A 144179-nucleotide genomic window follows, 5' to 3' on the forward strand; every position below is an offset into this window, starting at 1 on the left:
ACACAACAAACATAAGAAGGGGTTGCAAAATAAAGGGGAATAAAAGATAAAGATAAAATTTATAATATAGAGTAAAATGAAATATTATAAAATATAAGGAGGGGGGTCGACCGGCAGCTCACATCTTTGTAGAGGGGGGGGGGAGGGGATTATTGCTCCACCTCGCCCCCCGCGACCTGTCCACCTCAGTGGCGCCTTAACGGCCAGCCCCCCTTGGCGGCGGTGGAAGTACTAAGTAGTACCACCGCCGCCATTACGTCTGCGGTCCCTTACGGGGACCGTCGGCCTCGTCGGGGTTGCCCCGCCGATGCTAGCCTCCTGGCGGAGAGCGGGTCGGCTTCCCTCTCCCTCTCCGCTGCCTCCTTCTGCGTTATCACAATCTCGCAGAAGGAGGCAATCGCTGCTCTTGACCTCTCGCTGCCGATCATGTGGTCGACCACGACCGGCAACGGGAGGTCCATCCCAATAACGCCCCTTAGGTCTCTGCGCGGTGCCGACCACGCTGGACATTCTTCCAGCGTATATCGCGCAGAGTCCTGGGCCTCCTCGCAGTGGTGGCACTGCGATCCTCTTAGTGCCAGTTATGAACACACAGTTTGAGGAAACGGAGGTATGCAGGTAATTTAACTTATGCGCATGCATTGCTGCAACTTGTGCTGTATAATTTAGAATTTTTGTTACCGCGCCATCCGATTTTTATACATGTGCAAATACTCGTACACGCTGCATTGTATTTTTTTCCGCACGCGACAAGGAGGGGACTGAGGCGAGTTCCGGCTCGCGCCTGTCCCCTCCCCCCGTCCCATCCCCCTGGTCAACCCGCATAAAACTTCAAAATATGATAAAATAAAAGGTAAAATCAGTAAATGAAAAGGTGTATAGATAAAATAGATAAAATAAAAGTCATTAAATAAATAAATAATAATAAGTAAATAAATACAATGGACAAAACACAACAAACATAAGAAGGGTGGGCAAAATAAAGGGGAATAAAAGATAAAGATAAAATTTATAATATAGAGTAAAATGAAATATTATAAAATAAAAGGAGGGAGGTCGACCGGCAGGTCGCATCTTTGTAGAGGGGGGGGAGGGGATTATTGCTCCACCTCGCCCCCCGCGACCTGTCCACCTCGGGGGCGCCTTAACGGCCAGCCCCCCTTGGCGGCGGTGGAAGTACTAAGTAGTACCACCGCCGCCATTACGTCTGCGGCTCCTTACGGGGGCCGTCGGCCTCGTCGGGGTTGCCCCGCCGATGCTAGCCTCCTGGCGGAGAGCGGGTCGGCTTCCCTCTCCCTCTCCGCTGCCTCCTTCTGCGTTATCACAATCTCGCAGAAGGAGGCAATCGCTGCTCTTGACCTCTCGCTGCCGATCATGTGGTCGACCACGACCGGCAACGGGAGGTCCATCCCAATAACGCCCCTTAGGTCTCTGCGTGTTGCCGACCACGCTGGACATTCTTCCAGCGTATGCCGCGCAGTGTCCTGGGCCTCCTCGCAGTGGTGGCACTGCGATCCTCTTAGTGCCAGTTAAGATCACACAGTTTGAGGAAACGGAGGTATGCCGGTAATTTAACTTATGCGCATGCATTGCTGCAACTTGTGCTGTATAATTTAGAATTTTTGTTACCGCGCCATCCGATTTTTATACATGTGCAAATACTCGTACACGCTGCATTGTATTTTTTTCCGCACGCGACAAGGAGGGGACTGAGGCGAGTTCCGGCTCGCGTCTGTCCCCTCCCCCCGTCCCACCCCCCTGGTCAACCCGCATAGAACTTAAAAATATGATAAAATAAAAGGTAAAATCAGTAAATGGAAAGGTGTATAGATAAAATAGATAAAATAAAAGTCATTAAATAAATAAATAATAATAAGTAAATAACTACAATGGACAAAACACAACAAACATAAGAAGGGGTTGCAAAATAAAGGGGAATAAAAGATAAAGATAAAATTTATAATATAGAGTAAAATGAAATATTATAAAATATAAGGAGGGGGGTCGACCGGCAGCTCACATCTTTGTAGAGGGGGGGGGGGGAGGGGATTATTGCTCCACCTCGCCCCCCGCGACCTGTCCACCTCAGTGGCGCCTTAACGGCCAGCCCCCCTTGGCGGCGGTGGAAGTACTAAGTAGTACCACCGCCGCCATTACGTCTGCGGCTCCTTACGGGGGCCGTCGGCCTCGTCGGGGTTGCCCCGCCGATGCTAGCCTCCTGGCGGAGAGCGGGTCGGCTTCCCTCTCCCTCTCCGCTGCCTCCTTCTGCGTTATCACAATCTCGCAGAAGGAGGCAATCGCTGCTCTTGACCTCTCGCTGCCGATCATGTGGTAGACCACGACCGGCAACGGGAGGTCCATCCCAATAACGCCCCTTAGGTCTCTGCGCGGTGCCGACCACGCTGGACATTCTTCCAGCGTATGCCGCGCAGAGTCCTGGGCCTCCTCGCAGTGGTGGCACTGCGATCCTCCTAGTGCCAGTTATGAACACACAGTTTGAGGAAACGGAGGTATGCAGGTAATTTAACTTATGCGCATGCATTGCTGCAACTTGTGCTGTATAATTTAGAATTTTTGTTACCGCGCCATCCGATTTTTATACATGTGCAAATACTCGTACACGCTGCATTGTATTTTTTTCCGCACGCGACAAGGAGGGGACTGAGGCGAGTTCCGGCTCGCGCCTGTCCCCTCCCCCCGTCCCACCCCCCTGGTCAACCCGCATAAAACTTAAAAATATGATAAAATAAAAGGTAAAATCAGTAAATGAAAAGGTGTATAGATAAAATAGATAAAATAAAAGTCATTAAATAAATAAATAATAATAAGTAAATAAATACAATGGACAAAACACAACAAACATAAGAAGGGTGGGCAAAATAAAGGGGAATAAAAGATAAAGATAAAATTTATAATATAGAGTAAAATGAAATATTATAAAATAAAAGGAGGGAGGTCGACCGGCAGGTCGCATCTTTGTAGAGGGGGGGGAGGGGATTATTGCTCCACCTCGCCCCCCGCGACCTGTCCACCTCGGGGGCGCCTTAACGGCCAGCCCCCCTTGGCGGCGGTGGAAGTACTAAGTAGTACCACCGTCGCCATTACGTCTGCGGCTCCTTACGGGGGCCGTCGGCCTCGTCGGGGTTGCCCCGCCGATGCTAGCCTCCTGGCGGAGAGCGGGTCGGCTTCCCTCTCCCTCTCCGCTGCCTCCTTCTGCGTTATCACAATCTCGCAGAAGGAGGCAATCGCTGCTCTTGACCTCTCGCTGCCGATCATGTGGTCGACCACGACCGGCAACGGGAGGTCCATCCCAATAACGCCCCTTAGGTCTCTGCGTGTTGCCGACCACGCTGGACATTCTTCCAGCGTATGCCGCGCAGTGTCCTGGGCCTCCTCGCAGTGGTGGCACTGCGATCCTCTTAGTGCCAGTTAAGATCACACAGTTTGAGGAAACGGAGGTATGCCGGTAATTTAACTTATGCGCATGCATTGCTGCAACTTGTGCTGTATAATTTAGAATTTTTGTTACCGCGCCATCCGATTTTTATACATGTGCAAATACTCGTACACGCTGCATTGTATTTTTTTCCGCACGCGATTAGGAGGGGACAGAGGCGAGTTCCGGCTCGCGTCTGTCCCCTCCCCCCGTCCCACCCCCCTGATCAACCCGCATAAAACTTAAAAATATGATAAAATAAAAGATAAAATCAGTAAATGAAAAGGTGTATAGATAAAATAGATAAAATAAAAGTCAATAAATAAATAAATAATAATAAGTAAATAAATACAATGGAGAAAACACAACAAACATAAGAAGGGGTTGCAAAATAAAGGGGAATAAAAGATAAAGATAAAATTTATAATATAGAGTAAAATGAAATATTATAAAATAAAAGAGGGGGGGTCGACCGGCAGGTCGCATCTTTGTAGAGGGGGGGGGAGGGGATTATTGCTCCACCTCGCCCCCCGCGACCTGTCCACCTCGGGGGCGCCTTAACGGCCAGCCCCCCTTGGCGGCGGTGGAAGTACTAAGTAGTACCACCGCCGCCATTACGTCTGCGGTCCCTTACGGGGACCGTCGGCCTCGTCGGGGTTGCCCCGCCGATGCTAGCCTCCTGGCGGAGAGCGGGTCGGCTTCCCTCTCCCTCTCCGCTGCCTCCTTCTGCGTTATCACAATCTCGCAGAAGGAGGCAATCGCTGCTCTTGACCTCTCGCTGCCGATCATGTGGTCGACCACGACCGGCAACGGGAGGTCCATCCCAATAACGCCCCTTAGGTCTCTGCGCGGTGCCGACCACGCTGGACATTCTTCCAGCGTATATCGCGCAGAGTCCTGGGCCTCCTCGCAGTGGTGGCACTGCGATCCTCCTAGTGCCAGTTATGAACACACAGTTTGAGGAAACGGAGGTATGCAGGTAATTTAACTTATGCGCATGCATTGCTGCAACTTGTGCTGTATAATTTAGAATTTTTGTTACCGCGCCATCCGATTTTTATACATGTGCAAATACTCGTACACGCTGCATTGTATTTTTTTCCGCACGCGACAAGGAGGGGACTGAGGCGAGTTCCGGCTCGCGTCTGTCCCCTCCCCCCGTCCCACCCCCCTGGTCAACCCGCATAGAACTTAAAAATATGATAAAATAAAAGGTAAAATCAGTAAATGGAAAGGTGTATAGATAAAATAGATAAAATAAAAGTCATTAAATAAATAAATAATAATAAGTAAATAAATACAATGGACAACAAACATAAGAAGGGGTTGCAAAATAAAGGGGAATAAAAGATAAAGATAAAATTTATAATATAGAGTAAAATGAAATATTATAAAATATAAGGAGGGGGGTCGACCGGCAGCTCACATCTTTGTAGAGGGGGGGGAGGGGATTATTGCTCCACCTCGCCCCCCGCGACCTGTCCACCTCAGTGGCGCCTTAACGGCCAGCCCCCCTTGGCGGCGGTGGAAGTACTAAGTAGTACCACCGCCGCCATTACGTCTGCGGTCCCTTACGGGGACCGTCGGCCTCGTCGGGGTTGCCCCGCCGATGCTAGCCTCCTGGCGGAGAGCGGGTCGGCTTCCCTCTCCCTCTCCGCTGCCTCCTTCTGCGTTATCACAATCTCGCAGAAGGAGGCAATCGCTGCTCTTGACCTCTCGCTGCCGATCATGTGGTCGACCACGACCGGCAACGGGAGGTCCATCCCAATAACGCCCCTTAGGTCTCTGCGCGGTGCCGACCACGCTGGACATTCTTCCAGCGTATATCGCGCAGAGTCCTGGGCCTCCTCGCAGTGGTGGCACTGCGATCCTCTTAGTGCCAGTTAAGATCACACAGTTTGAGGAAACGGAGGTATGCCGGTAATTTAACTTATGCGCATGCATTGCTGCAACTTGTGCTGTATAATTTAGAATTTTTGTTACCGCGCCATCCGATTTTTATACATGTGCAAATACTCGTACACGCTGCATTGTATTTTTTTCCGCACGCGACAAGGAGGGGACTGAGGCGAGTTCCGGCTCGCGTCTGTCCCCTCCCCCCGTCCCACCCCCCTGGTCAACCCGCATAGAACTTAAAAATATGATAAAATAAAAGGTAAAATCAGTAAATGGAAAGGTGTATAGATAAAATAGATAAAATAAAAGTCATTAAATAAATAAATAATAATAAGTAAATAACTACAATGGACAAAACACAACAAACATAAGAAGGGGTTGCAAAATAAAGGGGAATAAAAGATAAAGATAAAATTTATAATATAGAGTAAAATGAAATATTATAAAATATAAGGAGGGGGGTCGACCGGCAGCTCACATCTTTGTAGAGGGGGGGGGAGGGGATTATTGCTCCACCTCGCCCCCCGCGACCTGTCCACCTCAGTGGCGCCTTAACGGCCAGCCCCCCTTGGCGGCGGTGGAAGTACTAAGTAGTACCACCGCCGCCATTACGTCTGCGGCTCCTTACGGGGGCCGTCGGCCTCGTCGGGGTTGCCCCGCCGATGCTAGCCTCCTGGCGGAGAGCGGGTCGGCTTCCCTCTCCCTCTCCGCTGCCTCCTTCTGCGTTATCACAATCTCGCAGAAGGAGGCAATCGCTGCTCTTGACCTCTCGCTGCCGATCATGTGGTAGACCACGACCGGCAACGGGAGGTCCATCCCAATAACGCCCCTTAGGTCTCTGCGCGGTGCCGACCACGCTGGACATTCTTCCAGCGTATGCCGCGCAGAGTCCTGGGCCTCCTCGCAGTGGTGGCACTGCGATCCTCCTAGTGCCAGTTATGAACACACAGTTTGAGGAAACGGAGGTATGCAGGTAATTTAACTTATGCGCATGCATTGCTGCAACTTGTGCTGTATAATTTAGAATTTTTGTTACCGCGCCATCCGATTTTTATACATGTGCAAATACTCGTACACGCTGCATTGTATTTTTTTCCGCACGCGACAAGGAGGGGACTGAGGCGAGTTCCGGCTCGCGCCTGTCCCCTCCCCCCGTCCCACCCCCCTGGTCAACCCGCATAAAACTTAAAAATATGATAAAATAAAAGGTAAAATCAGTAAATGAAAAGGTGTATAGATAAAATAGATAAAATAAAAGTCATTAAATAAATAAATAATAATAAGTAAATAAATACAATGGACAAAACACAACAAACATAAGAAGGGTGGGCAAAATAAAGGGGAATAAAAGATAAAGATAAAATTTATAATATAGAGTAAAATGAAATATTATAAAATAAAAGGAGGGAGGTCGACCGGCAGGTCGCATCTTTGTAGAGGGGGGGGAGGGGATTATTGCTCCACCTCGCCCCCCGCGACCTGTCCACCTCGGGGGCGCCTTAACGGCCAGCCCCCCTTGGCGGCGGTGGAAGTACTAAGTAGTACCACCGCCGCCATTACGTCTGCGGCTCCTTACGGGGGCCGTCGGCCTCGTCGGGGTTGCCCCGCCGATGCTAGCCTCCTGGCGGAGAGCGGGTCGGCTTCCCTCTCCCTCTCCGCTGCCTCCTTCTGCGTTATCACAATCTCGCAGAAGGAGGCAATCGCTGCTCTTGACCTCTCGCTGCCGATCATGTGGTCGACCACGACCGGCAACGGGAGGTCCATCCCAATAACGCCCCTTAGGTCTCTGCGTGTTGCCGACCACGCTGGACATTCTTCCAGCGTATGCCGCGCAGTGTCCTGGGCCTCCTCGCAGTGGTGGCACTGCGATCCTCTTAGTGCCAGTTAAGATCACACAGTTTGAGGAAACGGAGGTATGCCGGTAATTTAACTTATGCGCATGCATTGCTGCAACTTGTGCTGTATAATTTAGAATTTTTGTTACCGCGCCATCCGATTTTTATACATGTGCAAATACTCGTACACGCTGCATTGTATTTTTTTCCGCACGCGATTAGGAGGGGACAGAGGCGAGTTCCGGCTCGCGTCTGTCCCCTCCCCCCGTCCCACCCCCCTGATCAACCCGCATAAAACTTAAAAATATGATAAAATAAAAGATAAAATCAGTAAATGAAAAGGTGTATAGATAAAATAGATAAAATAAAAGTCAATAAATAAATAAATAATAATAAGTAAATAAATACAATGGACAAAACACAACAAACATAAGAAGGGGTTGCAAAATAAAGGGGAATAAAAGATAAAGATAAAATTTATAATATAGAGTAAAATGAAATATTATAAAATAAAAGAGGGGGGGTCGACCGGCAGGTCGCATCTTTGTAGAGGGGGGGGGAGGGGATTATTGCTCCACCTCGCCCCCCGCGACCTGTCCACCTCGGGGGCGCCTTAACGGCCAGCCCCCCTTGGCGGCGGTGGAAGTACTAAGTAGTACCACCGCCGCCATTACGTCTGCGGTCCCTTACGGGGACCGTCGGCCTCGTCGGGGTTGCCCCGCCGATGCTAGCCTCCTGGCGGAGAGCGGGTCGGCTTCCCTCTCCCTCTCCGCTGCCTCCTTCTGCGTTATCACAATCTCGCAGAAGGAGGCAATCGCTGCTCTTGACCTCTCGCTGCCGATCATGTGGTCGACCACGACCGGCAACGGGAGGTCCATCCCAATAACGCCCCTTAGGTCTCTGCGCGGTGCCGACCACGCTGGACATTCTTCCAGCGTATATCGCGCAGAGTCCTGGGCCTCCTCGCAGTGGTGGCACTGCGATCCTCCTAGTGCCAGTTATGAACACACAGTTTGAGGAAACGGAGGTATGCAGGTAATTTAACTTATGCGCATGCATTGCTGCAACTTGTGCTGTATAATTTAGAATTTTTGTTACCGCGCCATCCGATTTTTATACATGTGCAAATACTCGTACACGCTGCATTGTATTTTTTTCCGCACGCGACAAGGAGGGGACTGAGGCGAGTTCCGGCTCGCGTCTGTCCCCTCCCCCCGTCCCACCCCCCTGGTCAACCCGCATAGAACTTAAAAATATGATAAAATAAAAGGTAAAATCAGTAAATGGAAAGGTGTATAGATAAAATAGATAAAATAAAAGTCATTAAATAAATAAATAATAATAAGTAAATAAATACAATGGACAACAAACATAAGAAGGGGTTGCAAAATAAAGGGGAATAAAAGATAAAGATAAAATTTATAATATAGAGTAAAATGAAATATTATAAAATATAAGGAGGGGGGTCGACCGGCAGCTCACATCTTTGTAGAGGGGGGGGAGGGGATTATTGCTCCACCTCGCCCCCCGCGACCTGTCCACCTCAGTGGCGCCTTAACGGCCAGCCCCCCTTGGCGGCGGTGGAAGTACTAAGTAGTACCACCGCCGCCATTACGTCTGCGGTCCCTTACGGGGACCGTCGGCCTCGTCGGGGTTGCCCCGCCGATGCTAGCCTCCTGGCGGAGAGCGGGTCGGCTTCCCTCTCCCTCTCCGCTGCCTCCTTCTGCGTTATCACAATCTCGCAGAAGGAGGCAATCGCTGCTCTTGACCTCTCGCTGCCGATCATGTGGTCGACCACGACCGGCAACGGGAGGTCCATCCCAATAACGCCCCTTAGGTCTCTGCGCGGTGCCGACCACGCTGGACATTCTTCCAGCGTATATCGCGCAGAGTCCTGGGCCTCCTCGCAGTGGTGGCACTGCGATCCTCTTAGTGCCAGTTATGAACACACAGTTTGAGGAAACGGAGGTATGCAGGTAATTTAACTTATGCGCATGCATTGCTGCAACTTGTGCTGTATAATTTAGAATTTTTGTTACCGCGCCATCCGATTTTTATACATGTGCAAATACTCGTACACGCTGCATTGTATTTTTTTCCGCACGCGACAAGGAGGGGACTGAGGCGAGTTCCGGCTCGCGCCTGTCCCCTCCCCCCGTCCCACCCCCCTGGTCAACCCGCATAAAACTTAAAAATATGATAAAATAAAAGGTAAAATCAGTAAATGAAAAGGTGTATAGATAAAATAGATAAAATAAAAGTCATTAAATAAATAAATAATAATAAGTAAATAAATACAATGGACAAAACACAACAAACATAAGAAGGGTGGGCAAAATAAAGGGGAATAAAAGATAAAGATAAAATTTATAATATAGAGTAAAATGAAATATTATAAAATAAAAGGAGGGAGGTCGACCGGCAGGTCGCATCTTTGTAGAGGGGGGGGAGGGGATTATTGCTCCACCTCGCCCCCCGCGACCTGTCCACCTCGGGGGCGCCTTAACGGCCAGCCCCCCTTGGCGGCGGTGGAAGTACTAAGTAGTACCACCGCCGCCATTACGTCTGCGGCTCCTTACGGGGGCCGTCGGCCTCGTCGGGGTTGCCCCGCCGATGCTAGCCTCCTGGCGGAGAGCGGGTCGGCTTCCCTCTCCCTCTCCGCTGCCTCCTTCTGCGTTATCACAATCTCGCAGAAGGAGGCAATCGCTGCTCTTGACCTCTCGCTGCCGATCATGTGGTCGACCACGACCGGCAACGGGAGGTCCATCCCAATAACGCCCCTTAGGTCTCTGCGCGGTGCCGACCACGCTGGACATTCTTCCAGCGTATATCGCGCAGAGTCCTGGGCCTCCTCGCAGTGGTGGCACTGCGATCCTCCTAGTGCCAGTTATGAACACACAGTTTGAGGAAACGGAGGTATGCAGGTAATTTAACTTATGCGCATGCATTGCTGCAACTTGTGCTGTATAATTTAGAATTTTTGTTACCGCGCCATCCGATTTTTATACATGTGCAAATACTCGTACACGCTGCATTGTATTTTTTTCCGCACGCGACAAGGAGGGGACTGAGGCGAGTTCCGGCTCGCGTCTGTCCCCTCCCCCCGTCCCACCCCCCTGGTCAACCCGCATAGAACTTAAAAATATGATAAAATAAAAGGTAAAATCAGTAAATGGAAAGGTGTATAGATAAAATAGATAAAATAAAAGTCATTAAATAAATAAATAATAATAAGTAAATAAATACAATGGACAACAAACATAAGAAGGGGTTGCAAAATAAAGGGGAATAAAAGATAAAGATAAAATTTATAATATAGAGTAAAATGAAATATTATAAAATATAAGGAGGGGGGTCGACCGGCAGCTCACATCTTTGTAGAGGGGGGGGAGGGGATTATTGCTCCACCTCGCCCCCCGCGACCTGTCCACCTCAGTGGCGCCTTAACGGCCAGCCCCCCTTGGCGGCGGTGGAAGTACTAAGTAGTACCACCGCCGCCATTACGTCTGCGGTCCCTTACGGGGACCGTCGGCCTCGTCGGGGTTGCCCCGCCGATGCTAGCCTCCTGGCGGAGAGCGGGTCGGCTTCCCTCTCCCTCTCCGCTGCCTCCTTCTGCGTTATCACAATCTCGCAGAAGGAGGCAATCGCTGCTCTTGACCTCTCGCTGCCGATCATGTGGTCGACCACGACCGGCAACGGGAGGTCCATCCCAATAACGCCCCTTAGGTCTCTGCGCGGTGCCGACCACGCTGGACATTCTTCCAGCGTATATCGCGCAGAGTCCTGGGCCTCCTCGCAGTGGTGGCACTGCGATCCTCTTAGTGCCAGTTATGAACACACAGTTTGAGGAAACGGAGGTATGCAGGTAATTTAACTTATGCGCATGCATTGCTGCAACTTGTGCTGTATAATTTAGAATTTTTGTTACCGCGCCATCCGATTTTTATACATGTGCAAATACTCGTACACGCTGCATTGTATTTTTTTCCGCACGCGACAAGGAGGGGACTGAGGCGAGTTCCGGCTCGCGCCTGTCCCCTCCCCCCGTCCCATCCCCCTGGTCAACCCGCATAAAACTTAAAAATATGATAAAATAAAAGGTAAAATCAGTAAATGAAAAGGTGTATAGATAAAATAGATAAAATAAAAGTCATTAAATAAATAAATAATAATAAGTAAATAAATACAATGGACAAAACACAACAAACATAAGAAGGGTGGGCAAAATAAAGGGGAATAAAAGATAAAGATAAAATTTATAATATAGAGTAAAATGAAATATTATAAAATAAAAGGAGGGAGGTCGACCGGCAGGTCGCATCTTTGTAGAGGGGGGGGAGGGGATTATTGCTCCACCTCGCCCCCCGCGACCTGTCCACCTCGGGGGCGCCTTAACGGCCAGCCCCCCTTGGCGGCGGTGGAAGTACTAAGTAGTACCACCGCCGCCATTACGTCTGCGGCTCCTTACGGGGGCCGTCGGCCTCGTCGGGGTTGCCCCGCCGATGCTAGCCTCCTGGCGGAGAGCGGGTCGGCTTCCCTCTCCCTCTCCGCTGCCTCCTTCTGCGTTATCACAATCTCGCAGAAGGAGGCAATCGCTGCTCTTGACCTCTCGCTGCCGATCATGTGGTCGACCACGACCGGCAACGGGAGGTCCATCCCAATAACGCCCCTTAGGTCTCTGCGCGGTGCCGACCACGCTGGACATTCTTCCAGCGTATATCGCGCAGAGTCCTGGGCCTCCTCGCAGTGGTGGCACTGCGATCCTCCTAGTGCCAGTTATGAACACACAGTTTGAGGAAACGGAGGTATGCAGGTAATTTAACTTATGCGCATGCATTGCTGCAACTTGTGCTGTATAATTTAGAATTTTTGTTACCGCGCCATCCGATTTTTATACATGTGCAAATACTCGTACACGCTGCATTGTATTTTTTTCCGCACGCGACAAGGAGGGGACAGAGGCGAGTTCCGGCTCGCGTCTGTCCTCTCCCCCCGTCCCACCCCCCTGGTCAACCCGCATAAAACTTAAAAATATGATAAAATAAAAGATAAAATCAGTAAATGAAAAGGTGTAAAGATAAAATAGATAACATAAAAGTCAATAAATAAATAAATAATAATAAGTAAATAAATACAATGGACAAAACACAACAAACATAAGAAGGGGGAGCAAAATAAAGGGGAATAAAAGATAAAGATAAAATTTATAATATAGAGTAAAATGAAATATTATGAAATAAAAGGAGGGGGGTCGACCGGCAGGTCGCATCTTTGTAGAGGGGGGGGAGGGGATTATTGCTCCACCTCGCCCCCCGCGACCTGTCTACCTCGGGGGCGCCTTAACGGCCAGCCCCCCTTGGCGGCGGTGGAAGTACTGAGTAGTACCAGCGCCGCCATTACGTCTGCGGCCCCCTACGGGGGCCGTCGGCCTCGTCGGGGTTGCCCCGCCGATGCTAGCCTCCTGGCGGAGAGCGGGTCGGCTTCCCTCTCCCTCTCCGCTGCCTCCTTCTGCGTTATCACAATCTCGCAGAAGGAGGCAATCGCTGCTCTTGACCTCTCGCTGCCGATCATGTGGTCGACCACGACCGGCAACGGGAGGTCCATCCCAATAACGCCCCTTAGGTCTCTGCGCGGTGCCGACCACGCTGGACATTCTTCCAGCGTATATCGCGCAGAGTCCTGGGCCTCCTCGCAGTGGTGGCACTGCGATCCTCTTAGTGCCAGTTATGAACACACAGTTTGAGGAAACGGAGGTATGCAGGTAATTTAACTTATGCGCATGCATTGCTGCAACTTGTGCTGTATAATTTAGAATTTTTGTTACCGCGCCATCCGATTTTTATACATGTGCAAATACTCGTACACGCTGCATTGTATTTTTTTCCGCACGCGACAAGGAGGGGACTGAGGCGAGTTCCGGCTCGCGCCTGTCCCCTCCCCCCGTCCCATCCCCCTGGTCAACCCGCATAAAACTTCAAAATATGATAAAATAAAAGGTAAAATCAGTAAATGAAAAGGTGTATAGATAAAATAGATAAAATAAAAGTCATTAAATAAATAAATAATAATAAGTAAATAAATACAATGGACAAAACACAACAAACATAAGAAGGGTGGGCAAAATAAAGGGGAATAAAAGATAAAGATAAAATTTATAATATAGAGTAAAATGAAATATTATAAAATAAAAGGAGGGAGGTCGACCGGCAGGTCGCATCTTTGTAGAGGGGGGGGAGGGGATTATTGCTCCACCTCGCCCCCCGCGACCTGTCCACCTCGGGGGCGCCTTAACGGCCAGCCCCCCTTGGCGGCGGTGGAAGTACTAAGTAGTACCACCGCCGCCATTACGTCTGCGGCTCCTTACGGGGGCCGTCGGCCTCGTCGGGGTTGCCCCGCCGATGCTAGCCTCCTGGCGGAGAGCGGGTCGGCTTCCCTCTCCCTCTCCGCTGCCTCCTTCTGCGTTATCACAATCTCGCAGAAGGAGGCAATCGCTGCTCTTGACCTCTCGCTGCCGATCATGTGGTCGACCACGACCGGCAACGGGAGGTCCATCCCAATAACGCCCCTTAGGTCTCTGCGTGTTGCCGACCACGCTGGACATTCTTCCAGCGTATGCCGCGCAGTGTCCTGGGCCTCCTCGCAGTGGTGGCACTGCGATCCTCTTAGTGCCAGTTAAGATCACACAGTTTGAGGAAACGGAGGTATGCCGGTAATTTAACTTATGCGCATGCATTGCTGCAACTTGTGCTGTATAATTTAGAATTTTTGTTACCGCGCCATCCGATTTTTATACATGTGCAAATACTCGTACACGCTGCATTGTATTTTTTTCCGCACGCGACAAGGAGGGGACTGAGGCGAGTTCCGGCTCGCGTCTGTCCCCTCCCCCCGTCCCACCCCCCTGGTCAACCCGCATAGAACTTAAAAATATGATAAAATAAAAGGTAAAATCAGTAAATGGAAAGGTGTATAGATAAAATAGATAAAATAAAAGTCATTAAATAAATAAATAATAATAAGTAAATAACTACAATGGACAAAACACAACAAACATAAGAAGGGGTTGCAAAATAAAGGGGAATAAAAGATAAAGATAAAATTTATAATATAGAGTAAAATGAAATATTATAAAATATAAGGAGGGGGGTCGACCGGCAGCTCACATCTTTGTAGAGGGGGGGGGGGGAGGGGATTATTGCTCCACCTCGCCCCCCGCGACCTGTCCACCTCAGTGGCGCCTTAACGGCCAGCCCCCCTTGGCGGCGGTGGAAGTACTAAGTAGTACCACCGCCGCCATTACGTCTGCGGCTCCTTACGGGGGCCGTCGGCCTCGTCGGGGTTGCCCCGCCGATGCTAGCCTCCTGGCGGAGAGCGGGTCGGCTTCCCTCTCCCTCTCCGCTGCCTCCTTCTGCGTTATCACAATCTCGCAGAAGGAGGCAATCGCTGCTCTTGACCTCTCGCTGCCGATCATGTGGTAGACCACGACCGGCAACGGGAGGTCCATCCCAATAACGCCCCTTAGGTCTCTGCGCGGTGCCGACCACGCTGGACATTCTTCCAGCGTATGCCGCGCAGAGTCCTGGGCCTCCTCGCAGTGGTGGCACTGCGATCCTCCTAGTGCCAGTTATGAACACACAGTTTGAGGAAACGGAGGTATGCAGGTAATTTAACTTATGCGCATGCATTGCTGCAACTTGTGCTGTATAATTTAGAATTTTTGTTACCGCGCCATCCGATTTTTATACATGTGCAAATACTCGTACACGCTGCATTGTATTTTTTTCCGCACGCGACAAGGAGGGGACTGAGGCGAGTTCCGGCTCGCGCCTGTCCCCTCCCCCCGTCCCACCCCCCTGGTCAACCCGCATAAAACTTAAAAATATGATAAAATAAAAGGTAAAATCAGTAAATGAAAAGGTGTATAGATAAAATAGATAAAATAAAAGTCATTAAATAAATAAATAATAATAAGTAAATAAATACAATGGACAAAACACAACAAACATAAGAAGGGTGGGCAAAATAAAGGGGAATAAAAGATAAAGATAAAATTTATAATATAGAGTAAAATGAAATATTATAAAATAAAAGGAGGGAGGTCGACCGGCAGGTCGCATCTTTGTAGAGGGGGGGGAGGGGATTATTGCTCCACCTCGCCCCCCGCGACCTGTCCACCTCGGGGGCGCCTTAACGGCCAGCCCCCCTTGGCGGCGGTGGAAGTACTAAGTAGTACCACCGTCGCCATTACGTCTGCGGCTCCTTACGGGGGCCGTCGGCCTCGTCGGGGTTGCCCCGCCGATGCTAGCCTCCTGGCGGAGAGCGGGTCGGCTTCCCTCTCCCTCTCCGCTGCCTCCTTCTGCGTTATCACAATCTCGCAGAAGGAGGCAATCGCTGCTCTTGACCTCTCGCTGCCGATCATGTGGTCGACCACGACCGGCAACGGGAGGTCCATCCCAATAACGCCCCTTAGGTCTCTGCGTGTTGCCGACCACGCTGGACATTCTTCCAGCGTATGCCGCGCAGTGTCCTGGGCCTCCTCGCAGTGGTGGCACTGCGATCCTCTTAGTGCCAGTTAAGATCACACAGTTTGAGGAAACGGAGGTATGCCGGTAATTTAACTTATGCGCATGCATTGCTGCAACTTGTGCTGTATAATTTAGAATTTTTGTTACCGCGCCATCCGATTTTTATACATGTGCAAATACTCGTACACGCTGCATTGTATTTTTTTCCGCACGCGATTAGGAGGGGACAGAGGCGAGTTCCGGCTCGCGTCTGTCCCCTCCCCCCGTCCCACCCCCCTGATCAACCCGCATAAAACTTAAAAATATGATAAAATAAAAGATAAAATCAGTAAATGAAAAGGTGTATAGATAAAATAGATAAAATAAAAGTCAATAAATAAATAAATAATAATAAGTAAATAAATACAATGGAGAAAACACAACAAACATAAGAAGGGGTTGCAAAATAAAGGGGAATAAAAGATAAAGATAAAATTTATAATATAGAGTAAAATGAAATATTATAAAATAAAAGAGGGGGGGTCGACCGGCAGGTCGCATCTTTGTAGAGGGGGGGGGAGGGGATTATTGCTCCACCTCGCCCCCCGCGACCTGTCCACCTCGGGGGCGCCTTAACGGCCAGCCCCCCTTGGCGGCGGTGGAAGTACTAAGTAGTACCACCGCCGCCATTACGTCTGCGGTCCCTTACGGGGACCGTCGGCCTCGTCGGGGTTGCCCCGCCGATGCTAGCCTCCTGGCGGAGAGCGGGTCGGCTTCCCTCTCCCTCTCCGCTGCCTCCTTCTGCGTTATCACAATCTCGCAGAAGGAGGCAATCGCTGCTCTTGACCTCTCGCTGCCGATCATGTGGTCGACCACGACCGGCAACGGGAGGTCCATCCCAATAACGCCCCTTAGGTCTCTGCGCGGTGCCGACCACGCTGGACATTCTTCCAGCGTATATCGCGCAGAGTCCTGGGCCTCCTCGCAGTGGTGGCACTGCGATCCTCCTAGTGCCAGTTATGAACACACAGTTTGAGGAAACGGAGGTATGCAGGTAATTTAACTTATGCGCATGCATTGCTGCAACTTGTGCTGTATAATTTAGAATTTTTGTTACCGCGCCATCCGATTTTTATACATGTGCAAATACTCGTACACGCTGCATTGTATTTTTTTCCGCACGCGACAAGGAGGGGACTGAGGCGAGTTCCGGCTCGCGTCTGTCCCCTCCCCCCGTCCCACCCCCCTGGTCAACCCGCATAGAACTTAAAAATATGATAAAATAAAAGGTAAAATCAGTAAATGGAAAGGTGTATAGATAAAATAGATAAAATAAAAGTCATTAAATAAATAAATAATAATAAGTAAATAAATACAATGGACAACAAACATAAGAAGGGGTTGCAAAATAAAGGGGAATAAAAGATAAAGATAAAATTTATAATATAGAGTAAAATGAAATATTATAAAATATAAGGAGGGGGGTCGACCGGCAGCTCACATCTTTGTAGAGGGGGGGGAGGGGATTATTGCTCCACCTCGCCCCCCGCGACCTGTCCACCTCAGTGGCGCCTTAACGGCCAGCCCCCCTTGGCGGCGGTGGAAGTACTAAGTAGTACCACCGCCGCCATTACGTCTGCGGTCCCTTACGGGGACCGTCGGCCTCGTCGGGGTTGCCCCGCCGATGCTAGCCTCCTGGCGGAGAGCGGGTCGGCTTCCCTCTCCCTCTCCGCTGCCTCCTTCTGCGTTATCACAATCTCGCAGAAGGAGGCAATCGCTGCTCTTGACCTCTCGCTGCCGATCATGTGGTCGACCACGACCGGCAACGGGAGGTCCATCCCAATAACGCCCCTTAGGTCTCTGCGCGGTGCCGACCACGCTGGACATTCTTCCAGCGTATATCGCGCAGAGTCCTGGGCCTCCTCGCAGTGGTGGCACTGCGATCCTCTTAGTGCCAGTTAAGATCACACAGTTTGAGGAAACGGAGGTATGCCGGTAATTTAACTTATGCGCATGCATTGCTGCAACTTGTGCTGTATAATTTAGAATTTTTGTTACCGCGCCATCCGATTTTTATACATGTGCAAATACTCGTACACGCTGCATTGTATTTTTTTCCGCACGCGACAAGGAGGGGACTGAGGCGAGTTCCGGCTCGCGTCTGTCCCCTCCCCCCGTCCCACCCCCCTGGTCAACCCGCATAGAACTTAAAAATATGATAAAATAAAAGGTAAAATCAGTAAATGGAAAGGTGTATAGATAAAATAGATAAAATAAAAGTCATTAAATAAATAAATAATAATAAGTAAATAACTACAATGGACAAAACACAACAAACATAAGAAGGGGTTGCAAAATAAAGGGGAATAAAAGATAAAGATAAAATTTATAATATAGAGTAAAATGAAATATTATAAAATATAAGGAGGGGGGTCGACCGGCAGCTCACATCTTTGTAGAGGGGGGGGGAGGGGATTATTGCTCCACCTCGCCCCCCGCGACCTGTCCACCTCAGTGGCGCCTTAACGGCCAGCCCCCCTTGGCGGCGGTGGAAGTACTAAGTAGTACCACCGCCGCCATTACGTCTGCGGCTCCTTACGGGGGCCGTCGGCCTCGTCGGGGTTGCCCCGCCGATGCTAGCCTCCTGGCGGAGAGCGGGTCGGCTTCCCTCTCCCTCTCCGCTGCCTCCTTCTGCGTTATCACAATCTCGCAGAAGGAGGCAATCGCTGCTCTTGACCTCTCGCTGCCGATCATGTGGTAGACCACGACCGGCAACGGGAGGTCCATCCCAATAACGCCCCTTAGGTCTCTGCGCGGTGCCGACCACGCTGGACATTCTTCCAGCGTATGCCGCGCAGAGTCCTGGGCCTCCTCGCAGTGGTGGCACTGCGATCCTCCTAGTGCCAGTTATGAACACACAGTTTGAGGAAACGGAGGTATGCAGGTAATTTAACTTATGCGCATGCATTGCTGCAACTTGTGCTGTATAATTTAGAATTTTTGTTACCGCGCCATCCGATTTTTATACATGTGCAAATACTCGTACACGCTGCATTGTATTTTTTTCCGCACGCGACAAGGAGGGGACTGAGGCGAGTTCCGGCTCGCGCCTGTCCCCTCCCCCCGTCCCACCCCCCTGGTCAACCCGCATAAAACTTAAAAATATGATAAAATAAAAGGTAAAATCAGTAAATGAAAAGGTGTATAGATAAAATAGATAAAATAAAAGTCATTAAATAAATAAATAATAATAAGTAAATAAATACAATGGACAAAACACAACAAACATAAGAAGGGTGGGCAAAATAAAGGGGAATAAAAGATAAAGATAAAATTTATAATATAGAGTAAAATGAAATATTATAAAATAAAAGGAGGGAGGTCGACCGGCAGGTCGCATCTTTGTAGAGGGGGGGGAGGGGATTATTGCTCCACCTCGCCCCCCGCGACCTGTCCACCTCGGGGGCGCCTTAACGGCCAGCCCCCCTTGGCGGCGGTGGAAGTACTAAGTAGTACCACCGCCGCCATTACGTCTGCGGCTCCTTACGGGGGCCGTCGGCCTCGTCGGGGTTGCCCCGCCGATGCTAGCCTCCTGGCGGAGAGCGGGTCGGCTTCCCTCTCCCTCTCCGCTGCCTCCTTCTGCGTTATCACAATCTCGCAGAAGGAGGCAATCGCTGCTCTTGACCTCTCGCTGCCGATCATGTGGTCGACCACGACCGGCAACGGGAGGTCCATCCCAATAACGCCCCTTAGGTCTCTGCGTGTTGCCGACCACGCTGGACATTCTTCCAGCGTATGCCGCGCAGTGTCCTGGGCCTCCTCGCAGTGGTGGCACTGCGATCCTCTTAGTGCCAGTTAAGATCACACAGTTTGAGGAAACGGAGGTATGCCGGTAATTTAACTTATGCGCATGCATTGCTGCAACTTGTGCTGTATAATTTAGAATTTTTGTTACCGCGCCATCCGATTTTTATACATGTGCAAATACTCGTACACGCTGCATTGTATTTTTTTCCGCACGCGATTAGGAGGGGACAGAGGCGAGTTCCGGCTCGCGTCTGTCCCCTCCCCCCGTCCCACCCCCCTGATCAACCCGCATAAAACTTAAAAATATGATAAAATAAAAGATAAAATCAGTAAATGAAAAGGTGTATAGATAAAATAGATAAAATAAAAGTCAATAAATAAATAAATAATAATAAGTAAATAAATACAATGGACAAAACACAACAAACATAAGAAGGGGTTGCAAAATAAAGGGGAATAAAAGATAAAGATAAAATTTATAATATAGAGTAAAATGAAATATTATAAAATAAAAGAGGGGGGGTCGACCGGCAGGTCGCATCTTTGTAGAGGGGGGGGGAGGGGATTATTGCTCCACCTCGCCCCCCGCGACCTGTCCACCTCGGGGGCGCCTTAACGGCCAGCCCCCCTTGGCGGCGGTGGAAGTACTAAGTAGTACCACCGCCGCCATTACGTCTGCGGTCCCTTACGGGGACCGTCGGCCTCGTCGGGGTTGCCCCGCCGATGCTAGCCTCCTGGCGGAGAGCGGGTCGGCTTCCCTCTCCCTCTCCGCTGCCTCCTTCTGCGTTATCACAATCTCGCAGAAGGAGGCAATCGCTGCTCTTGACCTCTCGCTGCCGATCATGTGGTCGACCACGACCGGCAACGGGAGGTCCATCCCAATAACGCCCCTTAGGTCTCTGCGCGGTGCCGACCACGCTGGACATTCTTCCAGCGTATATCGCGCAGAGTCCTGGGCCTCCTCGCAGTGGTGGCACTGCGATCCTCCTAGTGCCAGTTATGAACACACAGTTTGAGGAAACGGAGGTATGCAGGTAATTTAACTTATGCGCATGCATTGCTGCAACTTGTGCTGTATAATTTAGAATTTTTGTTACCGCGCCATCCGATTTTTATACATGTGCAAATACTCGTACACGCTGCATTGTATTTTTTTCCGCACGCGACAAGGAGGGGACTGAGGCGAGTTCCGGCTCGCGTCTGTCCCCTCCCCCCGTCCCACCCCCCTGGTCAACCCGCATAGAACTTAAAAATATGATAAAATAAAAGGTAAAATCAGTAAATGGAAAGGTGTATAGATAAAATAGATAAAATAAAAGTCATTAAATAAATAAATAATAATAAGTAAATAAATACAATGGACAACAAACATAAGAAGGGGTTGCAAAATAAAGGGGAATAAAAGATAAAGATAAAATTTATAATATAGAGTAAAATGAAATATTATAAAATATAAGGAGGGGGGTCGACCGGCAGCTCACATCTTTGTAGAGGGGGGGGAGGGGATTATTGCTCCACCTCGCCCCCCGCGACCTGTCCACCTCAGTGGCGCCTTAACGGCCAGCCCCCCTTGGCGGCGGTGGAAGTACTAAGTAGTACCACCGCCGCCATTACGTCTGCGGTCCCTTACGGGGACCGTCGGCCTCGTCGGGGTTGCCCCGCCGATGCTAGCCTCCTGGCGGAGAGCGGGTCGGCTTCCCTCTCCCTCTCCGCTGCCTCCTTCTGCGTTATCACAATCTCGCAGAAGGAGGCAATCGCTGCTCTTGACCTCTCGCTGCCGATCATGTGGTCGACCACGACCGGCAACGGGAGGTCCATCCCAATAACGCCCCTTAGGTCTCTGCGCGGTGCCGACCACGCTGGACATTCTTCCAGCGTATATCGCGCAGAGTCCTGGGCCTCCTCGCAGTGGTGGCACTGCGATCCTCTTAGTGCCAGTTATGAACACACAGTTTGAGGAAACGGAGGTATGCAGGTAATTTAACTTATGCGCATGCATTGCTGCAACTTGTGCTGTATAATTTAGAATTTTTGTTACCGCGCCATCCGATTTTTATACATGTGCAAATACTCGTACACGCTGCATTGTATTTTTTTCCGCACGCGACAAGGAGGGGACTGAGGCGAGTTCCGGCTCGCGCCTGTCCCCTCCCCCCGTCCCACCCCCCTGGTCAACCCGCATAAAACTTAAAAATATGATAAAATAAAAGGTAAAATCAGTAAATGAAAAGGTGTATAGATAAAATAGATAAAATAAAAGTCATTAAATAAATAAATAATAATAAGTAAATAAATACAATGGACAAAACACAACAAACATAAGAAGGGTGGGCAAAATAAAGGGGAATAAAAGATAAAGATAAAATTTATAATATAGAGTAAAATGAAATATTATAAAATAAAAGGAGGGAGGTCGACCGGCAGGTCGCATCTTTGTAGAGGGGGGGGAGGGGATTATTGCTCCACCTCGCCCCCCGCGACCTGTCCACCTCGGGGGCGCCTTAACGGCCAGCCCCCCTTGGCGGCGGTGGAAGTACTAAGTAGTACCACCGCCGCCATTACGTCTGCGGCTCCTTACGGGGGCCGTCGGCCTCGTCGGGGTTGCCCCGCCGATGCTAGCCTCCTGGCGGAGAGCGGGTCGGCTTCCCTCTCCCTCTCCGCTGCCTCCTTCTGCGTTATCACAATCTCGCAGAAGGAGGCAATCGCTGCTCTTGACCTCTCGCTGCCGATCATGTGGTCGACCACGACCGGCAACGGGAGGTCCATCCCAATAACGCCCCTTAGGTCTCTGCGCGGTGCCGACCACGCTGGACATTCTTCCAGCGTATATCGCGCAGAGTCCTGGGCCTCCTCGCAGTGGTGGCACTGCGATCCTCCTAGTGCCAGTTATGAACACACAGTTTGAGGAAACGGAGGTATGCAGGTAATTTAACTTATGCGCATGCATTGCTGCAACTTGTGCTGTATAATTTAGAATTTTTGTTACCGCGCCATCCGATTTTTATACATGTGCAAATACTCGTACACGCTGCATTGTATTTTTTTCCGCACGCGACAAGGAGGGGACTGAGGCGAGTTCCGGCTCGCGTCTGTCCCCTCCCCCCGTCCCACCCCCCTGGTCAACCCGCATAGAACTTAAAAATATGATAAAATAAAAGGTAAAATCAGTAAATGGAAAGGTGTATAGATAAAATAGATAAAATAAAAGTCATTAAATAAATAAATAATAATAAGTAAATAAATACAATGGACAACAAACATAAGAAGGGGTTGCAAAATAAAGGGGAATAAAAGATAAAGATAAAATTTATAATATAGAGTAAAATGAAATATTATAAAATATAAGGAGGGGGGTCGACCGGCAGCTCACATCTTTGTAGAGGGGGGGGAGGGGATTATTGCTCCACCTCGCCCCCCGCGACCTGTCCACCTCAGTGGCGCCTTAACGGCCAGCCCCCCTTGGCGGCGGTGGAAGTACTAAGTAGTACCACCGCCGCCATTACGTCTGCGGTCCCTTACGGGGACCGTCGGCCTCGTCGGGGTTGCCCCGCCGATGCTAGCCTCCTGGCGGAGAGCGGGTCGGCTTCCCTCTCCCTCTCCGCTGCCTCCTTCTGCGTTATCACAATCTCGCAGAAGGAGGCAATCGCTGCTCTTGACCTCTCGCTGCCGATCATGTGGTCGACCACGACCGGCAACGGGAGGTCCATCCCAATAACGCCCCTTAGGTCTCTGCGCGGTGCCGACCACGCTGGACATTCTTCCAGCGTATATCGCGCAGAGTCCTGGGCCTCCTCGCAGTGGTGGCACTGCGATCCTCTTAGTGCCAGTTATGAACACACAGTTTGAGGAAACGGAGGTATGCAGGTAATTTAACTTATGCGCATGCATTGCTGCAACTTGTGCTGTATAATTTAGAATTTTTGTTACCGCGCCATCCGATTTTTATACATGTGCAAATACTCGTACACGCTGCATTGTATTTTTTTCCGCACGCGACAAGGAGGGGACTGAGGCGAGTTCCGGCTCGCGCCTGTCCCCTCCCCCCGTCCCATCCCCCTGGTCAACCCGCATAAAACTTAAAAATATGATAAAATAAAAGGTAAAATCAGTAAATGAAAAGGTGTATAGATAAAATAGATAAAATAAAAGTCATTAAATAAATAAATAATAATAAGTAAATAAATACAATGGACAAAACACAACAAACATAAGAAGGGTGGGCAAAATAAAGGGGAATAAAAGATAAAGATAAAATTTATAATATAGAGTAAAATGAAATATTATAAAATAAAAGGAGGGAGGTCGACCGGCAGGTCGCATCTTTGTAGAGGGGGGGGAGGGGATTATTGCTCCACCTCGCCCCCCGCGACCTGTCCACCTCGGGGGCGCCTTAACGGCCAGCCCCCCTTGGCGGCGGTGGAAGTACTAAGTAGTACCACCGCCGCCATTACGTCTGCGGCTCCTTACGGGGGCCGTCGGCCTCGTCGGGGTTGCCCCGCCGATGCTAGCCTCCTGGCGGAGAGCGGGTCGGCTTCCCTCTCCCTCTCCGCTGCCTCCTTCTGCGTTATCACAATCTCGCAGAAGGAGGCAATCGCTGCTCTTGACCTCTCGCTGCCGATCATGTGGTCGACCACGACCGGCAACGGGAGGTCCATCCCAATAACGCCCCTTAGGTCTCTGCGCGGTGCCGACCACGCTGGACATTCTTCCAGCGTATATCGCGCAGAGTCCTGGGCCTCCTCGCAGTGGTGGCACTGCGATCCTCCTAGTGCCAGTTATGAACACACAGTTTGAGGAAACGGAGGTATGCAGGTAATTTAACTTATGCGCATGCATTGCTGCAACTTGTGCTGTATAATTTAGAATTTTTGTTACCGCGCCATCCGATTTTTATACATGTGCAAATACTCGTACACGCTGCATTGTATTTTTTTCCGCACGCGACAAGGAGGGGACAGAGGCGAGTTCCGGCTCGCGTCTGTCCTCTCCCCCCGTCCCACCCCCCTGGTCAACCCGCATAAAACTTAAAAATATGATAAAATAAAAGATAAAATCAGTAAATGAAAAGGTGTAAAGATAAAATAGATAACATAAAAGTCAATAAATAAATAAATAATAATAAGTAAATAAATACAATGGACAAAACACAACAAACATAAGAAGGGGGAGCAAAATAAAGGGGAATAAAAGATAAAGATAAAATTTATAATATAGAGTAAAATGAAATATTATGAAATAAAAGGAGGGGGGTCGACCGGCAGGTCGCATCTTTGTAGAGGGGGGGGAGGGGATTATTGCTCCACCTCGCCCCCCGCGACCTGTCTACCTCGGGGGCGCCTTAACGGCCAGCCCCCCTTGGCGGCGGTGGAAGTACTGAGTAGTACCAGCGCCGCCATTACGTCTGCGGCCCCCTACGGGGGCCGTCGGCCTCGTCGGGGTTGCCCCGCCGATGCTAGCCTCCTGGCGGAGAGCGGGTCGGCTTCCCTCTCCCTCTCCGCTGCCTCCTTCTGCGTTATCACAATCTCGCAGAAGGAGGCAATCGCTGCTCTTGACCTCTCGCTGCTGATCATGTGGTCGACCACGACCGGCAACGGGAGGTCCATCCCAATAAAGCCCCTTAGGTCTCTGCGCGGTGCCGACCACACTGGACATTCTTCCAGCGTATGCCGTGCAGAGTCCTGGGCCTCCTCGCAGTGGTGGCACTGCGATCCTCCTAGTGCCAGTTATGAACACACAGTTTGAGGAAACGGAGGTATGCAGGTAATTTAACTAATGCGCATGCATTGCTGCAACTTGTGCTGTATAATTTAGAATTTTTGTTACCGCGCCATCCGATTTTTATACATGTGCAAATACTCGTACACGCTGCATTGTATTTTTTTCCGCACGCGACAAGGAGGGGACTGAGGCGAGTTCCGGCTCGCGTCTGTCCCCTCCCCCCGTCCCACCCCCCTGGTGAACCCGCATAAAACTTAAAAATATGATAAAATAAAAGGTAAAATCAGTAAATGAAAAGGTGTATAGATAAAATAGATAAAATAAAAGTCATTAAATAAATAAATAATAATAAGTAAATAAATACAATGGACAAAACACAACAAACATAAGAAGGGTGGGCAAAATAAAGGGGAATAAAAGATAAAGATAAAATTTATAATATAGAGTAAAATGAAATATTATAAAATAAAAGGAGGGAGGTCGACCGGCAGGTCGCATCTTTGTAGAGGGGGGGGGAGGGGATTATTGCTCCACCTCGCCCCCCGCGACCTGTCCACCTCGGGGGCGCCTTAACGGCCAGCCCCCCTTGGCGGCGGTGGACGTACTAAGTAGTACCACCGCCGCCATTACGTCTGCGGCTCCTTACGGGGGCCGTCGGCCTCGTCGGGGTTGCCCCGCCGATGCTAGCCTCCTGGCGGAGAGCGGGTCGGCTTCCCTCTCCCTCTCCGCTGCCGCCTTCTGCGTTATCACAATCTCGCAGAAGGAGGCAATCGCTGCTCTTGACCTCTCGCTGCCGATCATGTGGTCGACCACGACCGGCAACGGGAGGTCCATCCCAATAACGCCCCTTAGGTCTCTGCGCGGTGCCGACCACGCTGGACATTCTTCCAGCGTATATCGCGCAGAGTCCTGGGCCTCCTCGCAGTGGTGGCACTGCGATCCTCCTAGTGCCAGTTATGAACACACAGTTTGAGGAAACGGAGGTATGCAGGTAATTTAACTAATGCGCATGCATTGCTGCAACTTGTGCTGTATAATTTAGAATTTTTGTTACCGCGCCATCCGATTTTTATACATGTGCAAATACTCGTACACGCTGCATTGTATTTTTTTCCGCACGCGACAAGGAGGGGACTGAGGCGAGTTCCGGCTCGCGTCTGTCCCCTCCCCCCGTCCCACCCCCCTGGTCAACCCGCATAGAACTTAAAAATATGATAAAATAAAAGGTAAAATCAGTAAATGGAAAGGTGTATAGATAAAATAGATAAAATAAAAGTCATTAAATAAATAAATAATAATAAGTAAATAAATACAATGGACAAAACACAACAAACATAAGAAGGGGTTGCAAAATAAAGGGGAATAAAAGATAAAGATAAAATTTATAATATAGAGTAAAATGAAATATTATAAAATAAAAGAGGGGGGGTCGACCGGCAGGTCGCATCTTTGTAGAGGGGGGGGGAGGGGATTATTGCTCCACCTCGCCCCCCGCGACCTGTCCACCTCGGGGGCGCCTTAACGGCCAGCCCCCCTTGGCGGCGGTGGAAGTACTAAGTAGTACCACCGCCGCCATTACGTCTGCGGTCCCTTACGGGGACCGTCGGCCTCGTCGGGGTTGCCCCGCCGATGCTAGCCTCCTGGCGGAGAGCGGGTCGGCTTCCCTCTCCCTCTCCGCTGCCTCCTTCTGCGTTATCACAATCTCGCAGAAGGAGGCAATCGCTGCTCTTGACCTCTCGCTGCCGATCATGTGGTCGACCACGACCGGCAACGGGAGGTCCATCCCAATAACGCCCCTTAGGTCTCTGCGCGGTGCCGACCACGCTGGACATTCTTCCAGCGTATATCGCGCAGAGTCCTGGGCCTCCTCGCAGTGGTGGCACTGCGATCCTCCTAGTGCCAGTTATGAACACACAGTTTGAGGAAACGGAGGTATGCAGGTAATTTAACTTATGCGCATGCATTGCTGCAACTTGTGCTGTATAATTTAGAATTTTTGTTACCGCGCCATCCGATTTTTATACATGTGCAAATACTCGTACACGCTGCATTGTATTTTTTTCCGCACGCGACAAGGAGGGGACTGAGGCGAGTTCCGGCTCGCGCCTGTCCCCTCCCCCCGTCCCACCCCCCTGGTCAACCCGCATAAAACTTAAAAATATGATAAAATAAAAGGTAAAATCAGTAAATGAAAAGGTGTATAGATAAAATAGATAAAATAAAAATCATTAAATAAATAAATAATAATAAGTAAATAAATACAATGGACAAAACACAACAAACATAAGAAGGGTGGGCAAAATAAAGGGGAATAAAAGATAAAGATAAAATTTATAATATAGAGTAAAATGAAATATTATAAAATAAAAGGAGGGAGGTCGACCGGCAGGTCGCATCTTTGTAGAGGGGGGGGGAGGGGATTATTGCTCCACCTCGCCCCCCGCGACCTGTCCACCTCGGGGGCGCCTTAACGGCCAGCCCCCCTTGGCGGCGGTGGAAGTACTAAGTAGTACCACCGCCGCCATTACGTCTGCGGTCCCTTACGGGGACCGTCGGCCTCGTCGGGGTTGCCCCGCCGATGCTAGCCTCCTGGCGGAGAGCGGGTCGGCTTCCCTCTCCCTCTCCGCTGCCTCCTTCTGCGTTATCACAATCTCGCAGAAGGAGGCAATCGCTGCTCTTGACCTCTCGCTGCCGATCATGTGGTCGACCACGACCGGCAACGGGAGGTCCATCCCAATAACGCCCCTTAGGTCTCTGCGCGGTGCCGACCACGCTGGACATTCTTCCAGCGTATATCGCGCAGAGTCCTGGGCCTCCTCGCAGTGGTGGCACTGCGATCCTCCTAGTGCCAGTTATGAACACACAGTTTGAGGAAACGGAGGTATGCAGGTAATTTAACTTATGCGCATGCATTGCTGCAACTTGTGCTGTATAATTTAGAATTTTTGTTACCGCGCCATCCGATTTTTATACATGTGCAAATACTCGTACACGCTGCATTGTATTTTTTTCCGCACGCGACAAGGAGGGGACTGAGGCGAGTTCCGGCTCGCGCCTGTCCCCTCCCCCCGTCCCACCCCCCTGGTCAACCCGCATAAAACTTAAAAATATGATAAAATAAAAGGTAAAATCAGTAAATGAAAAGGTGTATAGATAAAATAGATAAAATAAAAATCATTAAATAAATAAATAATAATAAGTAAATAAATACAATGGACAAAACACAACAAACATAAGAAGGGTGGGCAAAATAAAGGGGAATAAAAGATAAAGATAAAATTTATAATATAGAGTAAAATGAAATATTATAAAATAAAAGGAGGGAGGTCGACCGGCAGGTCGCATCTTTGTAGAGGGGGGGGGAGGGGATTATTGCTCCACCTCGCCCCCCGCGACCTGTCCACCTCGGGGGCGCCTTAACGGCCAGCCCCCCTTGGCGGCGGTGGAAGTACTAAGTAGTACCACCGCCGCCATTACGTCTGCGGCTCCTTACGGGGGCCGTCGGCCTCGTCGGGGTTGCCCCGCCGATGCTAGCCTCCTGGCGGAGAGCGGGTCGGCTTCCCTCTCCCTCTCCGCTGCCTCCTTCTGCGTTATCACAATCTCGCAGAAGGAGGCAATCGCTGCTCTTGACCTCTCGCTGCCGATCATGTGGTCGACCACGACCGGCAACGGGAGGTCCATCCCAATAACGCCCCTTAGGTCTCTGCGTGTTGCCGACCACGCTGGACATTCTTCCAGCGTATGCCGCGCAGTGTCCTGGGCCTCCTCGCAGTGGTGGCACTGCGATCCTCTTAGTGCCAGTTAAGATCACACAGTTTGAGGAAACGGAGGTATGCCGGTAATTTAACTTATGCGCATGCATTGCTGCAACTTGTGCTGTATAATTTAGAATTTTTGTTACCGCGCCATCCGATTTTTATACATGTGCAAATACTCGTACACGCTGCATTGTATTTTTTTCCGCACGCGACAAGGAGGGGACTGAGGCGAGTTCCGGCTCGCGTCTGTCCCCTCCCCCCGTCCCACCCCCCTGGTCAACCCGCATAAAACTTAAAAATATGATAAAATAAAAGATAAAATCAGTAAATGAAAAGGTGTAAAGATAAAATAGATAACATAAAAGTCAATAAATAAATAAATAATAATAAGTAAATAAATACAATGGACAAAACACAACAAACATAAGAAGGGGGAGCAAAATAAAGGGGAATAAAAGATAAAGATAAAATTTATAATATAGAGTAAAATGAAATATTATGAAATAAAAGGAGGGGGGTCGACCGGCAGGTCGCATCTTTGTAGAGGGGGGGGAGGGGATTATTGCTCCACCTCGCCCCCCGCGACCTGTCTACCTCGGGGGCGCCTTAACGGCCAGCCCCCCTTGGCGGCGGTGGAAGTACTGAGTAGTACCAGCGCCGCCATTACGTCTGCGGCCCCCTACGGGGGCCGTCGGCCTCGTCGGGGTTGCCCCGCCGATGCTAGCCTCCTGGCGGAGAGCGGGTCGGCTTCCCTCTCCCTCTCCGCTGCCTCCTTCTGCGTTATCACAATCTCGCAGAAGGAGGCAATCGCTGCTCTTGACCTCTCGCTGCTGATCATGTGGTCGACCACGACCGGCAACGGGAGGTCCATCCCAATAACGCCCCTTAGGTCTCTGCGCGGTGCCGACCACACTGGACATTCTTCCAGCGTATGCCGTGCAGAGTACTGGGCCTCCTCGCAGTGGTGGCACTGCGATCCTCCTAGTGCCAGTTATGAACACACAGTTTGAGGAAACGGAGGTATGCAGGTAATTTAACTAATGCGCATGCATTGCTGCAACTTGTGCTGTATAATTTAGAATTTTTGTTACCGCGCCATCCGATTTTTATACATGTGCAAATACTCGTACACGCTGCATTGTATTTTTTTCCGCACGCGACAAGGAGGGGACTGAGGCGAGTTCCGGCTCGCGTCTGTCCCCTCCCCCCGTCCCACCCCCCTGGTGAACCCGCATAAAACTTAAAAATATGATAAAATAAAAGGTAAAATCAGTAAATGAAAAGGTGTATAGATAAAATAGATAAAATAAAAGTCATTAAATAAATAAATAATAATAAGTAAATAAATACAATGGACAAAACACAACAAACATAAGAAGGGTGGGCAAAATAAAGGGGAATAAAAGATAAAGATAAAATTTATAATATAGAGTAAAATGAAATATTATAAAATAAAAGGAGGGAGGTCGACCGGCAGGTCGCATCTTTGTAGAGGGGGGGGGGAGGGGATTATTGCTCCACCTCGCCCCCCGCGACCTGTCCACCTCGGGGGCGCCTTAACGGCCAGCCCCCCTTGGCGGCGGTGGAAGTACTAAGTAGTACCACCGCCGCCATTACGTCTGCGGCTCCTTACGGGGGCCGTCGGCCTCGTCGGGGTTGCCCCGCCGATGCTAGCCTCCTGGCGGAGAGCGGGTCGGCTTCCCTCTCCCTCTCCGCTGCCGCCTTCTGCGTTATCACAATCTCGCAGAAGGAAGCAATCGCTGCTCTTGACCTCTCGCTGCCGATCATGTGGTCGACCACGACCGGCAACGGGAGGTCCATCCCAATAACGCCCCTTAGGTCTCTGCGCGGTGCCGACCACGCTGGACATTCTTCCAGCGTATATCGCGCAGAGTCCTGGGCCTCCTCGCAGTGGTGGCACTGCGATCCTCCTAGTGCCAGTTATGAACACACAGTTTGAGGAAACGGAGGTATGCAGGTAATTTAACTAATGCGCATGCATTGCTGCAACTTGTGCTGTATAATTTAGAATTTTTGTTACCGCGCCATCCGATTTTTATACATGTGCAAATACTCGTACACGCTGCATTGTATTTTTTTCCGCACGCGACAAGGAGGGGACTGAGGCGAGTTCCGGCTCGCGTCTGTCCCCTCCCCCCGTCCCACCCCCCTGGTCAACCCGCATAGAACTTAAAAATATGATAAAATAAAAGGTAAAATCAGTAAATGGAAAGGTGTATAGATAAAATAGATAAAATAAAAGTCATTAAATAAATAAATAATAATAAGTAAATAAATACAATGGACAAAACACAACAAACATAAGAAGGGGTTGCAAAATAAAGGGGAATAAAAGATAAAGATAAAATTTATAATATAGAGTAAAATGAAATATTATAAAATATAAGGAGGGGGGTCGACCGGCAGCTCACATCTTTGTAGAGGGGGGGGGAGGGGATTATTGCTCCACCTCGCCCCCCGCGACCTGTCCACCTCAGTGGCGCCTTAACGGCCAGCCCCCCTTGGCGGCGGTGGAAGTACTAAGTAGTACCACCGCCGCCATTACGTCTGCGGTCCCTTACGGGGACCGTCGGCCTCGTCGGGGTTGCCCCGCCGATGCTAGCCTCCTGGCGGAGAGCGGGTCGGCTTCCCTCTCCCTCTCCGCTGCCTCCTTCTGCGTTATCACAATCTCGCAGAAGGAGGCAATCGCTGCTCTTGACCTCTCGCTGCCGATCATGTGGTAGACCACGACCGGCAACGGGAGGTCCATCCCAATAACGCCCCTTAGGTCTCTGCGCGGTGCCGACCACGCTGGACATTCTTCCAGCGTATATCGCGCAGAGTCCTGGGCCTCCTCGCAGTGGTGGCACTGCGATCCTCCTAGTGCCAGTTATGAACACACAGTTTGAGGAAACGGAGGTATGCAGGTAATTTAACTTATGCGCATGCATTGCTGCAACTTGTGCTGTATAATTTAGAATTTTTGTTACCGCGCCATCCGATTTTTATACATGTGCAAATACTCGTACACGCTGCATTGTATTTTTTTCCGCACGCGACAAGGAGGGGACAGAGGCGAGTTCCGGCTCGCGTCTGTCCCCTCCCCCCGTCCCACCCCCCTGGTCAACCCGCATAAAACTTAAAAATATGATAAAATAAAAGATAAAATCAGTAAATGAAAAGGTGTAAAGATAAAATAGATAACATAAAAGTCAATAAATAAATAAATAATAATAAGTAAATAAATACAATGGACAAAACACAACAAACATAAGAAGGGGGAGCAAAATAAAGGGGAATAAAAGATAAAGATAAAATTTATAATATAGAGTAAAATGAAATATTATGAAATAAAAGGAGGGGGGTCGACCGGCAGGTCGCATCTTTGTAGAGGGGGGGGAGGGGATTATTGCTCCACCTCGCCCCCCGCGACCTGTCTACCTCGGGGGCGCCTTAACGGCCAGCCCCCCTTGGCGGCGGTGGAAGTACTGAGTAGTACCAGCGCCGCCATTACGTCTGCGGCCCCCTACGGGGGCCGTCGGCCTCGTCGGGGTTGCCCCGCCGATGCTAGCCTCCTGGCGGAGAGCGGGTCGGCTTCCCTCTCCCTCTCCGCTGCCTCCTTCTGCGTTATCACAATCTCGCAGAAGGAGGCAATCGCTGCTCTTGACGTCTCGCTGCTGATCATGTGGTCGACCACGACCGGCAACGGGAGGTCCATCCCAATAACGCCCCTTAGGTCTCTGCGCGGTGCCGACCACACTGGACATTCTTCCAGCGTATGCCGTGCAGAGTCCTGGGCCTCCTCGCAGTGGTGGCACTGCGATCCTCCTAGTGCCAGTTATGAACACACAGTTTGAGGAAACGGAGGTATGCAGGTAATTTAACTAATGCGCATGCATTGCTGCAACTTGTGCTGTATAATTTAGAATTTTTGTTACCGCGCCATCCGATTTTTATACATGTGCAAATACTCGTACACGCTGCATTGTATTTTTTTCCGCACGCGACAAGGAGGGGACTGAGGCGAGTTCCGGCTCGCGTCTGTCCCCTCCCCCCGTCCCACCCCCCTGGTCAACCCGCATAGAACTTAAAAATATGATAAAATAAAAGGTAAAATCAGTAAATGGAAAGGTGTATAGATAAAATAGATAAAATAAAAGTCATTAAATAAATAAATAATAATAAGTAAATAAATACAATGGACAAAACACAACAAACATAAGAAGGGGTTGCAAAATAAAGGGGAATAAAAGATAAAGATAAAATTTATAATATAGAGTAAAATGAAATATTATAAAATATAAGGAGGGGGGTCGACCGGCAGCTCACATCTTTGTAGAGGGGGGGGGAGGGGATTATTGCTCCACCTCGCCCCCCGCGACCTGTCCACCTCAGTGGCGCCTTAACGGCCAGCCCCCCTTGGCGGCGGTGGAAGTACTAAGTAGTACCACCGCCGCCATTACGTCTGCGGTCCCTTACGGGGACCGTCGGCCTCGTCGGGGTTGCCCCGCCGATGCTAGCCTCCTGGCGGAGAGCGGGTCGGCTTCCCTCTCCCTCTCCGCTGCCTCCTTCTGCGTTATCACAATCTCGCAGAAGGAGGCAATCGCTGCTCTTGACCTCTCGCTGCCGATCATGTGGTAGACCACGACCGGCAACGGGAGGTCCATCCCAATAACGCCCCTTAGGTCTCTGCGCGGTGCCGACCACGCTGGACATTCTTCCAGCGTATATCGCGCAGAGTCCTGGGCCTCCTCGCAGTGGTGGCACTGCGATCCTCCTAGTGCCAGTTATGAACACACAGTTTGAGGAAACGGAGGTATGCAGGTAATTTAACTTATGCGCATGCATTGCTGCAACTTGTGCTGTATAATTTAGAATTTTTGTTACCGCGCCATCCGATTTTTATACATGTGCAAATACTCGTACACGCTGCATTGTATTTTTTTCCGCACGCGACAAGGAGGGGACAGAGGCGAGTTCCGGCTCGCGTCTGTCCCCTCCCCCCGTCCCACCCCCCTGGTCAACCCGCATAAAACTTAAAAATATGATAAAATAAAAGATAAAATCAGTAAATGAAAAGGTGTAAAGATAAAATAGATAACATAAAAGTCAATAAATAAATAAATAATAATAAGTAAATAAATACAATGGACAAAACACAACAAACATAAGAAGGGGGAGCAAAATAAAGGGGAATAAAAGATAAAGATAAAATTTATAATATAGAGTAAAATGAAATATTATGAAATAAAAGGAGGGGGGTCGACCGGCAGGTCGCATCTTTGTAGAGGGGGGGGAGGGGATTATTGCTCCACCTCGCCCCCCGCGACCTGTCTACCTCGGGGGCGCCTTAACGGCCAGCCCCCCTTGGCGGCGGTGGAAGTACTGAGTAGTACCAGCGCCGCCATTACGTCTGCGGCCCCCTACGGGGGCCGTCGGCCTCGTCGGGGTTGCCCCGCCGATGCTAGCCTCCTGGCGGAGAGCGGGTCGGCTTCCCTCTCCCTCTCCGCTGCCTCCTTCTGCGTTATCACAATCTCGCAGAAGGAGGCAATCGCTGCTCTTGACGTCTCGCTGCTGATCATGTGGTCGACCACGACCGGCAACGGGAGGTCCATCCCAATAACGCCCCTTAGGTCTCTGCGCGGTGCCGACCACACTGGACATTCTTCCAGCGTATGCCGTGCAGAGTCCTGGGCCTCCTCGCAGTGGTGGCACTGCGATCCTCCTAGTGCCAGTTATGAACACACAGTTTGAGGAAACGGAGGTATGCAGGTAATTTAACTAATGCGCATGCATTGCTGCAACTTGTGCTGTATAATTTAGAATTTTTGTTACCGCGCCATCCGATTTTTATACATGTGCAAATACTCGTACACGCTGCATTGTATTTTTTTCCGCACGCGACAAGGAGGGGACAGAGGCGAGTTCCGGCTCGCGTCTGCCCCCTCCCCCCGTCCCACCCCCCTGGTCAACCCGCATAAAACTTAAAAATACGATAAAATAAAAGGTAAAATTAGTAAATGAAAAGGTGTATAGATAAAATAGATAAAATAAAAGTCATTAAATAAATAAATAATAATAAGTAAATAAATACAATGGACAAAACACAACAAACATAAGAAGGGGGGGCAAAATAAAGGGGAATAAAAGATAAAGATAAAATTTATAATATAGAGTAAAATGAAATATTATAAAATATAAGGAGGGGGGTCGACCGGCAGGTCACATCTTTGTAGAGGGGGGGAGGGGATTATTGCTCCACCTCGCCCCCCGCGACCTGTCCACCTCGGTGGCGCCTTAACGGCCAGCCCCCCTTGGCGGCGGTGGAAGTACTAAGTAGTACCACCGCCGCCATTACGTCTGCGGTCCCTTACGGGGACCGTCGGCCTCGTCGGGGTTGCCCCGCTGATGCTAGCCTCCTGGCGGAGAGCGGGTCGGCTTCCCTCTCCCTCTCCGCTGCCTCCTTCTGCGTTATCACAATCTCGCAGAAGGAGGCAATCGCTGCTCTTGACCTCTCGCTGCCGATCATGTGGTCGACCACGACCGGCAACGGGAGGTCCATCCCAATAACGCCCCTTAGGTCTCTGCGCGGTGCCGACCACGCTGGACATTCTTCCAGCGTATATCGCGCAGAGTCCTGGGCCTCCTCGCAGTGGTGGCACTGCGATCCTCCTAGTGCCAGTTATGAACACACAGTTTGAGGAAACGGAGGTATGCAGGTAATTTAACTTATGCGCATGCATTGTTGCAACTTGTGCTGTATAATTTAGAATTTTTGTTACCGCGCCATCCGATTTTTATACATGTGCAAATACTCGTACACGCTGCATTGTAATTTTTTCCGCACGCGACAAGGAGGGGACTGAGGCGAGTTCCGGCTCGCGTCTGTCCCCTCCCCCCGTCCCACCCCCCTGGTCAACCCGCATAAAACTTAAAAATATGATAAAATAAAAGGTAAAATCAGTAAATGGAAAGGTGTATAGATAAAATAGATAAAATAAAAGTCATTAAATAAATAAATAATAATAAGTAAATAAATACAAAGGACAAAACACAACAAACATAAGAAGGGGTTGCAAAATAAAGGGGAATAAAAGATAAAGATAAAATTTATAATATAGAGTAAAATGAAATATTATAAAATAAAAGGAGGGGGGTCGACCGGCAGGTCGCATCTTTGTAGAGGGGGGAGGGGATTATTGCTCCACCTCGCCCCCCGCGACCTGTCCACCTCGGGGGCGCCTTAACGGCCAGCCCCCCTTGGCGGCGGTGGAAGTACTAAGTAGTACCACCGCCGCCATCACGTCTGCGGCCCCTTACGGGGGCCGTCGGCCTCGTCGGGGTTGCCCCGCCGATGCTAGCCTCCTGGCGGAGAGCGGGTCGGCTTCCCTCTCCCTCACCGCTGCCTCCTTCTGCGTTATCACAATCTCGCAGAAGGAGGCAATCGCTGCTCTTGACCTCTCGCTGCCGATCATGTGGTCGACCACGACCGGCAACGGGAGGTCCATCCCAATAACGCCCCTTAGGTCTCTGCGCGGTGCCGACCACGCTGGACATTCTTCCAGCGTATGCCGCGCAGAGTCCTGAGCCTCCTCGCAGTGGTGGCACTGCGATCCTCCTAGTGCCAGTTATGAACACACAGTTTGAGGAAACGGCGGTATGCAGGTAATTTAACTTATGCGCATGCATTGCTGCAACTTGTGCTGTATAATTTAGAATTTTTGTTACCGCGCCATACGATTTTTATACATGTGCAAATACTCGTACACGCTGCATTGTATTTTTTTCCGCACGCGACAACGAGGGGACAGAGGCGAGTTCCGGCTCGCGTCTGTCCCCTCCCCCCGTCCCATCCCCCCGGGTCAACCCGCTTAAAACTTAAAAATATGATAAAATAAAAGGTAAAATCAGTAAATGAAAAGGTGTATAGATAAAATAGATAAAATAAAAGTCAGTAAATAAATAAATAATAATAAGTAAATAAATACAATGGACAAAACACAACAAACATAAGAAGGGGTTGCAAAATAAAGGGGAATAATAGATAAAGATAAAATTTATAATATAGAGTAAAATGAAATATTATAAAATAAAAGGAGGGGGGTCGACCGGCAGGTCGCATCTTTGTAGAGGGGGGGGGAGGGGATTAATTCCTCCACCTCGCCCCCCGCGACCTGTCCACCTCGGGGGCGCCTTAACGGCCAGCCCCCCTTGGCGGCGGTGGAAGTACTACGTAGTACCACCGCCGCCATGACGTCTGCGGCCCCTTACGGGGGCCGTCGGCCTCGTCGGGGTTGCCCCGCCGATGCTAGCCTCCTGGCGGAGAGCGGGTCGGCTTCCCTCTCCCTCTCCGCTGCCTCCTTCTGCGTTATCACAATCTCGCAGAAGGAGGCAATCGCTGCTCTTGACCTCTCGCTGCCGATCATGTGGTCGACCACGACCGGCAACGGGAGGTCCATCCCAATAACGCCCCTTAGGTCTCTGCGCGGTGCCGACCACGCTGGACATTCTTCCAGCGTATGCCGCGCAGAGTCCTGGGCCTCCTCGCAGTGGTGGCACTGCGATCCTCCTAGTGCCAGTTATGAACACACAGTTTGAGGAAACGGCGGTATGCAGGTAATTTAACTTATGCGCATGCATTGCTGCAACTTGTGCTGTATAATTTAGAATTTTTGTTACCGCGCCATCCGATTTTTATACATGTGCAAATACTCGCACACGCTGCATTGTATTTTTTTCCGCACGCGACAAGGAGGGGACAGAGGCGAGTTCCGGCTCGCGTCTGTCCCCTCCCCCCGTCCCACCCCCCTGGTCAACCCGCATAAAACTTAAAAATACGATAAAATAAAAGGTAAAATTAGTAAATGAAAAGGTGTATAGATAAAATAGATAAAATAAAAGTCATTAAATAAATAAATAATAATAAGTAAATAAATACAATGGACAAAACACAACAAACATAAGAAGGGGGGGCAAAATAAAGGGGAATAAAAGATAAAGATAAAATTTATAATATAGAGTAAAATGAAATATTATAAAATATAAGGAGGGGGGTGGACCGGCAGGTCACATCTTTGTAGAGGGGGGGAGGGGATTATTGCTCCACCTCGCCCCCCGCGACCTGTCCACCTCAGTGGCGCCTTAACGGCCAGCCCCCCTTGGCGGCGGTGGAAGTACTAAGTAGTACCACCGCCGCCATTACGTCTGCGGTCCCTTACGGGGACCGTCGGCCTCGTCGGGGTTGCCCCGCCGATGCTAGCCTCCTGGCGGAGAGCGGGTCGGCTTCCCTCTCCCTCTCCGCTGCCTCCTTCTGCGTTATCACAATCTCGCAGAAGGAGGCAATCGCTGCTCTTGACCTCTCGCTGCCGATCATGTGGTCGACCACGACCGGCAACGGGTGGTCCATCCCAATAACGCCCCTTAGGTCTCTGCGCGGTGCCGACCACGCTGGACATTCTTCCAGCGTATGCCGCGCAGAGTCCTGGGCCTCCTCGCAGTGGTGGCACTGCGATCCTCCTAGTGCCAGTTATGAACACACAGTTTGAGGAAACGGCTGTATGCAGATAATTTAACTAATGCGCATGCATTGCTGCAACTTGTGCTGTATAATTTAGAATTTTTGTTACCGCGCCATCCGATTTTTATACATGTGCAAATACTCGTACACGCTGCATTGTATTTTTTTCCGCACGCGACAAGGAGGGGACAGAGGCGAGTTCCGGCTCGCGTCTGTCCCCTCCCCCCGTCCCACCCCCCTGGTCAACCCGCATAAAACTTAAAAATATGATAAAATAAAAGGTAATATCAGTAAATGAAAAGGTGTATAGATAAAATAGATAAAATAAAAGTCATTAAATAAATAAATAATAATAAGTAAATAAATACAATGGACAAAACACAACAAACATAAGAAGGGGGGGCAAAATAAAGGGGAATAAAAGATAAAGATAAAATTTATAATATAGAGTAAAATGAAATATTATAAAATAAAAGGAGGGGGGTCGACCGGCAGGTCGCATCTTTGTAGAGGGGGGGAGGGGATTATTGCTCCACCTCGCCCCCCGCGACCTGTCCACCTCGGGGGCGCCTTAACGGCCAGCCCCCCTTGGCGGCGGTGGAAGTACTAAGTAGTACCACCGCCGCCATTACGTCTGCGGCTCCTTACGGGGGCCGTCGGCCTCGTCGGGGTTGCCCCGCCGATGCTAGCCTCCTGGCGGAGAGCGGGTCGGCTTCCCTCTCCCTCTCCGCTGCCTCCTTCTGCGTTATCACAATCTCGCAGAAGGAGGCAATCGCTGCTCTTGACCTCTCGCTGCCGATCATGTGGTCGACCACGACCGGCAACGGGAGGTCCATCCCAATAACGCCCCTTAGGTCTCTGCGCGGTGCCGACCACGCTGGACATTCCTCCAGCGTATGCCGCGCAGAGTCCTGGGGCTCCTCGCAGTGGTGGCACTGCGATCCTCCTAGTGCCAGTTATGAACACACAGTTTGAGGAAACGGAGGTATGCAGGTAATTTAACTTATGCGCATGCATTGCTGCAACTTGTGCTGTATAATTTAGAATTTTTGTTACCGCGCCATCCGATTTTTATACATGTGCAAATACTCGTACACGCTGCATTGTAATTTTTTCCGCACGCGACAAGGAGGGGACTGAGGCGAGTTCCGGCTCGCGTCTGTCCCCTCCCCCCGTCCCCCCCCCCTGGTCAACCCGCATAAAACTTAAAAATATGATAAAATAAAAGGTAAAATCAGTAAATGGAAAGGTGTATAGATAAAATAGATAAAATAAAAGTCATTAAATAAATAAATAATAATAAGTAAATAAATACAAAGGACAAAACACAACAAACATAAGAAGGGGTTGCAAAATAAAGGGGAATAAAAGATAAAGATAAAATTTATAATATAGAGTAAAATGAAATATTATAAAATAAAAGGAGGGGGGTCGACCGGCAGGTCGCATCTTTGTAGAGGGGGGAGGGGATTATTGCTCCACCTCGCCCCCCGCGACCTGTCCACCTCGGGGGCGCCTTAACGGCCAGCCCCCCTTGGCGGCGGTGGAAGTACTAAGTAGTACCACCGCCGCCATCACGTCTGCGGCCCCTTACGGGGGCCGTCGGCCTCGTCGGGGTTGCCCCGCCGATGCTAGCCTCCTGGCGGAGAGCGGGTCGGCTTCCCTCTCCCTCACCGCTGCCTCCTTCTGCGTTATCACAATCTCGCAGAAGGAGGCAATCGCTGCTCTTGACCTCTCGCTGCCGATCATGTGGTCGACCACGACCGGCAACGGGAGGTCCATCCCAATAACGCCCCTTAGGTCTCTGCGCGGTGCCGACCACGCTGGACATTCTTCCAGCGTATGCCGCGCAGAGTCCTGAGCCTCTTCGCAGTGGTGGCACTGCGATCCTCCTAGTGCCAGTTATGAACACACAGTTTGAGGAAACGGCGGTATGCAGGTAATTTAACTTATGCGCATGCATTGCTGCAACTTGTGCTGTATAATTTAGAATTTTTGTTACCGCGCCATACGATTTTTATACATGTGCAAATACTCGTACACGCTGCATTGTATTTTTTTCCGCACGCGACAACGAGGGGACAGAGGCGAGTTCCGGCTCGCGTCTGTCCCCTCCCCCCGTCCCATCCCCCCGGGTCAACCCGCTTAAAACTTAAAAATATGATAAAATAAAAGGTAAAATCAGTAAATGAAAAGGTGTATAGATAAAATAGATAAAATAAAAGTCAGTAAATAAATAAATAATAATAAGTAAATAAATACAATGGACAAAACACAACAAACATAAGAAGGGGTTGCAAAATAAAGGGGAATAATAGATAAAGATAAAATTTATAATATAGAGTAAAATGAAATATTATAAAATAAAAGGAGGGGGGTCGACCGGCAGGTCGCATCTTTGTAGAGGGGGGGGAGGGGATTAATTCCTCCACCTCGCCCCCCGCGACCTGTCCACCTCAGTGGCGCCTTAACGGCCAGCCCCCCTTGGCGGCGGTGGAAGTACTAAGTAGTACCACCGCCGCCATTACGTCTGCGGTCCCTTACGGGGACCGTCGGCCTCGTCGGGGTTGCCCCGCCGATGCTAGCCTCCTGGCGGAGAGCGGGTCGGCTTCCCTCTCCCTCTCCGCTGCCTCCTTCTGCGTTATCACAATCTCGCAGAAGGAGGCAATCGCTGCTCTTGACCTCTCGCTGCCGATCATGTGGTCGACCACGACCGGCAACGGGAGGTCCATCCCAATAACGCCCCTTAGGTCTCTGCGCGGTGCCGACCACGCTGGACATTCTTCCAGCGTATGCCGCGCAGAGTCCTGGGCCTCCTCGCAGTGGTGGCACTGCGATCCTCCTAGTGCCAGTTATGAACACACAGTTTGAGGAAACGGCTGTATGCAGATAATTTAACTAATGCGCATGCATTGCTGCAACTTGTGCTGTATAATTTAGAATTTTTGTTACCGCGCCATCCGATTTTTATACATGTGCAAATACTCGTACACGCTGCATTGTATTTTTTTCCGCACGCGACAAGGAGGGGACAGAGGCGAGTTCCGGCTCGCGTCTGTCCCCTCCCCCCGTCCCACCCCCCTGGTCAACCCGCATAAAACTTAAAAATATGATAAAATAAAAGGTAATATCAGTAAATGAAAAGGTATATAGATAAAATAGATAAAATAAAAGTCATTAAATAAATAAATAATAATAAGTAAACAAATACAATGGACAAAACACAACAAACATAAGAAGGGGGGGCAAAATAAAGGGGAATAAAAGATAAAGATAAAATTTATAATATAGAGTAAAATGAAATATTATAAAATAAAAGGAGGGGGGTCGACCGGCAGGTCGCATCTTTGTAGAGGGGGGGAGGGGATTATTGCTCCACCTCGCCCCCCGCGACCTGTCCACCTCGGGGGCGCCTTAACGGCCAGCCCCCCTTGGCGGCGGTGGAAGTACTAAGTAGTACCACCGCCGCCATTACGTCTGCGGCTCCTTACGGGGGCCGTCAGCCTCGTCGGGGTTGCCCCGCCGATGCTAGCCTCCTGGCGGAGAGCGGGTCGGCTTCCCTCTCCCTCTCCGCTGCCTCCTTCTGCGTTATCACAATCTCGCAGAAGGAGGCAATCGCTGCTCTTGACCTCTCGCTGCCGATCATGTGGTCGACCACGACCGGCAACGGGAGGTCCATCCCAATAACGCCCCTTAGGTCTCTGCGCGGTGCCGACCACGCTGGACATTCCTCCAGCGTATGCCGCGCAGAGTCCTGGGGCTCCTCGCAGTGGTGGCACTGCGATCCTCCTAGTGCCAGTTATGAACACACAGTTTGAGGAAACGGAGGTATGCAGGTAATTTAACTTATGCGCATGCATTGCTGCAACTTGTGCTGTATAATTTAGAATTTTTGTTACCGCGCCATCCGATTTTTATACATGTCCAAATACTCGTACACGCTGCATTGTATTTTTTTCCGCACGCGACAAGGAGGGGACAGAGGCGAGTTCCGGCTCGCGTCTGTCCCCTCCCCCCGTCCCACCCCCTCTGGTCAACCCGCATAAAACTTAAAAATATGATAAAATAAAAGGTAAAATCAGTAAATGAAAAGGTGTATAGATAAAATAGATAAAATAAAAGTCATTAAATAAATAAATAATAATAAGTAAATAAATACAATGGACAAAACACAACAAACATAAGAAGGGGTTGCAAAATAAAGGGGAATAAAAGATAAAGATAAAATTTATAATATAGAGTAAAATGAAATATTATAAAATAAAAGGAGGGGGGTCGACCGGCAGGTCGCATCTTTGTAGAGGGGGGAGGGGATTATTGCTCCACCTCGCCCCCCGCGACCTGTCCACCTCGGGGGCGCCTTAACGGCCAGCCCCCCTTGGCAGCGGTGGAAGTACTAAGTAGTACCACCGCCGCCATTACGTCTGCGGCCCCTTACGGGGGCCGTCGGCCTCGTCGGGGTTGCCCCGCCGATGCTAGCCTCCTGGCGGAGAGCAGGTCGGCTTCCCTCTCCCTCTCCGCTGCCTCCTTCTGCGTTATCACAATCTCGCAGAAGGAGGCAATCGCTGCTCTTGACCTCTCGCTGCCGATCATGTGGTCGACCACGACCGGCAACGGGAGGTCCATCCCAATAACGCCCCTTAGGTCTCTGCGCGGTGCCGACCACGCTGGACATTCTTCCAGCGTATGCCGCGCAGAGTCCTGGGCCTCCTCGCAGTGGTGGCACTGCGATCCTCCCAATGCCGGTTATGAACACACAGTTTGAGGAAACGGCTGTATGCAGGTAATTTAACTTATGCGCATGCATTGCTGCAACTTGTGCTGTATAATTTAGAATTTTTGTTACCGCGCCATACGATTTTTATACATGTGCAAATACTCGTACACGCTGCATTGTATTTTTTTCCGCACGCGACAAGGAGGGGACAGAGGCGAGTTCCGGCTCGCGTCTGTCCCCTCCCCCCGTCCCACCCCCCTGGTCAACCCGCTTAAAACTTAAAAATATGATAAAATAAAAGGTAAAATCAGTAAATGAAAAGGTGTATAGATAAAATAGATAAAATAAAAGTCAGTAAATAAATAAATAATAATAAGTAAATAAATACAATGGACAAAACACAACAAACATAAGAAGGGGTTGCAAAATAAAGGGGAATAATAGATAAAGATAAAATTTATAATATAGAGTAAAATGAAATATTATAAAATAAAAGGAGGGGGGTCGACCGGCAGGTCGCATCTTTGTAGAGGGGGGGGAGGGGATTAATTCCTCCACCTCGCCCCCCGCGACTTGTCCACGTCGGGGGCGCCTTAACGGCCAGCCCCCCTTGGCGGCGGTGGAAGTACTAAGTAGTACCACCGCTGCCATTACGTCTGCGGCCCCTTACGGGGGCCGTCGGCCTCGTCGGGGTTGCCCCGCCGATGCTAGCCTCCTGGCGGAGAGCGGGTCGGCTTCCCTCTCCCTCACCGCTGCCTCCTTCTGCGTTATCACAATCTCGCAGAAGGAGGCAATCGCTGCTCTTGACCTCTCGCTGCCGATCATGTGGTCGACCACGACCGGCAACGGGAGGTCCATCCCAATAACGCCCGTTAGGTCTCTGCGCGGTGCCGACCACGCTGGACATTCTTCCAGCGTATGCCGCGCAGAGTCCTGGGCCTCCTCGCAGTGGTGGCACTGCGATCCTCCTAGTGCCAGTTATGAACACACAGTTTGAGGAAACGGCGGTATGCAGGTAATTTAACTTATGCGCATGCATTGCTGCAACTTGTGCTGTATAATTTAGAATTTTTGTTACCGCGCCATCCGATTTTTATACATGTGCAAATACTCGTACACGCTGCATTGTATTTTTTTCCGCACGCGACAAGGAGGGGACAGAGGCGAGTTCCGGCACGCGTCTGTCCCCTCCCCCCGTCCCACCCCCTGGTCAACCCGCATAAAACTTAAAAATACGATAAAATAAAAGGTAAAATTAGTAAATGAAAAGGTGTATAGATAAAATAGATAAAATAAAAGTCATTAAATAAATAAATAATAATAAGTAAATAAATACAATGGACAAAACACAACAAACATAAGAAGGGGGGGGCAAAATAAAGGGGAATAAAAGATAAAGATAAAATTTATAATATAGAGTAAAATGAAATATTATAAAATAAAAGGAGGGGGGTCGACCGGCAGGTCGCATCTTTGTAGAGGGGGGGAGGGGATTATTGCTCCACCTCGCCCCCCGCGACCTGTCCACGTCGGGGGCGCCTTAACGGCCAGCCCCCCTTGGCGGCGGTGGAAGTACTAAGTAGTACCACCGCTGCCATTACGTCTGCGGCCCCTTACGGGGGCCGTCGGCCTCGTCGGGGTTGCCCCGCCGATGCTAGCCGCCTGGCGGAGAGCGGGTCGGCTTCCCTCTCCCTCTCCGCTGCCTCCTTCTGCGTTATCACAATCTCGCAGAAGGAGGCAATCGCTGCTCTTGACCTCTCGCTGCCGATCATGTGGTCGACCACGACCGGCAACGGGAGGTCCATCCCAATAACGCTCCTTAGGTCTCTGCGCGGTGCCGACCACGCTGGACATTCCTCCAGCGTATGCCGCGCAGAGTCCTGGGGCTCCTCGCAGTGGTGGCACTGCGATCCTCCTAGTGCCAGTTATGAACACACAGTTTGAGGAAACGGAGGTATGCAGGTAATTTAACTTATGCGCATGCATTGCTGCAACTTGTGCTGTATAATTTAGAATTTTTGTTACCGCGCCATCCGATTTTTATACATGTGCAAATACTCGTACACGCTGCATTGTATTTTTTTCCGCACGCGACAAGGAGGGGACAGAGGCGAGTTCCGGCTCGCGTCTGTCCCCTCCCCCCGTCCCACCCCCCTGGTCAACCCGCATAAAACTTAAAAATATGATAAAATAAAAGGTAAAATCAGTAAATGAAAAGGTGTATAGATAAAATAGATAAAATAAAAGTCATTAAATAAATAAATAATAATAAGTAAATAAATACAATGGACAAAACACAACAAACATAAGAAGGGGTTGCAAAATAAAGGGGAATAAAAGATAAAGATAAAATTTATAATATAGAGTAAAATGAAATATTATAAAATAAAAGGAGGGGGGTCGACCGGCAGGTCGCATCTTTCTAGAGGGGGGGGAGGGGATTATTGCTCCACCTCGCCCCTCGCGACCTGTCCACCTCGGGGGCGCCTTAACGGCCAGCCCCCCTTGGCGGCGGTGGAAGTACTAAGTAGTACCACCGCCGCCATTACGTCTGCGGCTCCTAACGGGGGCCGTCGGCCTCGTCGGGGTTGCCCCGCCGATGCTAGCCTCCTGGCGGAGAGCGGGTCGGCTTCCCTCTCCCTCTCCGCTGCCTACTTCTGCGTTATCACAATCTCGCAGAAGGAGGCAATCGCTGCTCTTGACCTCTCGCTGCCGATCATGTGGTCGACCACGACCGGCAACGGGAGGTCCATCCCAATAACGCCCCTTAGGTCTCTGCGCGGTGCCGACCACGCTGGACATTCTTCCAGCGTATGCCGCGCAGAGTCCTGGGCCTCCTCGCAGTGGTGGCACTGCGATCCTCCCAGTGCCAGTTATGAACACACAGTTTGAGGAAACGGCTGTATGCAGATAATTTAACTAATGCGCATGCATTGCTGCAACTTGTGCTGTATAATTTAGAATTTTTGTTACCGCGCCATCCGATTTTTATACATGTGCAAATACTCGTACACGCTGCATTGTATTTTTTTCCGCACGCGACAAGGAGGGGACAGAGGCGAGTTCCGGCTCGCGTCTGTCCCCTCCCCCCGTCCCACCCCCCTGGTCAACCCGCTTAAAACTTAAAAATATGATAAAATAAAAGGTAAAATCAGTAAATGAAAAGGTGTATAGATAAAATAGATAAAATAAAAGTCAGTAAATAAATAAATAATAATAAGTAAATAAATACAATGGACAAAACACAACAAACATAAGAAGGGGTTGCAAAATAAAGGGGAATAATAGATAAAGATAAAATTTATAATATAGAGTAAAATGAAATATTATAAAATAAAAGAAGGGGGGTCGACCGGCAGGTCGCATCTTTGTAGAGGGGGGGGGAGGGGATTAATTCCTCCACCTCACCCCCCGCGACCTGTCCACCTCGGGGGCGCCTTAACGGCCAGCCCCCCTTGGCGGCGGTGGAAGTACTAAGTAGTACCACCGCCGCCATTACGTCTGCGGCCCCTTACGGGGGCCGTCGGCCTCGTCGGGGTTGCCCCGCCGATGCTAGCCTCCTGGCGGAGAGCGGGTCGGCTTCCCTCTCCCTCTCCGCTGCCTCCTTCTGCGTTATCACAATCTCGCAGAAGGAGGCAATCGCTGCTCTTGACCTCTCGCTGCCGATCATGTGGTCGACCACGACCGGCAACGGGAGGTCCATCCCAATAACGCCCCTTAGGTCTCTGCGCGGTGCCGACCACGCTGGACATTCTTCCAGCGTATGCCGCGCAGAGTCCTGGGCCTCCTCGCAGTGGTGGCACTGCGATCCTCCTAGTGCCAGTTATGAACACACAGTTTGAGGAAACGGCGGTATGCAGGTAATTTAACTTATGCGCATGCATTGCTGCAACTTGTGCTGTATAATTTAGAATTTTTGTTACCACGCCATCCGATTTTTATACATGTGCAAATACTCGTACACGCTGCATTGTATTTTTTTCCGCACGCGACAAGGAGGGGACAGAGGCGAGTTCCGGCTCGCGTCTGTCCCCTCCCCCCGTCCCACCCCCCTGGTCAACCCGCTTAAAACTTAAAAATATGATAAAATAAAAGGTAAAATCAGTAAATGAAAAGGTGTATAGATAAAATAGATAAAATAAAAGTCAGTAAATAAATAAATAATAATAAGTAAATAAATACAATGGACAAAACACAACAAACATAAGAAGGGGTTGCAAAATAAAGGGGAATAATAGATAAAGATAAAATTTATAATATAGAGTAAAATGAAATATTATAAAATAAAAGGAGGGGGGTCGACCGGCAGGTCGCATCTTTGTAGAGGGGGGGGAGGGGATTAATTCCTCCACCTCGCCCCCCGCGACCTGTCCACGTCGGGGGCGCCTTAACGGCCAGCCCCCCTTGGCGGCGGTGGAAGTACTAAGTAGTACCACCGCTGCCATTACGTCTGCGGCTCCTAACGGGGGCCGTCGGCCTCGTCGGGGTTGCCCCGCCGATGCTAGCCTCCTGGCGGAGAGCGGGTCGGCTTCCCTCTCCCTCTCCGCTGCCTCCTTCTGCGTTATCACAATCTCGCAGAAGGAGGCAATCGCTGCTCTTGACCTCTCGCTGCCGATCATGTGGTCGACCACGACCGGCAACGGGAGGTCCATCCCAATAACGCCCGTTAGGTCTCTGCGCGGTGCCGACCACGCTGGACATTCTTCCAGCGTATGCCGCGCAGAGTCCTGGGCCTCCTCGCAGTGGTGGCACTGCGATCCTCCTAGTGCCAGTTATGAACACACAGTTTGAGGAAACGGCGGTATGCAGGTAATTTAACTTATGCGCATGCATTGCTGCAACTTGTGCTGTATAATTTAGAATTTTTGTTACCGCGCCATCCGATTTTTATACATGTGCAAATACTCGTACACGCTGCATTGTATTTTTTTCCGCACGCGACAAGGAGGGGACAGAGGCGAGTTCCGGCTCGCGTCTGTCCCCTCCCCCCGTCCCACCCCCCTGGTCAACCCGCATAAAACTTAAAAATATGATAAAATAAAAGGTAAAATCAGTAAATGAAAAGGTGTATAGATAAAATTGATAAAATAAAAGTCATTAAATAAATAAATAATAATAAGTAAATAAATACAATGGACAAAACACAACAAACATAAGAAGGGGTTGCAAAATAAAGGGGAATAAAAGATAAAGATAAAATTTATAATATAGAGTAAAATGAAATATTATAAAATAAAAGGAGGGGGGTCGACCGGCAGGTCGCATCTTTCTAGAGGCGGGGAGGGGATTATTGCTCCACCTCGCCCCTCGCGACCTGTCCACCTCGGGGGCGCCTTAACGGCCAGCCCCCCTTGGCGGCGGTGGAAGTACTAAGTAGTACCACCGCCGCCATTACGTCTGCGGCTCCTAACGGGGGCCGTCGGCCTCGTCGGGGTTGCCCCGCCGATGCTAGCCTCCTGGCGGAGAGCGGGTCGGCTTCCCTCTCCCTCTCCGCTGCCTACTTCTGCGTTATCACAATCTCGCAGAAGGAGGCAATCGCTGCTCTTGACCTCTCGCTGCCGATCATGTGGTCGACCACGACCGGCAACGGGAGGTCCATCCCAATAACGCCCCTTAGGTCTCTGCGCGGTGCCGACCACGCTGGACATTCTTCCAGCGTATGCCGCGCAGAGTCCTGGGCCTCCTCGCAGTGGTGGCACTGCGATCCTCCCAGTGCCAGTTATGAACACACAGTTTGAGGAAACGGCTGTATGCAGATAATTTAACTAATGCGCATGCATTGCTGCAACTTGTGCTGTATAATTTAGAATTTTTGTTACCGCGCCATCCGATTTTTATACATGTGCAAATACTCGTACACGCTGCATTGTATTTTTTTCCGCACGCGACAAGGAGGGGACAGAGGCGAGTTCCGGCTCGCGTCTGTCCCCTCCCCCCGTCCCACCCCCCTGGTCAACCCGCTTAAAACTTAAAAATATGATAAAATAAAAGGTAAAATCAGTAAATGAAAAGGTGTATAGATAAAATAGATAAAATAAAAGTCAGTAAATAAATAAATAATAATAAGTAAATAAATACAATGGACAAAACACAACAAACATAAGAAGGGGTTGCAAAATAAAGGGGAATAATAGATAAAGATAAAATTTATAATATAGAGTAAAATGAAATATTATAAAATAAAAGAAGGGGGGTCGACCGGCAGGTCGCATCTTTGTAGAGGGGGGGGGAGGGGATTAATTCCTCCACCTCACCCCCCGCGACCTGTCCACCTCGGGGGCGCCTTAACGGCCAGCCCCCCTTGGCGGCGGTGGAAGTACTAAGTAGTACCACCGCCGCCATTACGTCTGCGGCCCCTTACGGGGGCCGTCGGCCTCGTCGGGGTTGCCCCGCCGATGCTAGCCTCCTGGCGGAGAGCGGGTCGGCTTCCCTCTCCCTCTCCGCTGCCTCCTTCTGCGTTATCACAATCTCGCAGAAGGAGGCAATCGCTGCTCTTGACCTCTCGCTGCCGATCATGTGGTCGACCACGACCGGCAACGGGAGGTCCATCCCAATAACGCCCCTTAGGTCTCTGCGCGGTGCCGACCACGCTGGACATTCTTCCAGCGTATGCCGCGCAGAGTCCTGGGCCTCCTCGCAGTGGTGGCACTGCGATCCTCCTAGTGCCAGTTATGAACACACAGTTTGAGGAAACGGCGGTATGCAGGTAATTTAACTTATGCGCATGCATTGCTGCAACTTGTGCTGTATAATTTAGAATTTTTGTTACCACGCCATCCGATTTTTATACATGTGCAAATACTCGTACACGCTGCATTGTATTTTTTTCCGCACGCGACAAGGAGGGGACAGAGGCGAGTTCCGGCTCGCGTCTGTCCCCTCCCCCCGTCCCACCCCCCTGGTCAACCCGCTTAAAACTTAAAAATATGATAAAATAAAAGGTAAAATCAGTAAATGAAAAGGTGTATAGATAAAATAGATAAAATAAAAGTCAGTAAATAAATAAATAATAATAAGTAAATAAATACAATGGACAAAACACAACAAACATAAGAAGGGGTTGCAAAATAAAGGGGAATAATAGATAAAGATAAAATTTATAATATAGAGTAAAATGAAATATTATAAAATAAAAGGAGGGGGGTCGACCGGCAGGTCGCATCTTTGTAGAGGGGGGGGAGGGGATTAATTCCTCCACCTCGCCCCCCGCGACCTGTCCACGTCGGGGGCGCCTTAACGGCCAGCCCCCCTTGGCGGCGGTGGAAGTACTAAGTAGTACCACCGCTGCCATTACGTCTGCGGCTCCTAACGGGGGCCGTCGGCCTCGTCGGGGTTGCCCCGCCGATGCTAGCCTCCTGGCGGAGAGCGGGTCGGCTTCCCTCTCCCTCTCCGCTGCCTCCTTCTGCGTTATCACAATCTCGCAGAAGGAGGCAATCGCTGCTCTTGACCTCTCGCTGCCGATCATGTGGTCGACCACGACCGGCAACGGGAGGTCCATCCCAATAACGCCCCCTAGGTCTCTGCGCGGTGCCGACCACGCTGGACATTCTTCCAGCGTATGCCGCGCAGAGTCCTGGGCCTCCTCGCAGTGGTGGCACTGCGATCCTCCCAGTGCCAGTTATGAACACACAGTTTGAGGAAACGGCTGTATGCAGATAATTTAACTAATGCGCATGCATTGCTGCAACTTGTGCTGTATAATTTAGAATTTTTGTTACCGCGCCATCCGATTTTTATACATGTGCAAATACTCGTACACGCTGCATTGTATTTTTTTCCGCACGCGACAAGGAGGGGACAGAGGCGAGTTCCGGCTCGCGTCTGTCCCCTCCCCCCGTCCCACCCCCCTGGTCAACCCGCTTAAAACTTAAAAATATGATAAAATAAAAGGTAAAATCAGTAAATGAAAAGGTGTATAGATAAAATAGATAAAATAAAAGTCAGTAAATAAATAAATAATAATAAGTAAATAAATACAATGGACAAAACACAACAAACATAAGAAGGGGTTGCAAAATAAAGGGGAATAATAGATAAAGATAAAATTTATAATATAGAGTAAAATGAAATATTATAAAATAAAAGAAGGGGGGTCGACCGGCAGGTCGCATCTTTGTAGAGGGGGGGGGAGGGGATTAATTCCTCCACCTCGCCCCCCGCGACCTGTCCACCTCGGGGGCGCCTTAACGGCCAGCCCCCCTTGGCGGCGGTGGAAGTACTAAGTAGTACCACCGCCGCCATTACGTCTGCGGCCCCTTACGGGGGCCGTCGGCCTCGTCGGGGTTGCCCCGCCGATGCTAGCCTCCTGGCGGAGAGCGGGTCGGCTTCCCTCTCCCTCTCCGCTGCCTCCTTCTGCGTTATCACAATCTCGCAGAAGGAGGCAATCGCTGCTCTTGACCTCTCGCTGCCGATCATGTGGTCGACCACGACCGGCAACGGGAGGTCCATCCCAATAACGCCCCTTAGGTCTCTGCGCGGTGCCGACCACGCTGGACATTCTTCCAGCGTATGCCGCGCAGAGTCCTGGGCCTCCTCGCAGTGGTGGCACTGCGATCCTCCTAGTGCCAGTTATGAACACACAGTTTGAGGAAACGGCGGTATGCAGGTAATTTAACTTATGCGCATGCATTGCTGCAACTTGTGCTGTATAATTTAGAATTTTTGTTACCACGCCATCCGATTTTTATACATGTGCAAATACTCGTACACGCTGCATTGTATTTTTTTCCGCACGCGACAAGGAGGGGGCAGAGGCGAGTTCCGGCTCGCGTCTGTCCCCTCCCCCCGTCCCACCCCCCTGGTCAACCCGCTTAAAACTTAAAAATATGATAAAATAAAAGGTAAAATCAGTAAATGAAAAGGTGTATAGATAAAATAGATAAAATAAAAGTCAGTAAATAAATAAATAATAATAAGTAAATAAATACAATGGACAAAACACAACAAACATAAGAAGGGGTTGCAAAATAAAGGGGAATAATAGATAAAGATAAAATTTATAATATAGAGTAAAATGAAATATTATAAAATAAAAGGAGGGGGGTCGACCGGCAGGTCGCATCTTTGTAGAGGGGGGGGAGGGGATTAATTCCTCCACCTCGCCCCCCGCGACCTGTCCACGTCGGGGGCGCCTTAACGGCCAGCCCCCCTTGGCGGCGGTGGAAGTACTAAGTAGTACCACCGCTGCCATTACGTCTGCGGCCCCTTACGGGGGCCGTCGGCCTCGTCGGGGTTGCCCCGCCGATGCTAGCCTCCTGGCGGAGAGCGGGTCGGCTTCCCTCTCCCTCTCCGCTGCCTCCTTCTGCGTTATCACAATCTCGCAGAAGGAGGCAATCGCTGCTCTTGACCTCTCGCTGCCGATCATGTGGTCGACCACGACCGGCAACGGGAGGTCCATCCCAATAACGCCCGTTAGGTCTCTGCGCGGTGCCGACCACGCTGGACATTCTTCCAGCGTATGCCGCGCAGAGTCCTGGGCCTCCTCGCAGTGGTGGCACTGCGATCCTCCTAGTGCCAGTTATGAACACACAGTTTGAGGAAACGGCGGTATGCAGGTAATTTAACTTATGCGCATGCATTGCTGCAACTTGTGCTGTATAATTTAGAATTTTTGTTACCGCGCCATCCGATTTTTATACATGTGCAAATACTCGTACACGCTGCATTGTATTTTTTTCCGCACGCGACAAGGAGGGGACAGAGGCGAGTTCCGGCTCGCGTCTGTCCCCTCCCCCCGTCCCACCCCCCTGGTCAACCCGCATAAAACTTAAAAATACGATAAAATAAAAGGTAAAATTAGTAAATGAAAAGGTGTATAGATAAAATAGATAAAATAAAAGTCATTAAATAAATAAATAATAATAAGTAAATAAATACAATGGACAAAACACAACAAACATAAGAAGGGGGGGCAAAATAAAGGGGAATAAAAGATAAAGATAAAATTTATAATATAGAGTAAAATGAAATATTATAAAATAAAAGGAGGGGGGTCGACCGGCAGGTCGCATCTTTGTAGAGGGGGGGAGGGGATTATTGCTCCACCTCGCCCCCCGCGACCTGTCCACGTCGGGGGCGCCTTAACGGCCAGCCCCCCTTGGCGGCGGTGGAAGTACTAAGTAGTACCACCGCTGCCATTACGTCTGCGGCCCCTTACGGGGGCCGTCGGCCTCGTCGGGGTTGCCCCGCCGATGCTAGCCGCCTGGCGGAGAGCGGGTCGGCTTCCCTCTCCCTCTCCGCTGCCTACTTCTGCGTTATCACAATCTCGCAGAAGGAGGCAATCGCTGCTCTTGACCTCTCGCTGCCGATCATGTGGTCGACCACGACCGGCAACGGGAGGTCCATCCCAATAACGCCCCTTAGGTCTCTGCGCGGTGCCGACCACGCTGGACATTCTTCCAGCGTATGCCGCGCAGAGTCCTGGGCCTCCTCGCAGTGGTGGCACTGCGATCCTCCCGGTGCCAGTTATGAACACACAGTTTGAGGAAACGGCTGTATGCAGATAATTTAACTAATGCGCATGCATTGCTGCAACTTGTGCTGTATAATTTAGAATTTTTGTTACCGCGCCATCCGATTTTTATACATGTGCAAATACTCGTACACGCTGCATTGTATTTTTTTCCGCACGCGACAAGGAGGGGACAGAGGCGAGTTCCGGCTCGCGTCTGTCCCCTCCCCCCGTCCCACCCCCCTGGTCAACCCGCTTAAAACTTAAAAATATGATAAAATAAAAGGTAAAATCAGTAAATGAAAAGGTGTATAGATAAAATAGATAAAATAAAAGTCAGTAAATAAATAAATAATAATAAGTAAATAAATACAATGGACAAAACACAACAAACATAAGAAGGGGTTGCAAAATAAAGGGGAATAAAAGGTAAAGATAAAATTTAAAATATAGAGTAAAATGAAATATTATAAAATAAAAGGAGGGGGGTCGACCGGCAGGTCGCATCTTTGTTGAGGGGGGGGGAGGGGATTATTGCTCCACCTCGCCCCCCGCGACCTGTCCACCTCGGGGGCGCTTTAACGGCCAGCCCCCCTTGGCGGCGGTGGATGTAATAAGTAGTACCACCGCCGCCATTACGTCTGCGGCCCCTTACGGGGGCCGTCGGCTTCGTCGGGGTTGCCCCGCCGATGCTAGCCTCCTGGCGGAGAGCGGGTCGGCTTCCCTCTCCCTCTCCGCTGCCTCCTTCTGCGTTATCAGAATCTCGCAGAAGGAGGCAATCGCTGCTCTTGACCTCTCGGTGCCGATCATGTGGTCGACCACGACCGGCAACGGGAGGTCCATCCCAATAACGCCCCTTAGGTCTCTGCGCGGTGCCGACCACGCTGGACATTCTTCCAGCGTATGCCGCGCAGAGTCCTGGGCCTCCTCGCAGTGGTGGCACTGCGATCCTCCTAGTGCCAGTTATGAACACACAGTTTGAGGAAACGGCGGTATGCAGGTAATTTAACTTATGCGCATGCATTGCTGCAACTTGTGCTGTATAATTTAGAATTTTTGTTACCGCGCCATCCGATTTTTATACATGTGCAAATACTCGTACACGCTGCATTGTATTTTTTTCCGCACGCGACAAGGAGGGGACAGAGGCGAGTTCCGGCTCGCGTCTGTCCCCTCCCCCCGTCCCACCCCCCTGGTCAACCCGCATAAAACTTAAAAATATGATAAAATAAAAGGTAAAATCAGTAAATGAAAAGGTGTATAGATAAAATAGATAAAATAAAAGTCAGTAAATAAATAAATAATAATAAGTAAATAAATACAATGGACAAAACACAACAAACATAAGAAGGGGTTGCAAAATAAAGGGGAATGATAGATAAAGATAAAATTTATAATATAGAGTAAAATGAAATATTATAAAATAAAAGGAGGGGGGTCGACCGGCAGGTCGCATCTTTGTAGAGGGGGGGGGAGGGGATTAATTCCTCCACCTCGCCCCCCGCGACCTGTCCACGTCGGGGGCGCCTTAACGGCCAGCCCCCCTTGGCGGCGGTGGAAGTACTAAGTAGTACCACCGCTGCCATTACGTCTGCGGCCCCTTACGGGGGCCGTCGGCCTCGTCGGGGTTGCCCCGCCGATGCTAGCCTCCTGGCGGAGAGCGGGTCGGCTTCCCTCTCCCTCTCCGCTGCCTCCTTCTGCGTTATCACAATCTCGCAGAAGGAGGCAATCGCTGCTCTTGACCTCTCGCTGCCGATCATGTGGTCGACCACGACCGGCAACGGGAGGTCCATCCCAATAACGCCCGTTAGGTCCCTGCGCGGTGCCGACCACGCTGGACATTCTTCCAGCGTATGCCGCGCAGAGTCCTGGGCCTCCTCGCAGTGGTGGCACTGCGATCCTCCTAGTGCCAGTTATGAACACACAGTTTGAGGAAACGGCGGTATGCAGGTAATTTAACTTATGCGCATGCATTGCTGCAACTTGTGCTGTATAATTTAGAATTTTTGTTACCGCGCCATCCGATTTTTATACATGTGCAAATACTCGTACACGCTGCATTGTATTTTTTTCCGCACGCGACAAGGAGGGGACAGAGGCGAGTTCCGGCTCGCGTCTGTCCCCTCCCCCCGTCCCACCCCCCTGGTCAACCCGCATAAAACTTAAAAATACGATAAAATAAAAGGTAAAATTAGTAAATGAAAAGGTGTATAGATAAAATAGATAAAATAAAAGTCATTAAATAAATAAATAATAATAAGTAAATAAATACAATGGACAAAACACAACAAACATAAGAAGGGGGGGGCAAAATAAAGGGGAATAAAAGATAAAGATAAAATTTATAATATAGAGTAAAATGAAATATTATAAAATAAAAGGAGGGGGGTCGACCGGCAGGTCGCATCTTTGTAGAGGGGGGGAGGGGATTATTGCTCCACCTCGCCCCCCGCGACCTGTCCACGTCGGGGGCGCCTTAACGGCCAGCCCCCCTTGGCGGCGGTGGAAGTACTAAGTAGTACCACCGCTGCCATTACGTCTGCTGCCCCTTACGGGGGCCGTCGGCCTCGTCGGGGTTGCCCCGCCGATGCTAGCCGCCTGGCGGAGAGCGGGTCGGCTTCCCTCTCCCTCTCCGCTGCCTCCTTCTGCGTTATCACAATCTCGCAGAAGGAGGCAATCGCTGCTCTTGACCTCTCGCTGCCGATCATGTGGTCGACCACGACCGGCAACGGGAGGTCCATCCCAATAACGCCCCTTAGGTCTCTGCGCGGTGCCGACCACGCTGGACATTCTTCCAGCGTATGCCGCGCAGAGTCCTGGGCCTCCTCGCAGTGGTGGCACTGCGATCCTCCCAGTGCCAGTTATGAACACACAGTTTGAGGAAACGGCTGTATGCAGATAATTTAACTAATGCGCATGCATTGCTGCAACTTGTGCTGTATAATTTAGAATTTTTGTTACCGCGCCATCCGATTTTTATACATGTGCAAATACTCGTACACGCTGCATTGTATTTTTTTCCGCACGCGACAAGGAGGGGACAGAGGCGAGTTCCGGCTCGCGTCTGTCCCCTCCCCCCGTCCCACCCCCCTGGTCAACCCGCATAAAACTTAAAAATATGATAAAATAAAAGGTAATATCAGTAAATGAAAAGGTGTATAGATAAAATAGATAAAATAAAAGTCATTAAATAAATAAATAATAATTAGTAAATAAATACAATGGACAAAACACAACAAACATAAGAAGGGGTTGCAAAATAAAGGGGAATAAAAGGTAAAGATAAAATTTAAAATATAGAGTAAAATGAAATATTATAAAATAAAAGGAGGGGGGTCGACCGGCAGGTCGCATCTTTGTTGAGGGGGGGGGGAGGGGATTATTGCTCCACCTCGCCCCCCGCGACCTGTCCACCTCGGGGGCGCTTTAACGGCCAGCCCCCCTTGGCGGCGGTGGATGTAATAAGTAGTACCACCGCCGCCATTACGTCTGCGGCCCCTTACGGGGGCCGTCGGCTTCGTCGGGGTTGCCCCGCCGATGCTAGCCTCCTGGCGGAGAGCGGGTCGGCTTCCCTCTCCCTCTCCGCTGCCTCCTTCTGCGTTATCAGAATCTCGCAGAAGGAGGCAATCGCTGCTCTTGACCTCTCGGTGCCGATCATGTGGTCGACCACGACCGGCAACGGGAGGTCCATCCCAATAACGCCCCTTAGGTCTCTGCGCGGTGCCGACCACGCTGGACATTCTTCCAGCGTATATCGCGCAGAGTCCTGGGCCTCCTCGCAGTGGTGGCACTGCGATCCTCCTTGTGCCAGTTATGACCACACAGTTTGAGGAAACGGCGGTATGCAGGTAATTTAACTTATGCGCATGCATTGCTGCAACTTGTGCTGTATAATTTAGAATTTTTGTTACCGCGCCATCCGATTTTTATACATGTGCAAATAATCGTACACGCTGCATTGTATTTTTTTCCGCACGCGACAAGGAGGGGACAGAGGCGAGTTCCGGCTCGCGTCTGTCCCCTCCCCCCGTCCCACCCCCCTGGTCAACCCGCATAAAACTTAAAAATACGATAAAATAAAAGGTAAAATTAGTAAATGAAAAGGTGTATAGATAAAATAGATAAAATAAAAGTCATTAAATAAATAAATAATAATAAGTAAATAAATACAATGGACAAAACACAACAAACATAAGAAGGGGGGGCAAAATAAAGGGGAATAAAAGATAAAGATAAAATTTATAATATAGAGTAAAATGAAATATTATAAAATAAAAGGAGGGGGGTCGACCGGCAGGTCGCATCTTTGTAGAGGGGGGGAGGGGATTATTGCTCCACCTCGCCCCCCGCGACCTGTCCACGTCGGGGGCGCCTTAACGGCCAGCCCCCCTTGGCGGCGGTGGAAGTACTAAGTAGTACCACCGCTGCCATTACGTCTGCGGCCCCTTACGGGGGCCGTCGGCCTCGTCGGGGTTGCCCCGCCGATGCTAGCCGCCTGGCGGAGAGCGGGTCGGCTTCCCTCTCCCTCTCCGCTGCCTCCTTCTGCGTTATCACAATCTCGCAGAAGGAGGCAATCGCTGCTCTTGACCTCTCGCTGCCGATCATGTGGTCGACCACGACCGGCAACGGGAGGTCCATCCCAATAACGCCCCTTAGGTCTCTGCGCGGTGCCGACCACGCTGGACATTCCTCCAGCGTATGCCGCGCAGAGTTCTGGGCCTCCTCGCAGTGGTGGCACTGCGATCCTCCTAGTGCCAGTTATGAACACACAGTTTGAGGAAACGGAGGTATGCAGGTAATTTAACTTATGCGCATGCATTGCTACAACTTGTGCTGTATAATTTAGAATTTTTGTTACCGCGCCATCCGATTTTTATACATGTGCAAATACTCGTACACGCTGCATTGTATTTTTTTCCGCACGCGACAAGGAGGGGACTGAGGCGAGTTCCGGCTCGCGTCTGTCCCCTCCCCCCGTCCCACCCCCCTGGTCAACCCGCACAAAACTTAAAAATATGATAAAATAAAAGGTAAAATCAGTAAATGGAAAGGTGTATAGATAAAATAGATCAAATAAAAGTCATTAAATAAATAAATAATAATAAGTAAATAGATACAATGGACAAAACACAACAAACATAAGAAGGGGTTGCAAAATAAAGGGGAATAAAAGATAAAGATAAAATTTATAATATAGAGTAAAATGAAATATTATAAAATAAAAGTAGGGGGGTCGACCGGCAGGTCGCATCTTTGTAGAGGGGGGGAGGGGATTATTGCTCCACCTCGCCCCCCGCGACCTGTCCACGTCGGGGGCGCCTTAACGGCCAGCCCCCCTTGGCGGCGGTGGAAGTACTAAGTAGTACCACCGCTGCCATTACGTCTGCGGCCCCTTACGGGGGCCGTCGGCCTCGTCGGGGTTGCCCCGCCGATGCTAGCCTCCTGGCGGAGAGCGGGTCGGCTTCCCTCTCCCTCTCCGCTGCCTCCTTCTGCGTTATCACAATCTCGCAGAAGGAGGCAATCGCTGCTCTTGACCTCTCGCTGCCGATCATGTGGTCGACCACGACCGGCAACGGGAGTTCCATCCCAATAACGCCCCTTAGGTCTCTGCGCGGTGCCGACCACGCTGGACATTCCTCCAGCGTATGCCGCGCAGAGTCCTGGGCCTCCTCGCAGTGGTGGCACTGCGATCCTCCTAGTGCCAGTTATGAACACACAGTTTGAGGAAACGGAGGTATGCAGGTAATTTAACTTATGCGCATGCATTGCTGCAACTTGTGCTGTATAATTTAGAATTTTTGTTACCGCGCCATCCGATTTTTACACATGTGCAAATACTCGTACACGCTGCATTGTATTTTTTTCCGCACGCGACAAGGAGGGGACAGAGGCGAGTTCCGGCTCGCGTCTGTCCCCTCCCCCCGTCCCACCCCCCTGGTCAACCCGCATAAAACTTAAAAATATGATAAAATAAAAGGTAAAATCAGTAAATGAAAAGGTGTATAGATAAAATAAAAGTCATTAAATAAATAAATAATAATAAGTAAATAAATACAATGGACAAAACACAACAAACATAAGAAGGGGGGGCAAAATAAAGGGGAATAAAAGATAAAGATAAAATTTATAATATAGAGTAAAATGAAATATTATAAAATAAAAGGAGGGGGGTCGACCGGCAGGTCGCATCTTTGTAGAGGGGGGGGAGGGGATTATTGCTCCACCTCGCCCCCCGCGACCTGTCCACGTCGGGGGCGCCTTAACGGCCAGCCCCCCTTGGCGGCGGTGGAAGTACTAAGTAGTACCACCGCTGCCATTACGTCTGCGGCCCCTTACGGGGGCCGTCGGCCTCGTCGGGGTTGCCCCGCCGATGCTAGCCGCCTGGCGGAGAGCGGGTCGGCTTCCCTCTCCCTCTCCGCTGCCTCCTTCTGCGTTATCACAATCTCGCAGAAGGAGGCAATCGCTGCTCTTGACCTCTCGCTGCCGATCATGTGGTCGACCACGACCGGCAACGGGAGGTCCATCCCAATAACGCCCCTTAGGTCTCTGCGCGGTGCCGACCACGCTGGACATTCTTCCAGCGTATGCCGCGCAGAGCCCTGGGCCTCCTCGCAGTGGTGGCACTGCGATCCTCCCAATGCCGGTTATGAACACACAGTTTGAGGAAACGGCTTTATGCAGGTAATTTAACTTATGCGCATGCATTGCTGCAACTTGTGCTGTATAATTTAGAATTTTTGTTACCGCGCCATACGATTTTTATACATGTGCAAATACTCGTACACGCTGCATTGTATTTTTTTCCGCACGCGACAAGGAGGGGACAGAGGCGAGTTCCGGCTCGCGTCTGTCCCCTCCCCCCGTCCCACCCCCCTGGTCAACCCGCTTAAAACTTAAAAATATGATAAAATAAAAGGTAAAATCAGTAAATGAAAAGGTGTATAGATAAAATAGATAAAATAAAAGTCAGTAAATAAATAAATAATAATAAGTAAATAAATACAATGGACAAAACACAACAAACATAAGAAGGGGTTGCAAAATAAAGGGGAATAATAGATAAAGATAAAATTTATAATATAGAGTAAAATGAAATATTATAAAATAAAAGGAGGGGGGTCGACCGGCAGGTCGCATCTTTGTAGAGGGGGGGGGAGGGGATTAATTCCTCCACCTCGCCCCCCGCGACCTGTCCACGTCGGGGGCGCCTTAACGGCCAGCCCCCCTTGGCGGCGGTGGAAGTACTAAGTAGTACCACCGCTGCCATTACGTCTGCGGCCCCTTACGGGGGCCGTCGGCCTCGTCGGGGTTGCCCCGCCGATGCTAGCCTCCTGGCGGAGAGCGGGTCGGCTTCCCTCTCCCTCTCCGCTGCCTCCTTCTGCGTTATCACAATCTCGCAGAAGGAGGCAATCGCTGCTCTTGACCTCTCGCTGCCGATCATGTGGTCGACCACGACCGGCAACGGGAGGTCCATCCCAATAACGCCCCTTAGGTCTCTGCGCGGTGCCGACCACGCTGGACATTCTTCCAGCGTATGCCGCGCAGAGTCCTGGGCCTCCTCGCAGTGGTGGCACTGCGATCCTCCCAATGCCGGTTATGAACACACAGTTTGAGGAAACGGCTTTATGCAGGTAATTTAACTTATGCGCATGCATTGCTGCAACTTGTGCTGTATAATTTAGAATTTTTGTTACCGCGCCATCCGATTTTTATACATGTGCAAATACTCGTACACGCTGCATTGTATTTTTTTCCGCACGCGACAAGGAGGGGACAGAGGCGAGTTCCGGCTCGCGTCTGTCCCCTCCCCCCGTCCCACCCCCCTGGTCAACCCGCTTAAAACTTAAAAATATGATAAAATAAAAGGTAAAATCAGTAAATGAAAAGGTGTATAGATAAAATAGATAAAATAAAAGTCAGTAAATAAATAAATAATAATAAGTAAATAAATAAAATGGACAAAACACAACAAACATAAGAAGGGGTTGCAAAATAAAGGGGAATAAAAGATAAAGATAAAATTTATAATATAGAGTAAAATGAAATATTATAAAATAAAAGGAGGGGGGTCGACCGGCAGGTCGCATCTTTGTAGAGGGGGGGGGGAGGGGATTAATTCCTCCACCTCGCCCCCCGCGACCTGTCCACGTCGGGGGCGCCTTAACGGCCAGCCCCCCTTGGCGGCGGTGGAAGTACTAAGTAGTACCACCGCTGCCATTACGTCTGCGGCCCCTTACGGGGGCCGTCGGCCTCGTCGGGGTTGCCCCGCCGATGCTAGCCTCCTGGCGGAGAGCGGGTCGGCTTCCCTCTCCCTCTCCGCTGCCTCCTTCTGCGTTATCACAATCTCGCAGAAGGAGGCAATCGCTGCTCTTGACCTCTCGCTGCCGATCATGTGGTCGACCACGACCGGCAACGGGAGGTCCATCCCAATAACGCCCCTTAGGTCTCTGCGCGGTGCCGACCACGCTGGACATTCTTCCAGCGTATGCCGCGCAGAGTCCTGGGCCTGCTCGCAGTGGTGGCACTGCGATCCTCCTAGTGCCAGTTATGAACACACAGTTTGAGGAAACGGAGGTATGCAGGTAATTTAACTTATGCGCATGCATTGCTGCAACTTGTGCTGTATAATTTAGAATTTTTGTTACCGCGCCATCCGATTTTTATACATGTGCAAATACTCGTACACGCTGCATTGTATTTTTTTCCGCACGCGACAAGGAGGGGACAGAGGCGAGTTCCGGCTCGCGTCTGTCCCCCCCCCGTTCCACCACCCTGGTCAACCCGCATAAAACTTAAAAATATGATAAAATAAAAGATAAAATCAGTAAATGTAAAGGTGTATAGATAAAATAGATAAAATAAAAGTCAATAAATAAATAAATAATAATAAGTAAATAAATACAATGGACAAAACACAACAAACATAAGAATGGGGGCAAAATAAAGGGGAATAAAAGATAAAGATAAAATTTATAATATAGAGTAAAATGAAATATTATAAAATAAAAGGAGGGGGGTCGACCGGCAGGTCGCATCTTTGTAGAGAGGGGGGGAGGGGATTATTGCTCCACCTCGCCCCCCGCGACCTGTCCACGTCGGGGGCGCCTTAACGGCCAGCCCCCCTTGGCGGCGGTGGAAGTACTAAGTAGTACCACCGCTGCCATTACGTCTGCGGCCCCTTACGGGGGCCGTCGGCCTCGTCGGGGTTGCCCCGCCGATGCTAGCCGCCTGGCGGAGAGCGGGTCGGCTTCCCTCTCCCTCTCCGCTGCCTCCTTCTGCGTTATCACAATCTCGCAGAAGGAGGCAATCGCTGCTCTTGACCTCTCGCTGCCGATCATGTGGTCGACCACGACCGGCAACGGGAGGTCCATCCCAATAACGCCCCTTAGGTCTCTGCGCGGTGCCGACCACGCTGGACATTCCTCCAGCGTATGCCGCGCAGAGTCCTGGGGCTCCTCGCAGTGGTGGCACTGCGATCCTCCTAGTGCCAGTTATGAACACACAGTTTGAGGAAACGGAGGTATGCAGGTAATTTAACTTATGCGCATGCATTGCTGCAACTTGTGCTGTATAATTTAGAATTTTTGTTACCGCGCCATCCGATTTTTATACATGTGCAAATACTCGTACACGCTGCATTGTATTTTTTTCCGCACGCGACAAGGAGGGGACTGAGGCGAGTTCCGGCTCGCGTCTGTCCCCTCCCCCCGTCCCACCCCCCTGGTCAACCCGCATAAAACTTAAAAATATGATAAAATAAAAGGTAAAATCAGTAAATGGAAAGGTGTATAGATAAAATAGATAAAATAAAAGTCATTAAATAAATAAATAATAATAAGTAAATAAATACAATGGACAAAACACAACAAACATAAGAAGGGGGGGCAAAATAAAGGGGAATAAAAGATAAAGATAAAATTTATAATATAGAGTAAAATGAAATATTATAAAATAAAAGTAGGGGGGTCGACCGGCAGGTCGCATCTTTGTAGAGGGGGGGAGGGGATTATTGCTCCACCTCGCCCCCCGCGACCTGTCCACGTCGGGGGCGCCTTAACGGCCAGCCCCCCTTGGCGGCGGTGGAAGTACTAAGTAGTACCACCGCTGCCATTACGTCTGCGGCCCCTTACGGGGGCCGTCGGCCTCGTCGGGGTTGCCCCGCCGATGCTAGCCTCCTGGCGGAGAGCGGGTCGGCTTCCCTCTCCCTCTCCGCTGCCTCCTTCTGCGTTATCACAATCTCGCAGAAGGAGGCAATCGCTGCTCTTGACCTCTCGCTGCCGATCATGTGGTCGACCACGACCGGCAACGGGAGGTCCATCCCAATAACGCCCCTTAGGTCTCTGCGCGGTGCCGACCACGCTGGACATTCTTCCAGCGTATGCCGCGCAGAGTCCTGGGCCTCCTCGCAGTGGTGGCACTGCGATCCTCCCAATGCCGGTTATGAACACACAGTTTGAGGAAACGGCTGTATGCAGGTAATTTAACTTATGCGCATGCATTGCTGCAACTTGTGCTGTATAATTTAGAATTTTTGTTACCGCGCCATACGATTTTTATACATGTGCAAATACTCGTACACGCTGCATTGTATTTTTTTCCGCACGCGACAAGGAGGGGACAGAGGCGAGTTCCGGCTCGCGTCTGTCCCCTCCCCCCGTCCCACCCCCCTGGTCAACCCGCTTAAAACTTAAAAATATGATAAAATAAAAGGTAAAATCAGTAAATGAAAAGGTGTATAGATAAAATAGATAAAATAAAAGTCAGTAAATAAATAAATAATAATAAGTAAATAAATACAATGGACAAAACACAACAAACATAAGAAGGGGTTGCAAAATAAAGGGGAATAATAGATAAAGATAAAATTTATAATATAGAGTAAAATGAAATATTATAAAATAAAAGGAGGGGGGTCGACCGGCAGGTCGCGTCTTTGTAGAGGGGGGGAGGGGATTATTGCTCCACCTCGCCCCCCGCGACCTGTCCACGTCGGGGACGCCTTAACGGCCAGCCCCCCTTGGCGGCGGTGGAAGTACTAAGTAGTACCACCGCTGCCATTACGTCTGCGGCCCCTTACGGGGGCCGTCGGCCTCGTCGGGGTTGCCCCGCCGATGCTAGCCGCCTGGCGGAGAGCGGGTCGGCTTCCCTCTCCCTCTCCGCTGCCTCCTTCTGCGTTATCACAATCTCGCAGAAGGAGGCAATCGCTGCTCTTGACCTCTCGCTGCCGATCATGTGGTCGACCACAAGGGCAACGGGAGGTCCATCCCAATAACGCCCCTTAGGTCTCTGCGCGGTGCCGACCACGCTGGACATTCCTCCAGCGTATGCCGCGCAGAGTCCTGGGCCTCCTCGCAGTGGTGGCACTGCGATCCTCCCAGTGCCAGTTATGAACACACAGTTTGAGGAAACGGCTGTATGCAGATAATTTAACTAATGCGCATGCATTGCTGCAACTTGTGCTGTATAATTTAGAATTTTTGTTACCGCGCCATCCGATTTTTATACATGTGCAAATACTCGTACACGCTGCATTGTATTTTTTTCCGCACGCGACAAGGAGGGGACAGAGGCGAGTTCCGGCTCGCGTCTGTCCCCTCCCCCCGTCCCACCCCCCTGGTCAACCCGCTTAAAACTTAAAAATATGATAAAATAAAAGGTAAAATCAGTAAATGAAAAGGTGAATAGATAAAATAGATAAAATAAAAGTCATTAAATAAATAAATAATAATAAGTAAATAAATACAATGGACAAAACACAACAAACATAAGAAGGGGTTGCAAAATAAAGGGGAATAAAAGATAAAGATAAAATTTATAATATAGAGTAAAATGAAATATTATAAAATAAAAGGAGGGGGGTCGACCGGCAGGTCGCATCTTTCTAGAGGGGGGGGGGGATTATTGCTCCACCTCGCCCCTCGCGACCTGTCCACCTCGGGGGCGCCTTAACGGCCAGCCCCCCTTGGCGGCGGTGGAAGTACTAAGTAGTACCACCGCCGCCATTACGTCTGCGGCTCCTTACGGGGGCCGTCGGCCTCGTCGGGGTTGCCCCGCCGATGCTAGCCTCCTGGCGGAGAGCGGGTCGGCTTCCCTCTCCCTCTCCGCTGCCTCCTTCTGCGTTATCACAATCTCGCAGAAGGAGGCAATCGCTGCTCTTGACCTCTCGCTGCCGATCATGTGGTCGACCACGACCGGCAACGGGAGGTCCATCCCAATAACGCCCCTTAGGTCTCTGCGCGGTGCCGACCACGCTGGACATTCTTCCAGCGTATGCCGCGCAGAGTCCTGGGCCTCCTCGCAGTGGTGGCACTGCGATCCTCCCAGTGCCAGTTATGAACACACAGTTTGAGGAAACGGCTGTATGCAGATAATTTAACTAATGCGCATGCATTGCTGCAACTTGTGCTGTATAATTTAGAATTTTTGTTACCGCGCCATCCGATTTTTATACATGTGCAAATACTCGTACACGCTGCATTGTATTTTTTTCCGCACGCGACAAGGAGGGGACAGAGGCGAGTTCCGGCACGCGTCTGTCCCCTCCCCCCGTCCCAACCCCCTGGTCAACCCGCATAAAACTTAAAAATATGATAAAATAAAAGGTAATATCAGTAAATGAAAAGGTGAATAGATAAAATAGATAAAATAAAAGTCATTAAATAAATAAATAATAATAAGTAAATAAATACAATGGACAAAACACAACAAACATAAGAAGGGGGGGCAAAATAAAGGGGAATAAAAGATAAAGATAAAATTTATAATATAGAGTAAAATGAAATATTATAAAATAAAAGAGGGGGGGTCGACCGGCAGGTCGCATCTTTGTAGAGGGGGGGGAGGGGATTATTGCTCCACCTCGCCACCCGCGACCTGTCCACCTCGGGGGCGCCTTAACGGCCAGCCCCCCTTGGCGGCGGTGGAAGTACTAAGTAGTACCACCGCCGCCATTACGTCTGCGGCCCCTTACGGGGGCCGTCGGCCTCGTCGGGGTTGCCCCGCCGATGCTAGCCTCCTGGCGGAGAGCGGGTCGGCTTCCCTCTCCCTCTCCGCTGCCTCCTTCTGCGTTATCACAATCTCGCAGAAGGAGGCAATCGCTGCTCTTGACCTCTCGCTGCCGATCATGTGGTCGACCACGACCGGCAACGGGAGGTCCATCCCAATAACGCCCCTTAGGTCTCTGCGCGGTGCCGACCACGCTGGACATTCTTCCAGCGTATGCCGCGCAGAGTCCTGGGCCTCCTCGCAGTGGTGGCACTGCGATCCTCCCAATGCCGGTTATGAACACACAGTTTGAGGAAACGGCTTTATGCAGGTAATTTAACTTATGCGCATGCATTGCTGCAACTTGTGCTGTATAATTTAGAATTTTTGTTACCGCGCCATACGATTTTTATACATGTGCAAATACTCGTACACGCTGCATTGTATTTTTTTCCGCACGCGACAAGGAGGGGACAGAGGCGAGTTCCGGCTCGCGTCTGTCCCCTCCCCCCGTCCCACCCCCCTGGTCAACCCGCTTAAAACTTAAAAATATGATAAAATAAAAGGTAAAATCAGTAAATGAAAAGGTGTATAGATAAAATAGATAAAATAAAAGTCAGTAAATAAATAAATAATAATAAGTAAATAAATAAAATGGACAAAACACAACAAACATAAGAAGGGGTTGCAAAATAAAGGGGAATAATAGATAAAGATAAAATTTATAATATAGAGTAAAATGAAATATTATAAAATAAAAGGAGGGGGGTCGACCGGCAGGTCGCATCTTTGTAGGGGGGGGGGGAGGGGATTAATTCCTCCACCTCGCCCCCCGCGACCTGTCCACGTCGGGGGCGCCTTAACGGCCAGCCCCCCTTGGCGGCGGTGGAAGTACTAAGTAGTACCACCGCTGCCATTACGTCTGCGGCCCCTTACGGGGGCCGTCGGCCTCGTCGGGGTTGCCCCGCCGATGCTAGCCTCCTGGCGGAGAGCGGGTCGGCTTCCCTCTCCCTCTCCGCTGCCTCCTTCTGCGTTATCACAATCTCGCAGAAGGAGGCAATCGCTGCTCTTGACCTCTCGCTGCCGATCATGTGGTCGACCACGACCGGCAACGGGAGGTCCATCCCAATAACGCCCCTTAGGTCTCTGCGCGGTGCCGACCACGCTGGACATTCTTCCAGCGTATGCCGCGCAGAGTCCTGGGCCTCCTCGCAGTGGTGGCACTGCGATCCTCCCAATGCCGGTTATGAACACACAGTTTGAGGAAACGGCTTTATGCAGGTAATTTAACTTATGCGCATGCATTGCTGCAACTTGTGCTGTATAATTTAGAATTTTTGTTACCGCGCCATCCGATTTTTATACATGTGCAAATACTCGTACACGCTGCATTGTATTTTTTTCCGCACGCGACAAGGAGGGGACAGAGGCGAGTTCCGGCTCGCGTCTGTCCCCTCCCCCCGTCCCACCCCCCTGGTCAACCCGCATAAAACTTAAAAATACGATAAAATAAAAGGTAAAATTAGTAAATGAAAAGGTGTATAGATAAAAAAGATAAAATAAAAGTCATTAAATAAATAAATAATAATAAGTAAATAAATACAATGGACAAAACACAACAAACATAAGAAGGGGGGGCAAAATAAAGGGGAATAAAAGATAAAGATAAAATTTATAATATAGAGTAAAATGAAATATTATAAAATAAAAGGAGGGCGGTCGACCGTCAGGTCGCATCTTTGTAGAGGGGGGGAGGGGATTATTGCTCCACCTCGCCCCCCGCGACCTGTCCACGTCGGGGGCGCCTTAACGGCCAGCCCCCCTTGGCGGCGGTGGAAGTACTAAGTAGTACCACCGCTGCCATTACGTCTGCGGCCCCTTCTGGGGGCCGTCGGCCTCGTCGGGGTTGCCCCGCCGATGCTAGCCGCCTGGCGGAGAGCGGGTCGGCTTCCCTCTCCCTCTCCGCTGCCTCCTTCTGCGTTATCACAATCTCGCAGAAGGAGGCAATCGCTGCTCTTGACCTCTCGCTGCCGATCATGTGGTCGACCACGACCGGCAACGGGAGGTCCATCCCAATAACGCCCCTTAGGTCTCTGCGCGGTGCCGACCACGCTGGACATTCCTCCAGCGTATGCCGCGCAGAGTCCTGGGGCTCCTCGCAGTGGTGGCACTGCGATCCTCCTAGTGCCAGTTATGAACACACAGTTTGAGGAAACGGAGGTATGCAGGTAATTTAACTTATGCGCATGCATTGCTGCAACTTGTGCTGTATAATTTAGAATTTTTGTTACCGCGCCATCCGATTTTTATACATGTGCAAATACTCGTACACGCTGCATTGTATTTTTTTCCGCACGCGACAAGGAGGGGACAGAGGCGAGTTCCGGCTCGCGTCTGTCCCCTCCCCCCGTCCCACCCCCCTGGTCAACCCGCATAAAACTTAAAAATATGATAAAATAAAAGGTAAAATCAGTAAATGGAAAGGTGTATAGATAAAATAGATCAAATAAAAGTCATTAAATAAATAAATAATAATAAGTAAATAAATACAATGGACAAAACACAACAAACATAAGAAGGGGTTGCAAAATAAAGGGGAATAAAAGATAAAGATAAAATTTATAATATAGAGTAAAATGAAATATTATAAAATAAAAGTAGGGGGGTCGACCGGCAGGTCGCATCTTTGTAGAGGGGGGGAGGGGATTATTGCTCCACCTCGCCCCCCGCGACCTGTCCACGTCGGGGGCGCCTTAACGGCCAGCCCCCCTTGGCGGCGGTGGAAGTACTAAGTAGTACCACCGCTGCCATTACGTCTGCGGCCCCTTACGGGGGCCGTCGGCCTCGTCGGGGTTGCCCCGCCGATGCTAGCCTCCTGGCGGAGAGCGGGTCGGCTTCCCTCTCCCTCTCCGCTGCCTCCTTCTGCGTTATCACAATCTCGCAGAAGGAGGCAATCGCTGCTCTTGACCTCTCGCTGCCGATCATGTGGTCGACCACGACCGGCAACGGGAGGTCCATCCCAATAACGCCCCTTAGGTCTCTGCGCGGTGCCGACCACGCTGGACATTCCTCCAGCGTATGCCGCGCAGAGTCCTGGGGCTCCTCGCAGTGGTGGCACTGCGATCCTCCTAGTGCCAGTTATGAACACACAGTTTGAGGAAACGGAGGTATGCAGGTAATTTAACTTATGCGCATGCATTGCTGCAACTTGTGCTGTATAATTTAGAATTTTTGTTACCGCGCCATCCGATTTTTATACATGTGCAAATACTCGTACACGCTGCATTGTATTTTTTTCCGCACGCGACAAGGAGGGGACAGAGGCGAGTTCCGGCTCGCGTCTGTCCCCTCCCCCCGTCCCACCCCCCTGGTCAACCCGCTTAAAACTTAAAAATATGATAAAATAAAAGGTAAAATCAGTAAATGAAAAGGTGTATAGATAAAATAGATAAAATAAAAGTCAGTAAATAAATAAATAATAATAAGTAAATAAATACAATGGACAAAACACAACAAACATAAGAAGGGGTTGCAAAATAAAGGGGAATAATAGATAAAGATAAAATTTATAATATAGAGTAAAATGAAATATTATAAAATAAAAGGAGGGGGGTCGACCGGCAGGTCGCGTCTTTGTAGAGGGGGGGAGGGGATTATTGCTCCACCTCGCCCCCCGCGACCTGTCCACGTCGGGGACGCCTTAACGGCCAGCCCCCCTTGGCGGCGGTGGAAGTACTAAGTAGTACCACCGCTGCCATTACGTCTGCGGCCCCTTACGGGGGCCGTCGGCCTCGTCGGGGTTGCCCCGCCGATGCTAGCCGCCTGGCGGAGAGCGGGTCGGCTTCCCTCTCCCTCTCCGCTGCCTCCTTCTGCGTTATCACAATCTCGCAGAAGGAGGCAATCGCTGCTCTTGACCTCTCGCTGCCGATCATGTGGTCGACCACGACCGGCAACGGGAGGTCCATCCCAATAACGCCCCTTAGGTCTCTGCGCGGTGCCGACCACGCTGGACATTCTTCCAGCGTATGCCGCGCAGAGTCCTGGGCCTCCTCGCAGTGGTGGCACTGCGATCCTCCCAGTGCCAGTTATGAACACACAGTTTGAGGAAACGGCTGTATGCAGATAATTTAACTAATGCGCATGCATTGCTGCAACTTGTGCTGTATAATTTAGAATTTTTGTTACCGCGCCATCCGATTTTTATACATGTGCAAATACTCGTACACGCTGCATTGTATTTTTTTCCGCACGCGACAAGGAGGGGACAGAGGCGAGTTCCGGCACGCGTCTGTCCCCTCCCCCCGTCCCAACCCCCTGGTCAACCCGCATAAAACTTAAAAATATGATAAAATAAAAGGTAATATCAGTAAATGAAAAGGTGAATAGATAAAATAGATAAAATAAAAGTCATTAAATAAATAAATAATAATAAGTAAATAAATACAATGGACAAAACACAACAAACATAAGAAGGGGTTGCAAAATAAAGGGGAATAAAAGGTAAAGATAAAATTTATAATATAGAGTAAAATGAAATATTATAAAATAAAAGGAGGGGGGTCGACCGGCAGGTCGCATCTTTGTTGAGGGGGGGGAAGGGGATTATTGCTCCACCTCGCCCCCCGCGACCTGTTCACCTCGGGGGCGCCTTAACGGCCAGCCCCCCTTGGCGGCGGTGGATGTAATAAGTAGTACCACCGCCGCCATTACGTCTGCGGCCCCTTACGGGGGCCGTCGGCTTCGTCGGGGTTGCCCCGCCGATGCTAGCCTCCTGGCGGAGAGCGGGTCGGCTTCCCTCTCCCTCTCCGCTGCCTCCTTCTGCGTTATCAGAATCTCGCAGAAGGAGGCAATCGCTGCTCTTGACCTCTCGGTGCCGATCATGTGGTCGACCACGACCGGCAACGGGAGGTCCATCCCAATAACGCCCCTTAGGTCTCTGCGCGGTGCCGACCACGCTGGACATTCTTCCAGCGTATATCGCGCAGAGTCCTGGGCCTCCTCGCAGTGGTGGCACTGCGATCCTCCTTGTGCCAGTTATGAACACACAGTTTGAGGAAACGGCGGTATGCAGGTAATTTAACTTATGCGCATGCATTGCTGCAACTTGTGCTGTATAATTTAGAATTTTTGTTACCGCGCCATCCGATTTTTATACATGTGCAAATAATCGTACACGCTGCATTGTATTTTTTTCCGCACGCGATTAGGAGGGGACAGAGGCGAGTTCCGGCTCGCGTCTGTCTCCTCCCCCCGTCCCACCCCCCTGGTCAACCCGCATAAAACTTAAAAATATGATAAAATAAAAGATAAAATCAGTAAATGAAAAGGTGTATAGATAAAATAGATAAAATAAAAGTCAATAAATAAATAAATAATAATAAGTAAATAAATACAATGGAAAAAACACAACAAACATAAGAAGGGGTTGCAAAATATAGGGGAATAAAAGATAAAGATAAAATTTATAATATAGAGTAAAATGAAATATTATAAAATAAAAGGAGGGGGGTCGACCGGCAGGTCGCATCTTTGTAGAGGGGGGAGGGGATTATTGCTCCACCTCGCCCCCCGCGACCTGTCCACGTCGGGGGCGCCTTAACGGCCAGCCCCCCTTGGCGGCGGTGGAAGTACTAAGTAGTACCACCGCTGCCATTACGTCTGCGGCCCCTTACGGGGGCCGTCGGCCTCGTCGGGGTTGCCCCGCCGATGCTAGCCGCCTGGCGGAGAGCGGGTCGGCTTCCCTCTCCCTGTCCGCTGCCTCCTTCTGCGTTATCACAATCTCGCAGAAGGAGGCAATCGCTGCTCTTGACCTCTCGCTGCCGATCATGTGGTCGACCACGACCGGCAACGGGAGGTCCATCCCAATAACGCCCCTTAGGTCTCTGCGCGGTGCCGACCACGCTGGACATTCTTCCAGCGTATGCCGCGCAGAGTCCTGGGCCTCCTCGCAGTGGTGGCACTGCGATCCTCCTAGTGCCAGTTATGAACACACAGTTTGAGGAAACGGCGGTATGCAGGTAATTTAACTTATGTGCATGCATTGCTGCAACTTGTGCTGTATAATTTAGAATTTTTGTTACCACGCCATCCGATTTTTATACATGTGCAAATACTCGTACACGCTGCATTGTATTTTTTTCCGCACGCGATTAGGAGGGGACAGAGGCGAGTTCCGGCTCGCGTCTGTCCCCTCCCCCCGTCCCACCACCCTGGTCAACCCGCATAAAACTTAAAAATATGATAAAATAAAAGGTAATATCAGTAAATGAAAAGGTGTATAGATAAAATAGATAAAATAAAAGTCATTAAATAAATAAATAATAATAAGTAAATAAATACAATGGACAAAACACAACAAACATAAGAAGGGGGGGCAAAATAAAGGGGAATAAAAGATAAAGATAAAATTTATAATATAGAGTAAAATGAAATATTATAAAATAAAAGGAGGGGGGTCGACCGGCAGGTCGCATCTTTGTAGAGGGGGGGAGGGGATTATTGCTCCACCTCGCCCCCCGCGACCTGTCCACCTCGGGGGCGCCTTAACGGCCAGCCCCCCTTGGCGGCGGTGGAAGTACTAAGTAGTACCACCGCCGCCATTACGTCTGCGGCTCCTAACGGGGGCCGTCGGCCTCGTCGGGGTTGCCCCGCCGATGCTAGCCTCCTGGCGGAGAGCGGGTCGGCTTCCCTCTCCCTCTCCGCTGCCTACTTCTGCGTTATCACAATCTCGCAGAAGGAGGCAACCGCTGCTCTTGACCTCTCGCTGCCGATCATGTGGTCGACCACGACCGGCAACGGGAGGTCCATCCCAATAACGCCCCTTAGGTCTCTGCGCGGTGCCGACCACGCTGGACATTCTTCCAGCGTATGCCGCGCAGAGTCCTGGGCCTCCTCGCAGTGGTGGCACTGCGATCCTCCCAGTGCCAGTTATGAACACACAGTTTGAGGAAACGGCTGTATGCAGATAATTTAACTAATGCGCATGCATTGCTGCAACTTGTGCTGTATAATTTAGAATTTTTGTTACCGCGCCATCCGATTTTTATACATGTGCAAATACTCGTACACGCTGCATTGTATTTTTATCCGCACGCGACAAGGAGGGGACAGAGGCGAGTTCCGGCTCGCGTCTGTCCCCTCCCCCCGTCCCACCCCCCTGGTCAACCCGCATAAAACTTAAAAATATGATAAAATAAAAGGTAATATCAGTAAATGAAAAGGTGTATAGATAAAATAGATAAAATAAAAGTCATTAAATAAATAAATAATAATAAGTAAATAAATACAATGGACAAAACACAACAAACATAAGAAGGGGGGGGCAAAATAAAGGGGAATAAAAGATAAAGATAAAATTTATAATATAGAGTAAAATGAAATATTATGAAATAAAAGGAGGGTGGTCGACCGGCAGGTCGCATCTTTCTAGAGGGGGGGGGAGGGGATTATTGCTCCACCTCGCCCCTCGCGACCTGTCCACCTCGGGGGCGCCTTAACGGCCAGCCCCCCTTGGCGGCGGTGGAAGTACTAAGTAGTACCACCGCCGCCATTACGTCTGCGGCTCCTAACGGGGGCCGTCGGCCTCGTCGGGGTTGCCCCGCCGATGCTAGCCTCCTGGCGGAGAGCGGGTCGGCTTCCCTCTCCCTCTCCGCTGCCTACTTCTGCGTTATCACAATCTCGCAGAAGGAGGCAATCGCTGCTCTTGACCTCTCGCTGCCGATCATGTGGTCGACCACGACCGGCAACGGGAGGTCCATCCCAATAACGCCCCTTAGGTCTCTGCGCGGTGCCGACCACGCTGGACATTCCTCCAGCGTATGCCGCGCAGAGTCCTGGGCCTCCTCGCAGTGGTGGCACTGCGATCCTCCTAGTGCCAGTTATGAACACACAGTTTGAGGAAACGGAGGTATGCAGGTAATTTAACTTATGCGCATGCATTGCTGCAACTTGTGCTGTATAATTTAGAATTTTTGTTACCGCGCCATCCGATTTTTATACATGTGCAAATACTCGCACACGCTGCATTGTATTTTTTTCCGCACGCGACAAGGAGGGGACAGAGGCGAGTTCCGGCTCGCGTCTGTCCCCTCCCCCCGTCCCACCCCCCTGGTCAACCCGCATAAAACTTAAAAATATGATAAAATAAAAGGTAAAATCAGTAAATGAAAACGTGTATAGATAAAATAGATAAAATAAAAGTCATTAAATAAATAAATAATAATAAGTAAATAAATACAATGGACAAAACACAACAAACATAAGAAGGGGGGGGCAAAATAAAGGGGAATAAAAGATAAAGATAAAATTTATAATATAGAGTAAAATGAAATATTATAAAATAAAAGGAGGGTGGTCGACCGGCAGGTCGCATCTTTCTAGAGGGGGGGGGAGGGGATTATTGCTCCACCTCGCCCCTCGCGACCTGTCCACCTCGGGGGCGCCTTAACGGCCAGCCCCCCTTGGCGGCGGTGGAAGTACTAAGTAGTACCACCGCCGCCATTACGTCTGCGGCTCCTAACGGGGGCCGTCGGCCTCGTCGGGGTTGCCCCGCCGATGCTAGCCTCCTGGCGGAGAGCGGGTCGGCTTCCCTCTCCCTCTCCGCTGCCTACTTCTGCGTTATCACAATCTCGCAGAAGGAGGCAATCGCTGCTCTTGACCTCTCGCTGCCGATCATGTGGTCGACCACGACCGGCAACGGGAGGTCCATCCCAATAACGCCCCTTAGGTCTCTGCGCGGTGCCGACCACGCTGGACATTCTTCCAGCGTATGCCGCGCAGAGTCCTGGGCCTCCTCGCAGTGGTGGCACTGCGATCCTCCCAGTGCCAGTTATGAACACACAGTTTGAGGAAACGGCTGTATGCAGATAATTTAACTAATGCGCATGCATTGCTGCAACTTGTGCTGTATAATTTAGAATTTTTGTTACCGCGCCATCCGATTTTTATACATGTGCAAATACTCGTACACGCTGCATTGTATTTTTATCCGCACGCGACAAGGAGGTGACAGAGGCGAGTTCCGGCTCGCGTCTGTCCCCTCCCCCCGTCCCACCCCCCTGGTCAACCCGCATAAAACTTAAAAATATGATAAAATAAAAGGTAATATCAGTAAATGAAAAGGTGTATAGATAAAATAGATAAAATAAAAGTCATTAAATAAATAAATAATAATAAGTAAATAAATACAATGGACAAAACACAACAAACATAAGAAGGGGGGGCAAAATAAAGGGGAATAAAAGATAAAGATAAAATTTATAATATAGAGTAAAATGAAATATTATGAAATAAAAGGAGGGTGGTCGACCGGCAGGTCGCATCTTTCTAGAGGGGGGGGCAGGGGATTATTGCTCCACCTCGCCCCTCGCGACCTGTCCACCTCGGGGGCGCCTTAACGGCCAGCCCCCCTTGGCGGCGGTGGAAGTACTAAGTAGTACCACCGCCGCCATTACGTCTGCGGCTCCTAACGGGGGCCGTCGGCCTCGTCGGGGTTGCCCCGCCGATGCTAGCCTCCTGGCGGAGAGCGGGTCGGCTTCCCTCTCCCTCTCCGCTGCCTACTTCTGCGTTATCACAATCTCGCAGAAGGAGGCAATCGCTGCTCTTGACCTCTCGCTGCCGATCATGTGGTCGACCACGACCGGCAACGGGAGGTCCATCCCAATAACGCCCCTTAGGTCTCTGCGCGGTGCCGACCACGCTGGACATTCCTCCAGCGTATGCCGCGCAGAGTCCTGGGCCTCCTCGCAGTGGTGGCACTGCGATCCTCCTAGTGCCAGTTATGAACACACAGTTTGAGGAAACGGAGGTATGCAGGTAATTTAACTTATGCGCATGCATTGCTGCAACTTGTGCTGTATAATTTAGAATTTTTGTTACCGCGCCATCCGATTTTTATACATGTGCAAATACTCGTACACGCTGCATTGTATTTTTTTCCGCACGCGACAAGGAGGGGACAGAGGCGAGTTCCGGCTCGCGTCTGTCCCCTCCCCCCGTCCCACCCCCCTGGTCAACCCGCATAAAACTTAAAAATATGATAAAATAAAAGGTAAAATCAGTAAATGAAAAGGTGTATAGATAAAATAGATAAAATAAAAGTCATTAAATAAATAAATAATAATAAGTAAATAAATACAATGGACAAAACACAACAAACATAAGAAGGGGGGGGCAAAATAAAGGGGAATAAAAGATAAAGATAAAATTTATAATATAGAGTAAAATGAAATATTATAAAATAAAAGGAGGGGGGTCGACCGGCAGGTCGCATCTTTGTAGAGGGGGGGAGGGGATTATTGCTCCACCTCGCCCCCCGCGACCTGTCCACGTCGGGGGCGCCTTAACGGCCAGCCCCCCTTGGCGGCGGTGGAAGTACTAAGTAGTACCACCGCTGCCATTACGTCTGCGGCCCCTTACGGGGGCCGTCGGCCTCGTCGGGGTTGCCCCGCCGATGCTAGCCGCCTGGCGGAGAGCGGGTCGGCTTCCCTCTCCCTCTCCGCTGCCTCCTTCTGCGTTATCACAATCTCGCAGAAGGAGGCAATCGCTGCTCTTGACCTCTCGCTGCCGATCATGTGGTCGACCACGACCGGCAACGGGAGGTCCATCCCAATAACGCCCCTTAGGTCTCTGCGCGGTGCCGACCACGATGGACATTCCTCCAGCGTATGCCGCGCAGAGTCCTGGGCCTCCTCGCAGTGGTGGCACTGCGATCCTCCTAGTGCCAGTTATGAACACACAGTTTGAGGAAACGGAGGTATGCAGGTAATTTAACTTATGCGCATGCATTGCTGCAACTTGTGCTGTATAATTTAGAATTTTTGTTACCGCGCCATCCGATTTTTATACATGTGCAAATACTCGTACACGCTGCATTGTATTTTTTTCCGCACGCGATTAGGAGGGGACAGAGGCGAGTTCCGGCTCGCGTCTGTCCCCTCCCCCCGTCCCACCCCCCTGGTCAACCCGCATAAAACTTAAAAATATGATAAAATAAAAGGTAAAATCAGTAAATGAAAAGGTGTATAGATAAAATAGATAAAATAAAAGTCATTAAATAAATAAATAATAATAAGTAAATAAATACAATGGACAAAACACAACAAACATAAGAAGGGGTTGCAAAATAAAGGGGAATAAAAGATAAAGATAAAATTTATAATATAGAGTAAAATGAAATATTATAAAATAAAAGGAGGGTGGTCGACCGGCAGGTCGCATCTTTCTAGAGGGGGGGGGAGGGGATTATTGCTCCACCTCGCCCCTCGCGACCTGTCCACCTCGGGGGCGCCTTAACGGCCAGCCCCCCTTGGCGGCGGTGGAAGTACTAAGTAGTACCACCGCCGCCATTACGTCTGCGGCTCCTAACGGGGGCCGTCGGCCTCGTCGGGGTTGCCCCGCCGATGCTAGCCTCCTGGCGGAGAGCGGGTCGGCTTCCCTCTCCCTCTCCGCTGCCTACTTCTGCGTTATCACAATCTCGCAGAAGGAGGCAATCGCTGCTCTTGACCTCTCGCTGCCGATCATGTGGTCGACCACGACCGGCAACGGGAGGTCCATCCCAATAACGCCCCTTAGGTCTCTGCGCGGTGCCGACCACGCTGGACATTCTTCCAGCGTATGCCGCGCAGAGTCCTGGGCCTCCTCGCAGTGGTGGCACTGCGATCCTCCCAGTGCCAGTTATGAACACACAGTTTGAGGAAACGGCTGTATGCAGATAATTTAACTAATGCGCATGCATTGCTGCAACTTGTGCTGTATAATTTAGAATTTTTGTTACCGCGCCATCCGATTTTTATACATGTGCAAATACTCGTACACGCTGCATTGTATTTTTTTCCGCACGCGACAAGGAGGGGACAGAGGCGAGTTCCGGCTCGCGTCTGTCCCCTCCCCCCGTACCACTCCCCTGGTCAACCCGCATAAAACTTAAAAATATGATAAAATAAAAGGTAAAATCAGTAAATGAAAAGGTGTATAGATAAAATAGATAAAATAAAAGTCAACAAATAAATAAATAATAATAAGTAAATAAATACAATGGACAAAACACAACAAACATAAGAAGGGGTTGCAAAATAAAGGGGAATAAAAGGTAAAGATAAAATTTATAATATAGAGTAAAATGAAATATTATAAAATAAAAGGAGGGGGGTCGACCGGCAGGTCGCATCTTTGTAGAGGGGGGGGAGGGGATTATTGCTCCACCTCGCCCCCCGCGACCTGTCCACCTCGGGGGCGCCTTAACGGCCAGCACCCCTTGGCGGCGGTGGAAGTACTAAGTAGTACCACCGCCGCCATTACGTCTGCGGCTCCTTACGGGGGCCGTCGGCCTCGTCGGGGTTGCCCCGCCGATGCTAGCCTCCTGGCGGAGAGCGGGTCGGCTTCCCTCCCCCTCTCCGCTGCCTCCTTCTGCGTTATCACAATCTCGCAGAAGGAGGCAATCGCTGCTCTTGACCTCTCGCTGCCGATCATGTGGTCGACCACGACCGGCAACGGGAGGTCCATCCCAATAACGCCCCTTAGGTCTCTGCGCGGTGCCGACCACGCTGGACATTCTTCCAGCGTATGCCGCGCAGAGTCCTGGGCCTCCTCGCAGTGGTGGCACTGCGATCCTCCTAGTGCCAGTTATGAACACACAGTTTGAGGAAACGGCGGTATGCAGGTAATTTAACTTATGCGCATGCATTGCTGCAACTTGTGCTGTATAATTTAGAATTTTTGTTACCACGCCATCCGATTTTTATACATGTGCAAATACTCGTACACGCTGCATTGTATTTTTTTCCGCACGCGATTAGGAGGGGACAGAGGCGAGTTCCGGCTCGCGTCTGTCCCCTCCCCCCGTCCCACCCCCCTGGTCAACCCGCATAAAACTTAAAAATATGATAAAATAAAAGATAAAATTAGTAAATGAGAAGGTGTATAGATAAAATAGATAAAATAAAAGTCAATAAATAAATAAATAATAATAAGTAAATAAATACAATGGACAAAACACAACAAACATAAGAAGGGGTTGCAAACTAAAGGGGAATAAAAGATAAAGATAAAATTTATAATATAGAGTAAAATGAAATATTATAAAATAAAAGGAGGGGGGTCGACCGGCAGGTCGCATCTTTGTAGAGGGGGGGAGGGGATTATTGCTCCACCTCGCCCCCCGCGACCTGTCCACGTCGGGGGCGCCTTAACGGCCAGCCCCCCTTGGCGGCGGTGGAAGTACTAAGTAGTACCACCGCTGCCATTACGTCTGCGGCCCCTTACGGGGGCCGTCGGCCTCGTCGGGGTTGCCCCGCCGATGCTAGCCGCCTGGCGGAGAGCGGGTCGGCTTCCCTCTCCCTCTCCGCTGCCTTCTTCTGCGTTATCACAATCTCGCAGAAGGAGGCAATCGCTGCTCTTGACCTCTCGCTGCCGATCATGTGGTCGACCACGACCGGCAACGGGAGGTCCATCCCAATAACGCCCCTTAGGTCTCTGCGCGGTGCCGACCACGCTGGACATTCCTCCAGCGTATGCCGCGCAGAGTCCTGGGCCTCCTCGCAGTGGTGGCACTGCGATCCTCCTAGTGCCAGTTATGAACACACAGTTTGAGGAAACGGAGGTATGCAGGTAATTTAACTTATGCGCATGCATTGCTGCAACTTGTGCTGTATAATTTAGAATTTTTGTTACCGCGCCATCCGATTTTTATACATGTGCAAATACTCGTACACGCTGCATTGTATTTTTTTCCGCACGCGACAAGGAGGGGACAGAGGCGAGTTCCGGCTCGCGTCTGTCCCCTCCCCCCGTCCCACCCCCCTGGTCAACCCGCATAAAACTTAAAAATATGATAAAATAAAAGGTAAAATCAGTAAATGAAAAGGTGTATAGATAAAATAGATAAAATAAAAGTCATTAAATAAATAAATAATAATAAGTAAATAAATACAATGGACAAAACACAACAAACATAAGAAGGGGTTACAAAATAAAGGGGAATAAAAGATAAAGATAAAATTTATAATATAGAGTAAAATGAAATATTATAAAATAAAAGGAGGGTGGTCGACCGGCAGGTCGCATCTTTGTAGAGGGGGGGGAGGGGATTATTGCTCCACCTCGCCCCCCGCGACCTGTCCACCTCGGGGGCGCCTTAACGGCCAGCCCCCCTTGGCGGCGGTGGAAGTACTAAGTAGTACCACCGCCGCCATTACGTCTGCGGCCCCTTACGGGGGCCGTCGGCCTCGTCGGGGTTGCCCCGCCGATGCTAGCCTCCTGGCGGAGAGCGGGTCGGCTTCCCTCTCCCTCTCCGCTGCCTCCTTCTGCGTTATCACAATCTCGCAGAAGGAGGCAATCGCTGCTCTTGACCTCTCGCTGCCGATCATGTGGTCGACCACGACCGGCAACGGGAGGTCCATCCCAATAACGCCCCTTAGGTCTCTGCGCGGTGCCGACCACGCTGGACATTCTTCCAGCGTATGCCGCGCAGAGTCCTGAGCCTCCTCGCAGTGGTGGCACTGCGATCCTCCTAGTGCCAGTTATGAACACACAGTTTGAGGAAACGGCGGTATGCAGGTAATTTAACTTATGCGCATGCATTGCTGCAACTTGTGCTGTATAATTTAGAATTTTTGTTACCGCGCCATACGATTTTTATACATGTGCAAATACTCGTACACGCTGCATTGTATTTTTTTCCGCACGCGACAAGGAGGGGACAGAGGCGAGTTCCGGCTCGCGTCTGTCCCCTCCCCCCGTCCCACCCCCCTGGTCAACCCGCTTAAAACTTAAAAATATGATAAAATAAAAGCTAAAATCAGTAAATGAAAAGGTGTATAGATAAAATAGATAAAATAAAAGTCATTAAATAAATAAATAATAATAAGTAAATAAATACAATGGACAAAACACAACAAACATAAGATGGGGTTGCAAAATAAAGGGGAATAAAAGGTAAAGATAAAATTTATAATATAGAGTAAAATGAAATATTATAAAATAAAAGGAGGGGGGTCGACCGGCAGGTCGCATCTTTGTAGAGGGGGGGAGGGGATTATTGCTCCACCTCGCCCCCCGCGACCTGTCCACCTCGGGGGCGCCTTAACGGCCAGCCCCCCTTGGCGGCGGTGGAAGTACTAAGTAGTACCACCGCCGCCATTACGTCTGCGGTCCCTTACGGGGGCCGTCGGCCTCGTCGGGGTTGCCCCGCCGATGCTAGCCTCCTGGCGGAGAGCGGGTCGGCTTCCCTCTCCCTCTCCGCTGCCTCCATCTGCGTTATCACAATCTCGTAGAAGGAGGCAATCGCTGCTCTTGACCTCTCGCTGCCGATCATGTGGTCGACCACGACCGGCAACGGGAGGTCCATCCCAATAACGCCCCTTAGGTCTCTGCGCGGTGCCGACCACGCTGGACATTCTTCCAGCGTATGCCGCGCAGAGTCCTGGGCCTCCTCGCAGTGGTGGCACTGCGATCCTCCTAGTGCCAGTTATGAACACACAGTTTGAGGAAACGGCGGTATGCAGGTAATTTAACTTATGCGCATGCATTGCTGCAACTTGTGCTGTATAATTTAGAATTTTTGTTACCACGCCATCCGATTTTTATACATGTGCAAATACTCGTACACGCTGCGTTGTATTTTTTTCCGCACGCGACTAGGAGGGGACAGAGGCGAGTTCCGGCTCGCGTCTGTCCCCTCCCCCCGTCCCACCCCCCTGGTCAACCCGCATAAAACTTAAAAATATGATAAAATAAAAGGTAAATTCAGTAAATGAAAAGGTGTATAGATAAAATAGATAAAATAAAAGTCATTAAATAAATAAATAATAATAAGTAAATAAATACAATGGACAAAACACAACAAACATAAGAAGGGGTTGCAAAATAAATGGGAATAAAAGATAAAGATAAAATTTATAATATAGAGTAAAATGAAATATTATAAAATAAAAGGAGGGTGGTCGACCGGCAGGTCGCATCTTTCTAGAGGGGGGGGAGGGGATTATTGCTCCACCTCGCCCCTCGCGACCTGTCCACCTCGGGGGCGCCTTAACGGCCAGCCCCCCTTGGCGGCGGTGGAAGTACTAAGTAGTACCACCGCCGCCATTACGTCTGCGGCTCCTAACGGGGGCCGTCGGCCTCGTCGGGGTTGCCCCGCCGATGCTAGCCTCCTGGCGGAGAGCGGGTCGGCTTCCCTCTCCCTCTCCGCTGCCTACTTCTGCGTTATCACAATCTCGCAGAAGGAGGCAATCGCTGCTCTTGACCTCTCGCTGCAGATCATGTGGTCGACCACGACCGGCAACGGGAGGTCCATCCCAATAACGCCCCTTAGGTCTCTGCGCGGTGCCGACCACGCTGGACATTCTTCCAGCGTATGCCGCGCAGAGTCCTGGGCCTCCTCGCAGTGGTGGCACTGCGATCCTCCCAGTGCCAGTTATGAACACACAGTTTGAGGAAACGGCTGTATGCAGATAATTTAACTAATGCGCATGCATTGCTGCAACTTGTGCTGTATAATTTAGAATTTTTGTTACCGCGCCATCCGATTTTTATACATGTGCAAATACTCGTACACGCTGCATTGTATTTTTTTCCGCACGCGACAAGGAGGGGACAGAGGCGAGTTCCGGCTCGCGTCTGTCCCCTCCCCCCGTCCCACCCCCCTGGTCAACCCGCATAAAACTTAAAAATTTGATGAAATAAAAGATAAAATCAGTAAATGAAAAGGTGTATAGATAAAATAGATAAAATAAAAGTCAATAAATAAATAAATAATAATAAGTAAATAAATACAATGGACAAAACACAACAAACATAAGAAGGGGGGGCAAAATAAAGGGGAATAAAAGATAAAGATAAAATTTATAATATAGAGTAAAATGAAATATTATAAAATAAAAGGAGGGGGGTCGACCGGCAGGTCGCATCTTTGTAGAGGGGGGGGAGGGGATTATTGCTCCACCTCGCCACCCGCGACCTGTCCACCTCTGGGGCGCCTTAACGGCCAGCCCCCCTTGGCGGCGGTGGAAGTACTAAGTAGTACCACCGCCGCCATTACGTCTGCGGCTCCTTACGGGGGCCGTCGGCCTCGTCGGGGTTGCCCTGCCGATGCTAGCCGCCTGGCGGAGAGCGGGTCGGCTTCCCTCTCCCTCTCCGCTGCCTCCTTCTGCGTTATCACAATCTCGCAGAAGGAGGCAATCGCTGCTCTTGACCTCTCGCTGCCGATCATGTGGTCGACCACGACCGGCAACGGGAGGTCCATCCCAATAACGCCCCTTAGGTCTCTGCGCGGTGCCGACCACGCTGGACATTCTTCCAGCGTATGCCGCGCAGAGTCCTGGGCCTCCTCGCAGTGGTGGCACTGCGATCCTCCCAGTGCCAGTTATGAACACACAGTTTGAGGAAACGGCTGTATGCAGATAATTTAACTAATGCGCATGCATTGCTGCAACTTGTGCTGTATAATTTAGAATTTTTGTTACCGCGCCATCCGATTTTTATACATGTGCAAATACTCGTACACGCTGCATTGTATTTTTTTCCGCACGCGATTAGGAGGGGACAGAGGCGAGTTCCGGCTCGCGTCTGTCCCCTCCCCCCGTCCCACCCCCCTGGTCAACCCGCATAAAACTTAAAAATATGATAAAATAAAAGGTAAAATCAGTAAATGAAAAGGTGTATAGATAAAATAGATAAAATAAAAGTCATTAAATAAATAAATAATAATAAGTAAATAAATACAATGGACAAAACACAACAAACATAAGAAGGGGTTGCAAAATAAAGGGGAATAAAAGATAAAGATAAAATTTATAATATAGAGTAAAATGAAATATTATAAAATAAAAGGAGGGTGGTCGACCGGCAGGTCGCATCTTTCTAGAGGGGGGGGAGGGGATTATTGCTCCACCTCGCCCCTCGCGACCTGTCCACCTCGGGGGCGCCTTAACGGCCAGCCCCCCTTGGCGGCGGTGGAAGTACTAAGTAGTACCACCGCCGCCATTACGTCTGCGGCTCCTAACGGGGGCCGTCGGCCTCGTCGGGGTTGCCCCGCCGATGCTAGCCTCCTGGCGGAGAGCGGGTCGGCTTCCCTCTCCCTCTCCGCTGCCTACTTCTGCGTTATCACAATCTCGCAGAAGGAGGCAATCGCTGCTCTTGACCTCTCGCTGCCGATCATGTGGTCGACCACGACCGGCAACGGGAGGTCCATCCCAATAACGCCCCTTAGGTCTCTGCGCGGTGCCGACCACGCTGGACATTCTTCCAGCGTATGCCGCGCAGAGTCCTGGGCCTCCTCGCAGTGGTGGCACTGCGATCCTCCCAGTGCCAGTTATGAACACACAGTTTGAGGAAACGGCTGTATGCAGATAATTTAACTAATGCGCATGCATTGCTGCAACTTGTGCTGTATAATTTAGAATTTTTGTTACCGCGCCATCCGATTTTTATACATGTGCAAATACTCGTACACGCTGCATTGTATTTTTATCCGCACGCGACAAGGAGGGGACAGAGGCGAGTTCCGGCTCGCGTCTGTCCCGTCCCACCCCCCTGGTCAACCCGCATAAAACTTAAAAATATGATAAAATAAAAGGTAATATCAGTAAATGAAAAGGTGTATAGATAAAATAGATAAAATAAAAGTCATTAAATAAATAAATAATAATAAGTAAATAAATACAATGGACAAAACACAACAAACATAAGAAGGGGGGGCAAAATAAAGGGGAATAAAAGATAAAGATAAAATTTATAATATAGAGTAAAATGAAATATTATGAAATAAAAGGAGGGTGGTCGACCGGCAGGTCGCATCTTTCTAGAGGGGGGGGGGAGGGGATTATTGCTCCACCTCGTCCCTCGCGACCTGTCCACCTCGGGGGCGCCTTAACGGCCAGCCCCCCTTGGCGGCGGTGGAAGTACTAAGTAGTACCACCGCTGCCATTACGTCTGCGGCCCCTTACGGGGGCCGTCGGCCTCGTCGGGGTTGCCCCGCCGATGCTAGCCGCCTGGCGGAGAGCGGGTCGGCTTCCCTCTCCCTCTCCGCTGCCTCCTTCTGCGTTATCACAATCTCGCAGAAGGAGGCAATCGCTGCTCTTAACCTCTCGCTGCCGATCATGTGGTCGACCACGACCGGCAACGGGAGGTCCATCCCAATAACGCCCCTTAGGTCTCTGCGCGGTGCCGACCACGCTGGACATTCCTCCAGCGTATGCCGCGCAGAGTCCTGGGCCTCCTCGCAGTGGTGGCACTGCGATCCTCCTAGTGCCAGTTATGAACACACAGTTTGAGGAAACGGAGGTATGCAGGTAATTTAACTTATGCGCATGCATTGCTGCAACTTGTGCTGTATAATTTAGAATTTTTGTTACCGCGCCATCCGATTTTTATACATGTGCAAATACTCGTACACGCTGCATTGTATTTTTTTCCGCACGCGACAAGGAGGGGACAGAGGCGAGTTCCGGCTCGCGTCTGTCCCCTCCCCCCGTCCCACCCCCCTGGTCAACCCGCATAAAACTTAAAAATATGATAAAATAAAAGGTAAAATCAGTAAATGAAAAGGTGTATAGATAAAATAGATAAAATAAAAGTCAACAAATAAATAAATAATAATAAGTAAATAAATACAATGGACAAAACACAACAAACATAAGAAGGGGTTGCAAAATAAAGGGGAATAAAAGGTAAAGATAAAATTTATAATATAGAGTAAAATGAAATATTATAAAATAAAAGGAGGGCGGTCGACCGGCAGGTCGCATCTTTCTAGAGGGGGGGGAGGGGATTATTGCTCCACCTCGCCCCCCGCGACCTGTCCACCTCGGGGGCGCCTTAACGGCCAGCCCCCCTTGGCGGCGGTGGAAGTACTAAGTAGTACCACCGCTGCCATTACGTCTGCGGCCCCTTACGGGGGCCGTCGGCCTCGTCGGGGTTGCCCCGCCGATGCTAGCCGCCTGGCGGAGAGCGGGTCGGCTTCCCTCTCCCTGTCCGCTGCCTCCTTCTGCGTTATCACAATCTCGCAGAAGGAGGCAATCGCTGCTCTTGACCTCTCGCTGCCGATCATGTGGTCGACCACGACCGGCAACGGGAGGTCCATCCCAATAACGCCCCTTAGGTCTCTGCGCGGTGCCGACCACGCTGGACATTCCTCCAGCGTATGCCGCGCAGAGTCCTGGGCCTCCTCGCAGTGGTGGCACTGCGATCCTCCTAGTGCCAGTTATGAACACACAGTTTGAGGAAACGGAGGTATGCAGGTAATTTAACTTATGCGCATGCATTGCTGCAACTTGTGCTGTATAATTTAGAATTTTTGTTACCGCGCCATCCGATTTTTATACATGTGCAAATACTCGTACACGCTGCATTGTATTTTTTTCCGCACGCGACAAGGAGGGGACAGAGGCGAGTTCCGGCTCGCGTCTGTCCCCTCCCCCCGTCCCACCCCCCTGGTCAACCCGCATAAAACTTAAAAATATGATAAAATAAAAGGTAAATTCAGTAAATGAAAAGGTGTATAGATAAAATAGATAAAATAAAAGTCATTAAATAAATAAATAATAATAAGTAAATAAATACAATGGACAAAACACAACAAACATAAGAAGGGGTTGCAAAATAAAGGGGAATAAAAGATAAAGATAAAATTTATAATATAGAGTAAAATGAAATATTATAAAATAAAAGGAGGGTGGTCGACCGGCAGGTCGCATCTTTCTAGAGGGGGGGGGAGGGGATTATTGCTCCACCTCGCCCCTCGCGACCTGTCCACCTCGGGGGCGCCTTAACGGCCAGCCCCCCTTGGCGGCGGTGGAAGTACTAAGTAGTACCACCGCCGCCATTACTTCTGCGGCTCCTAACGGGGGCCGTCGGCCTCGTCGGGGTTGCCCCGCCGATGCTAGCCTCCTGGCGGAGAGCGGGTCGGCTTCCCTCTCCCTCTCCGCTGCCTACTTCTGCGTTATCACAATCTCGCAGAAGGAGGCAATCGCTGCTCTTGACCTCTCGCTGCCGATCATGTGGTCGACCACGACCGGCAACGGGAGGTCCATCCCAATAACGCCCCTTAGGTCTCTGCGCGGTGCCGACCACGCTGGACATTCTTCCAGCGTATGCCGCGCAGAGTCCTGGGCCTCCTCGCAGTGGTGGCACTGCGATCCTCCCAGTGCCAGTTATGAACACACAGTTTGAGGAAACGGCTGTATGCAGATAATTTAACTAATGCGCATGCATTGCTGCAACTTGTGCTGTATAATTTAGAATTTTTGTTACCGCGCCATCCGATTTTTATACATGTGCAAATACTCGTACACGCTGCATTGTATTTTTTTCCGCACGCGACAAGGAGGGGACAGAGGCGAGTTCCGGCTCGCGTCTGTCCCCTCCCCCCGTCCCACCCCCCTGGTCAACCCGCATAAAACTTAAAAATATGATGAAATAAAAGATAAAATCAGTAAATGAAAAGGTGTATAGATAAAATAGATAAAATAAAAGTCAATAAATAAATAAATAATAATAAGTAAATAAATACAATGGACAAAACACAACAAACATAAGAAGGGGGGGCAAAATAAAGGGGAATAAAAGATAAAGATAAAATTTATAATATAGAGTAAAATGAAATATTATAAAATAAAAGGAGGGGGGTCGACCGGCAGGTCGCATCTTTGTAGAGGGGGGGGAGGGGATTATTGCTCCACCTCGCCACCCGCGACCTGTCCACCTCTGGGGCGCCTTAACGGCCAGCCCCCCTTGGCGGCGGTGGAAGTACTAAGTAGTACCACCGCCGCCATTACGTCTGCGGCTCCTTACGGGGGCCGTCGGCCTCGTCGGGGTTGCCCTGCCGATGCTAGCCTCCTGGCGGAGAGCGGGTCGGCTTCCCTCTCCCTGTCCGCTGCCTCCTTCTGCGTTATCACAATCTCGCAGAAGGAGGCAATCGCTGCTCTTGACCTCTCGCTGCCGATCATGTGGTCGACCACGACCGGCAACGGGAGGTCCATCCCAATAACGCCCCATAGGTGTCTGCGCGGTGCCGACCACGCTTGACATTCTTCCAGCGTATGCCGCGCAGAGTCCTGGGCCTCCTCGCAGTGGTGGCACTGCGATCCTCCCAGTGCCAGTTATGAACACACAGTTTGAGGAAACGGCTGTATGCAGATAATTTAACTAATGCGCATGCATTGCTGCAACTTGTGCTGTATAATTTAGAATTTTTGTTACCGCGCCATCCGATTTTTATACATGTGCAAATACTCGTACACGCTGCATTGTATTTTTTTCCGCACGCGACAAGGAGGGGACAGAGGCGAGTTCCGGCTCGCGTCTGTCCCCTCCCCCCGTCCCACCCCCCTGGTCAACCCGCATAAAACTTAAAAATATGATAAAATAAAAGGTAAAATCAGTAAATGAAAAGGTGTATAGATAAAATAGATAAAATAAATGTCATTAAATAAATAAATAATAATAAGTAAATAAATACAATGGACAAAACACAACAAACATAAGAAGGTGTTGCAAAATAAAGGGGAATAAAAGATAAAGATAAAATTTATAATATAGAGTAAAATGAAATATTATAAAATAAAAGGAGGGGGGTCGACCGGCAGGTCGCATCTTTGTAGAGGGGGGGAGGGGATTATTGCTCCACCTCGCCCCCCGCGACCTGTCCACCTCGGGGGCGCCTTAACGGCCAGCACCCCTTGGCGGCGGTGGAAGTACTAAGTAGTACCACCGCCGCCATTACGTCTGCGGCTCCTTACGGGGGCCGCCGGCCTCGTCGGGGTTGCCCCGCCGATGCTAGCCTCCTGGCGGAGAGCGGGTCGGCTTCCCTCCCCCTCTCCGCTGCCTCCTTCTGCGTTATCACAATCTCGCAGAAGGAGGCAATCGCTGCTCTTGACCTCTCGCTGCCGATCATGTGGTCGACCACGACCGGCAACGGGAGGTCCATCCCAATAACGCCCCTTAGGTCTCTGCGCGGTGCCGACCACGCTGGACATTCTTCCAGCGTATGCCGCGCAGAGTCCTGGGCCTCCTCGCAGTGGTGGCACTGCGATCCTCCTAGTGCCAGTTATGAACACACAGTTTGAGGAAACGGCGGTATGCAGGTAATTTAACTTATGCGCATGCATTGCTGCAACTTGTGCTGTATAATTTAGAATTTTTGTTACCACGCCATCCGATTTTTATACATGTGCAAATACTCGTACACGCTGCATTGTATTTTTTTCCGCACGCGATTAGGAGGGGACAGAGGCGAGTTCCGGCTCGCGTCTGTCCCCTCCCCCCGTCCCACCCCCCTGGTCAACCCGCATAAAACTTAAAAATATGATAAAATAAAAGATAAAATTAGTAAATGAGAAGGTGTATAGATAAAATAGATAAAATAAAAGTCAATAAATAAATAAATAATAATAAGTAAATAAATACAATGGACAAAACACAACAAACATAAGAAGGGGTTGCAAACTAAAGGGGAATAAAAGATAAAGATAAAATTTATAATATAGAGTAAAATGAAATATTATAAAATAAAAGGAGGGGGGTCGACCGGCAGGTCGCATCTTTGTAGAGGGGGGGAGGGGATTATTGCTCCACCTCGCCCCCCGCGACCTGTCCACGTCGGGGGCGCCTTAACGGCCAGCCCCCCTTGGCGGCGGTGGAAGTACTAAGTAGTACCACCGCTGCCATTACGTCTGCGGCCCCTTACGGGGGCCGTCGGCCTCGTCGGGGTTGCCCCGCCGATGCTAGCCGCCTGGCGGAGAGCGGGTCGGCTTCCCTCTCCCTCTCCGCTGCCTTCTTCTGCGTTATCACAATCTCGCAGAAGGAGGCAATCGCTGCTCTTGACCTCTCGCTGCCGATCATGTGGTCGACCACGACCGGCAACGGGAGGTCCATCCCAATAACGCCCCTTAGGTCTCTGCGCGGTGCCGACCACGCTGGACATTCCTCCAGCGTATGCCGCGCAGAGTCCTGGGCCTCCTCGCAGTGGTGGCACTGCGATCCTCCTAGTGCCAGTTATGAACACACAGTTTGAGGAAACGGAGGTATGCAGGTAATTTAACTTATGCGCATGCATTGCTGCAACTTGTGCTGTATAATTTAGAATTTTTGTTACCGCGCCATCCGATTTTTATACATGTGCAAATACTCGTACACGCTGCATTGTATTTTTTTCCGCACGCGACAAGGAGGGGACAGAGGCGAGTTCCGGCTCGCGTCTGTCCCCTCCCCCCGTCCCACCCCCCTGGTCAACCCGCATAAAACTTAAAAATATGATAAAATAAAAGGTAAAATCAGTAAATGAAAAGGTGTATAGATAAAATAGATAAAATAAAAGTCATTAAATAAATAAATAATAATAAGTAAATAAATACAATGGACAAAACACAACAAACATAAGAAGGGGTTACAAAATAAAGGGGAATAAAAGATAAAGATAAAATTTATAATATAGAGTAAAATGAAATATTATAAAATAAAAGGAGGGTGGTCGACCGGCAGGTCGCATCTTTGTAGAGGGGGGGGAGGGGATTATTGCTCCACCTCGCCCCCCGCGACCTGTCCACCTCGGGGGCGCCTTAACGGCCAGCCCCCCTTGGCGGCGGTGGAAGTACTATGTAGTACCACCGCCGCCATTACGTCTGCGGCCCCTTACGGGGGCCGTCGGCCTCGTCGGGGTTGCCCCGCCGATGCTAGCCTCCTGGCGGAGAGCGGGTCGGCTTCCCTCCCCCTCTCCGCTGCCTCCTTCTGCGTTATCACAATCTCGCAGAAGGAGGCAATCGCTGCTCTTGACCTCTCGCTGCCGATCATGTGGTCGACCACGACCGGCAACGGGAGGTCCATCCCAATAACGCCCCTTAGGTCTCTGCGCGGTGCCGACCACGCTGGACATTCTTCCAGCGTATGCCGCGCAGAGTCCTGAGCCTCCTCGCAGTGGTGGCACTGCGATCCTCCTAGTGCCAGTTATGAACACACAGTTTGAGGAAACGGCGGTATGCAGGTAATTTAACTTATGCGCATGCATTGCTGCAACTTGTGCTGTATAATTTAGAATTTCTGTTACCGCGCCATACGATTTTTATACATGTGCAAATACTCGTACACGCTGCATTGTATTTTTTTCCGCACGCGACAAGGAGGGGACAGAGGCGAGTTCCGGCTCGCGTCTGTCCCCTCCCCCCGTCCCACCCCCCTGGTCAACCCGCTTAAAACTTAAAAATATGATAAAATAAAAGCTAAAATCAGTAAATGAAAAGGTGTATAGATAAAATAGATAAAATAAAAGTCATTAAATAAATAAATAATAATAAGTAAATAAATACAATGGACAAAACACAACAAACATAAGAAGGGGTTGCAAAATAAAGGGGAATAAAAGGTAAAGATAAAATTTATAATATAGAGTAAAATGAAATATTATAAAATAAAAGGAGGGGGGTCGACCGGCAGGTCGCATCTTTGTAGAGGGGGGGGAGGGGATTATTGCTCCACCTCGCCCCCCGCGACCTGTCCACCTCGGGGGCGCCTTAACGGCCAGCCCCCCTTGGCGGCGGTGGAAGTACTAAGTAGTACCACCGCCGCCATTACGTCTGCGGTCCCTTACGGGGGCCGTCGGCCTCGTCGGGGTTGCCCCGCCGATGCTAGCCTCCTGGCGGAGAGCGGGTCGGCTTCCCTCTCCCTCTCCGCTGCCTCCTTCTGCGTTATCACAATCTCGTAGAAGGAGGCAATCGCTGCTCTTGACCTCTCGCTGCCGATCATGTGGTCGACCACGACCGGCAACGGGAGGTCCATCCCAATAACGCCCCTTAGGTCTCTGCGCGGTGCCGACCACGCTGGACATTCTTCCAGCGTATGCCGCGCAGAGTCCTGGGCCTCCTCGCAGTGGTGGCACTGCGATCCTCCTAGTGCCAGTTATGAACACACAGTTTGAGGAAACGGCGGTATGCAGGTAATTTAACTTATGCGCATGCATTGCTGCAACTTGTGCTGTATAATTTAGAATTTTTGTTACCACGCCATCCGATTTTTATACATGTGCAAATACTCGTACACGCTGCATTGTATTTTTTTCCGCACGCGATTAGGAGGGGACAGAGGCGAGTTCCGGCTCGCGTCTGTCCCCTCCCCCCGTCCCACCCCCCTGGTCAACCCGCATAAAACTTAAAAATATGATAAAATAAAAGATAAAATTAGTAAATGAGAAGGTGTATAGATAAAATAGATAAAATAAAAGTCAATAAATAAATAAATAATAATAAGTAAATAAATACAATGGACAAAACACAACAAACATAAGAAGGGGTTGCAAACTAAAGGGGAATAAAAGATAAAGATAAAATATATAATATAGAGTAAAATGAAATATTATAAAATAAAAGGAGGGGGGTCGACCGGCAGGTCGCATCTTTGTAGAGGGGGGGAGGGGATTATTGCTCCACCTCGCCCCCCGCGACCTGTCCACGTCGGGGGCGCCTTAACGGCCAGCCCCCCTTGGCGGCGGTGGAAGTACTAAGTAGTACCACCGCTGCCATTACGTCTGCGGCCCCTTACGGGGGCCGTCGGCCTCGTCGGGGTTGCCCCGCCGATGCTAGCCGCCTGGCGGAGAGCGGGTCGGCTTCCCTCTCCCTCTCCGCTGCCTTCTTCTGCGTTATCACAATCTCGCAGAAGGAGGCAATCGCTGCTCTTGACCTCTCGCTGCCGATCATGTGGTCGACCACGACCGGCAACGGGAGGTCCATCCCAATAACGCCCCTTAGGTCTCTGCGCGGTGCCGACCACGCTGGACATTCCTCCAGCGTATGCCGCGCAGAGTCCTGGGCCTCCTCGCAGTGGTGGCACTGCGATCCTCCTAGTGCCAGTTATGAACACACAGTTTGAGGAAACGGAGGTATGCAGGTAATTTAACTTATGCGCATGCATTGCTGCAACTTGTGCTGTATAATTTAGAATTTTTGTTACCGCGCCATCCGATTTTTATACATGTGCAAATACTCGTACACGCTGCATTGTATTTTTTTCCGCACGCGACAAGGAGGGGACAGAGGCGAGTTCCGGCTCGCGTCTGTCCCCTCCCCCCGTCCCACCCCCCTGGTCAACCCGCATAAAACTTAAAAATATGATAAAATAAAAGGTAAATTCAGTAAATGAAAAGGTGTATAGATAAAATAGATAAAATAAAAGTCATTAAATAAAAAAATAATAATAAGTAAATAAATACAATGGACAAAACACAACAAACATAAGAAGGGGTTGCAAAATAAAGGGGAATAAAAGATAAAGATAAAATTTATAATATAGAGTAAAATGAAATATTATAAAATAAAAGGAGGGTGGTCGACCGGCAGGTCGCATCTTTCTAGAGGGGGGGGAGGGGATTATTGCTCCACCTCGCCCCTCGCGACCTGTCCACCTCGGGGGCGCCTTAACGGCCAGCCCCCCTTGGCGGCGGTGGAAGTACTAAGTAGTACCACCGCCGCCATTACGTCTGCGGCTCCTAACGGGGGCCGTCGGCCTCGTCGGGGTTGCCCCGCCGATGCTAGCCTCCTGGCGGAGAGCGGGTCGGCTTCCCTCTCCCTCTCCGCTGCCTACTTCTGCGTTATCACAATCTCGCAGAAGGAGGCAATCGCAGCTCTTGACCTCTCGCTGCCGATCATGTGGTCGACCACGACCGGCAACGGGAGGTCCATCCCAATAACGCCCCTTAGGTCTCTGCGCGGTGCCGACCACGCTGGACATTCTTCCAGCGTATGCCGCGCAGAGTCCTGGGCCTCCTCGCAGTGGTGGCACTGCGATCCTCCCAGTGCCAGTTATGAACACACAGTTTGAGGAAACGGCTGTATGCAGATAATTTAACTAATGCGCATGCATTGCTGCAACTTGTGCTGTATAATTTAGAATTTTTGTTACCGCGCCATCCGATTTTTATACATGTGCAAATACTCGTACACGCTGCATTGTATTTTTTTCCGCACGCGACAAGGAGGGGACAGAGGCGAGTTCCGGCTCGCGTCTGTCCCCTCCCCCCGTCCCACCCCCCTGGTCAACCCGCATAAAACTTAAAAATTTGATGAAATAAAAGATAAAATCAGTAAATGAAAAGGTGTATAGATAAAATAGATAAAATAAAAGTCAATAAATAAATAAATAATAATAAGTAAATAAATACAATGGACAAAACACAACAAACATAAGAAGGGGGGGCAAAATAAAGGGGAATAAAAGATAAAGATAAAATTTATAATATAGAGTAAAATGAAATATTATAAAATAAAAGGAGGGGGGTCGACCGGCAGGTCGCATCTTTGTAGAGGGGGGGGAGGGGATTATTGCTCCACCTCGCCACCCGCGACCTGTCCACCTCTGGGGCGCCTTAACGGCCAGCCCCCCTTGGCGGCGGTGGAAGTACTAAGTAGTACCACCGCTGCCATTACGTCTGCGGCCCCTTACGGGGGCCGTCGGCCTCGTCGGGGTTGCCCCGCCGATGCTAGCCGCCTGGCGGAGAGCGGGTCGGCTTCCCTCTCCCTCTCCGCTGCCTTCTTCTGCGTTATCACAATCTCGCAGAAGGAGGCAATCGCTGCTCTTGACCTCTCGCTGCCGATCATGTGGTCGACCACGACCGGCAACGGGAGGTCCGTCCCAATAACGCCCCTTAGGTCTCTGCGCGGTGCCGACCACGCTGGACATTCCTCCAGCGTATGCCGCGCAGAGTCCTGGGCCTCCTCGCAGTGGTGGCACTGCGATCCTCCTAGTGCCAGTTATGAACACACAGTTTGAGGAAACGGAGGTATGCAGGTAATTTAACTTATGCGCATGCATTGCTGCAACTTGTGCTGTATAATTTAGAATTTTTGTTACCGCGCCATCCGATTTTTATACATTTGCAAATACTCGTACACGCTGCATTGTATTTTTTTCCGCACGCGACAAGGAGGGGACAGAGGCGAGTTCCGGCTCGCGTCTGTCCCCTCCCCCCGTCCCGCCCCCCTGGTCAACCCGCATAAAACTTAAAAATATGATAAAATAAAAGGTAAAATCAGTAAATGAAAAGGTGTATAGATAAAATAGATAAAATAAAAGTCATTAAATAAATAAATAATAATAAGTAAATAAATACAATGGACAAAACACAACAAACATAAGAAGGGGTTGCAAAATAAAGGGGAATAAAAGATAAAGATAAAATTTATAATATAGAGTAAAATAAAATATTATAAAATAAAAGGAGGGTGGTCGACCGGCAGGTCCCATCTTTGTAGAGGGGGGGGAGGGGATTATTGCTCCACCTCGCCCCCCGCGACCTGTCCACCTCGGGGGCGCCTTAACGGCCAGCCCCCCTTGGCGGCGGTGGAAGTACTAAGTAGTACCACCGCCGCCATTACGTCTGCGGCCCCTTACGGGGGCCGTCGGCCTCGTCGGGGTTGCCCCGCCGATGCTAGCCTCCTGGCGGAGAGCGGGTCGGCTTCCCTCTCCCTCTCCGCTGCCTCCTTCTGCGTTATCACAATCTCGCAGAAGGAGGCAATCGCTGCTCTTGACCTCTCGCTGCCGATCATGTGGTCGACCACGACCGGCAACGGGAGGTCCATCCCAATAACGCCCCTTAGGTCTCTGCGCGGTGCCGACCACGCTGGACATTCTTCCAGCGTATGCCGCGCAGAGTCCTGAGCCTCCTCGCAGTGGTGGCACTGCGATCCTCCTAGTGCCAGTTATGAACACACAGTTTGAGGAAACGGCGGTATGCAGGTAATTTAACTTATGCGCATGCATTGCTGCAACTTGTGCTGTATAATTTAGAATTTTTGTTACCGCGCCATACGATTTTTATACATGTGCAAATACTCGTACACGCTGCATTGTATTTTTTTCCGCACGCGACAAGGAGGGGACAGAGGCGAGTTCCGGCTCGCGTCTGTCCCCTCCCCCCGTCCCACCCCCCTGGTCAACCCGCTTAAAACTTAAAAATATGATAAAATAAAAGCTAAAATCAGTAAATGAAAAGGTGTATAGATAAAATAGATAAAATAAAAGTCATTAAATAAATAAATAATAATAAGTAAATAAATACAATGGACAAAACACAACAAACATAAGAAGTGGTTGCAAAATAAAGGGGAATAAAAGGTAAAGATAAAATTTATAATATAGAGTAAAATGAAATATTATAAAATAAAAGGAGGGGGGTCGACCGGCAGGTCGCATCTTTGTAGAGGGGGGGGAGGGGATTATTGCTCCACCTCGCCCCCCGCGACCTGTCCACCTCGGGGGCGCCTTAACGGCCAGCCCCCCTTGGCGGCGGTGGAAGTACTAAGTAGTACCACCGCCGCCATTACGTCTGCGGTCCCTTACGGGGGCCGTCGGCCTCGTCGGGGTTGCCCCGCCGATGCTAGCCTCCTGGCGGAGAGCGGGTCGGCTTCCCTCTCCCTCTCCGCTGCCTCCTTCTGCGTTATCACAATCTCGTAGAAGGAGGCAATCGCTGCTCTTGACCTCTCGCTGCCGATCATGTGGTCGACCACGACCGGCAACGGGAGGTCCATCCCAATAACGCCCCTTAGGTCTCTGCGCGGTGCCGACCACGCTGGACATTCTTCCAGCGTATGCCGCGCAGAGTCCTGGGCCTCCTCGCAGTGGTGGCACTGCGATCCTCCTAGTGCCAGTTATGAACACACAGTTTGAGGAAACGGCGGTATGCAGGTAATTTAACTTATGCGCATGCATTGCTGCAACTTGTGCTGTATAATTTAGAATTTTTGTTACCACGCCATCCGATTTTTATACATGTGCAAATACTCGTACACGCTGCATTGTATTTTTTTCCGCACGCGATTAGGAGGGGACAGACGCGAGCCGGAACTCGCCTCTGTCCCCTCCCCCCGTCCCACCCCCCTGGTCAACCCGCATAAAACTTAAAAATATGATAAAATAAAAGATAAAATCAGTAAATGAAAAGGTGTATAGATAAAATAGATAAAATAAAAGTCAATAAATAAATAAATAATAATAAGTAAATAAATACAATGGACAAAACACAACAAACATAAGAAGGGGTTGCAAAATAAAGGGGAATAAAAGATAAAGATAAAATTTATAATACAGAGTAAAATGAAATATTATAAAATAAAAGGAGGGGATCGACCGGCAGGTCGCATCTTTGTAGAGGGGGGGGAGGGGATTATTGCTCCACCTCGCCCCCCGCGAACTGTCCACCTCGGGGGCGCCTTAACGGCCAGCCCCCCTTGGCGGCGGTGGAAGTACTAAGTTGTACCACCGCTGCCATTACGTCTGCGGCCCCTTACGGGGGCCGTCGGCCTCGTCGGGGTTGCCCCGCCGATGCTAGCCTCCCGGCGGAGAGCGGGTCGGCTTCCCTCTCCCTCTCCGCTGCCTCCTTCTGCGTTATCACAATCTCGCAGAAGGAGGCAATCGCTGCTCTTGACCTCTCGCTGCCGATCATGTGGTCGACCACGACCGGCAACGGAAGGTCCATCCCAATAATGCCCCTTAGGTCTCTGCGCGGTGCCGACCACGCTGGACATTCTTCCAGTGTATGCCGCGCAGAGTCCTGGGCCTCCTCGCAGTGGTGGCACTGCGATCCTCCCAGTGCCAGTTATGAACACACAGTTTGAGGAAACGGCTGTATGCAGATAATTTAACTTATGCGCATGCATTGCTGCAACTTGTGCTGTATAATTTAGAATTTTTGATACCGCGCCATCCGATTTTTATACATGTGCAAATACTCGTACACGCTGCATTGTATTTTTTTCCGCACGCGACAAGGAAGGGACAGAGTCGAGTTCCGGCTCGCGTCTGTCCCCTCCCCCCGTCCCACCCCCCTGGTCAACCCGCATAAAACTTAAAAATATGATAAAATAAAAGGTAAAATCAGTAAATGAAAAGGTGTATAGATAAAATAGATAAAATAAAAGTCATTAAATAAATAAATAATAATAAGTAAATAAATACAATGGACAAAACACAACAAACATAAGAAGGGGTTGCAAAATAAAGGGGAATAAAAGATAAAGATAAAATTTATAATATAGAGTAAAATGAAATATTATAAAATAAAAGGAGGGGGGTCGACCGGCAGGTCGCATCTTTGTAGAGGGGGGGGAGGGGATTAATTCCTCCACCTCGCCCCCCGCGACCTGTCCACCTCGGGGGCGCCTTAACGGCCAGCCCCCCTTGGCGGCGGTGGAAGTACTAAGTAGTACCACCGCCGCCATTACGTCTGCGGCCCCTTACGGGGGCCGTCGGCCTCGTCGGGGTTGCCCCGCCGATGCTAGCCTCCTGGCGGAGAGCGGGTCGGCTTCCCTCTCCCTCTCCGCTGCCTCCTTCTGCGTTATCACAATCTCACAGAAGGAGGCAATCGCTGCTCTTGACCTCTCGCTGCCGATCATGTGGTCGACCACGACCGGCAACGGGAGGTCCATCCCAATAACGCCCCTTAGGTCTCTGCGCGGTGCCGACCACGCTGGACATTCTTCCAGCGTATGCCGCGCAGAGTCCTGGGCCTCCTCGCAGTGGTGGCACTGCGATCCTCCTAGTGCCAGTTATGAACATACAGTTTGAGGAAACGGCGGTATGCAGGTACTTTAACTTATGCGCATGCATTGCTGCAACTTGTGCTGTATAATTTAGAATTTTTGTTATGGCGCCATCCTATTTTTATACATGTGCAAATACTCGTACACGCTGCATTGGATTTTTTTCCGCACGCGACAAGGAGGGGACAGAGGCGAGTTCCGGCTCGCATCTGTCCCCTCCCCCCGTCCCACCCCCCTGGTCAACCCGCATAAAACTTAAAAATATGATAAAATAAAAGCTAAAATCAGTAAATGAAAAGGTGTATAGATAAAATAGATAAAATAAAAGTCATTAAATAAATAAATAATAATAAGTAAATAAATACAATGGACAATACACAACAAACATAAGAAGGGGGGGCAAAATAAAGGGGAATAAAAGATAAAGATAAAATTTATAATATAGAGTAAAATGAAATATTATAAAATAAAAGGAGGGGGGTCGACCGGCAGGTCGCATCTTTGTAGAAGGGGGGGAGGGGATTATTGCTCCACCTCGCCCCCCGCGACCTGTCCACCACGGGGGCGCCTTAACGGCCAGCCCCCCTTGGCGGCGGTGGAAGTACTAAGTAGTACCACCGCCGCCATTACGTCTGCGGCTCCTTACGGGGGCCGTCGGCCTCGTCGGGGTTGCCCCGCCGATGCTAGCCTCCTGGCGGAGAGCGGGTCGGCTTCCCTCTCCCTCTCCGCTGCCTCCTTCTGCGTTATCACAATCTCGCAGAAGGAGGCAATCGCTGCTCTTGACCTCTCGCTGCCGATCATGTGGTCGACCACGACCGGCAACGGGAGGTCCATCCCAATAACGCCCCTTAGGTCTCTGCGCGGTGCCGACCACGCTGGACATTCTTCCAGCGTATGCCGCGCAGAGTCCTGGGCCTCCTCGCAGTGGTGGCACTGCGATCCTCCTAGTGCCAGTTATGAACACACAGTTTGAGGAAACGGCGGTATGCAGGTAATTTAACTTATGCGCATGCATTGCTGCAACTTGTGCTGTATAATTTAGAATTTTTGTTACCACGCCATCCGATTTTTATACATGTGCAAATACTCGTACACGCTGCATTGTATTTTTTTCCGCACGCGATTAGGAGGGGACAGAGGCGAGTTCCGGCTCGCGTCTGTCCCCTCCCCCCGTCCCACCCCCCTGGTCAACCCGCATAAAGCTTAAAAATATGATAAAATAAAAGATAAAATCAGTAAATGAAAAGGTGTATAGATAAAATAGATAAAATAAAAGTCAACAAATAAATAAATAATAATAAGTAAATAAATACAATGGACAAAACACAACAAACATAAGAAGGGGTTGCAAAATATAGGGGAATAAAAGATAAAGATAAAATTTATAATATAGAGTAAAATGAAATATTATAAAATAAAAGGAGGGGGGTCGACCGGCAGGTCGCATCTTTGTAGAGGGGGGGAGGGGATTATTGCTCCACCTCGCCCCCCGCGACCTGTCCACGTCGGGGGCGCCTTAACGGCCAGCCCCCCTTGGCGGCGGTGGAAGTACTAAGTAGTACCACCGCTGCCATTACGTCTGCGGCCCCTTACGGGGGCCGTCGGCCTCGTCGGGGTTGCCCCGCCGATGCTAGCCGCCTGGCGGAGAGCGGGTCGGCTTCCCTCTCCCTGTCCGCTGCCTCCTTCTGCGTTATCACAATCTCGCAGAAGGAGGCAATCGCTGCTCTTGACCTCTCGCTGCCGATCATGTGGTCGACCACGACCGGCAACGGGAGGTCCATCCCAATAACGCCCCTTAGGTCTCTGCGCGGTGCCGACCACGCTGGACATTCCTCCAGCGTATGCCGCGCAGAGTCCTGGGCCTCCTCGCAGTGGTGGCACTGCGATCCTCCTAGTGCCAGTTATGAACACACAGTTTGAGGAAACGGAGGTATGCAGGTAATTTAACTTATGCGCATGCATTGCTGCAACTTGTGCTGTATAATTTAGAATTTTTGTTACCGCGCCATCCGATTTTTATACATGTGCAAATACTCGTACACGCTGCATTGTATTTTTTTCCGCACGCGACAAGGAGGGGACAGAGGCGAGTTCCGGCTCGCGTCTGTCCCCTCCCCCCGTCCCACCCCCCTGGTCAACCCGCATAAAACTTAAAAATATGATAAAATAAAAGGTAAAATCAGTAAATGCAAAGGTGTATAGATAAAATAGATAAAATAAAAGTCATTAAATAAATAAATAATAATAAGTAAATAAATACAATGGACAAAACACAACAAACATAAGAAGGGGGGGCAAAATAAAGGGGAATAAAAGATAAAGATAAAATTTATAATATAGAGTAAAATGAAATATTATAAAATAAAAGGAGGGGGGTCGACCGGCAGGTCGCATCTTTGTAGAGGGGGGGAGGGGATTATTGCTCCACCTCGCCCCCCGCGACCTGTCCACGTCGGGGGCGCCTTAACGGCCAGCCCCCTTTGGCGGCGGTGGAAGTACTAAGTAGTACCACCGCTGCCATTACGTCTGCGGCCCCTTACGGGGGCCGTCGGCCTCGTCGGGGTTGCCCCGCCGATGCTAGCCGCCTGGCGGAGAGCGGGTCGGCTTCCCTCTCCCTGTCCGCTGCCTCCTTCTGCGTTATCACAATCTCGCAGAAGGAGGCAATCGCTGCTCTTGACCTCTCGCTGCCGATCATGTGGTCGACCACGACCGGCAACGGGAGGTCCATCCCAATAACGCCCCTTAGGTCTCTGCGCGGTGCCGACCACGCTGGACATTCCTCCAGCGTATGCCGCGCAGAGTCCTGGGCCTCCTCGCAGTGGTGGCACTGCGATCCTCCTAGTGCCAGTTATGAACACACAGTTTGAGGAAACGGAGGTATGCAGGTAATTTAACTTATGCGCATGCATTGCTGCAACTTGTGCTGTATAATTTAGAATTTTTGTTACCGCGCCATCCGATTTTTATACATGTGCAAATACTCGTACACGCTGCATTGTATTTTTTTCCGCACGCGACAAGGAGGGGACAGAGGCGAGTTCCGGCTCGCGTCTGTCCCCTCCCCCCGTCCCACCCCCCTGGTCAACCCGCATAAAACTTAAAAATATGATAAAATAAAAGGTAAAATCAGTAAATGCAAAGGTGTATAGATAAAATAGATAAAATAAAAGTCATTAAATAAATAAATAATAATAAGTAAATATATACAATGGACAAAACACAACAAACATAAGAAGGGGTTGCAAAATAAAGGGGAATAAAAGATAAAGATAAAATTTATAATATAGAGTAAAATGAAATATTATAAAATAAAAGGAGGGGGGTCGACCGGCAGGTCGCATCTTTGTAGAGGGGGGGAGGGGATTATTGCTCCACCTCGCCCCCCGCGACCTGTCCACGTCGGGGGCGCCTTAACGGCCAGCCCCCCTTGGCGGCGGTGGAAGTACTAAGTAGTACCACCGCTGCCATTACGTCTGCGGCCCCTTACGGGGGCCGTCGGCCTCGTCGGGGTTGCCCCGCCGATGCTAGCCGCCTGGCGGAGAGCGGGTCGGCTTCCCTCTCCCTCTCCGCTGCCTTCTTCTGCGTTATCACAATCTCGCAGAAGGAGGCAATCGCTGCTCTTGACCTCTCGCTGCCGATCATGTGGTCGACCACGACCGGCAACGGGAGGTCCATCCCAATAACGCCCCTTAGGTCTCTGCGCGGTGCCGACCACGCTGGACATTCCTCCAGCGTATGCCGCGCAGAGTCCTGGGCCTCCTCGCAGTGGTGGCACTGCGATCCTCCTAGTGCCAGTTATGAACACACAGTTTGAGGAAACGGAGGTATGCAGGTAATTTAACTTATGCGCATGCATTGCTGCAACTTGTGCTGTATAATTTAGAATTTTTGTTACCGCGCCATCCGATTTTTATACATGTGCAAATACTCGTACACGCTGCATTGTATTTTTTTCCGCACGCGACAAGGAGGGGACAGAGGCGAGTTCCGGCTCGCGTCTGTCCCCTCCCCCCGTCCCACCCCCCTGGTCAACCCGCATAAAACTTAAAAATATGATAAAATAAAAGGTAAAATCAGTAAATGAAAAGGTGTATAGATAAAATAGATAAAATAAAAGTCATTAAATAAATAAATAATAATAAGTAAATAAATACAATGGACAAAACACAACAAACATAAGAAGGGGTTACAAAATAAAGGGGAATAAAAGATAAAGTTAAAATTTATAATATAGAGTAAAATGAAATATTATAAAATAAAAGGAGGGTGGTCGACCGGCAGGTCGCATCTTTGTAGAGGGGGGGGAGGGGATTATTGCTCCACCTCGCCCCCCGCGACCTGTCCACCTCGGGGGCGCCTTAACGGCCAGCCCCCCTTGGCGGCGGTGGAAGTACTATGTAGTACCACCGCCGCCATTACGTCTGCGGCCCCTTACGGGGGCCGTCGGCCTCGTCGGGGTTGCCCCGCCGATGCTAGCCTCCTGGCGGAGAGCGGGTCGGCTTCCCTCTCCCTCTCCGCTGCCTCCTTCTGCGTTATCACAATCTCGCAGAAGGAGGCAATCGCTGCTCTTGACCTCTCGCTGCCGATCATGTGGTCGACCACGACCGGCAACGGGAGGTCCATCCCAATAACGCACCTTAGGTCTCTGCGCGGTGCCGACCACGCTGAACATTCTTCCAGCGTATGCCGCGCAGAGTCCTGAGCCTCCTCGCAGTGGTGGCACTGCGATCCTCCTAGTGCCAGTTATGAACACACAGTTTGAGGAAACGGCGGTATGCAGGTAATTTAACTTATGCGCATGCATTGCTGCAACTTGTGCTGTATAATTTAGAATTTTTGTTACCGCGCCATACGATTTTTATACATGTGCAAATACTCGTACACGCTGCATTGTATTTTTTTCCGCACGCGACAAGGAGGGGACAGAGGCGAGTTCCGGCTCGCGTCTGTCCCCTCCCCCCGTCCCACCCCCCTGGTCAACCCGCCCTAAACTTAAAAATATGATAAAATAAAAGCTAAAATCAGTAAATGAAAAGGTGTATAGATAAAATAGATAAAATAAAAGTCATTAAATAAATAAATAATAATAAGTAAATAAATACAATGGACAAAACACAACAAACATAAGAAGGGGTTGCAAAATAAAGGGGAATAAAAGGTAAAGATAAAATTTATAATATAGAGTAAAATGAAATATTATAAAATAAAAGGAGGGGGGTCGACCGGCAGGTCGCATCTTTGTAGAGGGGGGGGAGGGGATTATTGCTCCACCTCGCCCCCCGCGACCTGTCCACCTCGGGGGCGCCTTAACGGCCAGCCCCCCTTGGCGGCGGTGGAAGTACTAAGTAGTACCACCGCCGCCATTACGTCTGCGGTCCCTTACGGGGGCCGTCGGCCTCGTCGGGGTTGCCCCGCCGATGCTAGCCTCCTGGCGGAGAGCGGGTCGGCTTCCCTCTCCCTCTCCGCTGCCTCCTTCTGCGTTATCACAATCTCGTAGAAGGAGGCAATCGCTGCTCTTGACCTCTCGCTGCCGATCATGTGGTCGACCACGACCGGCAACGGGAGGTCCATCCCAATAACGCCCCTTAGGTCTCTGCGCGGTGCCGACCACGCTGGACATTCTTCCAGCGTATGCCGCGCAGAGTCCTGGGCCTCCTCGCAGTGGTGGCACTGCGATCCTCCTAGTGCCAGTTATGAACACACAGTTTGAGGAAACGGCGGTATGCAGGTAATTTAACTTATGCGCATGCATTGCTGCAACTTGTGCTGTATAATTTAGAATTTTTGTTACCACGCCATCCGATTTTTATACATGTGCAAATACTCGTACACGCTGCATTGTATTTTTTTCCGCACGCGACAAGGAGGGGACAGAGGCGAGTTCCGGCTCGCGTCTGTCCCCTCCCCCCGTCCCACCCCCCTGGTCAACCCGCTTAAAACTTAAAAATATGATAAAATAAAAGCTAAAATCAGTAAATGAAAAGGTGTATAGATAAAATAGATAAAATAAAAGTCATTAAATAAATAAATAATAATAAGTAAATAAATACAATGGACAAAACACAACAAACATAAGAAGGGGTTGCAAAATAAAGGGGAATAAAAGGTAAAGATAAAATTTATAATATAGAGTAAAATGAAATATTATAAAATAAAAGGAGGGGGGTCGACCGGCAGGTCGCATCTTTGTAGAGAGGGGGGGAGGGGATTATTGCTCCACCTCGCCCCCCGCGACCTGTCCACCTCGGGGGCGCCTTAACGGCCAGCCCCCCTTGGCGGCGGTGGAAGTACTAAGTAGTACCACCGCCGCCATTACGTCTGCGGTCCCTTACGGGGGCCGTCGGCCTCGTCGGGGTTGCCCCGCCGATGCTAGCCTCCTGGCGGAGAGCGGGTCGGCTTCCCTCTCCCTCTCCGCTGCCTCCTTCTGCGTTATCACAATCTCGTAGAAGGAGGCAATCGCTGCCCTTGACCTCTCGCTGCCGATCATGTGGTCGACCACGACCGGCAACGGGAGGTCCATCCCAATAACGCCCCTTAGGTCTCTGCGCGGTGCCGACCACGCTGGACATTCTTCCAGCGTATGCCGCGCAGAGTCCTGGGCCTCCTCGCAGTGGTGGCACTGCGATCCTCCTAGTGCCAGTTATGAACACACAGTTTGAGGAAACGGCGGTATGCAGGTAATTTAACTTATGCGCATGCATTGCTGCAACTTGTGCTGTATAATTTAGAATTTTTGTTACCACGCCATCCGATTTTTATACATGTGCAAATACTCGTACACGCTGCATTGTATTTTTTTCCGCACGCGACAAGGAGGGGACAGAGGCGAGTTCCGGCTCGCGTCTGTCCCCTCCCCCCGTCCCACCCCCCTGGTCAACCCGCATAAAACTTAAAAATATGATAAAATAAAAGGTAAATTCAGTAAATGAAAAGGTGTATAGATAAAATAGATAAAATAAAAGTCATTAAATAAAAAAATAATAATAAGTAAATAAATACAATGGACAAAACACAACAAACATAAGAAGGGGTTGCAAAATAAAGGGGAATAAAAGATAAAGATAAAATTTATAATATAGAGTAAAATGAAATATTATAAAATAAAAGGAGGGTGGTCGACCGGCAGGTCGCATCTTTCTAGAGGGGGGGGAGGGGATTATTGCTCCACCTCGCCCCTCGCGACCTGTCCACCTCGGGGGCGCCTTAACGGCCAGCCCCCCTTGGCGGCGGTGGAAGTACTAAGTAGTACCACCGCCGCAATTACGTCTGCGGCTCCTAACGGGGGCCGTCGGCCTCGTCGGGGTTGCCCCGCCGATGCTAGCCTCCTGGCGGAGAGCGGGTCGGCTTCCCTCTCCCTCTCCGCTGCCTACTTCTGCGTTATCACAATCTCGCAGAAGGAGGCAATCGCTGCTCTTGACCTCTCGCTGCCGATCATGTGGTCGACCACGACCGGCAACGGGAGGTCCATCCCAATAACGCCCCTTAGGTCTCTGCGCGGTGCCGACCACGCTGGACATTCCTCCAGCGTATGCCGCGCAGAGTCCTGGGCCTCCTCGCAGTGGTGGCACTGCGATCCTCCTAGTGCCAGTTATGAACACACAGTTTGAGGAAACGGAGGTATGCAGGTAATTTAACTTATGCGCATGCATTGCTGCAACTTGTGCTGTATAATTTAGAATTTTTGTTACCGCGCCATCCGATTTTTATACATGTGCAAATACTCGTACACGCTGCATTGTATTTTTTTCCGCACGCGACAAGGAGGGGACAGAGGCGAGTTCCGGCTCGCGTCTGTCCCCTCCCCCCGTCCCACCCCCCTGGTCAACCCGCATAAAACTTAAAAATATGATAAAATAAAAGGTAAAATCAGTAAATGAAAAGGTGTATAGATAAAATAGATAAAATAAAAGTCATTAAATAAATAAATAATAATAAGTAAATAAATACAATGGACAAAACACAACAAACATAAGAAGGGGTTACAAAATAAAGGGGAATAAAAGATAAAGATAAAATTTATAATATAGAGTAAAATGAAATATTATAAAATAAAAGGAGGGTGGTCGACCGGCAGGTCGCATCTTTGTAGAGGGGGGGGAGGGGATTATTGCTCCACCTCGCCCCCCGCGACCTGTCCACCTCGGGGGCGCCTTAACGGCCAGCCCCCCTTGGCGGCGGTGGAAGTACTATGTAGTACCACCGCCGCCATTACGTCTGCGGCCCCTTACGGGGGCCGTCGGCCTCGTCGGGGTTGCCCCGCCGATGCTAGCCTCCTGGCGGAGAGCGGGTCGGCTTCCCTCTCCCTCTCCGCTGCCTCCTTCTGCGTTATCACAATCTCGCAGAAGGAGGCAATCGCTGCTCTTGACCTCTCGCTGCCGATCATGTGGTCGACCACGACCGGCAACGGGAGGTCCATCCCAATAACGCCCCTTAGGTCTCTGCGCGGTGCCGACCACGCTGGACATTCTTCCAGCGTATGCCGCGCAGAGTCCTGAGCCTCCTCGCAGTGGTGGCACTGCGATCCTCCTAGTGCCAGTTATGAACACACAGTTTGAGGAAACGGCGGTATGCAGGTAATTTAACTTATGCGCATGCATTGCTGCAACTTGTGCTGTATAATTTAGAATTTTTGTTACCGCGCCATACGATTTTTATACATGTGCAAATACTCGTACACGCTGCATTGTATTTTTTTCCGCACGCGACAAGGAGGGGACAGAGGCGAGTTCCGGCTCGCGTCTGTCCCCTCCCCCCGTCCCACCCCCCTGGTCAACCCGCCCTAAACTTAAAAATATGATAAAATAAAAGCTAAAATCAGTAAATGAAAAGGTGTATAGATAAAATAGATAAAATAAAAGTCATTAAATAAATAAATAATAATAAGTAAATAAATACAATGGACAAAACACAACAAACATAAGAAGGGGTTGCAAAATAAAGGGGAATAAAAGGTAAAGATAAAATTTATAATATAGAGTAAAATGAAATATTATAAAATAAAAGGAGTGGGGTCGACCGGCAGGTCGCATCTTTGTAGAGGGGGGGAGGGGATTATTGCTCCACCTCGCCCCCCGCGACCTGTCCACCTCGGGGGCGCCTTAACGGCCAGCCCCCCTTGGCGGCGGTGGAAGTACTAAGTAGTACCACCGCCGCCATTACGTCTGCGGTCCCTTACGGGGGCCGTCGGCCTCGTCGGGGTTGCCCCGCCGATGCTAGCCTCCTGGCGGAGAGCGGGTCGGCTTCCCTCTCCCTCTCCGCTGCCTCCTTCTGCGTTATCACAATCTCGTAGAAGGAGGCAATCGCTGCTCTTGACCTCTCGCTGCCGATCATGTGGTCGACCACGACCGGCAACGGGAGGTCCATCCCAATAACGCCCCTTAGGTCTCTGCGCGGTGCCGACCACGCTGGACATTCTTCCAGCGTATGCCGCGCAGAGTCCTGGGCCTCCTCGCAGTGGTGGCACTGCGATCCTCCTAGTGCCAGTTATGAACACACAGTTTGAGGAAACGGCGGTATGCAGGTAATTTAACTTATGCGCATGCATTGCTGCAACTTGTGCTGTATAATTTAGAATTTTTGTTACCACGCCATCCGATTTTTATACATGTGCAAATACTCGTACACGCTGCATTGTATTTTTTTCCGCACGCGACAAGGAGGGGACAGAGGCGAGTTCCGGCTCGCGTCTGTCCCCTCCCCCCGTCCCACCCCCCTGGTCAACCCGCTTAAAACTTAAAAATATGATAAAATAAAAGCTAAAATCAGTAAATGAAAAGGTGTATAGATAAAATAGATAAAATAAAAGTCATTAAATAAATAAATAATAATAAGTAAATAAATACAATGGACAAAACACAACAAACATAAGAAGGGGTTGCAAAATAAAGGGGAATAAAAGGTAAAGATAAAATTTATAATATAGAGTAAAATGAAATATTATAAAATAAAAGGAGGGGGGTCGACCGGCAGGTCGCATCTTTGTAGAGGGGGGGAGGGGATTATTGCTCCACCTCGCCCCCCGCGACCTGTCCACCTCGGGGGCGCCTTAACGGCCAGCCCCCCTTGGCGGCGGTGGAAGTACTAAGTAGTACCACCGCCGCCATTACGTCTGCGGTCCCTTACGGGGGCCGTCGGCCTCGTCGGGGTTGCCCCGCCGATGCTAGCCTCCTGGCGGAGAGCGGGTCGGCTTCCCTCTCCCTCTCCGCTGCCTCCTTCTGCGTTATCACAATCTCGTAGAAGGAGGCAATCGCTGCTCTTGACCTCTCGCTGCCGATCATGTGGTCGACCACGACCGGCAACGGGAGGTCCATCCCAATAACGCCCCTTAGGTCTCTGCGCGGTGCCGACCACGCTGGACATTCTTCCAGCGTATGCCGCGCAGAGTCCTGGGCCTCCTCGCAGTGGTGGCACTGCGATCCTCCTAGTGCCAGTTATGAACACACAGTTTGAGGAAACGGCGGTATGCAGGTAATTTAACTTATGCGCATGCATTGCTGCAACTTGTGCTGTATAATTTAGAATTTTTGTTACCACGCCATCCGATTTTTATACATGTGCAAATACTCGTACACGCTGCATTGTATTTTTTTCCGCACGCGACAAGGAGGGGACAGAGGCGAGTTCCGGCTCGCGTCTGTCCCCTCCCCCCGTCCCACCCCCCTGGTCAACCCGCTTAAAACTTAAAAATATGATAAAATAAAAGCTAAAATCAGTAAATGAAAAGGTGTATAGATAAAATAGATAAAATAAAAGTCATTAAATAAATAAATAATAATAAGTAAATAAATACAATGGACAAAACACAACAAACATAAGAAGGGGTTGCAAAATAAAGGGGAATAAAAGGTAAAGATAAAATTTATAATATAGAGTAAAATGAAATATTATAAAATAAAAGGAGGGGGGTCGACCGGCAGGTCGCATCTTTGTAGAGGGGGGGGAGGGGATTATTGCTCCACCTCGCCCCCCGCGACCTGTCCACCTCGGGGGCGCCTTAACGGCCAGCCCCCCTTGGCGGCGGTGGAAGTACTAAGTAGTACCACCGCCGCCATTACGTCTGCGGCTCCTAACGGGGGCCGTCGGCCTCGTCGGGGTTGCCCCGCCGATGCTAGCCTCCTGGCGGAGAGCGGGTCGGCTTCCCTCTCCCTCTCCGCTGCCTACTTCTGCGTTATCACAATCTCGCAGAAGGAGGCAATCGCTGCTCTTGACCTCTCGCTGCCGATCATGTGGTCGACCACGACCGGCAACGGGAGGTCCATCCCAATAACGCCCCTTAGGTCTCTGCGCGGTGCCGACCACGCTGGACATTCTTCCAGCGTATGCCGCGCAGAGTCCTGGGCCTCCTCGCAGTGGTGGCACTGCGATCCTCCCAGTGCCAGTTATGAACACACAGTTTGAGGAAACGGCTGTATGCAGATAATTTAACTAATGCGCATGCATTGCTGCAACTTGTGCTGTATAATTTAGAATTTTTGTTACCGCGCCATCCGATTTTTATACATGTGCAAATACTCGTACACGCTGCATTGTATTTTTTTCCGCACGCGACAAGGAGGGGACAGAGGCGAGTTCCGGCTCGCATCTGTCCCCTCCCCCCGTCCCACCCCCCTGGTCAACCCGCATAAAACTTAAAAATTTGATGAAATAAAAGATAAAATCAGTAAATGAAAAGGTGTATAGATAAAATAGATAAAATAAAAGTCAATAAATAAATAAATAATAATAAGTAAATAAATACAATGGACAAAACACAACAAACATAAGAAGGGGGGGCAAAATAAAGGGGAATAAAAGATAAAGATAAAATTTATAATATAGAGTAAAATGAAATATTATAAAATAAAAGGAGGGGGGTCGACCGGCAGGTCGCATCTTTGTAGAGGGGGGGGAGGGGATTATTGCTCCACCTCGCCACCCGCGACCTGTCCACCTCTGGGGCGCCTTAACGGCCAGCCCCCCTTGGCGGCGGTGGAAGTACTAAGTAGTACCACCGCCGCCATTACGTCTGCGGCTCCTTACGGGGGCCGTCGGCCTCGTCGGGGTTGCCCTGCCGATGCTAGCCTCCTGGCGGAGAGCGGGTCGGCTTCCCTCTCCCTGTCCGCTGCCTCCTTCTGCGTTATCACAATCTCGCAGAAGGAGGCAATCGCTGCTCTTGACCTCTCGCTGCCGATCATGTGGTCGACCACGACCGGCAACGGGAGGTCCATCCCAATAACGCCCCATAGGTCTCTGCGCGGTGCCGACCACGCTGGACATTCTTCCAGCGTATGCCGCGCAGAGTCCTGGGCCTCCTCGCAGTGGTGGCACTGCGATCCTCCCAGTGCCAGTTATGAACACACAGTTTGAGGAAACGGCTGTATGCAGATAATTTAACTAATGCGCATGCATTGCTGTAACTTGTGCTGTATAATTTAGAATTTTTGTTACCGCGCCATCCGATTTTTATACATGTGCAAATACTCGTACACGCTGCATTGTATTTTTTTCCGCACGCGACAAGGAGGGGACAGAGGCGAGTTCCGGCTCGCGTCTGTCCCCTCCCCCCGTCCCACCCCCCTGGTCAACCCGCATAAAACTTAAAAATATGATAAAATAAAAGGTAAAATCAGTAAATGAAAAGGTGTATAGATAAAATAGATAAAATAAAAGTCAACAAATAAATAAATAATAATAAGTAAATAAATACAATGGACAAAACACAACAAACATAAGAAGGGGTTGCAAAATAAAGGGGAATAAAAGGTAAAGATAAAATTTATAATATAGAGTAAAATGAAATATTATAAAATAAAAGGAGGGGGGTCGACCGGCAGGTCGCATCTTTGTAGAGGGGGGGAGGGGATTATTGCTCCACCTCGCCCCCCGCGACCTGTCCACGTCGGGGGCGCCTTAACGGCCAGCCCCCCTTGGCGGCGGTGGAAGTACTAAGTAGTACCACCGCTGCCATTACGTCTGCGGCCCCTTACGGGGGCCGTCGGCCTCGTCGGGGTTGCCCCGCCGATGCTAGCCGCCTGGCGGAGAGCGGGTCGGCTTCCCTCTCCCTCTCCGCTGCCTTCTTCTGCGTTATCACAATCTCGCAGAAGGAGGCAATCGCTGCTCTTGACCTCTCGCTGCCGATCATGTGGTCGACCACGACCGGCAACGGGAGGTCCGTCCCAATAACGCCCCTTAGGTCTCTGCGCGGTGCCGACCACGCTGGACATTCCTCCAGCGTATGCCGCGCAGAGTCCTGGGCCTCCTCGCAGTGGTGGCACTGCGATCCTCCTAGTGCCAGTTATGAACACACAGTTTGAGGAAACGGAGGTATGCAGGTAATTTAACTTATGCGCATGCATTGCTGCAACTTGTGCTGTATAATTTAGAATTTTTGTTACCGCGCCATCCGATTTTTATACATGTGCAAATACTCGTACACGCTGCATTGTATTTTTTTCCGCACGCGACAAGGAGGGGACAGAGGCGAGTTCCGGCTCGCGTCTGTCCCCTCCCCCCGTCCCACCCCCCTGGTCAACCCGCATAAAACTTAAAAATATGATAAAATAAAAGGTAAAATCAGTAAATGAAAAGGTGTATAGATAAAATAGATAAAATAAAAGTCATTAAATAAATAAATAATAATAAGTAAATAAATACAATGGACAAAACACAACAAACATAAGAAGGGGTTGCAAAATAAAGGGGAATAAAAGATAAAGATAAAATTTATAATATAGAGTAAAATAAAATATTATAAAATAAAAGGAGGGTGGTCGACCGGCAGGTCCCATCTTTGTAGAGGGGGGGGAGGGGATTATTGCTCCACCTCGCCCCCCGCGACCTGTCCACCTCGGGGGCGCCTTAACGGCCAGCCCCCCTTGGCGGCGGTGGAAGTACTAAGTAGTACCACCGCCGCCATTACGTCTGCGGCCCCTTACGGGGGCCGTCGGCCTCGTCGGGGTTGCCCCGCCGATGCTAGCCTCCTGGCGGAGAGCGGGTCGGCTTCCCTCTCCCTCTCCGCTGCCTCCTTCTGCGTTATCACAATCTCACAGAAGGAGGCAATCGCTGCTCTTGACCTCTCGCTGCCGATCATGTGGTCGACCACGACCGGCAACGGGAGGTCCATCCTAATAACGCCCCTTAGGTCTCTGCGCGGTGCCGACCACGCTGGACATTCTTCCAGCGTATGCCGCGCAGAGTCCTGGGCCTCCTCGCAGTGGTGGCACTGCGATCCTCCTAGTGCCAGTTATGAACATACAGTTTGAGGAAACGGCGGTATGCAGGTAATTTAACTTATGCGCATGCATTGCTGCAACTTGTGCTGTATAATTTAGAATTTTTGTTACGGCGCCATCCGATTTTTATACATGTGCAAATACTCGTACACGCTGCATTGGATTTTTTTCCGCACGCGACAAGGAGGGGACAGAGGCGAGTTCCGGCTCGCGTCTGTCCCCTCCCCCCGTCCCACCCCCCTGGTCAACCCGCATAAAACTTAAAAATTTGATAAAATAAAAGCTAAAATCAGTAAATGAAAAGGTGTATAGATAAAATAGATAAAATAAAAGTCATTAAATAAATAAATAATAATAAGTAAATAAATACAATGGACAAAACACAACAAACATAAGAAGGGGGGGCAAAATAAAGGGGAATAAAAGATAAAGATAAAATTTATAATATAGAGTAAAATGAAATATTATAAAATAAAAGGAGGGGGGTCGACCGGCAGGTCGCATCTTTGTGGAAGGGGGGGAGGGGATTATTGCTCCACCTCGCCCCCCGCGACCTGTCCACCACGGGGGCGCCTTAACGGCCAGCCCCCCTTGGCGGCGGTGGAAGTACTAAGTAGTACCACCGCCGCCATTACGTCTGCGGCTCCTTACGGGGGCCGTCGGCCTCGTCGGGGTTGCCCCGCCGATGCTAGCCTCCTGGCGGAGAGCGGGTCGGCTTCCCTCTCCCTCTCCGCTGCCTCCTTCTGCGTTATCACAATCTCGCAGAAGGAGGCAATCGCTGCTCTTGACCTCTCGCTGCCGATCATGTGGTCGACCACGACCGGCAACGGGAGGTCCATCCCAATAACGCCCCTTAGGTCTCTGCGCGGTGCCGACCACGCTGGACATTCTTCCAGCGTATGCCGCGCAGAGTCCTGGGCCTCCTCGCAGTGGTGGCACTGCGATCCTCCTAGTGCCAGTTATGAACACACAGTTTGAGGAAACGGAGGTATGCAGGTAATTTAACTTATGCGCATGCATTGCTGCAACTTGTGCTGTATAATTTAGAATTTTTGTTACCGCGCCATCCGATTTTTATACATGTGCAAATACTCGTACACGCTGCATTGTATTTTTTTCCGCACGCGACAAGGAGGGGACAGAGGCGAGTTCCGGCTCGCGTCTGTCCCCTCCCCCCGTCCCACCCCCCTGGTCAACCCGCATAAAACTTAAAAATATGATAAAATAAAAGGTAAAATCAGTAAATGCAAAGGTGTATAGATAAAATAGATAAAATAAAAGTCATTAAATAAATAAATAATAATAAGTAAATAAATACAATGGACAAAACACAACAAACATTAGAAGGGGGGGCAAAATAAAGGGGAATAAAAGATAAAGATAAAATTTATAATATAGAGTAAAATGAAATATTATAAAATAAAAGGAGGGGGGTCGACCGGCAGGTCGCATCTTTGTAGAGGGGGGGAGGGGATTATTGCTCCACCTCGCCCCCCGCGACCTGTCCACGTCGGGGGCGCCTTAACGGCCAGCCCCCTTTGGCGGCGGTGGAAGTACTAAGTAGTACCACCGCTGCCATTACGTCTGCGGCCCCTTACGGGGGCCGTCGGCCTCGTCGGGGTTGCCGCGCCGATGCTAGCCGCCTGGCGGAGAGCGGGTCGGCTTCCCTCTCCCTGTCCGCTGCCTCCTTCTGCGTTATCACAATCTCGCAGAAGGAGGCAATCGCTGCTCTTGACCTCTCGCTGCCGATCATGTGGTCGACCACGACCGGCAACGGGAGGTCCATCCCAATAACGCCCCTTAGGTCTCTGCGCGGTGCCGACCACGCTGGACATTCCTCCAGCGTATGCCGCGCAGAGTCCTGGGCCTCCTCGCAGTGGTGGCACTGCGATCCTCCTAGTGCCAGTTATGAACACACAGTTTGAGGAAACGGAGGTATGCAGGTAATTTAACTTATGCGCATGCATTGCTGCAACTTGTGCTGTATAATTTAGAATTTTCGTTACCGCGCCATCCGATTTTTATACATGTGCAAATACTCGTACACGCTGCATTGTATTTTTTTCCGCACGCGACAAGGAGGGGACAGAGGCGAGTTCCGGCTCGCGTCTGTCCCCTCCCCCCGTCCCACCCCCCTGGTCAACCCGCATAAAACTTAAAAATATGATAAAATAAAAGGTAAAATCAGTAAATGCAAAGGTGTATAGATAAAATAGATAAAATAAAAGTCATTAAATAAATAAATAATAATAAGTAAATAAATACAATGGACAAAACACAACAAACATAAGAAGGGGGGGCAAAATAAAGGGGAATAAAAGATAAAGATAAAATTTATAATATAGAGTAAAATGAAATATTATAAAATAAAAGGAGGGGGGTCGACCGGCAGGTCGCATCTTTGTAGAGGGGGGGAGGGGATTATTGCTCCACCTCGCCCCCCGCGACCTGTCCACGTCGGGGGCGCCTTAACGGCCAGCCCCCTTTGGCGGCGGTGGAAGTACTAAGTAGTACCACCGCTGCCATTACGTCTGCGGCCCCTTACGGGGGCCGTCGGCCTCGTCGGGGTTGCCCCGCCGATGCTAGCCGCCTGGCGGAGAGCGGGTCGGCTTCCCTCTCCCTCTCCGCTGCCTCCTTCTGCGTTATCACAATCTCGCAGAAGGAGGCAATCGCTGCTCTTGACCTCTCGCTGCCGATCATGTGGTCGACCACGACCGGCAACGGGAGGTCCATCCCAATAACGCCCCTTAGGTCTCTGCGCGGTGCCGACCACGCTGGACATTCCTCCAGCGTATGCCGCGCAGAGTCCTGGGCCTCCTCGCAGTGGTGGCACTGCGATCCTCCTAGTGCCAGTTATGAACACACAGTTTGAGGAAACGGAGGTATGCAGGTAATTTAACTTATGCGCATGCATTGCTGCAACTTGTGCTGTATAATTTAGAATTTTTGTTACCGCGCCATCCGATTTTTATACATGTGCAAATACTCGTACACGCTGCATTGTATTTTTTTCCGCACGCGACAAGGAGGGGACAGAGGCGAGTTCCGGCTCGCGTCTGTCCCCTCCCCCCGTCCCACCCCCCTGGTCAACCCGCATAAAACTTAAAAATATGATAAAATAAAAGGTAAAATCAGTAAATGAAAAGGTGTATAGATAAAATAGATAAAATAAAAGTCATTAAATAAATAAATAATAATAAGTAAATAAATACAATGGACAAAACACAACAAACATAAGAAGGGGGGGCAAAATAAAGGGGAATAAAAGATAAAGATAAAATTTATAATATAGAGTAAAATGAAATATTATAAAATAAAAGGAGGGGGGTCGACCGGCAGGTCGCATCTTTGTAGAGGGGGGGAGGGGATTATTGCTCCACCTCGCCCCCCGCGACCTGTCCACGTCGGGGGCGCCTTAACGGCCAGCCCCCCTTGGCGGCGGTGGAAGTACTAAGTAGTACCACCGCTGCCATTACGTCTGCGGCCCCTTACGGGGGCCGTCGGCCTCGTCGGGGTTGCCCCGCCGATGCTAGCCGCCTGGCGGAGAGCGGGTCGGCCTCCCTCTCCCTCTCCGCTGCCTCCTTCTGCGTTATCACAATCTCGCAGAAGGAGGCAATCGCTGCTCTTGACCTCTCGCTGCCGATCATGTGGTCGACCACGACCGGCAACGGGAGGTCCATCCCAATAACGCCCCTTAGGTCTCTGCGCGGTGCCGACCACGCTGGACATTCTTCCAGCGTATGCCGCGCAGAGTCCTGGGCCTCCTCGCAGTGGTGGCACTGCGATCCTCCTAGTGCCAGTTATGAACACACAGTTTGAGGAAACGGCGGTATGCAGGTAATTTAACTTATGCGCATGCATTGCTGCAACTTGTGCTGTATAATTTAGAATTTTTGTTACCACGCCATCCGATTTTTATACATGTGCAAATACTCGTACACGCTGCATTGTATTTTTTTCCGCACGCGATTAGGAGGGGACAGAGGCGAGTTCCGGCTCGCGTCTGTCCCCTCCCCCCGTCCCACCCCCTGGTCAACCCGCATAAAACTTGAAAATATGATAAAATAAAAGGTAAAATCAGTAAATGCAAAGGTGTATAGATAAAATAGATAAAATAAAAGTCATTAAATAAATAAATAATAATAAGTAAATAAATACAATGGACAAAACACAACAAACATAAGAAGGGGGGGCAAAATAAAGGGGAATAAAAGATAAAGATAAAATTTATAATATAGAGTAAAATGAAATATTATAAAATAAAAGGAGGGGGGTCGACCGGCAGGTCGCATCTTTGTAGAGGGGGGGAGGGGATTATTGCTCCACCTCGCCCCCCGCGACCTGTCCACGTCGGGGGCGCCTTAACGGCCAGCCCCCTTTGGCGGCGGTGGAAGTACTAAGTAGTACCACCGCTGCCATTACGTCTGCGGCCCCTTACGGGGGCCGTCGGCCTCGTCGGGGTTGCCCCGCCGATGCTAGCCGCCTGGCGGAGAGCGGGTCGGCTTCCCTCTCCCTGTCCGCTGCCTCCTTCTGCGTTATCACAATCTCGCAGAAGGAGGCAATCGCTGCTCTTGACCTCTCGCTGCCGATCATGTGGTCGACCACGACCGGCAACGGGAGGTCCATCCCAATAACGCCCCTTAGGTCTCTGCGCGGTGCCGACCACGCTGGACATTCCTCCAGCGTATGCCGCGCAGAGTCCTGGGCCTCCTCGCAGTGGTGGCACTGCGATCCTCCTAGTGCCAGTTATGAACACACAGTTTGAGGAAACGGAGGTATGCAGGTAATTTAACTTATGCGCATGCATTGCTGCAACTTGTGCTGTATAATTTAGAATTTTTGTTACCGCGCCATCCGATTTTTATACATGTGCAAATACTCGTACACGCTGCATTGTATTTTTTTCCGCACGCGACAAGGAGGGGACAGAGGCGAGTTCCGGCTCGCGTCTGTCCCCTCCCCCCGTCCCACCCCCCTGGTCAACCCGCATAAAACTTAAAAATATGATAAAATAAAAGGTAAAATCAGTAAATGCAAAGGTGTATAGATAAAATAGATAAAATAAAAGTCATTAAATAAATAAATAATAATAAGTAAATAAATACAATGGACAAAACACAACAAACATAAGAAGGGGGGGCAAAATAAAGGGGAATAAAAGATAAAGATAAAATTTATAATATAGAGTAAAATGAAATATTATAAAATAAAAGGAGGGGGGTCGACCGGCAGGTCGCATCTTTGTAGAGGGGGGGAGGGGATTATTGCTCCACCTCGCCCCCCGCGACCTGTCCACGTCGGGGGCGCCTTAACGGCCAGCCCCCTTTGGCGGCGGTGGAAGTACTAAGTAGTACCACCGCTGCCATTACGTCTGCGGCCCCTTACGGGGGCCGTCGGCCTCGTCGGGGTTGCCGCGCCGATGCTAGCCGCCTGGCGGAGAGCGGGTCGGCTTCCCTCTCCCTGTCCGCTGCCTCCTTCTGCGTTATCACAATCTCGCAGAAGGAGGCAATCGCTGCTCTTGACCTCTCGCTGCCGATCATGTGGTCGACCACGACCGGCAACGGGAGGTCCATCCCAATAACGCCCCTTAGGTCTCTGCGCGGTGCCGACCACGCTGGACATTCCTCCAGCGTATGCCGCGCAGAGTCCTGGGCCTCCTCGCAGTGGTGGCACTGCGATCCTCCTAGTGCCAGTTATGAACACACAGTTTGAGGAAACGGAGGTATGCAGGTAATTTAACTTATGCGCATGCATTGCTGCAACTTGTGCTGTATAATTTAGAATTTTCGTTACCGCGCCATCCGATTTTTATACATGTGCAAATACTCGTACACGCTGCATTGTATTTTTTTCCGCACGCGACAAGGAGGGGACAGAGGCGAGTTCCGGCTCGCGTCTGTCCCCTCCCCCCGTCCCACCCCCCTGGTCAACCCGCATAAAACTTAAAAATATGATAAAATAAAAGGTAAAATCAGTAAATGCAAAGGTGTATAGATAAAATAGATAAAATAAAAGTCATTAAATAAATAAATAATAATAAGTAAATAAATACAATGGACAAAACACAACAAACATAAGAAGGGGGGGCAAAATAAAGGGGAATAAAAGATAAAGATAAAATTTATAATATAGAGTAAAATGAAATATTATAAAATAAAAGGAGGGGGGTCGACCGGCAGGTCGCATCTTTGTAGAGGGGGGGAGGGGATTATTGCTCCACCTCGCCCCCCGCGACCTGTCCACGTCGGGGGCGCCTTAACGGCCAGCCCCCCTTGGCGGCGGTGGAAGTACTAAGTAGTACCACCGCTGCCATTACGTCTGCGGCCCCTTACGGGGGCCGTCGGCCTCGTCGGGGTTGCCCCGCCGATGCTAGCCGCCTGGCGGAGAGCGGGTCGGCCTCCCTCTCCCTCTCCGCTGCCTCCTTCTGCGTTATCACAATCTCGCAGAAGGAGGCAATCGCTGCTCTTGACCTCTCGCTGCCGATCATGTGGTCGACCACGACCGGCAACGGGAGGTCCATCCCAATAACGCCCCTTAGGTCTCTGCGCGGTGCCGACCACGCTGGACATTCTTCCAGCGTATGCCGCGCAGAGTCCTGGGCCTCCTCGCAGTGGTGGCACTGCGATCCTCCTAGTGCCAGTTATGAACACACAGTTTGAGGAAACGGCGGTATGCAGGTAATTTAACTTATGCGCATGCATTGCTGCAACTTGTGCTGTATAATTTAGAATTTTTGTTACCACGCCATCCGATTTTTATACATGTGCAAATACTCGTACACGCTGCATTGTATTTTTTTCCGCACGCGATTAGGAGGGGACAGAGGCGAGTTCCGGCTCGCGTCTGTCCCCTCCCCCCGTCCCACCCCCTGGTCAACCCGCATAAAACTTGAAAATATGATAAAATAAAAGGTAAAATCAGTAAATGCAAAGGTGTATAGATAAAATAGATAAAATAAAAGTCATTAAATAAATAAATAATAATAAGTAAATAAATACAATGGACAAAACACAACAAACATAAGAAGGGGGGGCAAAATAAAGGGGAATAAAAGATAAAGATAAAATTTATAATATAGAGTAAAATGAAATATTATAAAATAAAAGGAGGGGGGTCGACCGGCAGGTCGCATCTTTGTAGAGGGGGGGAGGGGATTATTGCTCCACCTCGCCCCCCGCGACCTGTCCACGTCGGGGGCGCCTTAACGGCCAGCCCCCTTTGGCGGCGGTGGAAGTACTAAGTAGTACCACCGCTGCCATTACGTCTGCGGCCCCTTACGGGGGCCGTCGGCCTCGTCGGGGTTGCCCCGCCGATGCTAGCCGCCTGGCGGAGAGCGGGTCGGCTTCCCTCTCCCTGTCCGCTGCCTCCTTCTGCGTTATCACAATCTCGCAGAAGGAGGCAATCGCTGCTCTTGACCTCTCGCTGCCGATCATGTGGTCGACCACGACCGGCAACGGGAGGTCCATCCCAATAACGCCCCTTAGGTCTCTGCGCGGTGCCGACCACGCTGGACATTCCTCCAGCGTATGCCGCGCAGAGTCCTGGGCCTCCTCGCAGTGGTGGCACTGCGATCCTCCTAGTGCCAGTTATGAACACACAGTTTGAGGAAACGGAGGTATGCAGGTAATTTAACTTATGCGCATGCATTGCTGCAACTTGTGCTGTATAATTTAGAATTTTTGTTACCGCGCCATCCGATTTTTATACATGTGCAAATACTCGTACACGCTGCATTGTATTTTTTTCCGCACGCAACAAGGAGGGGACAGAGGCGAGTTCCGGCTCGCGTCTGTCCCCTCCCCCCGTCCCACCCCCCTGGTCAACCCGCATAAAACTTAAAAATATGATAAAATAAAAGGTAAAATCAGTAAATGCAAAGGTGTATAGATAAAATAGATAAAATAAAAGTCATTAAATAAATAAATAATAATAAGTAAATAAATACAATGGACAAAACACAACAAACATAAGAAGGGGGGGCAAAATAAAGGGGAATAAAAGATAAAGATAAAATTTATAATGTAGAGTAAAATGAAATATTATAAAATAAAAGGAGGGGGGTCGACCGGCAGGTCGCATCTTTGTAGAGGGGGGGAGGGGATTATTGCTCCACCTCGCCCCCCGCGACCTGTCCACGTCGGGGGCGCCTTAACGGCCAGCCCCCTTTGGCGGCGGTGGAAGTACTAAGTAGTACCACCGCTGCCATTACGTCTGCGGCCCCTTACGGGGGCCGTCGGCCTCGTCGGGGTTGCCCCGCCGATGCTAGCCGCCTGGCGGAGAGCGGGTCGGCTTCCCTCTCCCTCTCCGCAGCCTCCTTCTGCGTTATCACAATCTCGCAGAAGGAGGCAATCGCTGCTCTTGACCTCTCGCTGCCGATCATGTGGTCGACCACGACCGGCAACGGGAGGTCCATCCCAATAACGCCCCTTAGGTCTCTGCGCGGTGCCGACCACGCTGGACATTCCTCCAGCGTATGCCGCGCAGAGTCCTGGGCCTCCTCGCAGTGGTGGCACTGCGATCCTCCTAGTGCCAGTTATGAACACACAGTTTGAGGAAACGGAGGTATGCAGGTAATTTAACTTATGCGCATGCATTGCTGCAACTTGTGCTGTATAATTTAGAATTTTTGTTACCGCGCCATCCGATTTTTATACATGTGCAAATACTCGTACACGCTGCATTGTATTTTTTTCCGCACGCGACAAGGAGGGGACAGAGGCGAGTTCCGGCTCGCGTCTGTCCCCTCCCCCCGTCCCACCCCCCTGGTCAACCCGCATAAAACTTAAAAATATGATAAAATAAAAGGTAAAATCAGTAAATGAAAAGGTGTATAGATAAAATAGATAAAATAAAAGTCATTAAATAAATAAATAATAATAAGTAAATAAATACAATGGACAAAACACAACAAACATAAGAAGGGGTTGCAAAATAAAGGGGAATAAAAGATAAAGATAAAATTTATAATATAGAGTAAAATAAAATATTATAAAATAAAAGGAGGGTGGTCGACCGGCAGGTCCCATCTTTGTAGAGGGGGGGGAGGGGATTATTGCTCCACCTCGCCCCCCGCGACCTGTCCACCTCGGGGGCGCCTTAACGGCCAGCCCCCCTTGGCGGCGGTGGAAGTACTAAGTAGTACCACCGCCGCCATTACGTCTGCGGCCCCTTACGGGGGCCGTCGGCCTCGTCGGGGTTGCCCCGCCGATGCTAGCCTCCTGGCGGAGAGCGGGTCGGCTTCCCTCTCCCTCTCCGCTGCCTCCTTCTGCGTTATCACAATCTCACAGAAGGAGGCAATCGCTGCTCTTGACCTCTCGCTGCCGATCATGTGGTCGACCACGACCGGCAACGGGAGGTCCATCCTAATAACGCCCCTTAGGTCTCTGCGCGGTGCCGACCACGCTGGACATTCTTCCAGCGTATGCCGCGCAGAGTCCTGGGCCTCCTCGCAGTGGTGGCACTGCGATCCTCCTAGTGCCAGTTATGAACATACAGTTTGAGGAAACGGCGGTATGCAGGTAATTTAACTTATGCGCATGCATTGCTGCAACTTGTGCTGTATAATTTAGAATTTTTGTTACGGCGCCATCCGATTTTTATACATGTGCAAATACTCGTACACGCTGCATTGGATTTTTTTCCGCACGCGACAAGGAGGGGACAGAGGCGAGTTCCGGCTCGCGTCTGTCCCCTCCCCCCGTCCCACCCCCCTGGTCAACCCGCATAAAACTTAAAAATTTGATAAAATAAAAGCTAAAATCAGTAAATGAAAAGGTGTATAGATAAAATAGATAAAATAAAAGTCATTAAATAAATAAATAATAATAAGTAAATAAATACAATGGACAAAACACAACAAACATAAGAAGGGGGGGCAAAATAAAGGGGAATAAAAGATAAAGATAAAATTTATAATATAGAGTAAAATGAAATATTATAAAATAAAAGGAGGGGGGTCGACCGGCAGGTCGCATCTTTGTGGAAGGGGGGGAGGGGATTATTGCTCCACCTCGCCCCCCGCGACCTGTCCACCACGGGGGCGCCTTAACGGCCAGCCCCCCTTGGCGGCGGTGGAAGTACTAAGTAGTACCACCGCCGCCATTACGTCTGCGGCTCCTTACGGGGGCCGTCGGCCTCGTCGGGGTTGCCCCGCCGATGCTAGCCTCCTGGCGGAGAGCGGGTCGGCTTCCCTCTCCCTCTCCGCTGCCTCCTTCTGCGTTATCACAATCTCGCAGAAGGAGGCAATCGCTGCTCTTGACCTCTCGCTGCCGATCATGTGGTCGACCACGACCGGCAACGGGAGGTCCATCCCAATAACGCCCCTTAGGTCTCTGCGCGGTGCCGACCACGCTGGACATTCTTCCAGCGTATGCCGCGCAGAGTCCTGGGCCTCCTCGCAGTGGTGGCACTGCGATCCTCCTAGTGCCAGTTATGAACACACAGTTTGAGGAAACGGAGGTATGCAGGTAATTTAACTTATGCGCATGCATTGCTGCAACTTGTGCTGTATAATTTAGAATTTTTGTTACCGCGCCATCCGATTTTTATACATGTGCAAATACTCGTACACGCTGCATTGTATTTTTTTCCGCACGCGACAAGGAGGGGACAGAGGCGAGTTCCGGCTCGCGTCTGTCCCCTCCCCCCGTCCCACCCCCCTGGTCAACCCGCATAAAACTTAAAAATATGATAAAATAAAAGGTAAAATCAGTAAATGCAAAGGTGTATAGATAAAATAGATAAAATAAAAGTCATTAAATAAATAAATAATAATAAGTAAATAAATACAATGGACAAAACACAACAAACATTAGAAGGGGGGGCAAAATAAAGGGGAATAAAAGATAAAGATAAAATTTATAATATAGAGTAAAATGAAATATTATAAAATAAAAGGAGGGGGGTCGACCGGCAGGTCGCATCTTTGTAGAGGGGGGGAGGGGATTATTGCTCCACCTCGCCCCCCGCGACCTGTCCACGTCGGGGGCGCCTTAACGGCCAGCCCCCTTTGGCGGCGGTGGAAGTACTAAGTAGTACCACCGCTGCCATTACGTCTGCGGCCCCTTACGGGGGCCGTCGGCCTCGTCGGGGTTGCCGCGCCGATGCTAGCCGCCTGGCGGAGAGCGGGTCGGCTTCCCTCTCCCTGTCCGCTGCCTCCTTCTGCGTTATCACAATCTCGCAGAAGGAGGCAATCGCTGCTCTTGACCTCTCGCTGCCGATCATGTGGTCGACCACGACCGGCAACGGGAGGTCCATCCCAATAACGCCCCTTAGGTCTCTGCGCGGTGCCGACCACGCTGGACATTCCTCCAGCGTATGCCGCGCAGAGTCCTGGGCCTCCTCGCAGTGGTGGCACTGCGATCCTCCTAGTGCCAGTTATGAACACACAGTTTGAGGAAACGGAGGTATGCAGGTAATTTAACTTATGCGCATGCATTGCTGCAACTTGTGCTGTATAATTTAGAATTTTCGTTACCGCGCCATCCGATTTTTATACATGTGCAAATACTCGTACACGCTGCATTGTATTTTTTTCCGCACGCGACAAGGAGGGGACAGAGGCGAGTTCCGGCTCGCGTCTGTCCCCTCCCCCCGTCCCACCCCCCTGGTCAACCCGCATAAAACTTAAAAATATGATAAAATAAAAGGTAAAATCAGTAAATGCAAAGGTGTATAGATAAAATAGATAAAATAAAAGTCATTAAATAAATAAATAATAATAAGTAAATAAATACAATGGACAAAACACAACAAACATAAGAAGGGGGGGCAAAATAAAGGGGAATAAAAGATAAAGATAAAATTTATAATATAGAGTAAAATGAAATATTATAAAATAAAAGGAGGGGGGTCGACCGGCAGGTCGCATCTTTGTAGAGGGGGGGAGGGGATTATTGCTCCACCTCGCCCCCCGCGACCTGTCCACGTCGGGGGCGCCTTAACGGCCAGCCCCCTTTGGCGGCGGTGGAAGTACTAAGTAGTACCACCGCTGCCATTACGTCTGCGGCCCCTTACGGGGGCCGTCGGCCTCGTCGGGGTTGCCCCGCCGATGCTAGCCGCCTGGCGGAGAGCGGGTCGGCTTCCCTCTCCCTCTCCGCTGCCTCCTTCTGCGTTATCACAATCTCGCAGAAGGAGGCAATCGCTGCTCTTGACCTCTCGCTGCCGATCATGTGGTCGACCACGACCGGCAACGGGAGGTCCATCCCAATAACGCCCCTTAGGTCTCTGCGCGGTGCCGACCACGCTGGACATTCCTCCAGCGTATGCCGCGCAGAGTCCTGGGCCTCCTCGCAGTGGTGGCACTGCGATCCTCCTAGTGCCAGTTATGAACACACAGTTTGAGGAAACGGAGGTATGCAGGTAATTTAACTTATGCGCATGCATTGCTGCAACTTGTGCTGTATAATTTAGAATTTTTGTTACCGCGCCATCCGATTTTTATACATGTGCAAATACTCGTACACGCTGCATTGTATTTTTTTCCGCACGCGACAAGGAGGGGACAGAGGCGAGTTCCGGCTCGCGTCTGTCCCCTCCCCCCGTCCCACCCCCCTGGTCAACCCGCATAAAACTTAAAAATATGATAAAATAAAAGGTAAAATCAGTAAATGAAAAGGTGTATAGATAAAATAGATAAAATAAAAGTCATTAAATAAATAAATAATAATAAGTAAATAAATACAATGGACAAAACACAACAAACATAAGAAGGGGGGGCAAAATAAAGGGGAATAAAAGATAAAGATAAAATTTATAATATAGAGTAAAATGAAATATTATAAAATAAAAGGAGGGGGGTCGACCGGCAGGTCGCATCTTTGTAGAGGGGGGGAGGGGATTATTGCTCCACCTCGCCCCCCGCGACCTGTCCACGTCGGGGGCGCCTTAACGGCCAGCCCCCCTTGGCGGCGGTGGAAGTACTAAGTAGTACCACCGCTGCCATTACGTCTGCGGCCCCTTACGGGGGCCGTCGGCCTCGTCGGGGTTGCCCCGCCGATGCTAGCCGCCTGGCGGAGAGCGGGTCGGCCTCCCTCTCCCTCTCCGCTGCCTCCTTCTGCGTTATCACAATCTCGCAGAAGGAGGCAATCGCTGCTCTTGACCTCTCGCTGCCGATCATGTGGTCGACCACGACCGGCAACGGGAGGTCCATCCCAATAACGCCCCTTAGGTCTCTGCGCGGTGCCGACCACGCTGGACATTCTTCCAGCGTATGCCGCGCAGAGTCCTGGGCCTCCTCGCAGTGGTGGCACTGCGATCCTCCTAGTGCCAGTTATGAACACACAGTTTGAGGAAACGGCGGTATGCAGGTAATTTAACTTATGCGCATGCATTGCTGCAACTTGTGCTGTATAATTTAGAATTTTTGTTACCACGCCATCCGATTTTTATACATGTGCAAATACTCGTACACGCTGCATTGTATTTTTTTCCGCACGCGATTAGGAGGGGACAGAGGCGAGTTCCGGCTCGCGTCTGTCCCCTCCCCCCGTCCCACCCCCTGGTCAACCCGCATAAAACTTGAAAATATGATAAAATAAAAGGTAAAATCAGTAAATGCAAAGGTGTATAGATAAAATAGATAAAATAAAAGTCATTAAATAAATAAATAATAATAAGTAAATAAATACAATGGACAAAACACAACAAACATAAGAAGGGGGGGCAAAATAAAGGGGAATAAAAGATAAAGATAAAATTTATAATATAGAGTAAAATGAAATATTATAAAATAAAAGGAGGGGGGTCGACCGGCAGGTCGCATCTTTGTAGAGGGGGGGAGGGGATTATTGCTCCACCTCGCCCCCCGCGACCTGTCCACGTCGGGGGCGCCTTAACGGCCAGCCCCCTTTGGCGGCGGTGGAAGTACTAAGTAGTACCACCGCTGCCATTACGTCTGCGGCCCCTTACGGGGGCCGTCGGCCTCGTCGGGGTTGCCCCGCCGATGCTAGCCGCCTGGCGGAGAGCGGGTCGGCTTCCCTCTCCCTGTCCGCTGCCTCCTTCTGCGTTATCACAATCTCGCAGAAGGAGGCAATCGCTGCTCTTGACCTCTCGCTGCCGATCATGTGGTCGACCACGACCGGCAACGGGAGGTCCATCCCAATAACGCCCCTTAGGTCTCTGCGCGGTGCCGACCACGCTGGACATTCCTCCAGCGTATGCCGCGCAGAGTCCTGGGCCTCCTCGCAGTGGTGGCACTGCGATCCTCCTAGTGCCAGTTATGAACACACAGTTTGAGGAAACGGAGGTATGCAGGTAATTTAACTTATGCGCATGCATTGCTGCAACTTGTGCTGTATAATTTAGAATTTTTGTTACCGCGCCATCCGATTTTTATACATGTGCAAATACTCGTACACGCTGCATTGTATTTTTTTCCGCACGCGACAAGGAGGGGACAGAGGCGAGTTCCGGCTCGCGTCTGTCCCCTCCCCCCGTCCCACCCCCCTGGTCAACCCGCATAAAACTTAAAAATATGATAAAATAAAAGGTAAAATCAGTAAATGCAAAGGTGTATAGATAAAATAGATAAAATAAAAGTCATTAAATAAATAAATAATAATAAGTAAATAAATACAATGGACAAAACACAACAAACATAAGAAGGGGGGGCAAAATAAAGGGGAATAAAAGATAAAGATAAAATTTATAATATAGAGTAAAATGAAATATTATAAAATAAAAGGAGGGGGGTCGACCGGCAGGTCGCATCTTTGTAGAGGGGGGGAGGGGATTATTGCTCCACCTCGCCCCCCGCGACCTGTCCACGTCGGGGGCGCCTTAACGGCCAGCCCCCTTTGGCGGCGGTGGAAGTACTAAGTAGTACCACCGCTGCCATTACGTCTGCGGCCCCTTACGGGGGCCGTCGGCCTCGTCGGGGTTGCCGCGCCGATGCTAGCCGCCTGGCGGAGAGCGGGTCGGCTTCCCTCTCCCTGTCCGCTGCCTCCTTCTGCGTTATCACAATCTCGCAGAAGGAGGCAATCGCTGCTCTTGACCTCTCGCTGCCGATCATGTGGTCGACCACGACCGGCAACGGGAGGTCCATCCCAATAACGCCCCTTAGGTCTCTGCGCGGTGCCGACCACGCTGGACATTCCTCCAGCGTATGCCGCGCAGAGTCCTGGGCCTCCTCGCAGTGGTGGCACTGCGATCCTCCTAGTGCCAGTTATGAACACACAGTTTGAGGAAACGGAGGTATGCAGGTAATTTAACTTATGCGCATGCATTGCTGCAACTTGTGCTGTATAATTTAGAATTTTCGTTACCGCGCCATCCGATTTTTATACATGTGCAAATACTCGTACACGCTGCATTGTATTTTTTTCCGCACGCGACAAGGAGGGGACAGAGGCGAGTTCCGGCTCGCGTCTGTCCCCTCCCCCCGTCCCACCCCCCTGGTCAACCCGCATAAAACTTAAAAATATGATAAAATAAAAGGTAAAATCAGTAAATGCAAAGGTGTATAGATAAAATAGATAAAATAAAAGTCATTAAATAAATAAATAATAATAAGTAAATAAATACAATGGACAAAACACAACAAACATAAGAAGGGGGGGCAAAATAAAGGGGAATAAAAGATAAAGATAAAATTTATAATATAGAGTAAAATGAAATATTATAAAATAAAAGGAGGGGGGTCGACCGGCAGGTCGCATCTTTGTAGAGGGGGGGAGGGGATTATTGCTCCACCTCGCCCCCCGCGACCTGTCCACGTCGGGGGCGCCTTAACGGCCAGCCCCCCTTGGCGGCGGTGGAAGTACTAAGTAGTACCACCGCTGCCATTACGTCTGCGGCCCCTTACGGGGGCCGTCGGCCTCGTCGGGGTTGCCCCGCCGATGCTAGCCGCCTGGCGGAGAGCGGGTCGGCCTCCCTCTCCCTCTCCGCTGCCTCCTTCTGCGTTATCACAATCTCGCAGAAGGAGGCAATCGCTGCTCTTGACCTCTCGCTGCCGATCATGTGGTCGACCACGACCGGCAACGGGAGGTCCATCCCAATAACGCCCCTTAGGTCTCTGCGCGGTGCCGACCACGCTGGACATTCTTCCAGCGTATGCCGCGCAGAGTCCTGGGCCTCCTCGCAGTGGTGGCACTGCGATCCTCCTAGTGCCAGTTATGAACACACAGTTTGAGGAAACGGCGGTATGCAGGTAATTTAACTTATGCGCATGCATTGCTGCAACTTGTGCTGTATAATTTAGAATTTTTGTTACCACGCCATCCGATTTTTATACATGTGCAAATACTCGTACACGCTGCATTGTATTTTTTTCCGCACGCGATTAGGAGGGGACAGAGGCGAGTTCCGGCTCGCGTCTGTCCCCTCCCCCCGTCCCACCCCCTGGTCAACCCGCATAAAACTTGAAAATATGATAAAATAAAAGGTAAAATCAGTAAATGCAAAGGTGTATAGATAAAATAGATAAAATAAAAGTCATTAAATAAATAAATAATAATAAGTAAATAAATACAATGGACAAAACACAACAAACATAAGAAGGGGGGGCAAAATAAAGGGGAATAAAAGATAAAGATAAAATTTATAATATAGAGTAAAATGAAATATTATAAAATAAAAGGAGGGGGGTCGACCGGCAGGTCGCATCTTTGTAGAGGGGGGGAGGGGATTATTGCTCCACCTCGCCCCCCGCGACCTGTCCACGTCGGGGGCGCCTTAACGGCCAGCCCCCTTTGGCGGCGGTGGAAGTACTAAGTAGTACCACCGCTGCCATTACGTCTGCGGCCCCTTACGGGGGCCGTCGGCCTCGTCGGGGTTGCCCCGCCGATGCTAGCCGCCTGGCGGAGAGCGGGTCGGCTTCCCTCTCCCTGTCCGCTGCCTCCTTCTGCGTTATCACAATCTCGCAGAAGGAGGCAATCGCTGCTCTTGACCTCTCGCTGCCGATCATGTGGTCGACCACGACCGGCAACGGGAGGTCCATCCCAATAACGCCCCTTAGGTCTCTGCGCGGTGCCGACCACGCTGGACATTCCTCCAGCGTATGCCGCGCAGAGTCCTGGGCCTCCTCGCAGTGGTGGCACTGCGATCCTCCTAGTGCCAGTTATGAACACACAGTTTGAGGAAACGGAGGTATGCAGGTAATTTAACTTATGCGCATGCATTGCTGCAACTTGTGCTGTATAATTTAGAATTTTTGTTACCGCGCCATCCGATTTTTATACATGTGCAAATACTCGTACACGCTGCATTGTATTTTTTTCCGCACGCAACAAGGAGGGGACAGAGGCGAGTTCCGGCTCGCGTCTGTCCCCTCCCCCCGTCCCACCCCCCTGGTCAACCCGCATAAAACTTAAAAATATGATAAAATAAAAGGTAAAATCAGTAAATGCAAAGGTGTATAGATAAAATAGATAAAATAAAAGTCATTAAATAAATAAATAATAATAAGTAAATAAATACAATGGACAAAACACAACAAACATAAGAAGGGGGGGCAAAATAAAGGGGAATAAAAGATAAAGATAAAATTTATAATATAGAGTAAAATGAAATATTATAAAATAAAAGGAGGGGGGTCGACCGGCAGGTCGCATCTTTGTAGAGGGGGGGAGGGGATTATTGCTCCACCTCGCCCCCCGCGACCTGTCCACGTCGGGGGCGCCTTAACGGCCAGCCCCCTTTGGCGGCGGTGGAAGTACTAAGTAGTACCACCGCTGCCATTACGTCTGCGGCCCCTTACGGGGGCCGTCGGCCTCGTCGGGGTTGCCCCGCCGATGCTAGCCGCCTGGCGGAGAGCGGGTCGGCTTCCCTCTCCCTGTCCGCTGCCTCCTTCTGCGTTATCACAATCTCGCAGAAGGAGGCAATCGCTGCTCTTGACCTCTCGCTGCCGATCATGTGGTCGACCACGACCGGCAACGGGAGGTCCATCCCAATAACGCCCCTTAGGTCTCTGCGCGGTGCCGACCACGCTGGACATTCCTCCAGCGTATGCCGCGCAGAGTCCTGGGCCTCCTCGCAGTGGTGGCACTGCGATCCTCCTAGTGCCAGTTATGAACACACAGTTTGAGGAAACGGAGGTATGCAGGTAATTTAACTTATGCGCATGCATTGCTGCAACTTGTGCTGTATAATTTAGAATTTTTGTTACCGCGCCATCCGATTTTTATACATGTGCAAATACTCGTACACGCTGCATTGTATTTTTTTCCGCACGCAACAAGGAGGGGACAGAGGCGAGTTCCGGCTCGCGTCTGTCCCCTCCCCCCGTCCCACCCCCCTGGTCAACCCGCATAAAACTTAAAAATATGATAAAATAAAAGGTAAAATCAGTAAATGCAAAGGTGTATAGATAAAATAGATAAAATAAAAGTCATTAAATAAATAAATAATAATAAGTAAATAAATACAATGGACAAAACACAACAAACATAAGAAGGGGGGGCAAAATAAAGGGGAATAAAAGATAAAGATAAAATTTATAATATAGAGTAAAATGAAATATTATAAAATAAAAGGAGGGGGGTCGACCGGCAGGTCGCATCTTTGTAGAGGGGGGGAGGGGATTATTGCTCCACCTCGCCCCCCGCGACCTGTCCACGTCGGGGGCGCCTTAACGGCCAGCCCCCTTTGGCGGCGGTGGAAGTACTAAGTAGTACCACCGCTGCCATTACGTCTGCGGCCCCTTACGGGGGCCGTCGGCCTCGTCGGGGTTGCCCCGCCGATGCTAGCCGCCTGGCGGAGAGCGGGTCGGCTTCCCTCTCCCTCTCCGCAGCCTCCTTCTGCGTTATCACAATCTCGCAGAAGGAGGCAATCGCTGCTCTTGACCTCTCGCTGCCGATCATGTGGTCGACCACGACCGGCAACGGGAGGTCCATCCCAATAACGCCCCTTAGGTCTCTGCGCGGTGCCGACCACGCTGGACATTCCTCCAGCGTATGCCGCGCAGAGTCCTGGGCCTCCTCGCAGTGGTGGCACTGCGATCCTCCTAGTGCCAGTTATGAACACACAGTTTGAGGAAACGGAGGTATGCAGGTAATTTAACTTATGCGCATGCATTGCTGCAACTTGTGCTGTATAATTTAGAATTTTTGTTACCGCGCCATCCGATTTTTATACATGTGCAAATACTCGTACACGCTGCATTGTATTTTTTTCCGCACGCGACAAGGAGGGGACAGAGGCGAGTTCCGGCTCGCGTCTGTCCCCTCCCCCCGTCCCACCCCCCTGGTCAACCCGCATAAAACTTAAAAATATGATAAAATAAAAGGTAAAATCAGTAAATGAAAAGGTGTATAGATAAAATAGATAAAATAAAAGTCATTAAATAAATAAATAATAATAAGTAAATAAATACAATGGACAAAACACAACAAACATAAGAAGGGGTTGCAAAATAAAGGGGAATAAAAGATAAAGATAAAATTTATAATATAGAGTAAAATAAAATATTATAAAATAAAAGGAGGGTGGTCGACCGGCAGGTCCCATCTTTGTAGAGGGGGGGGAGGGGATTATTGCTCCACCTCGCCCCCCGCGACCTGTCCACCTCGGGGGCGCCTTAACGGCCAGCCCCCCTTGGCGGCGGTGGAAGTACTAAGTAGTACCACCGCCGCCATTACGTCTGCGGCCCCTTACGGGGGCCGTCGGCCTCGTCGGGGTTGCCCCGCCGATGCTAGCCTCCTGGCGGAGAGCGGGTCGGCTTCCCTCTCCCTCTCCGCTGCCTCCTTCTGCGTTATCACAATCTCACAGAAGGAGGCAATCGCTGCTCTTGACCTCTCGCTGCCGATCATGTGGTCGACCACGACCGGCAACGGGAGGTCCATCCTAATAACGCCCCTTAGGTCTCTGCGCGGTGCCGACCACGCTGGACATTCTTCCAGCGTATGCCGCGCAGAGTCCTGGGCCTCCTCGCAGTGGTGGCACTGCGATCCTCCTAGTGCCAGTTATGAACATACAGTTTGAGGAAACGGCGGTATGCAGGTAATTTAACTTATGCGCATGCATTGCTGCAACTTGTGCTGTATAATTTAGAATTTTTGTTACGGCGCCATCCGATTTTTATACATGTGCAAATACTCGTACACGCTGCATTGGATTTTTTTCCGCACGCGACAAGGAGGGGACAGAGGCGAGTTCCGGCTCGCGTCTGTCCCCTCCCCCCGTCCCACCCCCCTGGTCAACCCGCATAAAACTTAAAAATTTGATAAAATAAAAGCTAAAATCAGTAAATGAAAAGGTGTATAGATAAAATAGATAAAATAAAAGTCATTAAATAAATAAATAATAATAAGTAAATAAATACAATGGACAAAACACAACAAACATAAGAAGGGGGGGCAAAATAAAGGGGAATAAAAGATAAAGATAAAATTTATAATATAGAGTAAAATGAAATATTATAAAATAAAAGGAGGGGGGTCGACCGGCAGGTCGCATCTTTGTGGAAGGGGGGGAGGGGATTATTGCTCCACCTCGCCCCCCGCGACCTGTCCACCACGGGGGCGCCTTAACGGCCAGCCCCCCTTGGCGGCGGTGGAAGTACTAAGTAGTACCACCGCCGCCATTACGTCTGCGGCTCCTTACGGGGGCCGTCGGCCTCGTCGGGGTTGCCCCGCCGATGCTAGCCTCCTGGCGGAGAGCGGGTCGGCTTCCCTCTCCCTCTCCGCTGCCTCCTTCTGCGTTATCACAATCTCGCAGAAGGAGGCAATCGCTGCTCTTGACCTCTCGCTGCCGATCATGTGGTCGACCACGACCGGCAACGGGAGGTCCATCCCAATAACGCCCCTTAGGTCTCTGCGCGGTGCCGACCACGCTGGACATTCTTCCAGCGTATGCCGCGCAGAGTCCTGGGCCTCCTCGCAGTGGTGGCACTGCGATCCTCCTAGTGCCAGTTATGAACACACAGTTTGAGGAAACGGAGGTATGCAGGTAATTTAACTTATGCGCATGCATTGCTGCAACTTGTGCTGTATAATTTAGAATTTTTGTTACCGCGCCATCCGATTTTTATACATGTGCAAATACTCGTACACGCTGCATTGTATTTTTTTCCGCACGCGACAAGGAGGGGACAGAGGCGAGTTCCGGCTCGCGTCTGTCCCCTCCCCCCGTCCCACCCCCCTGGTCAACCCGCATAAAACTTAAAAATATGATAAAATAAAAGGTAAAATCAGTAAATGCAAAGGTGTATAGATAAAATAGATAAAATAAAAGTCATTAAATAAATAAATAATAATAAGTAAATAAATACAATGGACAAAACACAACAAACATTAGAAGGGGGGGCAAAATAAAGGGGAATAAAAGATAAAGATAAAATTTATAATATAGAGTAAAATGAAATATTATAAAATAAAAGGAGGGGGGTCGACCGGCAGGTCGCATCTTTGTAGAGGGGGGGAGGGGATTATTGCTCCACCTCGCCCCCCGCGACCTGTCCACGTCGGGGGCGCCTTAACGGCCAGCCCCCTTTGGCGGCGGTGGAAGTACTAAGTAGTACCACCGCTGCCATTACGTCTGCGGCCCCTTACGGGGGCCGTCGGCCTCGTCGGGGTTGCCGCGCCGATGCTAGCCGCCTGGCGGAGAGCGGGTCGGCTTCCCTCTCCCTGTCCGCTGCCTCCTTCTGCGTTATCACAATCTCGCAGAAGGAGGCAATCGCTGCTCTTGACCTCTCGCTGCCGATCATGTGGTCGACCACGACCGGCAACGGGAGGTCCATCCCAATAACGCCCCTTAGGTCTCTGCGCGGTGCCGACCACGCTGGACATTCCTCCAGCGTATGCCGCGCAGAGTCCTGGGCCTCCTCGCAGTGGTGGCACTGCGATCCTCCTAGTGCCAGTTATGAACACACAGTTTGAGGAAACGGAGGTATGCAGGTAATTTAACTTATGCGCATGCATTGCTGCAACTTGTGCTGTATAATTTAGAATTTTCGTTACCGCGCCATCCGATTTTTATACATGTGCAAATACTCGTACACGCTGCATTGTATTTTTTTCCGCACGCGACAAGGAGGGGACAGAGGCGAGTTCCGGCTCGCGTCTGTCCCCTCCCCCCGTCCCACCCCCCTGGTCAACCCGCATAAAACTTAAAAATATGATAAAATAAAAGGTAAAATCAGTAAATGCAAAGGTGTATAGATAAAATAGATAAAATAAAAGTCATTAAATAAATAAATAATAATAAGTAAATAAATACAATGGACAAAACACAACAAACATAAGAAGGGGGGGCAAAATAAAGGGGAATAAAAGATAAAGATAAAATTTATAATATAGAGTAAAATGAAATATTATAAAATAAAAGGAGGGGGGTCGACCGGCAGGTCGCATCTTTGTAGAGGGGGGGAGGGGATTATTGCTCCACCTCGCCCCCCGCGACCTGTCCACGTCGGGGGCGCCTTAACGGCCAGCCCCCTTTGGCGGCGGTGGAAGTACTAAGTAGTACCACCGCTGCCATTACGTCTGCGGCCCCTTACGGGGGCCGTCGGCCTCGTCGGGGTTGCCCCGCCGATGCTAGCCGCCTGGCGGAGAGCGGGTCGGCTTCCCTCTCCCTCTCCGCTGCCTCCTTCTGCGTTATCACAATCTCGCAGAAGGAGGCAATCGCTGCTCTTGACCTCTCGCTGCCGATCATGTGGTCGACCACGACCGGCAACGGGAGGTCCATCCCAATAACGCCCCTTAGGTCTCTGCGCGGTGCCGACCACGCTGGACATTCCTCCAGCGTATGCCGCGCAGAGTCCTGGGCCTCCTCGCAGTGGTGGCACTGCGATCCTCCTAGTGCCAGTTATGAACACACAGTTTGAGGAAACGGAGGTATGCAGGTAATTTAACTTATGCGCATGCATTGCTGCAACTTGTGCTGTATAATTTAGAATTTTTGTTACCGCGCCATCCGATTTTTATACATGTGCAAATACTCGTACACGCTGCATTGTATTTTTTTCCGCACGCGACAAGGAGGGGACAGAGGCGAGTTCCGGCTCGCGTCTGTCCCCTCCCCCCGTCCCACCCCCCTGGTCAACCCGCATAAAACTTAAAAATATGATAAAATAAAAGGTAAAATCAGTAAATGAAAAGGTGTATAGATAAAATAGATAAAATAAAAGTCATTAAATAAATAAATAATAATAAGTAAATAAATACAATGGACAAAACACAACAAACATAAGAAGGGGGGGCAAAATAAAGGGGAATAAAAGATAAAGATAAAATTTATAATATAGAGTAAAATGAAATATTATAAAATAAAAGGAGGGGGGTCGACCGGCAGGTCGCATCTTTGTAGAGGGGGGGAGGGGATTATTGCTCCACCTCGCCCCCCGCGACCTGTCCACGTCGGGGGCGCCTTAACGGCCAGCCCCCCTTGGCGGCGGTGGAAGTACTAAGTAGTACCACCGCTGCCATTACGTCTGCGGCCCCTTACGGGGGCCGTCGGCCTCGTCGGGGTTGCCCCGCCGATGCTAGCCGCCTGGCGGAGAGCGGGTCGGCCTCCCTCTCCCTCTCCGCTGCCTCCTTCTGCGTTATCACAATCTCGCAGAAGGAGGCAATCGCTGCTCTTGACCTCTCGCTGCCGATCATGTGGTCGACCACGACCGGCAACGGGAGGTCCATCCCAATAACGCCCCTTAGGTCTCTGCGCGGTGCCGACCACGCTGGACATTCTTCCAGCGTATGCCGCGCAGAGTCCTGGGCCTCCTCGCAGTGGTGGCACTGCGATCCTCCTAGTGCCAGTTATGAACACACAGTTTGAGGAAACGGCGGTATGCAGGTAATTTAACTTATGCGCATGCATTGCTGCAACTTGTGCTGTATAATTTAGAATTTTTGTTACCACGCCATCCGATTTTTATACATGTGCAAATACTCGTACACGCTGCATTGTATTTTTTTCCGCACGCGATTAGGAGGGGACAGAGGCGAGTTCCGGCTCGCGTCTGTCCCCTCCCCCCGTCCCACCCCCTGGTCAACCCGCATAAAACTTGAAAATATGATAAAATAAAAGGTAAAATCAGTAAATGCAAAGGTGTATAGATAAAATAGATAAAATAAAAGTCATTAAATAAATAAATAATAATAAGTAAATAAATACAATGGACAAAACACAACAAACATAAGAAGGGGGGGCAAAATAAAGGGGAATAAAAGATAAAGATAAAATTTATAATATAGAGTAAAATGAAATATTATAAAATAAAAGGAGGGGGGTCGACCGGCAGGTCGCATCTTTGTAGAGGGGGGGAGGGGATTATTGCTCCACCTCGCCCCCCGCGACCTGTCCACGTCGGGGGCGCCTTAACGGCCAGCCCCCTTTGGCGGCGGTGGAAGTACTAAGTAGTACCACCGCTGCCATTACGTCTGCGGCCCCTTACGGGGGCCGTCGGCCTCGTCGGGGTTGCCCCGCCGATGCTAGCCGCCTGGCGGAGAGCGGGTCGGCTTCCCTCTCCCTGTCCGCTGCCTCCTTCTGCGTTATCACAATCTCGCAGAAGGAGGCAATCGCTGCTCTTGACCTCTCGCTGCCGATCATGTGGTCGACCACGACCGGCAACGGGAGGTCCATCCCAATAACGCCCCTTAGGTCTCTGCGCGGTGCCGACCACGCTGGACATTCCTCCAGCGTATGCCGCGCAGAGTCCTGGGCCTCCTCGCAGTGGTGGCACTGCGATCCTCCTAGTGCCAGTTATGAACACACAGTTTGAGGAAACGGAGGTATGCAGGTAATTTAACTTATGCGCATGCATTGCTGCAACTTGTGCTGTATAATTTAGAATTTTTGTTACCGCGCCATCCGATTTTTATACATGTGCAAATACTCGTACACGCTGCATTGTATTTTTTTCCGCACGCGACAAGGAGGGGACAGAGGCGAGTTCCGGCTCGCGTCTGTCCCCTCCCCCCGTCCCACCCCCCTGGTCAACCCGCATAAAACTTAAAAATATGATAAAATAAAAGGTAAAATCAGTAAATGCAAAGGTGTATAGATAAAATAGATAAAATAAAAGTCATTAAATAAATAAATAATAATAAGTAAATAAATACAATGGACAAAACACAACAAACATAAGAAGGGGGGGCAAAATAAAGGGGAATAAAAGATAAAGATAAAATTTATAATATAGAGTAAAATGAAATATTATAAAATAAAAGGAGGGGGGTCGACCGGCAGGTCGCATCTTTGTAGAGGGGGGGAGGGGATTATTGCTCCACCTCGCCCCCCGCGACCTGTCCACGTCGGGGGCGCCTTAACGGCCAGCCCCCTTTGGCGGCGGTGGAAGTACTAAGTAGTACCACCGCTGCCATTACGTCTGCGGCCCCTTACGGGGGCCGTCGGCCTCGTCGGGGTTGCCGCGCCGATGCTAGCCGCCTGGCGGAGAGCGGGTCGGCTTCCCTCTCCCTGTCCGCTGCCTCCTTCTGCGTTATCACAATCTCGCAGAAGGAGGCAATCGCTGCTCTTGACCTCTCGCTGCCGATCATGTGGTCGACCACGACCGGCAACGGGAGGTCCATCCCAATAACGCCCCTTAGGTCTCTGCGCGGTGCCGACCACGCTGGACATTCCTCCAGCGTATGCCGCGCAGAGTCCTGGGCCTCCTCGCAGTGGTGGCACTGCGATCCTCCTAGTGCCAGTTATGAACACACAGTTTGAGGAAACGGAGGTATGCAGGTAATTTAACTTATGCGCATGCATTGCTGCAACTTGTGCTGTATAATTTAGAATTTTCGTTACCGCGCCATCCGATTTTTATACATGTGCAAATACTCGTACACGCTGCATTGTATTTTTTTCCGCACGCGACAAGGAGGGGACAGAGGCGAGTTCCGGCTCGCGTCTGTCCCCTCCCCCCGTCCCACCCCCCTGGTCAACCCGCATAAAACTTAAAAATATGATAAAATAAAAGGTAAAATCAGTAAATGCAAAGGTGTATAGATAAAATAGATAAAATAAAAGTCATTAAATAAATAAATAATAATAAGTAAATAAATACAATGGACAAAACACAACAAACATAAGAAGGGGGGGCAAAATAAAGGGGAATAAAAGATAAAGATAAAATTTATAATATAGAGTAAAATGAAATATTATAAAATAAAAGGAGGGGGGTCGACCGGCAGGTCGCATCTTTGTAGAGGGGGGGAGGGGATTATTGCTCCACCTCGCCCCCCGCGACCTGTCCACGTCGGGGGCGCCTTAACGGCCAGCCCCCCTTGGCGGCGGTGGAAGTACTAAGTAGTACCACCGCTGCCATTACGTCTGCGGCCCCTTACGGGGGCCGTCGGCCTCGTCGGGGTTGCCCCGCCGATGCTAGCCGCCTGGCGGAGAGCGGGTCGGCCTCCCTCTCCCTCTCCGCTGCCTCCTTCTGCGTTATCACAATCTCGCAGAAGGAGGCAATCGCTGCTCTTGACCTCTCGCTGCCGATCATGTGGTCGACCACGACCGGCAACGGGAGGTCCATCCCAATAACGCCCCTTAGGTCTCTGCGCGGTGCCGACCACGCTGGACATTCTTCCAGCGTATGCCGCGCAGAGTCCTGGGCCTCCTCGCAGTGGTGGCACTGCGATCCTCCTAGTGCCAGTTATGAACACACAGTTTGAGGAAACGGCGGTATGCAGGTAATTTAACTTATGCGCATGCATTGCTGCAACTTGTGCTGTATAATTTAGAATTTTTGTTACCACGCCATCCGATTTTTATACATGTGCAAATACTCGTACACGCTGCATTGTATTTTTTTCCGCACGCGATTAGGAGGGGACAGAGGCGAGTTCCGGCTCGCGTCTGTCCCCTCCCCCCGTCCCACCCCCTGGTCAACCCGCATAAAACTTGAAAATATGATAAAATAAAAGGTAAAATCAGTAAATGCAAAGGTGTATAGATAAAATAGATAAAATAAAAGTCATTAAATAAATAAATAATAATAAGTAAATAAATACAATGGACAAAACACAACAAACATAAGAAGGGGGGGCAAAATAAAGGGGAATAAAAGATAAAGATAAAATTTATAATATAGAGTAAAATGAAATATTATAAAATAAAAGGAGGGGGGTCGACCGGCAGGTCGCATCTTTGTAGAGGGGGGGAGGGGATTATTGCTCCACCTCGCCCCCCGCGACCTGTCCACGTCGGGGGCGCCTTAACGGCCAGCCCCCTTTGGCGGCGGTGGAAGTACTAAGTAGTACCACCGCTGCCATTACGTCTGCGGCCCCTTACGGGGGCCGTCGGCCTCGTCGGGGTTGCCCCGCCGATGCTAGCCGCCTGGCGGAGAGCGGGTCGGCTTCCCTCTCCCTGTCCGCTGCCTCCTTCTGCGTTATCACAATCTCGCAGAAGGAGGCAATCGCTGCTCTTGACCTCTCGCTGCCGATCATGTGGTCGACCACGACCGGCAACGGGAGGTCCATCCCAATAACGCCCCTTAGGTCTCTGCGCGGTGCCGACCACGCTGGACATTCCTCCAGCGTATGCCGCGCAGAGTCCTGGGCCTCCTCGCAGTGGTGGCACTGCGATCCTCCTAGTGCCAGTTATGAACACACAGTTTGAGGAAACGGAGGTATGCAGGTAATTTAACTTATGCGCATGCATTGCTGCAACTTGTGCTGTATAATTTAGAATTTTTGTTACCGCGCCATCCGATTTTTATACATGTGCAAATACTCGTACACGCTGCATTGTATTTTTTTCCGCACGCAACAAGGAGGGGACAGAGGCGAGTTCCGGCTCGCGTCTGTCCCCTCCCCCCGTCCCACCCCCCTGGTCAACCCGCATAAAACTTAAAAATATGATAAAATAAAAGGTAAAATCAGTAAATGCAAAGGTGTATAGATAAAATAGATAAAATAAAAGTCATTAAATAAATAAATAATAATAAGTAAATAAATACAATGGACAAAACACAACAAACATAAGAAGGGGGGGCAAAATAAAGGGGAATAAAAGATAAAGATAAAATTTATAATATAGAGTAAAATGAAATATTATAAAATAAAAGGAGGGGGGTCGACCGGCAGGTCGCATCTTTGTAGAGGGGGGGAGGGGATTATTGCTCCACCTCGCCCCCCGCGACCTGTCCACGTCGGGGGCGCCTTAACGGCCAGCCCCCTTTGGCGGCGGTGGAAGTACTAAGTAGTACCACCGCTGCCATTACGTCTGCGGCCCCTTACGGGGGCCGTCGGCCTCGTCGGGGTTGCCCCGCCGATGCTAGCCGCCTGGCGGAGAGCGGGTCGGCTTCCCTCTCCCTCTCCGCAGCCTCCTTCTGCGTTATCACAATCTCGCAGAAGGAGGCAATCGCTGCTCTTGACCTCTCGCTGCCGATCATGTGGTCGACCACGACCGGCAACGGGAGGTCCATCCCAATAACGCCCCTTAGGTCTCTGCGCGGTGCCGACCACGCTGGACATTCCTCCAGCGTATGCCGCGCAGAGTCCTGGGCCTCCTCGCAGTGGTGGCACTGCGATCCTCCTAGTGCCAGTTATGAACACACAGTTTGAGGAAACGGAGGTATGCAGGTAATTTAACTTATGCGCATGCATTGCTGCAACTTGTGCTGTATAATTTAGAATTTTTGTTACCGCGCCATCCGATTTTTATACATGTGCAAATACTCGTACACGCTGCATTGTATTTTATTCCGCACGCGACAAGGAGGGGACAGAGGCGAGTTCCGGCTCGCGTCTGTCCCCTCCCCCCGTCCCACCCCCCTGGTCAACCCGCATAAAACTTAAAAATATGATAAAATAAAAGGTAAAATCAGTAAATGAAAAGGTGTATAGATAAAATAGATAAAATAAAAGTCATTAAATAAATAAATAATAATAAGTAAATAAATACAATGGACAAAACACAACAAACATAAGAAGGGGGGGCAAAATAAAGGGGAATAAAAGATAAAGATAAAATTTATAATATAGAGTAAAATGAAATATTATAAAATAAAAGGAGGGGGGTCGACCGGCAGGTCGCATCTTTGTAGAGGGGGGGAGGGGATTATTGCTCCACCTCGCCCCCCGCGACCTGTCCACGTCGGGGGCGCCTTAACGGCCAGCCCCCCTTGGCGGCGGTGGAAGTACTAAGTAGTACCACCGCTGCCATTACGTCTGCGGCCCCTTACGGGGGCCGTCGGCCTCGTCGGGGTTGCCCCGCCGATGCTAGCCGCCTGGCGGAGAGCGGGTCGGCCTCCCTCTCCCTCTCCGCTGCCTCCTTCTGCGTTATCACAATCTCGCAGAAGGAGGCAATCGCTGCTCTTGACCTCTCGCTGCCGATCATGTGGTCGACCACGACCGGCAACGGGAGGTCCATCCCAATAACGCCCCTTAGGTCTCTGCGCGGTGCCGACCACGCTGGACATTCCTCCAGCGTATGCCGCGCAGAGTCCTGGGCCTCCTCGCAGTGGTGGCACTGCGATCCTCCTAGTGCCAGTTATGAACACACAGTTTGAGGAAACGGAGGTATGCAGGTAATTTAACTTATGCGCATGCATTGCTGCAACTTGTGCTGTATAATTTAGAATTTTTGTTACCGCGCCATCCGATTTTTATACATGTGCAAATACTCGTACACGCTGCATTGTATTTTTTTCCGCACGCGACAAGGAGGGGACAGAGGCGAGTTCCGGCTCGCGTCTGTCCCCTCCCCCCGTCCCACCCCCCTGGTCAACCCGCATAAAACTTAAAAATATGATAAAATAAAAGGTAAAATCAGTAAATGAAAAGGTGTATAGATAAAATAGATAAAATAAAAGTCATTAAATAAATAAATAATAATAAGTAAATAAATACAATGGACAAAACACAACAAACATAAGAAGGGGGGGCAAAATAAAGGGGAATAAAAGATAAAGATAAAATTTATAATATAGAGTAAAATGAAATATTATAAAATAAAAGGAGGGGGGTCGACCGGCAGGTCGCATCTTTGTAGAGGGGGGGAGGGGATTATTGCTCCACCTCGCCCCCCGCGACCTGTCCACGTCGGGGGCGCCTTAACGGCCAGCCCCCCTTGGCGGCGGTGGAAGTACTAAGTAGTACCACCGCCGCCATTACGTCTGCGGCTCCTAACGGGGGCCGTCGGCCTCGTCGGGGTTGCCCCGCCGATGCTAGCCTCCTGGCGGAGAGCGGGTCGGCCTCCCTCTCCCTCTCCGCTGCCTCCTTCTGCGTTATCACAATCTCGCAGAAGGAGGCAATCGCTGCTCTTGACCTCTCGCTGCCGATCATGTGGTCGACCACGACCGGCAACGGGAGGTCCATCCCAATAACGCCCCTTAGGTCTCTGCGCGGTGCCGACCACGCTGGACATTCCTCCAGCGTATGCCGCGCAGAGTCCTGGGCCTCCTCGCAGTGGTGGCACTGCGATCCTCCTGGTGCCAGTTATGAACACACAGTTTGAGGAAACGGAGGTATGCAGGTAATTTAACTTATGCGCATGCATTGCTGCAACTTGTGCTGTATAATTTAGAATTTTTGTTACCGCGCCATCCGATTTTTATACATGTGCAAATACTCGTACACGCTGCATTGTATTTTTTTCCGCACGCGACAAGGAGGGGACAGAGGCGAGTTCCGGCTCGCGTCTGTCCCCTCCCCCCGTCCCACCCCCCTGGTCAACCCGCATAAAACTTAAAAATATGATAAAATAAAAGGTAAAATCAGTAAATGCAAAGGTGTATAGATAAAATAGATAAAATAAAAGTCATTAAATAAATAAATAATAATAAGTAAATAAATACAATGGACAAAACACAACAAACATAAGAAGGGGGGGCAAAATAAAGGGGAATAAAAGATAAAGATAAAATTTATAATATAGAGTAAAATGAAATATTATAAAATAAAAGGAGGGGGGTCGACCGGCAGGTCGCATCTTTCTAGAGGGGGGGGGAGGGGATTA

Source organism: Lasioglossum baleicum, unplaced genomic scaffold (genome assembly GCF_051020765.1).
Source record: "Lasioglossum baleicum unplaced genomic scaffold, iyLasBale1 scaffold0029, whole genome shotgun sequence".
Lineage (NCBI taxonomy): Eukaryota > Metazoa > Arthropoda > Insecta > Hymenoptera > Halictidae > Lasioglossum > Lasioglossum baleicum.